The following is a 122,191-nucleotide window of genomic DNA, read 5'->3' on the forward strand; positions in this document are numbered from 1 at the left end:
CTCACTTTTCCAAGTGTGACACAGACACTCTGGCCCCAGACCCACTAAGTCAGAATCTGTGTTGTCGACAAAAACTTAATCAGTCACTCTATGAAAGAAATGGAAAGTTTTATTTGAGCCGAATTGAGGATTATAACCTAGGAACAGCATCTCAGAAAGCTCTGAGAACTGCTCTGCCCAATAGAAGTCAAAGCACATTGATATAAGTTTTTTGAGACAGAGGGCTGTATATCAAATGATGTATTATCAACAGTTTAAACAATCCAAATCTTCAAGTATGAAGTAGTGGGTCATGTGACCCCTTACAAAATCAAGAAGGTGGTTTATCTTTTAAGCAGTTGTCTTGTTGATGCTAGGAGAATATTACTCTGTAGGGTTGAGCAGGTATTTCTGCCAATGGGAGAGGTTTGGTTGATGCATAACACAGATACACAATGCAGAGAGAGAGGAGAGAAGAGGCCAAAGGGTAGAGAAAATTTTTTGTTTAAATTTTTCTTGTCTTGCCACAAAATACTGTGGAAAATTTTCCACAGTGTGTTAATAATGTCCCCACTTGATCCGTGGAAATGACAACCTCAGAGACACAGACCAGACTAAAGCCACTTAACGTCCCCAGTGCAATGTTTGGACCCTGAAGACCACCCACTGTAAGTGGGGCATTTATGAGGTAATTGGGAAGCTTTAATTTAGCCTAATAGATAAAACCAAGAAATTATAATGACACTGTGCTTATGCTCCAAAGGCCCTATTTTTCAGAAATGCAGTATGAAAATAGAAAGAGCAAATCCAGGCTAATGTCACCTCCCCTGATAATGTTCATGGCTACTGTTTTTTCCTACAGTTAAAAAAAAAAACAGGCCTAAAATGGAGTCACTTGTGCTAAGCCCACATCACCAAACCATGGCTTAATACCTAACCTAATTGCAGTTTCAACCTTCCCCAGGAATGTAGTCTTAACCAGTCAATTTGGAATTTTCTGATCAGCACAAATGAGGTGATCTGCCACACAGACCCTTTCCATCTCCAAAAGGAAGATGTAATCTGCTCTTTCCTTATCACTTCCCCCTTCTGTCTATAAAAGCTTTCCATTTTGTACAGCTCCTTGGAGTTCCATTCTTTTAAAATTTTGTAATGTTTAAAAAAATATATTTCATTGAAGTATAGTTGATTTACAATGTGTTAGTTTCTGGCATATGGCAAAGTGATTCATAATTATATTTATATTTATCATATATATATTATATATATATATTATATACTATATATATATAATAGTTTGCATCTGCTAATCCAAAACTCCCAATCCATCCCTTTCCCAACCCCCTTCCCCTTGGCAACCACAAGTCTGTTCTGTTCTCTATGTCTATGAGTCTGTTTCTGCTTTGTAGATAAGTTCATTTGTGTCATGATTCCACACATAAGTGATATATGGTATTTGTCTTTCTTTTTCTGACTTACTTCACTTGATAATCTCTAGGTTGCTGCAAATGGCATTATTTTATTCTTTTTTATGGCTGAGTAGTATTCCAGTGTGTGTGTGTGTGTGTGTGTGTGTGTGTGTGTGTGTGTGTGTGTGTGTGTATTTCTTTATCCATTCATCTGTCAACGGACACTTAGGTTGTTTCCATGTCTTGGCTATTGTAAATACAGTTGCTATGAACATAGTGGTGCATGTATCTTTTTGAATTATAGTTTTGTCTGGGTATATGTTCAGGAGTGGGATTGCTGGATGATATGGAAACTCTATTTTCAGTTTTTTGAGGAACCTCATACGGTTTTCCAAAGTGGCTGCGCCAATTCACATTCCCACCAACATGTAGGAGGATTCCCTTTACTCCACACCCTCTCCAGCATTTTTAATGATTTTAATGACTTTTTAATGATGGCCATTTTGACTGGTGTGAGGTGGTACCTCATCGTAGTTTTGATTTGCATTTCTCTAATAATTAGTGATGTTGAACATCTTTTCATGTGCCTATTGGCCATCTGTATGTCTTCTTGGAGAAATGTCTGTTTAGGTGTTCTGCCCATTTTTTGATTGGGTTGTTTGGGTTTTTTTTTGTTATTGAGTTATGTGATGTGTTTGTATATTTTGGAAATTAAGCCCTTGCCAGTCTCACTGTTTGCAAATATTTTCTCCCAGCCTGTAAGGTTGTCTTTTCCTTTTGTTTCCTTTTGTTTCCTTTTGCCATGCAAAAGCTTATGTTTTATTACATCTCATTTGTTTATTTTTGCTTTTATTTCTATCGCCTTGCAAGTAGTGATAAAAGTTTTCTTAGACTGACCTAAGAAAACATTGCTATGATTTATGTCAGAGAATGTTTTGCCTATGTTCTCTTCTAGGAGTTTTATGGTGTCATGTCTTATATTTAAGTCTTTAACCCATTTTGAGTTTATTTTTGAGTATGGTGAGAGGGTGTGTTCTAACTTCATTGATTCACATGTCACTGTCCAGCTTTCCCAACACCACTTGCTGAAGAGACTGTCTTTTCTCCATTGCATGTTCTTGCTTTCTTTGTCAAAGGTTAATTGTCCATAGATGTGCAGGTTTATTTCTGGGCTCTCTATTCTGTTCCACTGTTCCGTATGACTGTTTTTGTGCCAATACCACACTGTTTTGATTACTGTACCTTACTGTAGCTTTGTAGTATTGTCTGGAGTCTCAGAGGGTTATGCTTCCTGCTTTGTTCTTTTTCTTTAGGATTGCTTTGGCAATTCTGGGTCTTTTATGGTTACATGTAAATTTTAGGATTATTTGTTCTAGTTCTGTGAAAAATGTCATGGGTAATTTGATAGGGATTGCATTAAAGTTGTAGATTGCTTTAGGTAGTATGGCCATTTTAACAATATTAGTTCTTCCAATCTTGAAGCTCCTTTCTACTTGTTAGATGAGATGATGCCTGATTTATGACTCGTTCAATAAAGCCAATTAGATCTTGAAAATTCACTCAGTTTAATTTTCGTTATTTAACACTATCTATGGCCTAAAATACCCAGAACTCCCTCTTCCAGGGCACATTGCAAGTTGCACTTCCCACTCCTTTGAAGTTAGGCCAAGTAACTCACTTTGGCAAATAAAAAGTGAATGAAGTGCAAGTCTTAGGCGCCCCGTATGCATTTCCCACATCCCTTATATCTGCCTATTCTCAGACTCCAGTGAGCATCAGAATCACCTGGAGGGCTTGTTAAGCAGGTCCTTGGTGCCACCCCAGAATTTCTGATCCAGTACCTCTGGAGTAGTGGGGTTAGTGTAAAGGCGGTGGGGCCTGAGAATGTGCATGATAACAAGTTTCAGGTGATGCTTATGTTGATGGTCTGAAGAATATACTTTAGGAACCAGGGTTCTAGAAGAATCTTCTCTGGGCCAGATTCTCTGGGCGATGCTTCCCTATTGAGCCATGTTTAAGATGAAGGATGGGTGAGAAGCAAATATTTCTTCTGTCCTCATTGCACTGAGATTTTCATGCTCATAACTGAAAGAGTATGTCCCACAAAGAAGCACAAAATTCTCAGAACCCACAAGTCCTCAAGAAAACAACAATATTTTGATTAGAGAGGCTTGTTCAGCTTTGGTTGGGTTCCAGCCACAGATATCCTCACAGAATTAATGGTGCAGAGCTGCCAAGAGGTCCTTGGGCATGTCCTAAGGCACATTCCCCTTGGTCCTCTGCTACCTGGTAGCAGAGTAGGATAGCTACTTCCAAGAAAGAATTCAAGAATTTCCTAGGATGGCAACCCCTCTCCCCTATGTCTTCCATGGGCCCTGCCTATGTCTTGAATTCACTCTATTAAAAGCAAGACAACAGGCCCAAAATATAGTCAGTTATGCTAAAGCCCAAGAACTTAAAGTAGTTTTGGTCTCTTCCAGGAATGGACTTTTAAACCAACCAGGAATTACCTGGTCAGCACTAGTGAAGTAATCCGCCTGATAGATCTCTGCAGCCCCTAATGGAAGGCGACCTTGCCACAACCAGTCCATTTTTTGCTAATATGTCTTCCTTGCTCCTGCTCCCTTCTGCCTATAAAAGTCTTTCATTTGTACAGCTCCTTGGAGCTCCTTTCCATCTGCTAGATGGGATGATGCTTGATTCACGAATCATTGAATAAGGTCTTTAAAATTCACTCAGTTCAATTTTGCTTTTTAAAAACTCACCGGATCTGGTTTTCTATTACTGGATATCAAATACTGTTGGAGCCAATGGAGGGTGGTGCATGTCTAAGACAAGATTTATCAGTAATTTCCCTGACGTCAGAGCCATAAACCTCTGGCCAGCAGATGGCTACAGAAGGTAGGCAGCGCCAGGAATGGTCCCACCCCTACGAACCTTAAGACAGGTCAAGATAAGGGAGGGCTATAAATATGACTTGGCTCAATTAGTGTCCAGGCACCCCTGAGCACCATCTTTGCTACTAGCTCAGACACCTGGGGGTGATTTCCTCTTCTTATCCTGTGGTCCCTCCCCCAGCTGAGTGCACACAGCTATCTTCACATCTCTCTTCCTCTCTTCTACTCCACTTCTTTCACTTTCTCCAATTCCTGTGGTTTCTCTAGTTGCGGTGTTTCCTCTTATCCCTTTCCATGTATGTGTCCAGATCAATTTTCCTGTCTTTCAGATTCTGCCTTTTTGCCTGTCACATTCTCTCTGGATGTGTCTTTAAAATAGATTTTAAAAAAAATAATTCAATTCAGAGCAAAAATGAACAGTATACCTAAGACGGCTGGTTAACTAAATACCCGGCTGCATATTTTTTTCATTTTTTAACTTTGAGTTTGGTTTTGGTTGGTTCTGTGAAGACATAGCTTTCCTCTAAGGCCTCATGACTTGTTATTGACAGGTCCCTTCCTACTGGGTAGCCACAGTCCCTCTGTTAACTGCAACTGTTTCAGAGAGAAGCAATAGCTTGTGATTCGAGGCTCTGGAAATCCTGTCCAACATGGAAACAGAGGTTGGGTAAGGATCAGCTGGAAGAAGGCCAAATGGGAGGACAGTGGGAATTCACACTCCCACCCTGGGGTGCAGGGGCAGGTGGGCTCCTGGCCTCTCTCTCCGAGGACAGTGGGAGGCTGAAACCATAGTGGCAACACTGAGGTTAGAAGGAGGAGAGAGAGGTGATGTTAAGTGAGGGCCTCTCATTCTCCCCTAAATAGCAGCAGGCCCTAAGAGCCTCCTGCCAGGAAGCCCTTCATGCCAGGAGCTTCCACTATTCCCTCACTCCTCCCCCAGTCCCCCCAACACCTGTAAGAATTCCTGCATCACCTCTGGAGAAGGCATGACTGAAACTCCCTCCTGTTTGATGTGGAGAGGACCCTTCCCTTCTGCATGTTATCATGGAAACCAGAAGGAGAGGGGAAAAGGAACATGGTGGCCCACAAGGCATGTGAGATGAAGCAGCAACTGAGGAAGGGTTTGTCTTCTTTTGCCAAACTCCATGGCCCTGATCTTCATTCCAGCTTAGATCAAAATGTTCCTCTGTCCTAAATGGGAAAGAAACTCATTTTGCCACCACCTCTTCCCAGCTATGCTGATGAATGAGCTGGTATATCCCTGCTCTGTTGTGACCACCACCTGCCTGCCATCAGGGAGAAACCACTGCCCAGCATTCCAAATTCCTGGACCACAGTGGACAGTCATCACCTCATGCCCAAAGCAGTAATGTCCAGCAGCCCTCCACTGCCTCTGGGCTGGGCCCTAATCAACCCTAGGTGTTCTCATGCTCTGACCCCAAACACATCCACTATCTCACATTCTCCACCAAAACACCCGACAGGCCCCAACCTCCTCCACTGGCCATATAGTGTTCTAGATAACATTCAGAGGTTATCTACCCAGTTCAGCCCCACTTCTTGCAGACTGGAACACCAAAGCCCAGAGGAGCTGAGTGGCTCATCCAATGTGCACACAACCCCCTTGTGGCAGAGGCAGGTCAATGACAGCCCTCGGGATAGTGTGGTCAGTGCGTTTCAGTCCTGAGTAACATCTGTCCCCTTTCACACTCAAGTGTACCACTTTTTTTTTTTGGCCGTGCAGCTTGCAAGATCTTAGTTCCCCAACCAAGGATCAAACCTATACCCCCTGCAGTGGAAGCTCGGAGTCCTAACCACTGGACCACCGGGAATTCCCTCAAGTGTCCCACTTTAGACCATACATGACATATAGTCACTGTATTAAGTAACATATAGTCACAATGTCTATTGTACCATGTTAGGTGTTGAGTAAGATGGAGTCAGGGAAGACCCCAGGGGTGACATTGGGCCAGCCCCGCAATAAGTCAAATGAGCCTTGGGAACTTGGGTGGTGGGATTAATTCAGACCTGGCTGGAGAGCTGGGGAACCAGAAAGGCCTTTGGTCAAAATTCCACATGAGCTGGGCCTCAAGCCACAGGCAGAAGTCTAACAGGTTAAGCAGGGGGGAAACGTGTGCCAAGAGTAGCACAAGTGAAAGCAAGTCTGTGGGCAGATGTTTGGTGGAGAGTGCTATATGCCAGGTCCTGAGAACACCAATATGGGGCAGACACAGGCTTTGGCTAGAAGAGCTCATGCCAGATTTCAGAAGAGTGAAGCATGGGGACAGGAGGACTTGGAGGTGGGGGGCACGGGGGGCGGGGGCAGGGGAGGAACTGGGATTCCTGCTACCACCTCTCTAGCCTAAGGCCAGGGGCTGGTTCAGAGCTTGAGAGAGTATCCCCAGCTCAGATAACCTCCCAGAGCCCTCTTGATTGCATCCCTCTTTAGTTATCTATTTTTTTACTGCCCTGCATCACCTACTAGCTATGTGCACCCCCGTGTTCCTTACCTGGATGTCCCACCCACGGTATTATATTTTCTGGTGTTCCTAGCAAGCCCTACCACTGTGTTTTACAGTCTGAAAGATCCTGGTAAATATTTCTTAATAAACCACACATACTTTCGCCAGCCAGTGAAATGGTCCCCTGGTGTCCTTCGTTCAGGCTATGGCACAGGGTGGTAGCCTGGGGCTCAGGAGTGGTGGTAGGGAGAAGCCAATGGGATTTCCCAAGAGGGGAATATGGAAGGAGGGTGAGGAAGGGAAAGGGATAGGATACTAGCGAGGACAATAAAGAAGGTGAGCTCTGAAGAGACAGGGCACACCACAGGCACAGAACATCTGGTCTCAAATGATACCAGCCCCAGCAGACGTGGCCCAGCTTTCACACAGCTGATGGTTCCAATGACATGCAGGGAGGCAAGAGGCCCCTGTCTGTGTGGGGACAGACAGGGTTAAACTCTGGAGTATGGACCCTAACCTGCACCCCACCATGCTCCCAGGCCCTGCTGACCAGTGTCCAAGAGGTGAACCTCACAGTCCTGCAGGACTAACACAGTTAATGCCCACAGAGCTGGAGACCCAGATCTCACTTCGCCTGCTTTCTGGTGGTTGCTGCCCCCTGCCGGCAGAGCAGGACCATGACAGCACTAGAAGCCCATCTCCCCTCCATGCACAAGGCAGAGTAAGGAAGACTTCCAAAATCATATGCAAAGAGGGAAACCCAGCCCTCAGTGGGGTCTTTATAAAGAGCCTCCTTGTTTAGCACAAGATGGGATGAGGCCTCCTTTCATGAACTTCACTGCATTCTGAAGCTTCAGAGAACTGCTAATATGCATCCTTGTGGCTATCAACCTGGCATTGTGACATCTAGATTTTCTCATCATACAGGTCACAAAATTGAAGCATAGAGAAATTTGGGAACTCCCCACTTGGAGACATGGAGCTCCTAGGACTGTGGATACAGATCTTATCTCCTAACTGCAGTACTAACAAAGCACAGATCTTCCTAGATTTACAATGGGGGTACACCCTGACAAACGCACCGTCAAGTTGAAAATACCGTAAGTCAAAAATGCACTTAGGGGACTTCCCTGATGGTCCAGTGGCTAAGACTCCGTGCTCCCAATGCAGGGGGCTTGGGTTCAATCCCTGGTCACAGAACTAGATCCCACATGCTGCAACTAAGAGTTCGCATGCCGCAACTAAAGATCCCGCAAGATGCAACAAAGATCCCATGTGCCATAACTAAGACCCGGCGCGTCCAAATAAATAAATATATTTTTTTAATGCACTTAATAACCTAATCTACTGAACATCATAGCTTCCCCTAAACTACCATAAATGTGCTCAGAACACTTACATTAACCTACTGTTGGGCAAAAACATCTAACACAAAGCCTATTTTATAATAAAGTGTTGACTATCTCACAGTTTATTGAATACTGTACTGAAACTGAAAAACAGAATGGCTGTATGAGTATAGAATGCTTCTAAGTGCACCAGTCGTTTACCCTCATGATCGTGTGGCTGACTAGGAGCTACAGCCTGCTGTCGCTGCTCAGCATCATGAGAGTATTGTACCTCATATCACTAGCCAAGGAAAAGATCAAAATTCAAAATGTGAAGCACGGTTTCTACTGAATGTGTACTGCTTTCTCATCATCGTAAGGTCAAAAAATCAAGTCAAACTATCATAGGTCAGGGACAACCTATAATCTGGTATAGATTTGGATCCGGGCAGGGAGAAGGGAGATGCAAAAGCACGTCTTCTGAGCATCTATTAGGTGCTGGGCGTGAGCTGGGTGCCAGGGAGACTGAGGCCCAGCTGCTCACTTGAGGGGGATACAGCTCAAAAGAAGTCATTACTACTAGGACATATGACATGGGGAGAAGAGAGGGAGAAGAGACTCCACATCCCCCATAACTTGACCATCTCTTGCTTCCTTTAAAATCCCTTGACCATCCTGTTATTTCTCAGCTCCCCTTCCCAGTAAAACTTCCTAAGAGCTGACTACACACACTCCCTCTACTTTCTCACCTCTAGTTCCTGTGAGGGGCTTCACTCAAGGGCTGAAGAGTTTAGACTCTAGAGTCCAACTGCCTCCATTACCTCCTACAAGGCTAAGGGCAGACTGGGTACACCTACTATGCCTGTACTCTCACCTGGAAAAAAGCAACTGTGGTGCTACCTACCCCACAATATTGTTACGGGTACTAAAAGGATCGATGCATATACCTGGAACGTGAGACACACTGGGTGAGTGCAATCCACTATGGTTACGACAGGGCTGGGGGCACACTTGCCATGGTTAGCCGTTAGTGCCAACTCTCCTGTCCTCTCTCCACTATTGCCTTTTCTGGTGGGTGATTCCGCATGGAGAAACTGGGTGGGCACAGCCTGCCCTTCTTTTCTAGGGTTCCTTTGCACCAGGAGCCTTACAGGTTCCACACTGCCACAGACTGGGTAGGGAAGTATGACCCTGGGGAATCATCTCAGGAAGCCCACTTGCCCAAGGACACAGGCCACACATAGTCACAGCAGCTTTTCCAGTGATAAAGGAAGTATTTTGGCACCCATCTGCCTTATCACACTTTGCTTATTTCTCAATAAATAAGCCAGGTCAGGAAAGGCAGTCTCACACCTGGATAGTCTTGTCAAAGGGTACACAGTGCCTCCTAGTGGCCCATCTACCACCTGAGGTCACCACGGTCACTCTTCTGCCCTCCTGACCCTTCAACTCCTGGCCTTCACCTTGCCCCTTAAAGGTCTTCAGGACACCCTTTTCCCACCAGGTTTCCAGTGGGTCTCCCCCTCCTCCTCCCTGGCAGCACCTTCTCCATCCCTTAGCCGACTCCCTCCTCACCTGGCTATAAATGTAGGTGCACCCCTGGTGAGGTTTGGTCGAGAGCCTTCACGCTCCACTTCCTCAGCTCCTGAAGTTCTCGTCTCTTCCCCAACCTGATTCTACCAGATGTTTCACAGGCAGTGGGTCCAAATGTATTCAAACCCCTCCTGACCCACCAACAGGTCAAGCCCTGACTTGGGAGTCACCTTTTACCTATGTTAAATTTTAATTTCAGTTCGATGACAAACAACTTAGTATTAAGTATGTCCTTAACACTGCAGGGGTCAAAAACATCATCTATCTGAAATTCAAGTTTAACTGGGCATCCTGTATATTTGCTAAATCCCACAACGCTACTTGTCCCTCCCCTTTCTTCATGCTCACATCCAGGATTGGCACCATCATCTTGTCTGCACCACCAGTGGTTGACAACATCCACTCCACTCTGCAGAGCCCTCCTTGGCTGGTAAGCTGGAAGGGTAGGGGGTTGCAGGGCACCACCGACTTGGTGCTCATTCACCCCAGACCTGTGGCCATAACCCTTCGCTCCTCTCATTGCCTGGGTTTGATCCATCTCATCCTTCACCTCCCAAGAGACCTCCTCTGACTACCCCATCAAAAGAGCATCCCGCTTCACCCTGTTCCTCCCCACTCTCCATCCTCACCCCTTTCTCCTCTTCCCTCCTTGAAAGGGACAATAAACATTACTGTTACATAAACTATTTTATTTAAATAAAATCAGGGGCAGACCCTTTTCCCCCATACACACAGGCACATGCATGCACGCACGCACGCACACATCCTCCCCCTTCTTCCCTCCCCCCATGGCCACCTCAAACCTGGCGGTTCTCATCATGACCAAACTGCCTCAACCCTGGGACAGGGAGACACCTTCTATTCGAAGGCCTGCTCCTCCCCCAGTCATCGGCAGCAGCACACAGGCCTAGGCACCAGTTCTCCTGTCCAGAGTCCAGCTCTCAGCCCTCCTGGGGTGGGACAGGAGGATTGGTGCTCCCAAGGCACCTAGATCCAGTGTGGCTTCCCTACCTTTCCGCCGCCCCACGCAGCACAAGAGTACCACCAGACACCTGAAGCAGCTCCCTATGGAGGGCGGGTTCCCTCACCCGAGGCCAAACCTTCCCCATATCAGTGGAGGCTCTGCAGCCAAACCTGAGCATCCCCCAAGGGATCGTGGACTAGGTATTGTTTGGTTTGGGGAAGAGCGAGGGAGAGCAATTGAGCACCAAATTCCCCAACTCTACCCTGCAGGAGGATGCTGAGATTTGGTTCAGCATCCTCTACCCAGAAAAAGTAAATAAACCTAACTCCGCAGCAGGAATGGCAAGGGCTTCAGCCATCAGGACCTCTCTACATCTCCACCCCCCAACATGGACTCACTAGCACCTTGGCAATGTTAAGGACCCAGCCAAGCTGGGGAAACACCACACACATGGGGGGAGTCTGTTTGGAGTTGGTGGTGCCCCCTTTGTCAACGATGAGATTGGGTTTCACCTTCCCTGACACCAGTATCCCTCAAGTCCTGCTTTGAGGCACGCATAGCAAAGCGGCTTAGGTCATGAGGAGGGAGCACGAAAGGGATGGGTGGTGTCTTTCAGAGGCACACAGTCCCACAGTGCACCTTACATGTTACACACAGGCAGGCTGGGACATAGCACTGGGCACTGGGCTGCTAGGAGGGCTCAGCAGCATCCCTGCTACTCGGGACCACTCGGGAGATGGGTAGGTGGGAGGGGTACCCGTCCATTCACTCAAGCTTGGGGGGGCCAAGATGCCAGGACCCCGGTCCAGAGCCCACCTTCTCTGATGGCGTCCCTGTGCCTTCTAGACAAATTTCCCTTAGGGGAAGAACCAGACAGATGGAAGAAGTCAAAAAGAGGGCAGCAAACGGTATCAGACCGTGAGGGGCCAGCAGGCGGAAGGGAGATGTGAGAGCCAAAGACAAGCCTTCTGAAAGGGTAAGGCAAAGAGAGCTGCCACCTGTGGGGGGCAGGGCAGGGTGAGAAAGAGGACAGACTCAAGACACGGCCAACCTGACCTCTCTGGGGGAAGCGAGGACCCGAGGAGAGGGAGCTAGGAGCCTGCAGGGCCCTCCATGGGCCAGTGGTGGTAAGACTGCACCAGCCACCCTGAGCACAGGGCTACAGGCTGATACTGCGCTGGTGGCGGCCGCTACGACCCCCACTCCGGGGACCCAGCTCCTGGCCATCCAGACTGGTGTGGTCCGAGAGGCCCCGCAGGTGCTCCACGGAGTCGCACTTCTGCAGGTCTGAAGCCACAGTGCGCAGGCTCAGCAGGCTCAGCGTGTCCGTGTCGGGGGCAGGGCCAGGCCCCAGGCTGACACCCTCCTCCAGCCCCCCGCCCTCAGCCCCCTCGATGATCCCGCTGTCCCCATCCTCGCCACCATCAGGCCCGGCCTCGGCCCCCACTGGGGAAGAGCGCAGCTGGCCCGGGGGGTGAGGGAGCTGGCCGCGGCGCCGCGCATGAATCTGCTCGCTGATCTGCTCCAGGTTGCGCAGGGCGACTGAGTAGCGGGTCTTGGCCTGGGCTACCTGCTGCTCCAGCTCTGTCACCTTGGCCTTGTGCTCCTGCAGAGGGAGGGTCAGAGTCAGGTGACCCTCTGGGCAACTATCCGAGGCCCCTGGAGCTGCCAAGTCCCGTCAGGCCCACTCAGCATTCTGTGCTGGCGTCTCCCCTCCCAGGCCCTCGGCTCTGCTCCCCACCAACCACTAATCTGCAGTGCTCCACACCCAGCCCCTCTCCACTCCTCCTCCTCCTGGGGTCCCCCTTCCCCAGCAACCTTCCCTGCTCCTGCATGACCGTCCAGGGCCTTCCTCCCAGGTCTTCATTCCCACCCGCTCTTCCTCCTCTCTCCATTGTTCCCTTTCCCTATCTGGCTGATTCCTTTGCCCCATTCTCCCTGGTTTCCCCCAATTCTCACCTTTTCTCCTTTACCTCCCTTCTCTGCCAGCACTCACTCCCTAACCCCACCTCCCACTCCTGCGGGTTCATTCTGAGCACACCTGTTCCACCGCACTGGCCTGGAGGATGGCCCAGAAAAGCAGACTGGTGTCCCCTCTACCTGCCCTCCCTTTCTATGCCTGCCCCCTCCCCCATCTTCTGTCCACTCCCCCTCCCCCTCTCCCACTCAGCTACCTCCAGGATCTGGCTGAACTGGGCCTTGAGCTCGAAGTACGGGCGGCTCTTGCCAATGGCCCGCCGGAGGGTCTTCTGCAGGGCCTGAACCCGAGCCTCAGCCTGCTGGCACAGCCGTGTCACCCGCTGGTGTTCCCGCTCACCACGAAGCCGCTCCTCCTCGGCCTCATTCACCTGGCCCAGGTGGGATGGAGGGCACACATCACTGAACTCGGTCCCAACCTCCTGACCCTATAGCCTGCTCAGGCTGCCACTCCAAATGCTACCCTGGGGGAGATCCCCCACTGCAGAGCCTGGAGAGAGCACTGAGCTCCCAAGACACAAAAGAGAACAGTGAGTCCTTGTACCTACCTATTGTTACCTGTACTACCTGCCTCTCAGCTTTGTTGCTACCAAGAGGTGCCAGGGCCCTCTGGACCACTTGCGAACCATGTAAGGAATGTCCACCTGTGAGCACATCTGCCACAGCCATGGTCCTCAGAGAGACCTCAGTGCTGGGGGTTAGGGCTGGGGGAAGGGAGGAGCCTCACTGTGGGGAGTCACAGCTCTGCATTGAGTTCTCCAGGTTTCTGTGCCTGAACAGGTAGCAGGCAAGGGCTCCAGCCACTTCATCTACCAGGATCAAGGGGCTGACCCCGCCTACAACAGTTTCAACAACCCCTCCCTCAGTACCATGCTCTCCTCTGTGTGAGTTCCAGAGTGAAGTGGAGCTCCTGCTCTGCGTGAGGCCATGGGCCTGGACTAAGGAGCACAAGGAACCTCAAGACATGACTGCTCCTCAGGAGCTGACACTTACTGCTACAGACTAAATGTTTCTGTCCCCCCTAAATTCTTATGTTGAAATCCTAACCCTGAAGGTGGGTCCTCTGAGAGATGATTAGGTCAAGAGGGGGGAGCTCTCACAAACGGAATTAGTTTCCTTATAAAAGAGGCCTTGGAGAGCTCCCTAGCCCCTTTGGCCATGTGAGAACACAGTGAAAAGACAGCTGGCCATCTGGGAACAAGGAAGCAGGCCCGCTGCAGACACCAAATCTGCCTATATGCCTTGATCTTGAACTTCCTAGCCTCCAGAACTGTGAAAAATAAACATCTGTTGTTTAAACCACCCAGTTTGTTATTTTATTATAATAGCCCTAATAGACTAAGACACTTGTCCTTTACAAGGTGAAGGTGGCAGACTAGAGCTGATGCCAGGGATCCTCCTGCTCCCCGGCAGCCATAGACTAGCTTGGAAATAATATACAAATTGTACTTCAAAAACCAAGGTACACTGGCAGAGCTCAAAAGCAAGAAAGGGAGAACATTCAGCAAATAGAAGCAAGGGGTCATAGCTAAACATAACAAAGGAGTGTTGAATCCAGAGCAATCAGCAGGAATGAACTATTTGGGTTAGTCCCACATCTGGAGGCAAAGGTTCAAGAAGAGCCCAGAAAGACATCCTAAGTCAGAAGGAAGTGTATATGGGACACACTGGAGGCCAAACAACGCAGAGAGCAAGGACCAGATTTTGTCTGAAACAGAATCAAAACGGAGGGAAGTCTGGAGTGGAGGAGAGAAAGGATTAAGGAAGGTGACAGGATGCAGGGAAAGGAAAGGAAGTACAGGAACTGGCAGGAGGGACCTACTGGCACTCCTGGCTCACCTTGCAGGTGGCATGGTTGAGCATCTCCTGCCACGTGGGGTCCAGCCGGTTCTTGTCAGCCATGACGCCCTGCTCAGCCACAAACACCATCTCCCGGGCAGCGTTGTGCATGCTCACAGCCCGCTCATACCGCAGTGCTGCCTTCTGTGTCTCCTGCTGGGCCTGGGGGGAAAGGACCATCAGGATAGGGGGCCTCAAAGGACCCCTGGCTGCCCATGGAGACCAGCCCTGTGCAAGGACAAGAGAAGGAAGAAGGCCCACTGCCAATGGTGGCTTCACTTCCCAAACTGCACTAAGAATAAATGCTGAGGAAGTAAAATTCTATGAAGAATATGTTGCAAGGATATAGCTCAGAGAAGAAATATATGTAGAAAAAGAAGGATACTGCCAATGGAGGGTGAGTGTGTAAAATCCAGCACTCTCGAAGGCTGCTGGCCTTTTGCCCTAGGAAGAACAAAGAAAAATCCACAACCTTTAGTTGGAAGGTGGTTAGTTGATGGTTGAGACCATCAACTCCAGTCCAGCAGGTAATCTGAATGAAATAACCAGACAAGTGCTTGGAGATATCATCACAACCATATTTACCACACAAAAAACTGGAAACAAACCTAAGTTTTCAGTTACAGAGAACTGGTTAAACGAATAATAGTACATCTAACATAAAGAAATATTAAGAAGCCCTTAAAAATAATGGCATGTATGGGTATTTCTTGACAAGGAACCATGTCCTAATATAATAAAGGAATAAAAATTGTACATATGTGATCCCATATTGGCAGGATATATACAAAAAAAATTTAAGGAATTATTTGTGCTATATTAATCACGTCTTTTATTTTCTATGTTTTATGATGCTTTTATATCTTAGAGGCCTTGCTGGCTCTCCTAGGGCTGGCTAATTCCTAGAGACACACTCCTAGGAATGTGAGCATACTTTTCATATGCAAGTCAACCAATCTGAAGGCCATCTATCACACAGCAAGCCAGTATTTCCCCTGTCCTAAATCACTGACGGGCCAGGTACCAGAAAACTAGAGACCACCCCTATAGCCCAGAAACTGCCTCAATTATTCAAACTAGCCAATCTTAAATTGGCTCAAAGTTGCCTACTCTGCCCTACCCATTCCTTCCCATGAAACCACAATAAAGGCTCTACAATAAAAGCTCTAAGCCAAGCTTTCCCCTCACATTTTCTGTCTCCTCACCCACTCAGGTACTTCCCCATGTAGCCCTGCATGATGTGGCTGGTCCTTTTCTCCTAGAAACTGTAAGTAATAAATTCTTCTTTGAAGGCAGCTGTCTCTGTGTCTGTCACCTTACCATACTTGACTAAACAAATCCCAGGTACAAAAATCATGAAACATGCACGTGGTTGGATTTGGGGAAATATCGGTTTTCTTTTCCTACCTTGTTTTATAGTTACAGGTTACAATTACAGCCTTCCAATATTGAGCCCACATTATTTGTGTAAAGAAAAATTTAAAAAGAAGGAAATGGGTAAAGGAGTGGAGGAGCAAACAAAGAAAAGAGAGACATGAACCAAGGGGAACAGAAGAGGAAACGAATGGTAATTTATCTCACACCCCATACAGAGATAGAAGAGTACAGGGCCAGGCTCTGCATGCGGCCTCCTACCCCAGAAAGTGGGTCCTACCTCCTTAGCCAGCCGCCGAGCCTCATAGTAGGGCCGGGCCTTCTCGATGCAGCTCCCCAAGTGGGAGCCCTGTGTGTTGAGCTTCCTTGCTGACTCCTGCAGGATCCTCCGGTAGGTGGTCCTGGCCTCCTGGCAAAAGGATAGGGACATGGGCAGAGTGGGGCATGCGTGTGGGCCCCAGCCCCTCTTGTCTTCCATACATGCCTCTTTCCCTGCCACTGTACTGAAAGAGGAGGGAAAATGATGAAAACACCTTTGGAAACAGCCCAAGAGTGTGAGGAAAAGGAGCAACACTCACATCCAGCTGCAGCTCCACCTGGTTGATCTCCTCGCTGGCCTGGTTCAGATGCTCCAGCTCCTCCTGCCAGAGAGGGGCAGAAAGTTAGAGCAGTGGAAGTAAGCAGCCTCACATGAACCAGGCAGGGCAGGAGCACAGTACACAGAGGGAAAGCCCAGCCAACCAGGGAAGTGAAGAAATGGAGCAGGAGGTCACTGTCAAATGCCTCCTGTCAGAGATAGAATAATATATAGCCTCCTGTAATCCTCACAATTCCACCTCTAAACCCCCATTTAAAAGATGAGAACATTGAGGTTCAGAGTATGGAAAACTCCTATGCACACAGCAAAGTGGCAACAAGCCTGTGCTCTCTCCATCAGACTGCACCACCTCCTCCTTGTACTCCAGCCAGGAGGAGTCTCCTTCAGAGCTAACGGTCTCTGTCCCAGAGAGGACAAAGACCCTGGGCCACTCACTCAGTATATTTTTACTACACACTCATCACAGTTCAGCACCATGAGACCTGAGAATTCAGAACACAAAGAGGTGGCAGCTCTGGCCCAATAAGTAAGCAACAGGCCCTCGGTGGTGTGAGGAGTGGGCATGGTAGGGGCTGGGAATCAAAAGGAGAGCAGGTGCCCAGGGAAGGCAGATTATTGGGTGAGAAGCCAGAGAGGCTGGGGCACAGGGACAGGATACTAGGACTTCTCCCAGTGGCAGGGGGAACCCCTCAGAGACTAATGCCACCTGGTGGTTTAGGAAGGCAGAGATGGGCAATGTAGGGAAAGCTTGGAGGGGCCAGGGAGACAAAAGTGGAGGCTGTCTGTAGTTCTCCAGGTGGGAGAGGAAAGGGCAGATCCCAGGGAAATACAGGATGCAAAATCATTAGGGCTTCGTGGACAATTAAGGTCAAGATTAGAGAAGAATACATGGTTCAAGAGGCCTCTAGGCCTGCTTGGGCAGTGGTGACAGGACCCCAGGTAGATCCTGTGGGAGGGAGGGAGGGAGGGAGGAAGAGGCTCAGGAAGAAGTCACCAGACACGCTGGCTTGAACGCCTCACTGGTCCCAGGGCTGGCAAGAGAAGCAAGCCACCCAGGCCTTTCAGTGGCAGGGAGCAGGGAGGGTGCTGGCCTCAAGTATCCTCCCCTCCCCTTGGTCAAGTTCCTGGGGTCCAGTGAGCCAATGACACTCCTGAGGAGGAGCAATACCCAGAGAGATGGCTGATGCTCGGCTACAGGATCCTCCTCCAGGAGCCCTGCAGCCCCTGGACAGGCCAGCAGTAGCCAGCATGGTGTCTGCTTGCTGCCCATGGCCCAGACACAACCTGCACTTGGTAGTGAGCGACACTGCCATCACTGCTCTCACACCTCATTTGGCCCTTCCAACAACCCAGTGTGTGATCCCCCTTTAGTCCTTCTATTTCTATACCCCATCTCAAACCCTAAAAAATTTGAGTCAGCAAGTAAGAATCTAAGAAACCAAGTTATGTGCTCTAATTACAATATAAGGTAGAACACAAGGAAAGAAACATATAATAAATCCAGGAATGTGAAAGGCTCTGGTTATTGGCCCACAGAAGCAGGCATGTCTTTCTATACAGAAACTCATATACACGAAGCACCTGCAGCAATTTTAAAAAAGGCCTCCTGTTGACCCTGAGGTCTGCCCCACGGAGTCACAAAGCTCTTTCTAGCAGGACAAAGAGACTGGGGAGCAGAGCAGGCTGGAGGGCACGGTGGGCAAGGGGGTGGGGGATGGGGGCAGCCCGACTGACGCAGACCCACCAGGGCAAAGCAGAGCAGGAAGCCAACAAGCAGCCAGGGCTCTGTTTTGGGCCATTAGCAACACATTCCATTTGCCCTGCTCCACCAGGGAACTCCTGGCACCGGCTGAAATGGAATTCAAGAAGGATGAAGTCTGAGTCAGCGTACATCATCCATCAGTGAGCCAGCAGCCAGCAGCGGACGGCTACCTCCCCAGAGCACACCGGGTGCATTCCCAGGATGCCAGGCCACTGAGTCAAAGGCACGGGGCGGTAGGGCGCTCCGGGCGGTCAGGCAGTCAGGCGCTCGGGCTACAGATGCTCCTGCCCAACTTGTGCAAGCCTTTAAAACACTCAAGCCCCAAATGGAGTATAATCTCATAAACTGAGAATCACTATGTTGTACACCTGAAACTTACATAATATTATAAATCAACTATATCTCAATTAAAAAGAAAAACACTCAAGCCCACAGTCAGTCAGCAGGGCCAGGGTGATACATGACTCAAAGACTCAGAAATAAGGTAAAAATGACTGCCCAGAGAAAGCTAAACCGACATGTCGGACGACGCAGAGATTGCAAAGTCACTCTAAAGTGGAGCAGGTGAGTGAACACATCTACTTACCTGAGGAAAGAATGTGCCATCACAAAGGGGGCTGAGAAAAGTCATAGGAGAGGAGACCCAGGTCCATCCTAGTACAAACCTCCTTTATTCCTTCCTGCCACTGGGACTCTGTCTCTCTCAGAGAGCTGAGGACCAGCCTGGAGGCCTCAGAGAAGTATGCTGAGGTCAAGACACAGAGACACATCCAGTGGACTTTCCTGGGGGGCAGCACACTCCACGCAGGCCTAGAGCTGGCCTCTACCTGGCTTCCCTCCAACTTCCAGAAGGATGCCACCAGACAAGGAGGCACAAGCTGCCTGCCTGCCAAGAATCACCACTCCCCACATCAGAAAAAGCCTTGCCCTAAGGGACCATTTCCGGTAGTTGAGAAAATACCTAAATAGGGTCTCCACCTTTGGGATAGCCTTGGATCTGTGTACTCTCACAGGCCACAATTAGAAGCACGTCTTGCCCCACCCAGAAGGAGAATTCACACATCTGGGCACAGCTCAGGAATGGGTGCTTTTAAAGTTCCCTGGTAGGCTCTGATGGACTGAATGCACTGATCCATTCAAAGTGCTGAAATATAGTATCAGGATAACATGATCTTGTACACTGTCAACACTAAAGAGAAACTCAAAAGACACATACCCCAATGTCCTTCTCATCCAGAAGAGCCCAAACCCAGAAGATCTGAATGCCACCAGTCTCCTCCACGAAAGGTACCCCTCACACCAAGCTGCCTCTCCCACATGGCAAGAAGATGCTGAATGCCTGCTGAGGTCAGAGCACTGGCCCAGCTTCATCAGCGAGGGAGGCCTCTACAACATGACCTTGCCTCCCTACGTAGCCCACGACATTCCACAACGTGCCTCCCAGTTTAGCAAGAGAGACTAAGGTCCGCCTGCCCCTCTTGCTCCCAGAACACTGCCAGCTCACTGAAGGCGAGGTGAATCTTCTGCTTGGTATTCTCCAACCCTCACAGAGCTCATACAACAGAACTGTCTGTGATGATGGAAATGTTCTACACCTGCAACTGCCAACAGCACCTAGGGAACTGCATTTTTAATTTTTATTTATTCCTAATTGATTTAAGTATCCACAAGCAACTAGTGGCTACTTTACTGGACAGCACAACATGAAAGCTGCCTTTTCATACTACCACCTTTGCCTGTGTAGGCAATGGAAAAATACATGGGAGCGACTGAGCAAAGAAACTGCGGTGGATTCTCCCCTGGAGGGGGGGCAAGGAATGTTGCAGAGGGGTGTATGAAGGACGTCAATCAGGCCCTCCTCCCTGACAAACAGACAGAGGTCTCCTTCCCAAAGCACAACCTATGAACTTTCATCAAAGACAGGCAAAAGAGTTCGTGAAAGAAAAGAATCATAGCACTATGTCAGAGCAGAGCAGAAATGAGTTGAGCAAATCAGCTAGGCCAACCCTTCACTTTACAGATGAAGAAACTGAGGTTTGGAGAGGTGACATAACTTACATGAAAATCACAAATCATCCGGCCAGAGGCTGCCTGAATCTCAGCACAATGCTTTTTTCACAACTTGTTTCCTCAGTGGACAACAAATCTATATAGAACTAGCAGGAGAAATTGAGCTGTTCTCAATACAGTGCCCATGAAACACAGCAGAAATAAATTACTGATTCATGTCAGTAAACAAATGGCTCATTACTGCTCCACTATAAGCACAGGCACGGTTTCTCCACACACATCCTGGGAAACCCCACCAAGAGAGAGCAGGAAAGATGCTAGGACCAGCTATGAAATCTCCATGGCTCACTGAATTAATCTAACAAAGGTTTGTTGACAGAGAGGCCCAGGAATGAGAGACCCAGATGCTCTTGCTCACCTACAGAGGTGTGAGTCACCTCCACATCAGAATCCTGGAGATGCTACCATACCAAATGGCAGACTCAGGCCCCAAACACACAGGAGCACCTTGGCCCTCACCTGTCCAAACAGCTTCTCCAGGAAGCCCTTCCCTGCCACTGCCCGGAAACACTGAGATCCAGCCTCATTTGGCCATGCATCTACTACACATGGTGCCTGTCCTCCTCCCCCACTGCTCTGAGGTCTCCTTCACAAAGTTCTGCCCTTCTACCAAGTAGCCTGTAAATGCTCCAAGGCAACAAATCAGCTCTTCCATTCATTTGACTGACCCATCATCCTCAGAGCCAGAAATCTGTATCATTAAGGACTGACCACAACTGATACAACGTTCTGAACACATCAGATTTCCTTACAGGCCTAAGCCTGATGCCACCTTTATAAGACATGAAAGGTCTCACCTCTCACAAATACGAATGTCCCTGGGAGGCACTAATGAGAAAGCGGGAGAGGGGAAAAGATTCAAAACTGCCTCCCGATCTCAAAGCCATCTTCTCTCACATCCCACTCATGCCGCATCTCTGAGCCAACAGCTCCTTTGCTTATTTGGAAAAGAAACAACAGTTCTACTCTCTACTGACCTAAAGTGTGCTTCCTGCATCTACTGCCAATTTGTCACTTCACTTCATCAGTGAAGTCTTCAGCAACACACCCCAGGCACTCAGGCCGGGCCTTTCTCTGTACTCACTCCATACACAACTCTTTTCGCACTTGTCACACTATATTGCAATGATCTGTTGACAAACTTGTTTTACTTTCCTGCCCGTACACTGGGAAAAGAGTAAGTCTAACCCCTCATTTATCTGACAGCTCTTCAGAAAAGCTGGAATCTAATCTCCCTATCTCCCCCCCAGCTCAGTCTTCTCACCTGTATTCTAGGATCCAGTTCTTCTTCTTCTCTTGGGGACAATTTGGCTTCACTGCTGTTGCTTCCACCTCCTCCAGGCTCCTCTGCAACTGGGCTCCGTGGGACTTGATCCTCTACAACCTCAGGCCGAAGCTCCCCCTGTGGGGTCTCCCGCCCCCCTGGAACCTGCCTGAGTTCAGCCATGCTGACGGGGAGAGGGCACAGCCCTATGCAAAAAAGAGGACTGACATGCTGGGACCAGGGCCCCAGCTTGGGGCTTCTTGGGCTCTGGGTGGCAAGAAGGCGGGTTTCTCTTCTCAAAGGGTGGAAAAAGAGGGCACAGGAAGAACCTCACACTCGGTTAGAGGCTGAGATTTAAGTTGCTGGTGGGGTCCCAAGAGCTATAGCCTTTTATGTGCAAAAGTCCTTCCCTCCCCGTCACAGGGAGTCCACCAGAAGAGACCCGGAGCAACAGCTCCGAGGCAGGAGGCAAAGGGGGCCTGGATCCTGGGCCGAGGCCTGCGAGGAGGAGCACCATTCGGGAGGGCGGAGGCAGGCGCCTCCAGGCTGTGGTAGCAACTGGAGAGAGAAGGCTGGGCCTTAGCAGAGGCTGCTGGATGAGAGTCTCTGGGGAGCTGAAGGGGAAACAAAGGCCAAGTACATGGTCAGCATTTGAACGTCAGCCACCAGCCCCTTCCAACCCCTCAGCCTCCGGAGAACTCCGCTCCCTTCCTCCCACACCCCCACATTCCGACCAAGCCCCTCAACTTCTTTCCCGCGTTCCCGGCTCTCGGGCCCCAGCCCCTCCCCCACCAGCGCCTTCCAGACTTCCCTCCGCACTCTCATCCTCTCCACCGTCTCCCCCAACCCTCCCCGCTTCTGTTCTGGCCGCCCCATTCCACCCCCGCCCAGCTTTGCAAATCACCTTGTAACCCCCAGCCCCACCCCACCTCCTCTTCTCTCTCTAACCCTGTGGACAATCCGAGCCTCCCATCTCCAACCCCGCTTTTCCTAAATCCCAAGGACCCTAGCCCCAGACCTCCTACGCAGCCGGGCGCAAAGCCCCCCTCTTCTCGGCATTACCTCAGTTTACCTTCCGTTGCGCGGACCTTCTCCACTGCGAACAATCTTCCCCCGCCCTCCCGCAACAAGCCGGTCCAACCAAGTACAACAAGGCCGCGAGGAAGCGGAAATACATCATCCTCTAGCAACGCCCTCTCGTCCCTCCCCTCACGCTCGCCCGCTAACCAGGCCACATCTGGATTCCCCAGCACTCACCCCCGCCCGGCCTCCGGTTTCCGTACAAAATGGTGCCTCACGGCGCTGACGCTCACCTTACGTTGCCTCCGGCCCATCCTCCACCACTGATAAATGACATTGAAATATGAGAGGGTTGTGCTGAGAAAAACTAGGGCGGGTAATGGAAGTCGAGAATACCTGGTGAGTAAGGAAGTGCTAGAAAGAAAACGGAGATTGGACAATCGCCTCAAAGAGATTGCTGCCATCTTACTTTACGGCACTGGGTTCTGGTTACACCCAAAGCCACTTCCGGCCTTGCCCAGGAAGTCGGAAGTGGGCTTGTGGCTGGTGAGCTTCCGGCCGCAGCAGTTTTCGTCGTTCGAGGCAGGCGCCAACGGAGTTTACTGCTGGGATGAAGGGTAGTTTTCCAGAAATGACTGTCCTCACTCAAGTGAAGTCAGCGGTGCCCTTAGTACCGGGGTCTAAACGGCAGCTCTGATAGGTAAATCTCTCCTGCCGGCGTCCCCACCATGGCCCCAGCGCTGCACTTCGCCAGCCCCTTCCCGAGCCAGGCCCTGTCCCACTGAACGTCGTTGCAGTGGGGTCACTGATTACCCCATGAGCACTGATTAAAAGTTTAGTTAATCTGAACTCAGTGCTCTCGTGCACCCTGCTCAAAAGCCGGCGAGGAGGAGGAGTTTGTTACATGGCTTTGTGTATCAATGAAAGGACCTGACCTAAAGTCATCACTTCAGAGTGTCGCCAGGAGAGGCCTAAGGGGAAGGCTTCAGGATGGATGTTTTATTTTTGCAAAAGACCTAACTTCCTCTGAGGTGAACAAGTCAAATGGACTGAGTTTTTCCTTCTTCCCTTTGGAACCCCTCCCTACATCCCTTTGCCCCATGAATAACCACATCAGGGAAAAAAAACAAAAAAAAAGGTTTTTTAAAGAAGAGCCAAATATATTTTTTAAGTGATTTAAAAGATGCTTTTCACAAAATTGGAAATTTTATTTTTTTAATTCCAGAAGTGATTTTTCTCCAGTGAATCAGCGAGACCCTAACAATTCTAAGTAGACAGATCTGATGGATAATGATGCCTCAGATGTACCACATTCCTTTTTGTTATTAAGGTGCCATACAAAAACCATGAAATTTACATACAGAAATCAGAAACTACTTATTTGTTGTCTACCAGTCTCTTTAATTTTGCAAAACTGGAGTTTCACTGTAATGGTTCCATTTAACCTACCATCTTCTGTGTACCCTAACCTGAATTTTCTAAACCTTTCCTGTTCAGCACTACTACAATATCTATTATCCTTATATTTTGTCCCACAGCTTCTTTTCCCTGTGCATTCATTCCTTAGCAGGCATGAGCTTCAAGTTGTCACATATCTGTTGCATTTGGTGGGAAAACATCTTAAATACATGTAATGCCCAGACTGCTCCTAGATCACATCCTGAGGTTCAGTAGCCTCCCTGATGTCTCCACTGGCCTCCCCCAGGGTTAAGTCTCACTCACCAAGAGCAAAAGTGATCTCATCATGTATAGATTGTAATATAATCCCCAGTGGTTTTTCTGCTGAGTTTGGATAATATTTCAGGTAGCAAGAGGTTAACTTCTGAGTCACCCTTGTCCTGGGTTTCCTCTTACTTCTCTGACCTGTTGTTTAATTCCTTCATACAGTGTGTTTATTGAGTGTCTGCTACATGCCAGGCACTAGCAGCATGTAATATATCCTGTGGTGCTTATTTTATAAATTGGTGATATTCAAACTAATCACAACTCAGAAATATGTTTTACCTTGCAACCTAGTATAGACATATATGTATGTAAATATATTCATAACAAAAATTTCAGGAAAAGATCTTTACTCAATATGCATACCATATTAATATTTGCTATACTATTATTTTTAATGCTGGTGGAGACCTATTCTGTTGATTTCATGAGCCACTCACAGTTTGAAAACCCTGCCCTAAATGTCAGTGCTTCCCAGGCCCTGATGCTAGCTAGCCTCTTACCTCATGCAGCCTAATTTCTCTGAAAGCCCTCAACCAAGTGCATGGCTCTGACTCCTACCCATGGCTACTGCTCCTTCCTTGGACCTCTGTCTCTACCCAGAATCCCCACAGATCACATTCTGAGATCCAGAAGCTTCTCAGACCAATGGCCAGTCCATGGCTGCCTCTCACTCATTGCATACAAATCTGATTTCATTCCCTTTTCCCAAATCCTGCTGCTGCTTCTATATTTACTTTGTTAGTGAGTGGTTCTAATCATCAACCTATTTACTCCAAGGAGAAACCTGGAAGACATCCTAGATGAATACCCCTGTCTTCACTGCATCACATAAAGTATCTCAGCGAGACTCCTCCTCTCCATTTCATTGCCATTGCTTCAGCTTAGACCGTCCTCACCTTCCCTGTAGATAATATACCTCAAGAATCTTCTAAATTAGCTCTGTAGAATAGAGCTTAGAGCGATGATGCTAATTTCTGTAACCACTCTGTTCAGTATGGTAGCCACTAGCCATGTGAGGCTTGCTTGAGATCTTAAAATGTGGCTAGTGCAACTGAGGACTAAAATTTTAATTTAAGATAGCCATACATGGCTGGTGACTAATATCTTGGACAGCACAATATCAATGTTCTTCCCACCACAAGTGTACTGCCTTCCAGTCCCTGACACAAATAAACAACCAACCAACCCCTGTTGACTAATGAATGAAATATAAAAATATGAAACATCACCAATTACTAGGTAGTATCACAACTCATCTCTTTTATTAGTAACTTTTAATTTCTTCATACAAAAAACTCTGTTATCTTCATGTTTATTCTTTTTTTTTTTGGTACGCGGGCTTCTCACTGTTGCGGCTCTCTCGTTGCGGCCTCTCCCGTTGCGGTGCACAGGCCCCGGACGCCCAGCCGCTCCGCGGCACGTGGGATCCCCGCGGACCGGGGCACGAATCCGCGTCCCCTGCATTGGCAGGCGGACTCTCAACCACTGCGCCACCAGGGAAGCCCTATCTTCATGTTTAAAAGCTACCTTTTTTAGTTTGTTTTTTTTCTACCAGTAGAAACTACCTTATGGTTTTTTTCCTACCATAAGTCAAATATTTAATAAATACCACCATCAGTTGCTCATTAAACATATTAGTTGACTAGTGTATAGTGATAGAAAGCAGATCAGTAGTTGCCTAGGGGAGTGGTAGGAGGGATTACAAAGTGGCACACAGAAACTTGTGGGTAATGGATGTGTTTTCTATCTTGATTGTTATGAAGATTTGATTTGTGTATACGTTTGTCAGAAGTTTTCAAACTTTACATTTCAATATCTGAAATTTTGTATGTCAATTATACCTCAGTAAAGCTGTTTTTAAAAAAATCTTATTGAATACTTGCTGCTCCCAGAAATAGAGTCTACCAATAAAGGTTGATAAAAGGGACAGCCTTTACTCAAATGACGGAATTATTTCTACCCTTGTTAAATCTACTGGGTTTTCCAGAAGTAAGTTATTTTCCCTGACTTGCTCATGTCATATGACAATAAAAAAAAACAAACACTTACTCAGTGCTTATCTTGTACCAGGCACTGTTCTGAGCGGTTTATATCTATTCATTTGATCCTCATGACAACAAACTGAGGTATATTGTACCTCCATTTTACAATTAAGGAACTAGAGATTAAATAACTTGATCCAGTTTAGTGGAGAGTTGGAGAGAACAGACTGGAAAGGCAGGTTGGAATAGGTGAAAAAGGGACTTAATATCATATCAGGAGAGTAAACTTCATTTAGTGGTTAATACAAACCTTTGACAGTTTTTGAGGAGGAGTACGACACAGCCAGAGCTTATTTTAGGGAAATTCATATGACAGTTAATAGCTGTATTCGCCAATGCCTAGAACACTACCTGGCATATAGTAGGCCCTCCATAAATATCTTGAATATTTATGGAACCACGTTGGGAGTTATTTATTGATGTAGATTTGTGGGGAAAGACAACCATTTGGATCCAATATTTTCAAGTTGACAAATATGCCCATAACTTTATTCTTGACCTTCTAACTTTCTCTCACTACACTCATTATTACTGTTCCATTTATCATTCCCCTCTATAATGACTCCCATAAGAAACAAAAATACACCTTCCTGTATTTTCTCTTCATGGTTTGAGTTCTTCCCTCCATAGCTACACAGAAGAAAGTTCTGTAATCTAGCCCTCTTTCACATGACAGTGTGTCAAACCTTGTGTACAGTCATCATGTACAAATTTCTCTTTTCCAGGTTAAATATTCTCAGCCCATTCAATTATGTGATGTATCTATCACCATCCTAGTCACTCCTCTGGAATTGGCCAATGTCACTTAAATGCCTGACATCAATATTGAACAGTGAGTCCAGAAATATCCTGATTAGTCCATTAATCTGGCTTGAAAAGCTGTGGAATTATCCTCAACCAGTCATCCTCTACACCAGGGGTCCCCAAACCCCAGGCCACGGACAGCTACTGTTCCGTTCCTGTTAGGAACTGGGCCAAATGGCAGGAGGTGAGCGGCGGGCAAGCGAGTGAAGGTTCATCTGTATTTACAGCTGCTCTCCATCACTCGCATTACCGCCTGAGCTCCGCCTTCTATCAGATCAGCGGTAGCATTAGATTTTTATAGGACTGCGAACCCTACTGTGAACTGTACGTGTGAGGGATGTAAGTGCGTGCTCCTTATGAGAATCTAATGCCTGATGATCTGAGATGGAGCTGAGGCGGTGATGCTAGCGCTGGATAGCAGCTGCAAATACAGATTATCATTAGCAGAGAGGTTTGACTGCACAGAGACCATAATAAATCAATCGCTTGCAGACTCATATCAAAACCCTATCAGTGAGGGGCAAGTGACAGTTAAGCTGCATCTGGTGACAGGCTTTATAGTGGCAAGTGAATTGATGTACTTCAATTGTACAGCTGCATCTGCTGGCAGACTTTAAGTCAGAATTGGACACATTTTAGTCCGCTCATGGCCCGCCCGTTATTTTATTTACCACTTCCATCCGCGCCTCTTTCCCACACTGTACACTTGTCTCAGTCATGTTTGGGTAAGCCCACAAGCTAACCCTAACCAAAATGAGTAAAAAGCAAATGTCGCTGGAGAGCTTCTTTGAAAATGGGGAAAGACCCAATGATGGGACAGCAGAAGACTATAAGACGTCAACAACAAAAAAAGCTGCATTTAAAAGAAAATACCAGGAGTCCTACTTAAATTATGGGTTCATTGCAACAGGTGATTCACATTCTCCAAGCCCGGTTTGTATATTATGTGGCGACTGGCTGGCTATCCAGCGAAGCCATGAAACCTTCAAAACTGCTTTGCCAAATGAAGACCAAGCACCTGCATTAAAAGACAAGCCTTTGGGGTTTTTCAAGATAAAAAAAAAAATGTGAACACGAAGAACAGAAGCAATTATTGAAGGCTACCACTTCATCAAATGTGTCTACACTAAGAGCATCATTCTTAGTGGCTAACTGCATTGCTAAAGCTAAGAAGTCTTTTACTATCGGTGAAGAGTTGATCCTGCCTGCTGCTAAGGTAAGGACATTTGTTGTGAACTTTTAGGAGACACTGCAGTTCGAAAGGTGGCACGTGTTCCTCTTTCGGCTAGCACCATAACTAGACGAATTGATGAAATAGCAGAGGATAGTGAGGCACAATTGTTAGGGTTAATGAGTCACCGTGGTACACAATCCAGGTTGACAGGTCTACTGATGTTGACAACGAGGCAATAATGCTTGTTTTTGTGCAATATATTTTTCAGGAGGATGTGCATCAAGATATGTTATGTGCACTTTTGTTGCTAACCAACACCACAGCTGCAGAACTATTCAAGTCTTTGAATGACTACATATCAGGAAAACTGAATTGGTCATTTTGTGTTGGTATATGCACGGACGGAGCAGCTGCCATGACTGGATGCCTTTCTGGTTTCACTACCTGGGTCAAAGAGTTCGCTTCTGAATGTGAGTCTACGCACTGTGTCATCCATAGAAAAATGCTGGCTAGCTGAAAAATGTCACCTGGACTTAACAACGTTTTGCAGGATGTGATTAAAATCATCAACCACATTAAAGTACATGTCCTTAACTCACGTCTGTTCATGCAGCTCTGTGAGGAGATGGACGCAGAGCACACACGTCTTCTCTTATACACAGAAGTGAGATGGATTTCTACAGGTAGCTCACTGGCCAGAGTTTTTGAGTTATGAGAGCTGCTCCAGAGATTTTTAGAAAAACAGTCACCACTGGCAGCACATTTCAGTGACACAGAATGGGTCACAAAACTTGCTTACTTGTGTGACATATTCAACCTGCTCAATGAACTCAATCTGTCACTTCAGGGGACAACGACAACTGTGTTCAAGTCAGCAGATAAAGTGGCTGCATTCAAAGCCAAACTGGAATTAAGGGGGCGATGAGTGAACATTGGGATTTTTGACATTTAAACATTAGCAGAGATTTTGAAAGAGACTGAGCCAGGGCCTTCTTTCTCCCAGCTGGTGCATGATCACCTATCTCAGCTTTCAAAAGAGTTTGTGCATTACTTCCCAACCACAAAAGACCCCCGAACTGGGAAGGAATGGATCCGCGACCCATTTGTGAATAAGCCAGGTGAATCGACTTCATGCTAGAAGAGAATCAACTGCTTGAGATCGTAAATGACAGTGCCCTTAAAAGTATGTTTGAGACAACTTAAAATCTCCATACATTCTGGATTAAAGTCAAGGCAGAATATCCTGAGATTGCCACAAAAGCATTGAAAAGCCTGCTTCCATTTCCAGCATCCTATCTTTGTGAAGCAGGGTTCTGTAGTGACAGCGACCAAAATGCGATTACAGAGTCGGCTGGACATAAGCAACACACTTCGGGTGTCACTGTCTCCCATTGCCCCCAGATGGGACCATCTAGTTGCAGGAAAACAACTCAGGGCTCCCACTGATTCTATGGTCAGTTGTCAACTCACTATGGTGAGTTGTATAATTATTTCATTATATATTACAATGTAGTAATAATAATAGAAATAAAGTGCACAATAAATGTAATGCTCTTTAATCACCCCAAAACTGTCCCCCACCCCCCACGCCGATCTGTGGAAAAATTGTCTTCCACGAAACAGGTCCCTGGTGCCAAAAAGGTTGGGGACCACTGCTCTACACAATGCTACCTTAAAATGTATCTACATCTCCCACCTCCATTCCTTTCTGGTTCAGGCTGTCATCACCCTAGGCCTGCATCCTGTGTCTGTTTTCCACTTACTTGCCTCCTGCTGCCAGACCTGTACTCCTTACACCATAATGCTATACATGGATCAGCAGACATTCATTGAGTATCTGTGATAAGCAGGCACTGTGCTCATGCTTCAGGGCATTGTTTATGAGTGGGGTAAAGCCACTCCCTTGAACTATGGGGGAGAAGAGCACATTCTAGTATAGGCATCTCCAGGTTTATGGAGATGGCATTTGACTAAACTGTTAAGAATGTGTGGATTTCAGAGCAGAGTTCAATTGCATTCCAAAACCACCACAAGCTAGGAGGAGAGACATGGATTAGATTCTTCCTCATATCCTTCCAAAAGAACCAACCCTGCTGACACTTGAGCTCAGACTTCTAGATTCCAGAACTGTAAGAAAATAAACTTCTGTTGCTTAAGTCACTCAGTTTGTAGTACTTTGTTACAGCAGCCCTAGGAAACTAATACAAGCCCCAAACTAGAAACAACCCAAATGTCCATCAGCTGTATTTATTCAGTAAAACAGGTAAATAAAAGTATGATATAGTCACAGAATGGAATACTATACAGCAACAAAAATGAACTAACTACAACCACACTCAACAATATGAATAAACCTTACATATGTAAAGTTAAGCAAAAGAATCAGACTCATAAAGAGTACATAGTATGATTCCGTGTATATAAAGTCAAAACTATAAATTAGCCCAAACTAATTTATGGTGTCAGGATTATGGTTACGGTTTCTGTGGGAGTAGAGACAAGAAGTGGGCCAAAGGGTTTTCTGGGGTTCTGAAAATATTCCATTTCTTAATATGTGTGCTTATGCATGGGTTTGTTTAGTTTATAAAAAAGCAGGGGGAAGGTCTGAGGGATCTAAGTGTACACTGATTTAGGGAACCCCTGAGCAGAGAAGAGGGGCCGAAGCTCTGGATGAGTGGCAGGATGTGTGGTACAAAGTGACCTTGAAAGGAAGATTAGAAATGGTAAACAATGGTCCTGAGAGCCATCATCCAGAGTCTGATAGGCAGCCCTGAAGAGGGGATGGTCACTTTCCCAAAAGCGTTTCCGGAAACCAACACCAACAGCACATCTCAGTGGAACAAGACATTGCACAGAGAGCTCAGCCAGTAAGGTCTTGTAGAGACAATTGGCAAGCAGGCCAGGAGTACCCACAACCCTGGCAGTGCGACCCTGGATGGGTCATTAATTTGTGGGTGCCTCCTTGGCAGAGCTGTGGCGAGGATTAAGATAATAGGTATCAAGTCTGCCCTCATTGTAAGAAGTCACTAACTTACTGCCGGGACTGTTCGGGCGGGTGGCCCCCAAGGCCACACAGCGCCGGGCACCCGTATCCCCGGCTGTAGCACCAGCGGGGACCCCCTTCGGCGACCCAGCGGGCGCCTGTGAGCCGCAGGAACACCATATAGGGCATCCGGACCCCTCCCCTGGATGCTGAGGCGGTGCACGTGGGTCAGCGCCTTTTCCTCTGATTGGGCTGGAAGAGGCCCGGGGAGGGGACGTGGACAAAGGAGGAGGCAGGGATTGGTTAAGCCTGGGAAGGAGGCGGGGCCTTGACGAGGGAGGGAGGCGGGACCGGAGTCTCCCTAGGCTCCGCCTTTTAGCTCCGCCCCCTTCTGGGATTCTGGCTTGGGCAGGCAAGGCTGAACCTTTAGTGGAGTCTTCTTAAGTTTCCTAGTCCTCCCAGCAACCGGTGACGCGGCCCTCATGAGGCAGATCACTGGCCAACCCGGGAGAGCGGGGCTGGAGCGTGACCCCCAATCCCGAGGCTCCTCCCAGCTCCCCCCACTCGGCGGCCCCGCGCTCCGCCAGCTCCTTCCCTCCTTTCCCCGCCCCAGTCCCGCAGTGCGGGAGGCTGGGGTCGCCGAGCCAGCTGAGTGGGAGCCGCGCGGTGTCCGAGGATCCAGTCGGCGACTGGTGAGAGGACCGAAGGGCCGGGAGGGAGGGTTAGCGCGGGGCAGTGGTCCCCCACTTGCGCCCGGCTTCTTCCCTCCGCTCCGGGCGGCTAGCGTTTGCAGCCGTCGAGAACGACGCCCCGGCAACGAGTGACGCGGCGCCGCAGCGGAGCAACCGATTGGCCGGCGCACGCCCGCTGCTGCCTCGCGGCCTGCTCCTCCCAGGCTTTGCCCTCCGTCTGTCCTCGCCAGTCCTCCCCTGGTGACCTTCGTGGCTGGCGGCCCCACGACGCGGACATCGCCAGGCTGAGTCAGTTTAAAAGGGCAGCGGCAGCCTCTGGGCTCGGTCGATGTTAAACGCCCCCTACTCTCCACTACGTTTTTGGTGCCGTCTTGCCCTTCGCGTGGGCTGGCGCCAAGTGTGAAGAGCTGGGGTGGGCCCGGGGTGGGAAGTTTCGTGCAAAGAGAATCTGACCAGTGACTCGTGAGGAAAACTGACTGGTGCACCCGGGATTGGCTGCGCCGCCGGAGGGCCAGAGAAGGCGACCTGCTCCTGTGGGGCGTTCCTCATTCCTCGAATAGTTGTGCTCATCTCCCGTTAAGTACTAGGCACCAAGTCTTAAAGTGAATAACAAATGTCACTACTTACTCTCGAAGCTGCCGGTGTGGGGGGAGGGTCTACGAAAGCCCCACACTGCTCTAATCCTGTTAAGTAGGGTTCTTTGGCGGGGGGGGGGGGGGTCGGGGGGAAAAGACTTAAAAAAGGTCTTGCGGAACAGTTTAGGATGCTTAGGCGGTAAGAGTCAGACCTCTTTTTCAGTGTTCCATAAAACTTACCTGGGGAGAGTAAATCCTAAAAAACTCGGCAACTGCAGTTCTCAGACTTAACACCTTCCCTCTTTTCACAGGAAACATTATTACAGCTTCCTTTACTGAGTTTTCTCAGACAGGAGTGTTAGACACACTACGTCCCCTGTCCAGGGTCACACAGCTGGTAATGGAAGACACAGAATTTGGACACTTGCCTCTCCGGTCTCCTACACAGGTTGTAGTTAAGGACTTAGTAAACCAAGTAAGAGTATTTGCAGTATATGCAGTGGATAGGGCTGTGGAGGATGACTAGAGAGAGGCCCTCTCCTCCAGGAACCTAACGTTTGAAAGAATTGTATTCCAGATTACTACATCATTTTAAAAAAGCATTAGATGCCTTATGTGTGCCCAACTTCTTGCTAGGCCTAGGAAGAGTGCAAAATACCATATAGTCCCTTCCTCATCCCAGTTCTGGGCTCCTCTGGCTCTTCTGGGCTGTAGTCTTGCCCATGTGTCAAAAGAACATAGAGAATAAACTATGCAACTATGTTCTCTCCCTGTCAACATACATACATTCTCCACACTTCCCAGATTTCACAGGAAAATCTTTGTGAAAAAAACCTTGCAAAAGAATCTGTTTGGATAATGATCAGGCTTGGGTACTTGGAATGGGGAGGGAGCTGTCATTCTTGTTTCCACCAGCTCCTTAAACATGTCAGACTGGATCTGAAGCTGGAAGGGGCAATGTCTTTTAAAGTACTGGACCTTGTTTCTGTTATGGGAAAAAGAGAAGTGAGGAGTGGCCATTCTGGTGCTCTGGATTTCATACCCCATGCTCACCTAGAAAAGAGACCGAAACCTTTCCAGAGTAGATTGGGAATCATTGTTTTGGAGGAGTGAAGGTGCTCAGTAGGGCTTCTCTGAGGAGGGATTATTGGAGCAGAGCCCTGAATGAAGGAGGAGAAAGAGTTTTCAGGTAGAAAGAACTACAAGTGGAAAGGCCCCAAAGCAGGCTCCAGAGGGTCAGGGAAACTATTCCATCCATCCTCCCCTCTCCTCCTCCCAACAGTGAGAAGTGGGTTATTTGCTTCTAGATGGATGTAAATTTCAGCAACCTCTAGGGGTGTCTCAGAGTCCTGGGGACTACATTGTCGTTAGGGCTGGGCAACAGACTTTATAGAACTGGGACCCGGGTGGGGGTTAAGTATATATAGAGAGGCCAGCAGAAGAATCTTCTCTCCTGAATGCAGCTACTGCTCCCCAAACGACTTCTTAGGCTGACCGTTTCCTTTCCTCTACCAGGACCACAAAGGAATCCACCGCAGAGTGAGCCCTGGTCCCATGGTGGTCCCTGGGGCCTCCTGGGGCTTCCTGCCGCACTGCTGCCAGCTGGCCAGGGCCAGGAAGGGTTGGGGACTATCGGGGAGAGCCAGAGATGGGCCTCCCAGCCTGCCATCCCCTTCCTGTCCCTGGACCCACCTGCCATCCTTGTGGCTCTGGATGAGCTTGCACCACAGGGGAACCTCAAGTCACAGAGGGGTAACCAGTAGTACTCACCTCAAAGGACTACGGGGAGGATGAAAGGGGTACATACACAGAAACATATGAGAGTCATTCCATATTAATGCTAGTAATAACTGGAGAGCAGCAGTGATAGGCTTTGCATGAGTTATAACCCCAAGCCCCAACCAGGTCTCCTAGATGGCAGTACAGATACTCACTTTTCTGAAGAGCAGATGGGCCCTCTGGAGGGTGTGGCCAGAGCCCCACATCTTGGGAGATGAGAAGAGTGGCTGTCTTCTGGTTACTGAGGCTCTAAGGGTCAGGGCAGTTGGTGACCTCTTCCCATGCAATCCCCTTCAGGGACTGTGAGGTGGGTCAGCCTCCCTTTATACATTGTTCCAGGATTTGGAAAGGCCATTTGGCAAACATTATCTAATAGAGCAAAAATGTGAGCCACATTTGTAATCATCACTTTTCTTAAAAACAGGTGAAATAAATTTTAAAAATATATTTCATTTAACCCAATATATATAAAATATTATTTCAACATATAGCCAACATTAAACATTATTAAGGAGATATTTTGTATTCTTTTTTCATACTAAGTCTTTGAAGTTAGGAGTGTATTTGACCTATAGCACATCTCACTTTGGACCAGCCACATTTCAAGTTTCAGTTGCCACATGTGGCTTGTGGCTACTGCAGCAGACAGCACAGCTGAGACAGCCCTCAGACCCACTCCTGCAGCCCAGGCCAGTTTTATCCAACTCTGGCTTCAAGATGGAGGAATTGTGAGATGATCACTTGCCTCTTCATCATGCCCCAGAAATGTTGGCCTGGCAGAAAAGATAACCAGGGAAGAAAACCTTTATACTGACTGAACAACACAACTCAGAAGAAAAAGAACTACTAAATCCTGATTAAGTCCAACACTCCTGTGAACAGTTAGATATGGCATGAAATGCCTGCAATATCTATTAAGAAACAAGTTTCGTGGTATACGAAACAAATTTATCTTTATTGTGAATATTAATTTTTGTCATTAGCTTATCTTCTTAGTAACTGTCTTTTATTAGTTATGTATAATAAGTTTGTAAGTATTAAATTCTTGAAAGGTACTAAAGTACTTTAAAGTATTGAACAATTAGGACTTTTCATCAATTCACACGTAATTACCCCCTTCCCTCTTTTGAAGCCTTCCTTATACTTATTTTTTTCCAAAAATCAAAGACATTTGGTGGTATAGCAACTTCAGAACTCAATCAGGAAAATGATGGTTAGGACAGTCTAGAAATTGTTCTTCTTTTGGCACAGTAATATGTTTTTTTTCTTTCAGATTTCCTCCCAAGCATAGACCCTTTCCTTCCAGGGCAAGCTCCAGCATGGGGTGAGGTACAGAAGAGAGACTTGAAGGATACACCCTGGCACTCAAGCACAAAACCTGCACCCTTGACCAGGGTCTCTTATTCCACGTCTGTGATGGGGCAAAATGGTATCTTTGTTTATATGTCATTTATGTGTGTACATTTTCATTTGTGCATTTGTCTTACCTTCCTTGGGCATGTGCCCTTGAAGGCAGTATCCTAGCAGAGGGTGTAACCCCAGAAACTTGGCCTGAGAGGTGCCAGGATCTCCAGACACACTCAGGTGAGGGGGAATACTCACTAGGACATAAGCATTGCTCTCTTTGGCATTTGGGATCAACCACTGACCCTTGAGAGAAGGTTTTATTCACACAAGGGCAAACATTCTTTTGAATTTGACCAGCTAGAATTAGCAGCCCAAGCAAGTGTCTGGGCTGAAAACTCTCTCTGGAAGAACCAAGAAACTCCCTCTAAAGTCTGCTCTCAGGTCTGCAGAGGGGCTCTTGCCCCTGCTTGCAGATTTTGTTTAAAACTCATCCTCTTTGAATAAGATGTCTAGGATTTAAAATACTTCAGACCCCCCCCACCCCCAAAAAAGTGAATGGGCTGGAGTAGGGCGGGGGGAGTGTCATAGATGAAATGAAATAGCAAAATGTAAATAGATGCTAAAGGTGAGTGAGTGATTTGTGGTACTATTCTTGTTCGTTTTTTATATTTGAAAATACCCATTTTAAAAATACCCTCTTCCAAGAAATATCTCCTTTCTCTTCTACCTGCATCTGTCCCCTTTGCTCAGTTTAAATTCACATTGTCCCTCTTATTTTATCCTTCCTGCAGGGAACAGCACATCCTGCTCCAGAGGCACAGGGAGAGAACAAGCTATATCCACCACTCCTTCCCAAGAAGGAGGGGAACAGAAGCTTCAGAGCCCACCCCTGCAGGTCTGTAGTATTAAAGGCTTTTTTCAATTGACCCCATCTGCGTCTAAAAGATGAGGACCCCATCTGTGGGGTGTTTTAACCACAGTTCTGGGTATTTGAGTTTCCATCTGCTAATAAGAAAATGACTGATGACTATTTTGTTTGCTTACTCTCACTGATCTGTTGGGTGACATGGCCTATAACTTATAGTGACTATACCTGTCTCCCATGTCCCACTGAACTGAATTGGGGACAGATCCATGGATCTTGAGGGGAACAGTCAGTGGTGAGGCCAATCAGGTGAGGAGAGCAGCCCAATTTGTGCTCTAAATAGAGGGCACAGGAGGTTCTGTGCACAAATGCGGACCCTGCTTACAGAGAGCCACCTGGACCAACTTGTCAGAAGGATTCAGGGATACCATTTGAGATGAAGAAAATAGAGCAGATTCCATCCCCATAAAGGGGCTTCTTTGCTAATCCAGGTTCTCAGATCCCTGGAGCTGGGGCAATGAGGAAAGTCTGCAGAATGTTTGCAAACAACTTGAATGCCCTGAAAATTAGAAAGGATGTCCCTTCCTTCTCCCCAGCCTTCCCTAGAAATGTGAAAATCTCTTCTTTGATAACGCCATCAACTTTTGATAATATTCTTTGTGAATTATCCATGCTTCCTTTTACCCCTTTCCTGGGTCCTGAGCTACTTTCTCAAGGCTAGGCCACGGAACTTTGAGACTGTGTACTGATGTGGTGTGATTGTGTATCAGGTGCTGTCCAAAGCCAAGGAGCAATACTTTGGGTTTTCTCAGATACCTTCCCTTGCCCAGGTCCCAGCCCTTCCTGAGCCTTTTTCCCAGGCTGCTGCTGGATAGGTTTATGCTTCACCACATCCAACCCAGGCCTGGCTGGGTTCACTCTGGTTACTCAGGAAACCCTGGGTCTTCAGAGGAAGGCGTTGATGTGGTTTAGGCCCAGGGGACTTCTCATTACCCATTCCTCCTTGGTCGTTTCCTAGTGCATCTCCAGGCCAAGGTCCCTGGTCTAAGGTCATAAAACAAGCTGGACAGTCTTCCTTCCCTTCTGAGCAGTGTACTGGAGGAAAGCTCCCCTCTTGAGTCCCTCCTGCCCTTCCTGGTGGCACAAGGACCCCTCCCCCCCATATTTCTAGGACTCCCATGGCTTTGCCTCCTCTTGGAGAATGGAACTCCAGAGATGGTCTAGCTGAGGAAGGTACAGAAAACAGGGAGCCTGTGCTTGCCCCTCCATTCCCCAAGGTGTAGCTGTCATAGATGTTCCTGGGGCTCACAGTGACCTTCTCCCCGCAGGACTCACGGTACATGGTAAACCTAGCTGCAGCCCACCTCTGAAACAGCCACAGCACCTTCTGTGAGAGAAGGAACCCCGGAATCTGCGGACCAGTTTTCCAGGCCTCCCTCTCTTCCCTCTGCTACCGTTCGTTCCCTTTCTAGGCCTTAAAACTGAAAATAACTCTCAGCTGGAGGAGGTGGACTCCAGAGTGTGAGTGGCACGCTGCACCCTGAGGGCGCCCGGCCTGGCCCTCATCATGCTCGCTGCCTCAGAGGCAGCAGCCGGCAGGCCTTATGAGTGCAGTGAGTGTGGAAAGAGCTTCCGCTACAGTTCGGTGCTCCTGCGGCATGAGCGCGCCCATGGTGGCGACAGCCGCTTCCGCTGTCTAGAGTGCGGCGAGCGCTGCGCACAGGCCGCAGACCTCCGTGCGCACCGACGCGCTCATGCGGGCCAGACGCTCTACATCTGCAATGAGTGTGGCCAGAGCTTCCATCACAGCGGCCGCCTTGACCTACACCAGAGCGCGCACAGGCGGCGCAGCCGCTCCTGCCGCTGCCGAGCTTGCGGCCGCTGCTTCCCACACCTCCCGGCTCTGCTGCTGCACAGGCGCCACTGGCACCCTCCCGAGCGGCCCCGCCGCTGTCCGCTGTGCCCTCGTGCCTTCCGCCAGAGTGCACTGCGCTTCCACCAGGCACGGGCACACCCGTGGGGGACACCGGCCGTGCCCGCTGACACGCTCCATCGCTGCACTCAGTGCCACCGGGCCTTCCGCAGCGGTGCGGGACTTCGGAGCCATTTGCGTGTCCACGCAGCCAGGAGCCCTGGTGACTCCACACTTCGGCAGCCAGGCACTTCGGACGCACACCAATGTGGTGTGTGTGGCAAGAACTTTGGCAAGAGCTCCACACTAACGCGACATCTGCAGACGCACTCGGGTGAGAAACCTTTCAAATGCCCGGAGTGTGGCAAGGGCTTCTTGGAGAGCGCCACCCTGGTGCGCCATCAGCGCACGCACACGGGCGAGAAGCCCTACGCCTGCAGCGACTGCGGGCGCCGCTTCAGCGAGAGCTCCACGCTGCTGCGCCATCGGCGCAGCCACCAGGGAGAGCGGCCACACGCATGCGCCACGTGTGGCAAGGGCTTCGGGCAGCGCTCCGACCTTGTGGTGCACCAGCGCATCCACACAGGCGAGAGGCCCTTCCCCTGTACTGAGTGTGGCCGCTGCTTCAGCGACCGCTCGGATCTCACGAAGCACAGGCGCACACACACAGGCGAGAAGCCCTACCGCTGTGAGTTGTGCGGCAAGCACTTCACGTGCGTGTCCAACCTCAACGTGCACCGGCGCAACCATGCTGGCCACAAGCCCCATAAGTGCCCTGAGTGTGGCAAAGCCTTCAGTGTGGGCTCCAAGCTGGCACTGCACCGCAAGACGCACCTGGGCGAGCGGCCGGCGGAATGTGCAGAGTGTGGCAAGTGTTTCAGCCACAGCCGCTCCCTGTCGCAACACCAGCGGGCCCACACTCGTGCTCGCGCGGCCGCAGCTACAGCTGCCGCTGCCACTCAGACCAAGGCGGGCACTGCCCTCATCTTTGCTGGGCAAGCAGGACAGGAAAAGCCAGGGCTTTTTGTGTCTCAGTTGAGAAAGACTTGCTGAGAGGTCTCCGGAGTGGGCTAGATAAGCACTGTTTTAGTGCCGTAGGGGTGGGTGGGACAACTCGCAGGTGGAGTTCTGTGGAAAAACAGCGTGGCACATCACCTTTCTCCATCTCTGTTGGTAGCACTTCACCTGGCCTCTCGCTGCACCCCTACACCTACTTCCCCCGTCAGCTCTTCGCCTGTTCTCTGTCCGTCCTTCTCCCCCTTTGAGGTGTAGGTGCAGGGGGAACCTCCCAGACCCCACGAGTGGAAGAGCGCCCAAGTACTGGTGTGTCCCATCCCTGCTGCTGTGCTCTCAGGTGTTTCCTGTTTTCCCATCAGCATCCTGTCTTCTCTTGTCCCATCTCCTTTTTCCAGCCTGAGTCTCCTCTACCTCTTCTAGATACTTTTGGTGTCCTGCCTCTTCAGGTCATGACCACAGATGTGCCGGCCGGAGTCACATCCCACAGGCCCTGTGGTTTTCTTGCCTCTTCCTTTCACTTGACTGTTAGCCTCTCTGCTGCTTTCTCCCTCAGCTTCTGAGAGATGGGAAATTTGCAGAGAGATAGTGGGGAAGCTCACTTCACTGAAAGATATCTCCACACCAGAAGCACCCAGAGAAGTGCTTCACACCCTGTAAAGGTGGGCAGGAGCTCCCAGCATGGCCGCCCACCTGTCCCATGGGACAGACCTGTTGGTGTACAGCTCAAGGTGCCTCTCAGGACCGTGTTCTCCAGGTGGGGGACATCAGCCCCGGGACCTGAGTCAAGACCACATGGGTCCACAAAGCTGGGCACTGCCAAGTGCAGTAAGAACGCTATACACAAATTAAGCTTGGAGCCATGAGGAAACTGAGCTCCACAGAGGCCACAGTGCAGGGCTGAAAATTCCCTGTAATTGGCCAGCGATGTTTTTTGCTTGCAGGTGGTGAAATAAAGAATTATTTGAGTTCCAGATGCCAAGAGCTCCCTTTGTCAAACCTGAGGCTGCTGTATTTGCAGACTTCAGGAGTCACCCAAGAGACAGGCCCTTTCAAAATTCCAAGGTCTCTGGTCCCTTCCCTAGTTAGCTCAGCAATCTTGCTCGTATAACCCCCTCATTTTTGCACTGGAAGGCAAGACTCTTCAGGGGCCCCTATACGTTTGGTTCTCTTGGTTAGCGGAGAGTACAGATGTGGCCCAGGAACACATACCTCTAATCCTACTCCAGCCCAACCCTCTGGAATTCCCTAGTGCCTTGCTTGAATGCAAGAGTGGAGGGAGTGCCAAAGCGAATTGGGAAAGAAAGCTGGGTCTTCAGGGTGGGTGCAGGTGGGGGCTTGCAGAGAGAAGAATAAGGCCTGCACTTAGGGTGCACTCAGGCACATCCCAGGAGAGCCTGCTTCCAAAGGAGTCAAGATTCCTGTACCTCAGGTGCCAAAACACTCGCTCTGCTCACACAGGTCCGTGTAAAATACTGGGTTTATTCTGTCCTTTAGGAAGACTAAAGTAGCCTGGCTCCCCTAGAGCACAGTCTTGCCCCTGCCCTGCACTCCCCATCACCCTAGTCCCCAGGGACCAGTCATCTGGCCCTTCTTGCTCCTTTCCAGTCCCTGGCTCCCCAAATTCTGGGGAGTGCTCCCTGCTAAGGGAGCAGTGTGGAAGCCTGAGGAGCCAGAGAGGGCCTGGGTCCCTCATCGGTCGCCAGGGATGCAGGGGCGGAGATGCTGGAAAAGGACTCCAACGGACCAGCTAATTCTTGTGGGGCCAGGAGCAAGGCGGGGTGGCTTTTGCTGCGGTGAGCTGTGACACTGTCTGGCTTCTCGAAGCGCTTGCCGCAGAACTCACAGGGGAATCGCAAGGCAGCCACCGTCTCTGCATGCTTGCGCCGATGCCAATTCAGGGACGCCTTCTGGCGGCAGGTGAACCCGCAGATCTCACACCTGAGCCAGGGACAGCAGAGGGAAGAAAGGGGCCTCAGCTCATCTTGACTTCCCCAGGGGTTCCTCCTGGTCCCAACTGCCCAGATGTCCTGCCAGCACCTCCCCATTTCCCCCCACCCCAGGCTCTCTTCCCCACACTCACTGCAGGGGTTTCTCTCCAGTGTGGATGCGCCGGTGGATGACCAAGTTGCTGCTGGTGCGGAAAGACCGGGCACAGAACTCACAAATGTAGTCTCGGGTATCTGTGGGCACATGGGGGACAGCCCAGCATCCATCCCCAAGCTGAGGGAGGCCCTTCCTTGGTCCACCCCCACTGTCCCTATTCAGCCTGCATAGCTCACTCCTCCCCCCACCCAGCGCAAACAGTGCCGTGTGACCTGTCAGATGCCCTGTGGGTGTCAAGAGCCAATCCCCTCTCCTTTCTCCCTGAACCTGCCCCCCTGCCAGCTCTAACAGTACCTGCCCATCGCCCATTTCCAGCAGTTCTCACAGGCCTGCTGTGGTTTTTCTCCTACACCTCCTGCAGCAGAGGAGGTAGCCTTGCTTTTCATGGCCTCCCGTACTCTGTCCCGCTGCTGCTCTGTATACCCTGCCATCAGACCACGCCCCCCCCCTACAGCCTTCATCCACGTCACGCTCCTGCACTCCACACAGCTCTGGCTCCAGGCCCTCTCCTCAGCCATCACCACTGCTGTCAGTTCGTTTTCCACATGCCCAGCACTCCCCTCCCCTGTTCCCTGACCTTCACTGACCTGGCCGCCCCCCACAACCCTTCTCAGCCACCATTCCCAGGTCATGCCCCATCACTGCACCACCTTGAAATCACAATTTCAGACATCCCAGTTCCAGCCAGGGCCCCCTACCTTGTCCTGTTACAGTTATCCCACAGTTCCAGGCTGCCAGTCCAGCAGCCCACTGCCTTCCCACCGTCCCCCTCCCCTCTCTTTGCCCAGTTCATTTCCAGGGCATCTTTGTAGCCTTCCTTCACTCACACTACCAACTCACCTGTCCCCCTCTTCCTCAGCTGTGCCTGCTCGGTTAAAGCCCAACTCAGGATAAATACAACCCTTGGCCTGATGCAGGCCGGCACACGTATGCCAAGGGGGGCAGAAACACAACCTACAACACCCCACCTTCACCCCACTTTGAGCTCTACTTTCACACACAACTACAAGTGTCAAGCCTCACCCCCACCGCACACACACAATGCCTCTGCATCTCCTTGGTCAGTTCACTCTCCCACTTTCTAGAGTTCAGAAGGGCATTTTCCACATGACCTCCTCTTTCTAACAACCTCACTCAGCAGTGACCTCGTTTTATAAGTCACCAAGAAGAGAGGAGCCAGGAGAGAATGCCCACATCCTCCCCCCACCTAATCCACCAACCAACTTGCTTCTGTGCCTATATATGTGAACAGTCCCTGCTTCCCTGTGGCTGCCCTCCAACTGTGCTCAGATACAGCCCTCCTCAACGACTTAAGGTTGCTCAATCCACCCTGGCATCAGCGAGCCTTTCCTCTCTGTGGGATCATTCCCACCTCTGTGCTCAGGCTCACAGCCCTCCAACTTACACCTATTTCTCTGCTTGTCTTCAGAGTAGAACTCCAAAGAGTTGTCCATACTTGCTGTCCACGCTTCCTTAGCTCGTCTCTGCTCTGAACCCACTCCATTCTGGCTGTCATCTCCCTTGTCACATGCCATTTTGTCACCTGGTCAAGGATGGCTTCCCATCGCCCTGTCTGGTGGCCTGTGAGCATCCTCACCGGCACATCTCACCCCTCCCTCCTCCCTGGAGCACTTTCTCCATTTGGCTCCTCAGAGACCGCTCTCTTCACCTGCCTCACCAGCCCCTCTGTAGCTGCCCTTCCTACCTGCCCTGCTCAGACCCCTTCTCTACCTATGTTCACCCTCTCCCTGTAGGCACACTCCACCCATGGCTCTGAACACCACCCATATGCTCACGATGAACACTTTTTTCTTGCCCAACATCTCCCCTGAACACGAGATTCACATTTTCTGGGATACCTAAGTAGCATGTCCCAAATAAAATGTCATGTCCCTTTCCTGAGGCCTGCTTCTCCCTCATTTTCAGGAAATCACATCACCTTCTGCCCAGTTGGCTCAGGCTGGAACCCTCCAAGTCACCCCTGACTCCACAGTCCTACCTATGGACAATCTGTTCTTCCCACAGTAGCCCTGGCTCCATCTTCACTCTCTTGTCAGTCTCCAGCCACTTCTCACCAACTCGGCCGTCTAGGTCACTATCACCGTGCACTGCACGTTCCTGCTATCCCCTATTCTCCACACGGCAGCCACACGCTCCTTTTAAAATCAGTTCTGTCCCTCCCTCCACCGCACTGCTGCCCATCACATAGGCCAGGAGCCAAGCCAACCGCTGGTGGTCTTGCAGGCCCCTACCACCTATCTGACCTCTCTTCCTTCCTTTCTAATCTCCTGGCCTCCTCTCCATTCCTGGAACATGCCCACAGATGCCAGTTTAGGGTCCTCTCATGTGCTGCCTGTGGATGTGGCGAAGCCTCCCTTCCTCCCTTCACTTAGGTCTTTGCTCAAAGCACCTTTCACAGCTCTTTGCAGCCCTTCACTAGAGTGGACATCTTAAGGTGAGTACTGCCTGCTTTATTCACTGCTGTATCCCAGCACCTAGAACAGTTTCAAGCAGGGAGGATCTAAACACACAGAGAGTGCAGGATGAGTGTGTGAGTGAGTTATCCCAGAGCAGTGTGACAAGACGTGCAGATAGGAGGTGACTGGCCTCATGGGGGAGGTGAAGGGACTCACAAAGGGAGGGGAAGGGACCCACAGGGGGAGGAGACGGGCCCCACGGGGGAGGTGAAGGGACCCACAGTGGGGAGGTGAGGAGGCATTTCCACCACTCACCACTGTGCAGCTTCACATGCTCCTTCAGGTGTTTCTTAAAGTTGAAGGACTTCCCACAGGCCGGCTCTGGGCAGGAGAAGGACTTTTGGTGGATGTGCTGGTACTTCTTGTGGTGCTAGGGGAGGAAGCACATGGTCTCCTCAGGGCAAGCACCAGAGCTGACCCAGCAGGCAGGCTCTTCTGCCCTCTCCCACAACAGTTCTCCTTGTCACCACCAGTTCATATCATCCTGGCCAGCCCTCACCTATACATAAGCACCCCAATCCTATCCCTTCCTGACCCCAAACTCTGCCCTCACCCTATCCTGCCCTCAATTTCCATTATCTCACCTCCTTGTCACAACCTCACCTTGCAATGCCCAGGTCCCTGAAAAAAGTGCACTTCTTGTGACACTCTTGGTTCCCTAACTATGGATTTGCCATCTGCCAGGGATGGGAACACATTTTTTTGATGGGTATGATTATTCTCCTTGATATCAATATCAATGTACAACAATATCACTCAGATGGCCTACTTTTTATTAATAGCTCACCATGGGATTATATCATTTTCTCCTAAATCTGCTTTGGAAACACACACACACACACACACACACACACACACACACACACACACACACACTCCTTCTCAACCTGGAACACTTTTAAGGATAGTATGTTCTTCAGCCTTAACTCCCCAAGTATTTCTGGGAAATATTTCTCTTTTTATCTGGTCTAATTTCACATCCTGGCTCACTAAGTTGCATTCGCTTTCCCTTTCTCCATAATCCCATTTTCCCATAATTAAAATGCTGCTGGGGGCTACTTCAGTCTCCTCCATTAATAGACTCAAGTATGTTTGACCAGCCCTGATGAATGTTCTTCTCAGAAGCCCAGAGCTTCACCACCACTTGAGGACCTTCCCCCTCTCCCAAATCCCATCCACCCAGGCTTCACCATCCCTCGGGTCTGGGTCCTCTCCCAGCCTCAGAACCCTGTGAGAGCTCTGGCTGAGTGTGGGGCTGGGACTCTTCTCTCTCTGTGCCTCAAACCTCTCCTTCAGTGAGGCTGGGGACAGGTCTGTCTCCTAATCCTCCTGGAGTGAGGACCACCCACATGAGACAGCATGAGCGAGGCAGCCCGATGGAGTGAGGAACCCAGCACCATGACACCCTAGCTGAGAAGCCTAGGGCAATGCTTAACATTTCTGTTTTCCTTGGTTTCCTCATCTGCAAAGCAGGAATAGTACCAGCACCCACTTCATAGGAATGCTGAGAAGATCAAAAGACTTGACACATATCAAGTGCTTAGAATAGTCACTAGCACCCCAAAAGCCTGAGGAATGCCACCATCATCTCCATGTGGTCATCAGAGGGCCTGTGTAACAAGCAGTAGTGGGCAGCAGCTGTGCACCTGAGGCTTGGTTTTCTGCCTTATCTACTAGTCATCTGGATTAGTGATTATTAACTATAGGCAAACTCTGCACGTCTATCCCAACTCTTCTCTCCCTGGCTCTGAATTCCCCCCACACCCTCGGCTTCTTTGCCTCAGCTTCTCTTTCAGCCCTTCTCCTCCACCCATGAGGCTACACAGAACCCAACCTGTACCCCTCACATCCTCACATTCAAATACTGCCGGTTTGAGAAGATCCTTCCGCAGCCAGGGAAGTCACAGGGCAGCAGCTCCCTTTTGGCAGCTTTCCTGGGGGAGGAGAATAGGAAACATGAGGACTTGTGCAGGCTCTCCTCCACCTCCCTCCGCTCCCTTCCCTACCCAGAGCCACTTCCCCCAGTCCTACCTAATTCTCTTGGGGCCAATCTGAGCAGTGTCCTCATCCCATGCCGAGGCCAGAGCAGACTGAGCCTGACTCCCAGGGCTACGGGCAGCAAAGAGGGAGCAGAGGGCCTCGAGGGAGGGCCACGTCCCAGGATGCCCCTGCCCTCTGTCTCAGCCATCAGGTTACCTGGCCTGGGGCTCAGTCTGCTGGTCTGCTTGAGGGGTCCCACTGAGCTCTGGCTGTATCCTGCCTTCCACAGGCAGAGGAGCTCCAGAACCCAATGAGGATGCTGATGAGGATGGCGAAGCAAGAGGAGTTGGGACAGCTGCAGGGGCTGGGGGTATCTCCCCATCCTTAAGTGTATGGGGGACAGGGGAAGGGGGTGGTCTGGGGGCATCTGGCTCACTGCTGAAAGGAGAATGAAGAAGAGGAAGGCATTATCTCCCTGGATCCTCAGCCAGCCCCAGCCCAAGCCCAACTCCTAAATTGCAAAGATCCCAAACTCGGAACAACCCTACCCCTACCACAGGCTCCCTGTTCATACCTACTTTCAGCTTTCATTTTCCCCCAGAGCCTAACTTCCTTTCCACCCAATCCAAAGCCTCTAGTTCTTTCTGCCTTTTCCAAAACCTACCCTGCCCTCTCCACCAACAAGCCCCTCCCTCAAGTCTGCAAAGCTCTGGGTTCCCCAGCCAGTCACCCCCTCCCTCCTCCTGCTCTGCTCAGCATCCTCCCTCAGCCCCAACTTGCTCATCTGGGGAGGAGCTGTAGGTCCACGGGCTGGCATCACTGAGCATCTCCTCTTCATCCTCATCTTCCTCTTCCCCGTCTTCTTCTCCTACAGATGGGAAGGCCTCCGGCGGGGGTCCCACCCCTCTGCAGGCCCAAGGAAGGCAAGCATGAGGTCCTGCTCCCTCACTCCCATTGCCCACCCAGGTTTATCCTGTCCCCCACCCCCGACCCCAAACTCACCTGGGCAACCTGGCCTCCTCAGTCCTCTCATCATGCTTAGATTCCAAACCTGTTGGCATAGGTAGGGTCAAAGGGGAAGGAACTCTGTATTGGAGGGATGAGGACAGGTGGAGTTCTAAGGTCTGAAGCGGTAGGAAGACTTAGGAAGGAGGAAGAGGGGGCAGAGGCTACTGGAGTGGGAGGGGCTGTTTTATTTTAGAGATGGTACATTCACATGGTTCAAAACGAAGTTTTTTTTTTTTTTTGAACTATGTGAAAAATACACTGTGAAAAGTCTCCTTTCCAATACTATACACCTCATTCCTCCTACAGGTAACCTGGTTTCCTACATGCCCTTCCAGAAATATCTTATACATTCATAAGTACATACAAATATTTTCCTTTCCCCTCTTATTTTTCCACCAACGGTGATATACCATACATCCAATTCTGTATTTTGCTTTTCATACCTAAAAGTATATTTGAGGATATATTTCCCTGTCACCATAGAGTCTTTCCACAGAGAAAGGATCATTTTTAAAGAATGGGGTTCTGAGCTACAGGGACAAGAACACTTTTCCCTCCTTTTTTTCCATAACTCTTCTTTCCCCCAGCCTACCTGTGGGCTCCGGCCCACTCCTGGCTTCTGGGCACCAGCTTCTCTGGCCAGTACTTGCAAGGGGGACCGGATTGGGATCCTCTGGAGATGTGGAGCCTGAAGAGGGGCCCCAGGAGAAGGTGTGGCCGGCTGAGCACTCCCACACAAGCCCCCCATCTCGGCCCCCAGGTCCCCGCAGCCCAGGCACCAGGCTGCACTCTCGACTGTGAACATGAGACAGGAGCACCAGATACTGCAGACCCTTGGGGGCCACAGGCTCAGGACCTAGAGCAGTGAAGGCAACAGTCAGGGTGAGCTGGGAGGTCCTCTCCTCTCATCCTGGAGAGCCACACTCAGACAGCCCTGTACCCCCACCCCCTGGGCAACCCTGGTCCCTAATCCAGTTTACCATTCTTCAGAGCCCAAACCCCAGGGTTCTGAGATATTGCTCCCTTCTCCACAGGCTGCCTCCTTGGGCTCCCCAACTCCCCCACCTCTTCCCAAACTCACTCAAGGCTCCCTCTTATCCAATCCCCTTAGGGAGGGTGTTTCTGGGTCACACAACTCCCTGTTGCCCCTCTTCTCTCTCTGGCTCCTAATCCCCTACCCCTAGCCATTCGCTACCCACCTGCACAAAGCATGCAGCCTGAAGAAGTGTACCTGCCAGGGGGACAAGAGGCAGGTCAGGTGGGGGCCCATGTGGCCAACTGCCCTCAGCTCTGGGCATTCACACACTTACGGGGTCCCCTATTCTCTGAGACCAAGAGGTGGGGGGAGACCCTGGGAGGCCACAAATCACACTGGCCTTACTGCTGAAGTGAGAAATCTGCCAGGGCGAAGGAGCAGCAGGCCAGCACTTGACGTGGGGGAAAGGGGGCGGGTAGGGTGTTGGGTGTTGCAGCCTGGGTGCCCTCCGCCTTAACCCTTGACCCGGCCCCTAACCGGTCCAGCAGGAACTTGGCCAGCTGCGAGTGCAGGGAGAAGCCCAGCTGCTCCTTGAGGAGGCACCACTGTTCCATGTGGCCGCCCAGGCGGATGCGGCACTTGCTGCGGCGCGCATCCAGCTGCCGCCGCTTCTCTCGCCGCCTGCGGGACGCGTCCGCAGGGGAGGCAGCCATGAGTACCAGGGCCTGCGGGGTCGGGGAGACACGCGTGTGGGCCGACCTGATCCGGGGCCAGAGGCCCCGGCTCCACCCTCCGCTGGGGCCTCAGTTTCCTCAACGGTGAATTGGGGCAGAACTAAACCACTGCAATAGCATTCGCTGCCACTGGGTCCAAACCACCTCTGCTTCCATTACAGGGCGTGTAAATTAGCGCTACGGGGTGGGTATCTTGGGGGTGGGAGGCAGAGGGACTGCATCAAAGTGAGAATGGCCTGATCCTGGGCCTACTGACGTGAAGAACTGGAGCTATGGGTAAGGAAATTTCGACTAGGAAGGGGCAGAGGGTAAGACAGTTTCATCTTCAAAAGGGCATGGGTCTCTACTGGTTGATGAGGGAAGGAGAGGTCTGTGCATTGGGAGAGCTCCTCATAGTTGGGTCGTTGTGGGTGGAGCCGGGACAGGGGGGCGGGGAAGGGGGGGTCTGGAAGGCGCCCCTCACGCCGTCTCGAGCCGCCCCACTGAACACTCACACTGCGTCGGATGGGCCAATTCCTAAGGCAGCTCCCAGGCCGCCCAGAGCTCCCGCCGCGGCCCACCCCCACCCCGGCCTTACCTGAGCGCCCCCACCCGCCCTCATCCCGACTGCGCCTGCGCCTCCCCAGCGTCGCGCGCAGGCCCGGAGAGCGGCGGGAGGACAGGGGCCCACCTCGCGCGCGCCGCCTCCGTTTCTCTTTTAAGAGGAACCCGTCCCCCTTCGCGTCGGCGGCTCCAGCCTGGAACTGGGGCCGGGGCTTGCCGGGGGGAGGGAAGAGTCGGAGGCTGGCTGCGCGCGCCTGCGCACTAGCCGCCTAGCGCAACGCCTGCTGGGAACCTTGGTTCCCACGCGAAGTGTTAAGGTTCGTTGCTGAGCTCCTCCGGGGCTGTGGACGGGTCGCTTCCGCGGCAACCGCCTGTGCTTGGTGACCAAAGGCTTGGGGAAATGGAATAAATAGGGACAAGCCCTCCTGTGCGCCGACCCCAGCCCCTTCAACTTGCCCAGGGACGTGGCTTCTGCAGTTGTTCCTATATACTTCACCTTCGTTTTCCCCCTCCCAGTTGCCTCCAAGAAGCAAACACGTGCTGCAGAATCAGACACCTTTAAAACCAGTTAGAGCCCTCTCCAGACCCCCAAGGCAACCACCACCTATGGCCCATTCCCTCTGTTCCCCGTCAAAAGTCATCCGAAAAGTTGCCTAGATTTGCTGCGGACTATTCTGCACTTCATTCCCTCTTCAGTTGACTCGCATGGAGCTTTTCTCTCCACCCAGCCACTGGAATGGTGCTTGTCAAGGCCACTTGGGGTAGCCACTTTGCTAAAGGCAGTGGTCAGTTCTCTGCCTCTCTACTCTAGAGCAAAGTCTGACAATATAGATATTTCCCTCCATGCAACGCCCCAACCTCCACTACAGGTTGGCTTCTGTCACTTCACACACTCCTGGTTTTCCTCCCTCCTCATAGGCTCCTCCTTTCCTTTGTTGGATCTTCATCCACTGTCTAGGCAAAACAGATTGAGTGTCCTCTGGTTTGGGCTTTGTCCCTGGACCAAGTCCTCTCTCTTCTGGACCAAGTCTTCTCTTTTCTTTCTTCTTGTTTGATGTATTTGGCCCCATGGCTTTAAATACAGTACACTGATGACTCCCAGTTTATATTTCCAGCCTAGCCTTCTTTCAGCTCCAGACTAATATCTAACTGCCTACTTTACACTGATAATTGAGTTAAGAACTAGAACAGTGCCTGGCACATAGAGAGCAGTGACAAAAGCTAGTTGAAATTTTCTCAAACATGAGTGTGGCCAACACATAGCACTTAACAATCCTTGCCCCTCTCCTATCTCAGTAAATGTTGCCATCATCCACCCACTTGTTCAGAACAAAAACCTGGGAATGATCCTTGACTCTTCTTCTGTAATACCAACACCATATATTGATACATCAGCTAGTCCTGCTGATACTATCTGTAAAAATATATCTTGAGGGCTTCCCTGGTGGCGCAGTGGTTGAGAATCCGCCTGCCGATGCAGGAGACACGGGTTCGTGCCCTGGTCCGGGAAGATCCCACATGCCGCGGAGCAACTGAGCCCGTGAGCCATGGCCGCTGAGCCTGCGCGTCCGGAGCCTGTGCTCCGCAACGGGAGAGGCCACAACAGTGAGAGGCCCGCATACCGCAAAAAAAAAAAAAAAAAAAAAAAAAAAAAAAAAATATATATATATATATATATATATATATATATATATCTTGAATCCAATCACTTCTGGCCCTCTCCACGGCTAAAACCTTACTCCAAGTCACCTGTATTAGTTTTCTGTGGTCACTGTAACATCACCACAAACTTGGTGGCTAAAAACAGCAGACATTTTTTCACTCATAGTTATGGAGGCCAGAAGTTCGTATCAAGCTGTCATCCAGGCCATATTTCCGGTAAAGGTTCTAGGGGAAAATCCTTTCCTTGCCTCTTGTAGCTCCTAATGATGACCTGGCATTACTGGGCCCGTGGCCACATCACTTGAATCTCTGTCTCCCCGTCATATTGCTCCCTCCTCTTTTGGTTGTATCAAATCTCCCTCTGCTTCTCTTTTATAGGGACATTTGTGAAGGTATTTGGACCGACCTAGATAATCCAAATAATCTCTCCAACTCAATATCCTAAAATAATCACATCTGCAAAGTGTTTGCCAGATTGATCTGCTTCTTTCCACTCTCACCCAGGAAGGAGCAAGTCTCCTGCTTAAAACCTTTCATGTTTACCAATACAATCCAAAACCCTTACTATGGCCTCAAGGCCTGTGTGGTCTGGCCCTTGGCTGCTTCTCAGCCACCCCACCTTTCCTCACTTTGTCCACTCTGTCCTACTATTCCCACTTTTTTGCTATTTCTCAAATGTACCAAGCATGCTGGAGGGAGTTCCTTCTCTCTGGAGCACCCACTCCCCAGATCTTCATGGGGTTGTTTCCTTCTTATGCAAATCTCAGCTCCAAGATCACCTTCTCAGATCATTTTTGTCATTCTCAGCCCCACTGTGTCCTCTTCCTTCTCCTTCATAGCACTCATAGTTCTCTGAAATCAGTTTAGGAACTTATTTGCTTGTGTGTTTGTTGTTCGTATATGATGATTGTTGGCTATCCCAAGCTTCTCCTCTGTGGCCTAAACAACTCAAGTGACATGCTGTCTGATCATAAGCTACCCTTTAGGATGAAGCCACTATGTCCTGCCGATATCATACTCTTGAATTGTGGTACCAATGACTCAACATGATATTTGTCTGCCCAGTATAAGGTTGGAAGAAAGATCACCCACCTTATTCCAGATACTTTACTAATTAATGAAGATCCTTCATTAATCAAAAGAACAGGACTCCACAGGAGACAAACAGAAAAAAAGACTTTATTCTTCCCCCTCATGGTCCCTTACTAGACATCTGCAAAATCCTAATTTCTCTGTCTCATGGATGAAATCACAAGTGGGTTCCATAATTCTTGGTTACTCTTAGATAATAAAAAATCCTTTATTGATTTGAGACCCAAGAACACTCTTGGTTCTGTCAGTCTGATACTGTTCAAAATAATAAAGCTCCAAACTCCTTAATCCTCCAATAACCATCTCCAAAGAAATCCTCTTTTTTTCTCTCAGCCTCTCTTCAATTTCTTACATCATTGAAGTAAGGGATGAGCCAAGCCTCATCCTTTGTAATAAATCATGGAGAGAAGCACTTACTTCTTTGGCATGGAGGGGAAGGGGGGATTGTCTATATTTGTTCTCTGCCTTTAGTGATACCTTAGCCCAATCTGAGACTTTAAGAGTTCCATTTTATCACCCCATTGCAAAGGTTCAGATTAAATTTGAGCTTTTTGTAGCTTTAGCCCTGTTGAGTTACACAGAGTTTACAGTCTCTTGAAACTGCCAATTCTTTTTTCACGGTAAGTTCGTAAGTCTCCCTATGAAGAACTTGTGAGCTAGGCGTAGGGATCCATGTGGGGGACATTACATTTATGCTCATGACATTTATTTTTCCTGGACTCCAGATGGCACCCTAGCTTCCTCCCTATCCCCTGCCTTGGGAAAAGCCATATCTAATAATACTGCTGTTTCCTCTTAGTTCTCAGTATCTTCTCTCTAAATAGAAAAACCACTTTCCACTCCCCTGGTCCAAGAAGAGCCAAACTGCTACAGCGTTGTAACAAACCGGGGATCCGAAATCCTGAGAAGGCTCATTTTAAGTGGAGAAAGAGCACTCCACAGGCAGTTTACGCCCCAAATTTCATGAGACCCACAGACAAGATTAGACCTTCTCAGGCCCCAAGTCTATGCTGGAGTCCTTCCTCCCACCCTTTGTCTCCCCCTCACCCAATCAACGTCCAGCATCTGTTTTCTCCAGCCAATTAGCATCTCCAGGAGCCCTGTCCCGTTTGTCCTCGCCCCCTGACCATCAGTGGGCGGTGCCTGCGTTCTGCGGACGATCACACCCGATCGTGGCCCGCCACTGCCCTCCGTGACGCCATGTGGGCGGGGCGGGACGGTACATCAGAGACCCGGGCCGTCTCTGCTCGTGGCAGGATAGCTCGCCCGCCCTGCGTCTGGAGACCCAAGTGACAGCTCGAGCTCGGGAGGGCGGAGGACATGAAGGAGAAGAAGGCCGGCGCCCGGGAGACTCGCCGTCGGGAATGTTGCAGCAGCAGGGGTGCTTTCGGCCGCTGTGACAGGGGGCGCGGCGGAGCACAGGACGCCGGTCGCGGGGAGACATTGTGTTCCAGGTGCTGAAGCAGCAGCTGTCCAGCGACGCCGTGGCCGTACTGCTCGTGATGGAACAGGACCTCATCAACCAGATGGCGCGCGAGGTGACCCGGCTCAGGCGGGAGGGCGCGGACCTACGAGACGAGCGCCGGGCCACCGGGACTGCTGAGATCCGCGCCGCCCTCCGGTCGCTCCTGTCCGCGAGGGCTGCGTTTCGTGCCCGCAAGTCCTCCTTCCTGGCGTGTGGCCGGAGGGTGTTCCGCGCGCTGCCCGCGCTACGCGCTAGTCCGGAGGAGCGGGCTCCGCCTGGGGTCTCCCTGGGACAGGCCCTGCTGCCGAATGCTTGCGGAAAATCGCAGATTTACAGATACAACTAGGTTATCATCCAAGCTGTAGCAGAAATACGTGCACCTGGGCCTTTAGTGTGTTGCGGAAGAAATGAAGGGGTTTGCAGAGTAAATACCCAGAAAAGGAAGAAACATTTAAAATCAGGCGGGGATGTCATGGGCTCAGGTAAAGGTCCAAGCAAACGTGGGGAGGTTAGAATCCAGGCACCTGGACCACTCCTTATGCCTCACCCCCTGGTGAAGATGGAAATAAAGGGAAATCTGATTTGCTCTCAGAAGAACCTGGCTTCTTATGTGCTTCTTTGTGGGGTGTATGTGATGGGTGAGGAAAGCTCAGACGAAGATAGGGTTCCTCCAACAGAGGAAGTGTCCTGTCTCTTCCCCTCCATCCCTAGTTCAGTATTTCTCCTCTTAGTCATCTTCATCCTCTGTACCAGGTCTTTGCACTGTTGTGCTTGTGTATTCAAATGTAGATGAGAGGTGAAGAAGCCAGAAGGGCAAGTAGAGAGTGCTGACAAAACACTAGCCACCCAAACCAATCTTACTAGGGGAAGAGGAGCCTGAAATGAGGACTGAAGGGTAAGGAAGAGTCCTTCCCATTCCCACACAGGCCCCCTACATTTTCCTCCTATTTCCTGGGAAGCTAGGACTCCCCATCTGGAACTCCCTGCTGCTTTCCTCTCATCCTGCTCCACTTCCTGGGTTTATTCTTTCCCTTTCACCTCTGTTCTCTCTTATTCCTGTTTTATTCTCTCCATTGACTCTCATTTCTTCGGTTTTACTTCTGACTACCCCTTTTTCCTCCTTTCTGGCCCTCAATGCATATTCTTGCCTCCCTTTTCTTTCTGTCTTCTCCCCTTTTTCTTGCCAGTCTTTCATCTATTTTTCTCTGTACCTAGAAAGTTTACATTTGGGCCCCAAATGGATCCAACCAATCCTCTACTGCCATCTTCCAGCATCAGGCTTCTAATACAGAAGAATTTGTGAGTTACCAGCATTCTGAAGTCCTTTCTTCTAGTTCTGTTCGTGTTGCATTCCCCTCCTGCTCTGTTCAGTCCACTCACCAGGCCATATTTGGATGGTTCCCCAAATGAACCATCTCTCCTTGCTTCCACCCTCCCCACACCAGGGCCTGGTGAATCTTGCCCTCCACAGACTGTCCATTCAACTGGTGAGGAATGAAGCCACTTCCACCCGTGAGAACTGGGAAACATGGTTGAAATTCCCTCATTGTCAATCTTCAGTTTACTTTCTCCAGGAGTATCTAAAACAGCTGTGGCTAAACTTCCCGTTGGGAGCCCTGAGCAGAGACTGCAGTCTGCTGGCTTGGAGTGTTGGTCTTCATGCCTCATTAGCCTTGACACCCTTTAGACTTTCTCTGAAATTCATGCAGAGGCTAACCACACCATCCCTCTTTTCCTAGCCCAAAACCCTAAAGAAAATGCTCTACCTTGAGAGCTAAATAGACAGGACTTGATCACAAAGCAGCTCTTAAGAATCCTGGAAGCTTGCTATAGCTGTGTGTAAAAATGCTCCCCCATCAGTGTCCTTCCCATAGCCCTGTTTATCTAGAAGGCCTGGAAAAGGAGGAAAGGAGGTAACCTGCTAACAGCCCCAGTGGTAAAATAAGGTGAGAAGCATGTTTAGTAGGTGAGGATATGTGTTGGGAAAAACTTTTGTTATAAGGCCTGCTTCTGATTATGTCAACCCTCTCCCTGGGTTGTAAAGACACCCAACATGATGCCTAAAACAAAATGCTTACCCCTCAGCCCTCTCCACCAAGAAAACCCAAGTCTGTCTATTGCATCTGTTGAGATGACTATTTCAAGTTTATTAACTGAAGTCTTGATATAATGAAGGCAGTAATTTCAGACTAGAAAGCAAAACTGAACTCTTGGTGGACACTGGGTAAAGGAGATGGGATCTGAAAGTTGCTTGGTAGCAAGAAGTGGATGGTGTTCAAGGGGCGTACAAGAAAATTGTTGGAGACAAGTGAGGTGATTCACATCTCCACTGAGACTTGAAAATAAGTCTGTATTTTCTTGGAGCACTTTAAGATCATGACAACAGAATGAACAATGATATGGGGGTGGCCATGGGGAAAGGCTTGCAGGAAACATTTTCTCCCTTGCCATGTGCACCACTGCAGTCCAACACGGAGAGAGGAGGAGAGATGGCAGAGCACTGTGGGAGGCTTTTTAGAAGCTATTATAAGACCCTCTTTGTAAACTGAGCATCTAGACCTACTGAATCACCTACTCCCTGCCAGCACCATATATTGGAGCCTAAGAGATAGCAGATGTGATGCTGCTGAGTCCTCCAGGATCTCCAAAGCCATTACTAGCTGAGGGTCTGGGCCTTGCTGATCTATTAAAGCTCAGTTTATCTTGAAGGAAACTTGTCTTGGGGGTGGGCAGGACAGGGGAAAAGGAATGTCAAAGGAGAGCAGAGAAACAACTGGAAAGCTTGGGGGAAGGACCCTGAGGCACTAAGGAGACAAAGTTCCAAGAGCAGGAGGAAAAGACTCCTCTAAGTCAGATGACCCTGACTCTTCATTATTGTTCCATCCTCCACCCCATAACTCCTACCCTGCCCTATCCTGGTACCACCTCCTCCTCAGCCTGCCCCCAGTTCTTGCTCTGTCAATCATCTCCACTTCACCCAGCTCCCTACAGCAAGGTAAGAAGACACCTTAAGTCCCAGGGCATTGTTATCTTGTACATGTGCATCTACTTCCAGGAGGTGAAACAGCAAAAAGGCAGCCGAGTGGAGTTAGAACCAGAGTCAGGGGCATTCCCTGTAAAGAGTTTAAATACAAAAAATAAAACCAAATAAGTCAGTGCTTTTTAATTACCATCATACCCTATCAATCATAAACAATGTTAGTGATAAAACACTTCGCCCAGATAAAATCTCCTAGTGGTCTGAATTCTAAACAATTGTAGAATTACAGTTCAGTTAGTCTATCTCAAGATCCTTATGCTTCAAGCAGCACATTCTTATTTGTCCTTTAATAAACATTATATTCTACATGGAAGTTAATTTGGAGAACTCCCATCACTGGGTTGGCCCACTTGGCTACACATGCTCGCTTCCAAAGTAAGTTCCTAACAGTTTGGTTTGGAAGCATTTGAGCTCACTTTGGGCACATATAGCATCTCCATGGCTTAAGGTACCACATACACCTGCATTTAAATAGTGGATTCAAAATAAACCATAGCACAGTGGTTGTAAAGATGGAGATTCAACTTGAGTTAAACAATTCTGTCCTTCTACATAGCCACTTGCCTGGAAGCTAAAGTGGCAAAACAGTGTAAACTACAAAGTGTAATGTTTGGTGAGTACAGATTTTAGTTTATGCATGAAATATTTTATGGAATTTGAACATTTTTTAAAATTCAAAAATCTAGAATAAATGAATCTAGAAAAGAAAATATCACATCAGTAGTAGAATATAGCCAAATAGCTTTAAAGCTTTCCTCAGTCCTGCCCAGCAGTCCTAAAAGCTGCATCTTCTTGCTACATGGCAACATTTCAGTACCTCTCAAATGGTATTCTAGGTATTTCAAGTATCTTGCTCTAACATCACCACTCTTTCTAGTCCACTCCTTCTAGTCCACTCCTTTTTTTTTTTTTCTACATCTTTATTGGAGTATAATTGCTTTACACTGGTGTGTTAGTTTCTGCTGTATAACAAAGTGAATCAGCTATACATATACATACATCCCCATATCTCTTCCGTCTTGCGTCTCCCTCCCACCCTCCCTATCCCACCCCTCTAGGTGGACACAAAGTACCGAGCTCATCTCCCTGTGCTATGTGGCTGCTTCCCACTAGCTATTTACATTTGGTAGTGTATATATGTCCATACCACTCTCTCACTTTGTCCCAGCTTACCATTCCCCCTCCTGGTGTCCTCAAGTCCATTCTCTATGTCTCAGTCTTTATTCCTGTCCTGCCCCTAGGTTCTCCAGAACCTTTTTTTTTCAGATTCCATATATATGTGTTAGCATATGGAATTTGTTTTTCTCTTTCTGACTTACTTCACTGTGTATGACAGTCTCTAGGTCCATCCACCTCACTACAAATAACTCAGTTTCATTTCCTTTTATGGATGAGTAATATTCCATTCTATATGTGTGCCACATCTTCTTTATCCATTCATTTGTCAATGGACACTTAGGTTGCTTCCATGTCCTGGCTATTGTAAATAGAGGTGCAATGAACATTGTGGAACATGACCCTTTTTGAATTATGGTTTTCTCAGGGTATATGCCCAGTAGTGGGATTGCTGGGTCATATGGTAGTTCCATTTTTAGTTTTTTGAAGAACCTCCATACTGTTCTCCATATTGGTGTATCAATTTACATTCCCACCAACAGTGCAAGAGGGTTCCTTTTTCTCCACACCCTCTCCAGCATTTATTGTTTCTAGATTTTTTGATGATGGCCATTCTGACAGGTGTGAGGTGATACCTTATTATAGTTTTGAGTTGCATTTCTCTAATGATTAGTGATGTTGAGCATCCTTTCATGTGTTTGTTAGCAATCTTTATATCTTCTTTGGAGAAATGTCTCTTTAGGTCTTCTGCCCATTTTTGGATTGACTTATTTGTTTTTTTGATATTGAGCTGCATATAAATTTTGGAGATTAATCCTTTGTCAGTTGCTTCATTTGCTAATATTTTCTCCCATTCTGAGGGTTGTCTTTTCACCTTGTTTATGGTTTCCTTTGCTGTGCAAAAGCTTCTACGTTTCATTAGGTCCCATTTGTTTATTTTTGTTTTTATTTCCATTTCTCTAGGAGGTGGGTCAAAAAAGATCTTGCAGTGATTTATGTCATGGAGTGTTCTGCCTATGTTTTCCTCTAAGAGTTTTATAGTATCTGGCCTTACATTTAGGTCTTTAATCTATTTTGAGTTTATTTTTGTATATGGTGTTAGGGAGTGTTCTAATTTTACTATTTTACATATAGCTGTCCGTTTTCCCAGCACCACTTATTGAAGAAGCTGTCTTTTCTCCATTATATATTCTGGCCTCCTTTATGAAAGTTAAGGAGACAATATGTGCGTGGGTTTATCTCTGGGCTTTCTATCTTGTTCCATTGACCTATATTTCTGTTTTTATGCCAGTACTATACTGCCTTGATTACTGTAGGTTTAGTATAGTCTGAAATCCAGGAGCCTGATTCCTCCAGCTCCATTTTTCTTTCTCAAGATTGCTATGGCTCTTTGGGGTCTTTTGAGTTTCCATACAAATTGTGAAATTTTTTGCTCTAGTTCTGTAAAAAATTCCACTGGTAGTTTGATAGGGATTGCATTGAATCTGTAGATTGCTTTGGGTAGTAGAGTCATTTTCACAGTTTTGATTCTTCCAATCCAAGAACATGGTATATCTCTCCATCTGTTTCTATCATCCTTAATTTCTTTCATCAGTGTCTTATAGTTTTCTGCATACAGGTCTTTTGTCTCCTTAGGTAGGTTTATTCCTAAGTATTTTATTCTTTTTGTTGCAGTGGTAAATGGGAGTGTTTCCTTAATTTCTCTTTCAGATTTTTTATCATCAGTGTGTAGGAATGCAAGATATTTCTGTGCATTAATTTTGTATCCTGCTACTCTACCAAATTCATTGATAGTTCTAGTAGTTTTATAGTAGCATCTTTAGGATTCTTTATGTATAGTATCATGTCATCTGCAAACAGTGATGGTTTTACTTCTTCTTTTCTGATTTGGATTCCTTTTTCTTCTCTGATTGCTGTGGCTAAATTATCCAAAACTATGCTGAATAAGAGTGGTGAGAGTGGGCAACCTTGTCTTTTTGCTGATCTTAGTGGAAATGGTTTCAGTTTTTCACCATTGAGAACAATGTTGGCTGTGGGTTTGTCATAAATGGCCTTTATTATGTTGAGGTAAGTTCCCTGTATGCCTACTTTCTGGAGGGTTTTTATCATAAATGGGTGTTGAATTTTGTTGAAAGCTTTTTCTGCATCTGTTGAGATGATCATATGGTTTTCTCCTTCAGTTTGTTGATATGGTGTATCAACAATCAATCATTGATTGATTTGCATATATTGAAGAATCTTTGCATTCCTGGTATAAACCCCACTTGATCATGATGTATGATCCTTTTAATGTGCTGTTGGATTCTGTTTGCTAGTATTTTGTTGAGGATTTTTGCATCTATGTTCATCAGTGATATTGGCCTGTAGTTTTCTTTTTTTGTGACATCTTTTGTTGTCTTTTTTTGTGACATCTGGTTTTGGTATCAGGATGATGGTGGCCTCGTAAAATGATTTTGGTAGTATTCCTCCCTCTGCTATATTTTGGAAGAGTTTGAGAAGGATAGGTGTTAGTTCTTCTCTAAATGTTTGATAGAATTCGCCTATGAAGCCATCTGGTCCTGGGCTTTTGTTTGTTGGAAGATTTTTAATCACAGTTTCAATTTCAGTGCTTGTGATTATTCTGTTTATATTTTCTATTTCTTCCTGGTTCTGTCTCGGAAGGTTGTGCTTTTCTAAGAATTTGTCCATTTCTTCCAGGTTGTCCATTTTATTGGCATTTAGTTGCTTGTAGTAATCTCTCATGATCCTTTGTATTTCTGCAGTATCCATTGTTACTTCTCCTTTTTCACTTCTAATTCTGTTGATTTGAGTCTTCTCCCTTTTTTTCTTGATGAGTCTGGCTAATGGTTTATCAATGTTGTTTATCTTCTCAAAGAACCAGCTTGTAGTTTTATTGATCTTTGCTATCATTTCCTTCATTTCTTTTTCATTTATTTCCGATGTGATCTTTATGATTTCTTTACTTCTGCTAACTTTGGTGGTTTTTTGTTCTTCTTTCTCTAATTGCTTTAGGTGTAAGTTTAGGTTGTTTATTTGAGATGTTTCTTGTTTCCTGAGGTAGGATTATATTGCTATAAACTTCCCTCTCAGAACTGCTTTTGCTGCGTCCCATAAGTTTTGGGTCATCGTGTTTTCATTGTCACTTGTTTCTAGGTATTTTTTTGATTTCCTCTTTGATTTCTTTAGTGATCTCTTGATTATTTAGTAGTGTATTATTTAGCCTCCATGTGTTTGTATTTTTTACAGATTTTTTTTCCTGCAATTGATATCTAGTCTCATAGTGTTGTGGTAGGAAAAGATACTTGACATGATTTCAATTTTCTTAAATTTACCAATGCTTGATTTGTGACCCAAGATATAATCTATCCTGGAGAATGTTCCATGAGCACTTGACAAGAAAGTGTAATCTGATGTTTTTGGATGGAATGTCATATAAATATCAATTCAGTCCATCTTGTTTAATGTTTCATTTAAAGCTTGTGTTTCCTTGTTTATTTTCACTTTGGATTATCTATCCATTGGTGAAAGTGGGGTGTTAAAGTCCCCAACTGTGATGGTGTTACTGTCGATTTCCCCTTTTATGGCTCTTAGCATTTGCCTTATGTATTGAGGTGTGCCTATGTTGGGTGCATAAATGTTTACAATTTTTATATCTTCTTTTTGGATTGATCCCTTGATCATTATGTAGTGTCCTTCTTTGTCTCTTTTAATAGTCTTTATTTTAAAGTCTGTTTTGTCTGATATGAGAATTGCTACTCCAGCTTTCTTCTGATTTCCATTTGCATGGAATATCTTTTTCCATCCCCTCACTTTCAGTCTGTATGTGTCCCTAGGTCTGAAGTGGGTCTCTTGTAGACACCATATGTACAGGTCTTGTTTTTGTATCCATTCAGCCAGTCTATGTCTTTTGGTTGGAGCATTTAATCCATTTACATTTAAGATAGTTATCGATATGTATGTTCCTATTCCCATTTTCTTAATTGTTTTGCGTTTGTTATTGTAAGTCTTTTCCTTCTCTTGTGTTTCCTCTCTACAGAAGTTCCTTTAGCCTTTGTTGTAGAGCTGGTTTGGTGCTGCTGAATTTTCTTAGCTTTTGCTTATCTGTAAAGGTTTTAATTTCGAATCTGAATGATATCCTTGCTGGGTAGAGTAATCTTTTTTTTTTTTTTTTTGGTATGCGGGCCTCTCACTGCCGTGGCCTCTCCCGTTGCAGAGCACAGGCTCTGGACACGCAGGCTCAGTGGCCATGGCTCACAGGCCCAGCTGCTCCGCGGCACGCAGGATCCTCCCGGACCGGGGCACAAACCCGTGTCCCCTGCATCTGCAGGCGGATTCTCAACCACTGCGCCACCAGGGAAGCCCTAGGTAGAGTAATCTTGGCTGTAGGTTTTTCCCTTTCATCACTTTAAATACGTCCTGCCACTCCCTTCTGGCTTGTAGAGTTTCTGCTGAACGATCAGTTGTTAACCTTATGGAGATTCCCGTGTGTGTTAATTGTTGCTTTTCCCTTGCTGCTTTTAATTTTTTTTTTTTTTTGGTATTTAATTTTTGATAGTTTGATCAATATGTGGCTTGGCTTGTTTCTCCTTGGATTTATCCTGTATGGGACTCTCTGTGCTTCCTGGACTTGATTGACTATTTCCTTACCAATATTAAGGAAATTTTCAACTATAATCTCTTCAAGTATTTTCTCAGTCCCTTTTTTAATAATTGGAATGCTGGTGTGTAAATGTTGTCCCAGAGGTCTGTGAGACTGTCCTCAATTCTTTTCATTCTTTTTTCTTTATTCTGCTCTGAGGTAGTTATTTCCACTGTTTTATCTTCCAGGTCACTCATTCATTCTTCTCCCTCAGTTATTCTGCTATTGATTCCTTGTAGAGAATTTAAAATTTCATTTATTGTATTGTTCATCATTGTTTGTTTGCTCTTTACTTCTTCTAGGTCCTTGTTAAACATTTCTTGTATTTTTCTCCATTCTATTTCCAAGATTTTGGATCATCTTTACTGTCATTACTCTGAATTCTTTTTCAGGTAGACTGCCTATTTCCACTTTATTTGTGTTGTCTGGTGGGTTTTTACCTTGCTTCTTCATCTGCTGTTTGTTTTTCTGTCTTCTCATTTTGCTTAACTTACTGTGTTTGGGATCTCTGTTTCACAGGCTGCAGGTTTGTAGTCCCCTTTGTTTTTGGTGTCTGCCCCCAGTGGCTAAGGTTGGTTCACTGGGTTGTGTAGGCTTCCTGGTGGAGGGGACTGGTGCCTGTGTTCTGGTGGATAAGACTGGATCTTGTCTTTCTGATACGCAGGACCACGTCCAGTGGTGTGTTTTGGTGTGTCTGTGATCTTATGATTTTAGGCAGCCTTTATGCTAATGGATGGGGTTGTGTTTCTGTCTTGCTAGTTGTTTGCCATAGGGTGTCCAGCACTGTAGCTTGCTGGTCGTTGAGTGGACCTGGGTCTTAGCGTTGAGATGGGGATCTCTGGGAGAGCTTTTGCTGTTTGATATTACATGGGGCCAGAAGGTCTCTGGTGGACCAATGTCCTGAACTCGGCACTCCCACCTCAGAGGCTCAGGCCTGACACCTGGACAGAGCACCAAGACCCTGTCAGCGACATGGCCATGAGTGGAGATGGGTGGGAGGCATGGGCTGTGGGCGCTCAGGCTCCCTGGGGACGGGCACAGCCAGTGGCACAAGTTTGCATGTCTGGCAGGCACATGCGTGGGCAGGTGGGTTGTCCTGCTCTTGACCCCACTGGATCTCCAACCTGCCACCTTGTTACTGACACAGTCCACCTCTGTCCTCCCTCCTCTCTTTGTCCAGTTTCCAGTCTGGGTTCTACCATTGTAGTCACTCCCCTGGTGTGCACCCTTATGTCCTTGCCCCCTCTCCTTGTGTCTTAATCACTTGGCAAGAAACCTTTGCTACTGTCCCTGTAACATTTATGTGGAAATCTGAGGCCAACACTTTCCTGGGCACAACAGCTTGCTGCTTCCCCACACCTCCATCCCAGCCATGTCCGTCTTTTCTGTCACCAATTTTCTCCCAACTTGAGAAGTTCTTAACTTGAGATTCCAGTGGGTAGAATTCAGGGGCCCATGAATTTGGACGGGAAACAATTTACATCTTTATCTTCACTAGACTCTAGCTAAAATTGAGCATATCTTTCCATTAACAATGGAGACAACAAACTACAGTAGTATTAGCAGGACCTACTGTCACAAGTAAAAATCATAGATATTTTCATACCACATTACAGTTGTTGCAGATATTTCAGAATGTCATTTATATTTATCACTAACTCAAAATGCTACTATATCTTGTTATTTAATGTGTTAATAAATAAGCACACATATTACTATAGCACAAATTAATTTTAGTATTGTGATAACAATTTCAATATAATTAGTTTCCTTTGTAACTCTATGTATTTTGTCTTATGTATTTAAAAATATTGTGAGGGGGACTTCCCTGGTGGTTCAGTGATTAAGAATCCACCTGCCGGGCTTCCCTGGTGGCGCAGTGGTTGGGAGTCCGCCTGCCGATGCAGGAGACACGGGTTCGTGCCCTGGTCCGTGAGGATCCCACATGCCGCGGAGCGGCTGGGCCCGTGAGCCATGGCCGCTAGGCCTGCGCGTCCGGAGCCTGTGCTCCGCAACGGGAGGGGCCACAGCAGTGAGAGGCCCGCATACCGCAAAAAAAAAAAAAGAATCCACCTGCCAATGCAGGGGACACTGGTTGGATCCCTGGTCTGGAAAGACCCCACATGTGGCGGAACAACTAAGCCCGTATACCACAACTACTGAGCCTGAACTCTAGAGCCCATGAGCCACAACAACTGAGCCTGTGTCCTGCAACTACTGAAGCCTGTGCACCTAGAACCCATGCTCCACAACAAGAGAAGCCACTGCAATGAGAAGCCCACGCACTGCAACAAAGAGTAGCCCCTCACTCGTCGCAACTAGAGAAAGCCCATGTGCAGCAATGAAGACCCAACGCAGCCAGAAAAATAAAAATAAAATATAAAAGTATTGTGAGGGAATTTCCTTGACATGATAAAGGGCATGTATGAAAACCCCACAGCTAACAGCATAGCCAATGGGGAAAGACTGAAAGCTTTCCCTCTAAGATCAGAAACAAGACAAAATGTCCACTTTCACCACTGTTATTCAATATTGTGCTAAGAAATTCTTGCCAAAGCAATTAGGCAAGACAAAGAAAGAGAAGGCATCAAAATTGGAAGGGAAGAAGTAAAGTTTTCTGTCATCACAGATTACATGATCCTATATATTAAAAATCCCAATGAATACACACACACACACACACACACACACACACACACACACTATTAGAGCTAACAAACAAGTTTAGTTTGGCAAAGTTGTAGAGTACAAGATCAAAACACAAAATTCAGTTGTGTTTCTATACACCAGCAATTCCATTTACAATAGAAAGTTCCATTTACAATAGCCCCTAAAGAATAAAATACCTATGCATAAATTTAACCAGAAAGGTGAAAGACTTCTACATTGAAAACTAAAAAACATTACTGAAATAAATTAAAGACATAAATAAATGGAAATATACCCCATATTCATTGTCTGGAACACAATATTGTTAAGAGTCAAAACTACCCAAAGTGATGTAATCTGTAACAAAATTCCAATGGCTTTCTTTTTTTTCAGAAATGGAAAAGCCAATACTCAAATGCATCTATAATTACAAGGGTCCTCAAATACCATCAACAATCTTGAAGAAAAGAACAAAATTGGAGGGCTCACACTTCCTGATTTCAAAACTTATTACAAAACTATAGAAAAGTTATCAAAACAGTGTGGTACTAGAGTAAAGATAGACATATAGACCACTGGAATGGAATTGAGAGCCCAGAAATAAGCCCATATATCTAGGGTCAATGGATTTTGAACAATGAGGAAAGAATAGTCTCATAAACAAATGGTGTTAAGACAGCTGGATATCCACATGCAGAGAATGAAGTTGGACCCCTACCTGATACCATACACAAAAATTAACCCAAAATAGATCAACAACATAAATACAAGAGATAAAATAATAAAACTATTAAGAAAATTAGGGATAAATCTTTATGACCTCCAATTTGACAATGGATTCTTAGGGTACCAAAAGCATGAGCAACAAAAGAAAAATAGATAAATTACACGTAATCAAAATTTAAAACTTTTGTGCATCAAGGACATTATGAAGAATGAAAAGACAACTTACAGAATGGAAAAAAATATTTGCGAGTCATACAGCTAATAAAGTTCTCATATCCAGAATATACAAAGGACTCTTACAACTGAATAACAAAAAGACAAACAACCCAAGTTTTTAAATGGACAAAGAAATAGCCATTTCTCCAAAGAATACATACAAATGGCCAAATGAAAGAATACATACAAATGGCCAAATGAAAATATATTAGTCTTTAGGGAAATTCAAATTAAAACCACAGTGAGGCACCACTTCATACCCAGTAGGGTGGCTATAATCAAAAAAAAAAAAAGCAGCTGGGGAGTGAATAGGAGAAATTGGAACCCTCATACATGGCCAGTGGGAATGTAAATTGTTCAACAACTGTGGAAAATAGATTCTAATGACCCCAAATAGAATTACCAATAATCCAGCAATTCTATTCCTAGGTATTTACCCAAAGAATTGTAAACGGGTACTTAAACACATGTACACATCAGTTTATAGGAGCACTATTCATAATAGCTAAAATTGTCCATATGTCTATCAATGGACAAATTGTGATATATCCATACAATGAAATATTATTCAGCCATGAAAAGGAATGAAGTAATAATACATGCTACAATATGAATGCACACTTACTTGGTGTGTGAGCTAAGTGAAAGAAGCCCTGCACAAAAGATTGTATATAATATGATTCCATTTATATGAAATGTCCAGAATAGGTATATTCACAGAGATATAAAGCAGATAGGTGGTTGCCAGGGCCAAGAGGAAGGGAGGAATGGGGAGTGCTGGGGACTGAATTGTGCCACCCCAAATTTACATGTTGAAGCCCTACTCCCCAATGTGATGGTATTTTAAGATGGGGCCTTTGGGAGCTAATTAGGTTAAGACAAGTTCGTGAGGGTGGGGCCCTCAGAACCATGAGAACATAAATTTTATTAAGCCATCCAGTCTATGGTATCTTATTACAGGAGCCCAAGCTAAGACAGGGAGTAACTGCTTAACAGGTACAAGGTATGCTTTTGTGATGATGAAAATATTTTGGAGATAGTGGTTGTACAACATTGTGAATGTACGAAATGCTACTTTGGATAGTTAATTTTATGTTATATCAATTTCTCCTCAGGTTTTTTTTAAATAAGTGTATTTATTTATTTTTGGCTGTGTTGGGTCTTCGTTGCTGTGTACGGGCTCTCTCTAGTTGAGGTGAGTGAGGACTACTCTTCGTTGTGGTGTGCAGGCTTTTCATTGCAGTGGCTTCTCTTCTTGCGGAGCTCGAGCTCTAGGCACACGGGCTTCAGTAGTTGTGGCGCGCTGGCTTCAGTAGTTGTGGTATGCAGGCTCAGTAGTTGTGGCTCGTGGGCTCTAGAGCACAGGCTCAGTAGTTGTGGCTCAGGGGCTTACTTTCTCCGCCACATGTGGGATCTTCCCAGACCAGGGCTTGAACCCATGTCCACTGGGAAGTCCCTCCTCAGTGTTTTTTTTAAACAAACAAAAACCATGAGAAGTAGTCTTCACCACACGGCCAAGAGGGGTCCAGAGAATGCTAAGAAGTGTAACAACACAGGATCATTGCCATCAATACAACACATCATGTAACGTCTGTTTTCAAACAAACCCAAACTTTGATTCTGTGGTCTCCTGCAGCTAGCATTCCATATTGCTGATGCCATTTAGGGCAGAACACCTCCCAAAGGGCATCAATATGTACTGTCATCACCTCCAGTCTGTCCTCCAACCTCACCAGAACCCTGCTCCACTGGGTTCTCAAGTTACTCTCCTCAGCAGCATTGGACGGTTGATCACTTTTCTTTTCCTCTACCCTCTTTCTCCACATGGCTTCTACAACACCACAGTCTCCTATTTTTCTTTCTTTCCCACTGGCCATTCTTTCTCAGCCTTCTATGCTGCTTCCTCCTCTTTCTCAACTTAATGGAATGTCCCAGGGCTCAGTCTTTGGCCTCTATATCCACTTTCCAGGTGAGCTCATCCTGTTTTATGCTTTTTTTTTTTGCCCCAGGCAGCACATGGGATCTTATTTCCCCGACCAGGGATCAAACCTGTGTCCCCTGAAATGGGAGCGCAGAGTCCTAACCACTGGACTGCCAGCGAATTCCCTGTTTTATGGCAGGGATACAAATAAATACAATTTATTGGCCAATGACTTCACTTTATATCTCCCACTGTACTCCAGATGCTTGTATCTATCTGCTACTTGACTCCTCTAACAGGCACTAAAATTTTTTTAAAATTTAATTTAATTTATTTTTTTATACAGCAGGTTTTTATTAGTTATCCATTTTATGCATATTACTGTATATATGTCAATCCCAATCTCCCAATTCATCACACCACCAGCCCACACCCCCACCACTTTCCCCCCTTGGTGTCCATACGTTTGTTCTCTACATCTGTGTCTCTATTTCTGCCCTGCAAACCAATTCATCTGCACCATTTTTCTAGGTTCCACATATATGCATTAATATACGATATTTGTTTTTCTCTTTCTGACTTACTTCAATCTGTATGACACTCTCTAGATCCATCCACGTCTCTACAAATGACCCAATTTCTTTCCTTTTTATGGCTGAGTAATATTCCATTGTATATATGTGCCACATCTTCTTTATCCATTCGTCTGTCGATGGACACTTAGGTTGCTTCCATGTCCTGGCTATTGTAAATAGTGATGCAATGAACATTGGGGTGCATGGGTCTTTTTGAATTATGGTTTTCTCAGGGTAGTGCCCAGTAGTGGGATTGCTGGGTCATATGGTAGATCTATTTTTAGTTTTTTAAGGAACTTCCATAGTGTTCTCCATAGTGGCTGTATCAATTTACATTCTGACCAACAGGGCAAGAGGATTCCCTTTTCTCCACACCCTCTCCAGCATTTGTTGTTTGTAGATTTTCTGATGATGCCCATTCTAACTGGTGTGAGGTGATACCTCATTGTAGTTTTGGTTTGCATTTCTCTAATAATTAGTGATGACTAACAGGTATCTTAAACTTGAAGATCAAAAACGATACTCTCCCTCCTCCACAGTCTGCCTCCTCCCTGCCTTCCCTATTAGCCAATTGCTCAGGCCCAAATTCCTCTAGTTACATGCCACTTCTTTACTTCTTGTGCATCAACAAATCTTACTGGCTCCATCTTAGAAATATATCCAGAATTCAACTATCTCTCACCACCTGGCCTGCTGTTCCCCTGATCCATCCAAGGGAGCTTGCACTAGTCTCTCAATTCTTCTCCCTGCTTCGTTCATGCACTCTGCAGTCCACTCTCCATATAGCAGGCAGAGGATCCTTGGAAAGCAGGCCATATCTTACCAAACCTCAGCTCTCCTCTTCACTCAGGCTGGCACCAGGCCCTCTCATTCAGTTCCAGCCACACTGTCTGTTTTGCACTCTTTTCTGGCCTTTGCATCTGTTCTCTCTCTCCACAGATATTCTATCTGGTTGCTCCCTGACTCTCTTCAAATGTCTGCTCAAAAGCCACATCCTGAGAGGCCTTCTGAACCACTTACATCTGTCTCTACCCTTCTTTCTCTATTTTTCTTCACAGTACTTATCACTCCTTACATATAATTATTTTGTTTATTTTCCATCTTTCTTTGCTGGAATGTGAGCTTCTTGAGCACAGACATTTTGTTTTCTTCTCTGGTGTATCCCTGGTCCTTGCCCTCCAGGGTCTCAGAGGATTTTCTGGGTGAGCTAGAAGGAATGAAGGCAGATCAAGCATGTTGAGGAAAAAGCAGCTAACTCACTGGGGTACATGGGAGACTGTGAGGTAAGGTCAGGCTGGCCAGAAGTTCCTGAAGGCCAAGTAGGCCACCAGAGAAATTAGGATATTATTGTCAGGGTTGTGGAAAACATCCCTTCCCTTCTCTCAATGCTTATGTCCTCCCTTCAGTTAAGGCTCCAATGTGAAAGAAATGATTATCCAAAACTTGAAAGTAGAAAAGAGATTATTAGTGACAAAAGTTCCCTCTTTGACCAAAATTTAGTCAGGCTCCTCTGAGTCCTCTTTTCAACTAGGCCTTGACCTTGCGCTTCCATGTCCTGCCTTGTAGAGTCTAATTTTAATAAGAATCCTGCTAGTTAGTCTAGTGAGGATCCTCCCACTTTTAATACCTGATCACCCTCCACAGCTAGTCAAATTCCTCATCCCCTCCATTCTCCAGGTGATATCTGATGACCCTGGCCTGCAGGAATCCTATTAAATCAGCTTAGCAAGAATCTCTCTACTCTTGATGTCTCTTAGCCATTTTCCATCCAGAGACCCCACCCTGCTCCTTAGCCAGAAATCCCCACTTTTCCTTGCTGCATTTGGAATTCAGCCCAGTTCTATTATATAAGGTCTCTTTTCCCCTATTGCAATAGTTCCTGGATAAAATGTGTTTTTAATGCTTTAACTGCTATTCGGCTCTGATTCTCTTGGACACTAGGTGTCCTTACAGCTTAGCATTGTCTAGCAGATCTTTGGGGGATTATCTGATTCCATGTGCACCTTTGATTGGCTTCTACTGACTTTATTTTACAATTCCATATGGGTAGAAATTAACTTGTAGAAAACCGATAGTAATGCAAATGGTTTCTGTCTGAGAGCAAGGCCAAAGATTCCTATTTATAGCAATACAAATAAAATTTGTCAAGAGATTCACCTGATTTATTTCTGGTGGAAAAAAACAACCCCAGGGCTTCCCTGGTGGCGCAGTGGTTGAGAGTCCGCCTGCCGATGCAGGGGACACGGGTTCGTGCCCTGGTCTGGGAGTATCCCACATGCCGCGGAGCGGCTGGGCCCGTGAGCCATGGCCGCTGAGCCTGCGCGTCCGGAGCCTGTGCTCCGCAACAGGAAAGGCCACAACAGTGAGAGGTCCACGTACAACAAAAAAAACAACCCCAAACTAGTGACCATACCTTAAACATCACAGTTTATTATACCCTTAACATATTAACCTGTCTTCCATCTGTTAGCAATCTCTTTTCAACATTCCTTTGTCTGACTACTAAAACAAATGATGGGGGTTCCCTGGTGGCACAGTGGTTAGGAGTCTGCCTGCCAATGCTATGGGACACGGGTTCGAGCCCTGGTCCGGGAGAATCGCACATGCCGCGGAGCAACTAGGCTGTGCACCACAACTGCTGAACCTGCACTCTGGAACCCATGAGCCACAGTTACTGAGCCCACGAGCCACAACTGCTGAAGCCCGCACGCCTAGAGCCCGTGCTCCCCAACGGGGGAGGTCACCGCAATTAGAGGCCCGCGCAATGCAACGAATAGTAGCCCTCGCTCGCCACAACTAGAGAAAGCCCACGTGCAGCAACGAAGACCCAACAAAGCCATAAAAAAAAAAAAGATGGCTTCAAAATCTCCTTTGAATTGGTTATAACATCTTACATAGCCCCTCATTAATAAGTTGAGTAAAATCTTGATACATGTGCATCATTCATATATTTGCATGGGAGTCATGTGTTTTACTTTTCGAAAATTATTTTTAGAAAAAGTCACTGCAGTGAGGTCTTACTTGATCAAGCCCGTCTAAAAATAGACCTTCACCATCTCATTGCCCTGCTTTTGTTTTGTCCTTACAGCCTGTATGTTTGTTTGTGCTGACTGTGCCCTTCACTGGCAGTCAGCTTGCCAGGGCAGGGACTTTGTTCACTGCTATATCAATAAAGACTCAATGAACAAATGAATGAATGAGTGAGTGAATGATATGTGGTCTGGAGCACAGGAGTGGGGTCTTTCCATTAGATGCTAAACCACTCTTGCTATCTTTGCACTCTTTTGTTAACTGCTCACCTGAATTCTTTTTCAACTAGGCCTGTCTTTTGGACTTCCATGTTTCTCTCTACAATGTCCATTTTTAGCAAGAATCCTGCTAAATATGTTTAACCAGAATGCCCCGTCCCTGATATATGATCACCCTGAATATATAATGGGGCTCCTTGTCCTCTACCATCTGCCAGGTGATGTCTGATATCCTGGCCTACCTTCAGCAAGAACCCTGTTAGATCGGTTTGTACAGAATACCCCCCTTAGTAATTTTCCATCCAATGACGGCCCCCCACCTCTCTCCTTGGCTATAAATTTCCACTCTCCCTTGTTGTACTCAGAGCTGAGTCTAATTTCTCCTCCCTCACTGCAAGACCCTGGTGCAGTGGTACCTACACATATCTTGATAACGCCCCCCTTGAATAAAGTCTTCCGTACAGTGCTTTAACAAGTGTCATGAATGAATTTTTTTTCTTGAACACTGATCTCCCATTATCTCTAACCACGGCTGGGTAACTTGACAGAGGAAGAGGGGTGCACCTTAAGAGGATGGGTATGCCAGGGACAATAAGGCAGAAAGCCCTAATAATTTTGAAACAACAACAGTAATCACTGTCGCTTACTCTGTGGCAAGCGTACATTCCAGTGCTTTCCTTGTATTCACTCGTCTAGCCAGTTTTCGCAGCTAGGGCCAGGAATGTGCGCCGGGAACCCGGGATCTGGCAGTGGCGGCTAGTCCGGTGGGCTGCATCCTGGCGCTTTCTCTTTGCCTTTGCTGCTATAGTTACCCTCCTTTGGTTGGCCGGGTGGTCACTAACCTCTCTGGTTTTCTAGCGGGATTGTACTTGCTTCTGGAGATCCGGCTCGATTTCCGACTTCTCCCGGGAGAGCGAGGTTGGGCACTCCGGAGTGCCCAGTGTCCTCTGAGAGCTCCGCGGCTGGCGGCCGGCGCCCAACAGGCGGTTCTCCTTCGCCCTGGCCGGGCGGATCCAGCGACAGCCCGCCCGGACCGTGAGGCGGGGCAGCGCAGCAGGCTGCCGCAGGAAGCAGGCTCTGTACGAGTAAGCGACTTGCAGCGCGTCAGGATGGCCGAGTGGTCTAAGGCGCCAGACTCAAGGTGTGTACCTTCCCTGTGGGCATTCTGGTCTCCGAATGGAGGCGTGGGTTCGAATCCCACTTCTGACAGGCGCTTTTTACCACCTTCGGCTAGGTTTAACATATGTAAGAACATTTCTCACGTGCTACTGGCATGTTTTTTTTGAACATTTCCCCCGTGCTACTGGCGGTTTTTTTTTTTTTTTCTCCTGTTTTCTGAGAAGGCGGCCATATTCAGACTTTGCCGTTCCTGCTGTTCTCCACTTCCTGTTTTCTCTTACAGTGGCCGAGAGACTGTCTAGGAGGAAGAGGGAGGCGGTGTAAGTACCCGAGGTTCATGTAATCATATTCACGAATCCAGTTTACGTCACACGTTTTACACTTAGTCTAGCTCGATGTAGACATTCCTCTCATGTGTTCCCTGGTGGTCTAGTGGTTAGGATTCGGCGCTCTCACCGCCGCGGCCCGGGTTCGATTCCCGGTCAGGGAAAGACATTTTTACTAACCTCGAAAATACTTGCTTTCTTTTTGGGAGAAAGTAATTACCAGAGGTGACAGTTATTCTGGTTAACGGGTGCTAGCTGTGTGTGAATCGTTCTCCTGTACCTACAATACCTTAATTAGGAAGGGAAGAACATTGCGGACAGCTCTAAATGATCCCGAAAGAAAACCCTGGTGCTGCCACAAGTGCCAGTCTTCTGACGCCCAGGGTTAAAAAAAAATCTCCCCGAATGCCCAAACTATCATTAGAATGGCAGATGTCACCTAGAGGGGGACTCAGGAAGGTCTTAGCTCCTCACAATGGCTCAGGCAAGTTTTGCTATGAAAAGAAGTCAGGAGATTCTCTCCCACCCCAACGTCTACCTTTTTATTTTGCAAGTAAATTGAAATAATTAAAACAAATTAAAACAATGACCCAACGAACACCAGTGTTCTTTCTACCTACATACGACATAGGTTAATATTTTGCCACATTTTCTCTTTCTCTCTAGACAGACCTTCCCCAGCCTCTCACCCATTTGAAAGTTTCGGACAGTATTACACTACTCCATGTCACCCCTGAGAAAATTAACGTTAACTTGTCATCATCAGATACCAGTGCACATGCAAATGTCCCCTAATTGTTCCCAAAATATCTTTTATAGCTGCTTTTTAAAAGTTTTTATTCTAGAAACTTTCACTGACCATTTTTCTGTTGTGACACCTGCGGAAAATGATCTATTTTAATAATAAAAACACTGGTCACACTTAAGTTCTATCTTAATAGCTGTTTAATATTCTGACCCTCTATGCTTAATTTGTTGTTTTTCAAAGTATTCATTTCTCCCTGGGTACCTTTTTTAGCCCTCCAGGCCAGAGCTGTTAGGATATATTCTACCTCCATATTAGTTACAAGCAGGCTTGCCAAACGACCCCAGGCCTTGGACAAATAATTTTTCCTCTGCTTTTCTGTGTGCTAGCAGTTGGCTTTTTTTGTAATCCAGCCTTGTGTGGAGTATAGCATGGTAAATGATGGCTGGTGGTCAGGTTGAGCTGAGTTCAAGTCCTGACTGGACTTTTCAGAAGGCAAGATGTCTATCCTATCTAAGCTTTAGTTTTCTCATCTATAAAACTGACCAATCAAAGGATGAAGAAGAAAGAGAATGAAATTCCATCTAACCTTTAGGTTTCATTTTGAAATCTTCCCTCATCTTCAAAAGGAATTGGAAGGAATCTAAAAATAAAAAACAAAGGATTAAAAAAAAAAAGCTGGGAAGACATACATCTAAATGTAACTGATTTTCTGTACGTGGTAGGATTATGAAAAAATTAAATTTTCTTTGCTGCAATGTCATGCATTTGCTGATTTTTCTACCATGAGTGTATAAAACTTATTAGTCGAAGAATAATACAACTTATTTGAAAAATTGCTCACACCTTACACAAAAATCAACTCAAAATGAGTTATAGATTTAAATGTAACACATAAAACTATAAAAACTTTATAAGAAAACAGGAGAAAACCTTTAGGACCTAGGGCTTAGTGAAGAGCTCTTAGACGTGACAATAAAAACATGATCCACAAAAGAAAATATTAAATTGGACCTCATTAAAATTAAAAACTTATTTTGCAAAAGACCTTGTTAAGAGGAAGTAAAGACAAGCAACAAACAGGAAAAAAATTTGCAAACGACATATCTGACAAAGGGCTCATATCTAGGATATAATAGAGAACTCTCAAAACTCAATGGTAAAAAAGCAAACAATCCAATTAGAAAATGAGCCAATGCCATGACAAGACATTTATGTTCAACGTTGTTGAAGTGCAAATTAAAATCACAATGAGATATCACCACAAGCTCTTCATAATAGCTAAAATAAAAAGCAGTGATAGGGCTTCCCTGGTGGCGCAGTGGTTCAGAGTCCTCCTGCCGATGCAGGGGACACGGGTTCGTGCCCCGGTCCGGGAGGATCCCAGATGCCGCCGCAGAGCGGCTGGGCCCGTGAGCCATGGCCGCTGAGCCTGTGCGTCCAGAGCCCGTGCCCCACAACGGGAAAGGTCTCAACAGTGAGAGGCCCGCGTATTACAAAAAAAAAAAAAAAAAAGCAGCGATAACACCAAGTGCTAGCGAGAATGAGGAGAAAGTATATCACTTATTCATTGTTAGTGGGAATGTAAATGGCATTGCCACTTAGGAAAGAGTCTTACAACATTTTACAAAACTAAACATGAACTTACCATATGACCCAACAATTACATACTTAGGCATTTATCCCAGAGCAGTGAAAGCTGATATTCACACAAAACCTGTACACAAATGTTCATGGCACCCTTATTTGTAACAGCCAAAAACCAGGGAAACAGGGAACAACTGAAATGACCTTCAGTAGGTGAATGGTTAAACAAATGGTGGTACCACCATACCACAGAATGCTACTCAGCACTAACAACAAATAAACTATCGATGCAGGATACAACATGGATATACCTCAGGGAATTATGTAGAGTGAAAAAGTCAATCTCAAAAGGTCACATACTGCATGATTTTATTTATACAAGATTCTATAAATGATAAAATTATAGTGACTGAAAACAGATTAGTGGTTGCTAGGGATTGTGTTTATTGGTGGGTAGGGAGTGGGGTGGAGGTGACTACAGAGGCATAGCAAGAGGGAGATCTTTGTGTTGATGAAATAGCTCTGTATCTTGATTGTTACTTGTTCCCTACATAATGGATGACATCAGCCTTCAGCAGATATAATCCAGGAAGAAGCCCACCTCTGGCCTCCCAACGTTTTTCCTATTTTATTCTCACAAACACCATCATCTGTCACTTGTCACACTTATTTGAACATATGTCATAGTCCCTGCTATGGACTGAACATTTTTGTTGCCCCCTGCCCCAAATTCTTATGTTGAAACCTAATCCCCAAAATGATGGTAGTCAGAGGTGGCGATTTGGGAGGTGTTTAGGTCATGAGGGTTGAGCCCTCATGAATGTCATTAGTGCCCTTATGAAAGAGACCCCAGAGAACTCCCTTGCTCCTGCCACTGTGTGAGGACACAGCAAGAAATTGAGCTCCCAGTAGGCAGGCCCAAATCTGCTGAATCTGCTGGCACCTTAATCTTGGATTTTCTAGACTCCAAAATTGTAAGAAATAAATGTCTGCTGTTTATAAGCCACTCAGTTTATTATATTTTTGTTATAGCAGCCCTTATGGAATAAGACAGTCCCTAAGCTTGTCTCCAAGTTCACCAAAGGCAGGATTTGGGTCTGATTCACCAGATTTCAGAGCCACTATCAGAGTGGTTGTTTAATCCATGTGAACTTCATGTGTACAGTGAGATAGACTGGGGACTCAGTGAGACTGGGGGTGCCAGCCCCTATGGAGGTGAACATGAGGAAGGAGATAGAAGCCACACTATGTAGGGAAGTGATTGAAGTATGGGTCCGTCAATGTTGGGAAAGTCAATCACCAATGAGGCCTGAGTGTCTCTGCACATTCCTGTTGTATATGCTTAAAATGCAAGGCCCTGACTGCTCTTTGCTTGGGCTGTTTCTCAGAGCTGTGTTTTAGTGAGCAACGTTGAGGGATGAGATGATGTCTCCTCCCCCACCTCCTACTCACCCCCCACAAAGAGCAGGTTTGCTTACTGCTTGCTTTCCAACTGGTCAATTTTCTGAGTTCAGTGTTCCTCAGCTGCAATGCAACGCCACTAAATGCATGGTGTGTACCTGGGTACCTCTGCATTGCCCCCATTGGGACTTGGTGGCTTGGGGTGCTTATGCTACTTGCTGTGCATGAATAATAAAATCCTTTGCCTCTGACCCATGAGTCTCTTGTCTTCTGCCAGCTTCCATGAAACTGTGGCAAGCTAACTTGTTAGCTTACAAGTAGGATAACATCCCAGACCCTCCCAGCTGGAGGAGGGTTCTTGGGTACCTTGTTGTTCTGTCCTAGCCTCAGACTCTAAAGAGAATGACACTTTCTCAGCTGGTTCTGAAGGTACCTTTTTGCCTTTGGTGATGAACTGTCCTGTAACCTCAAAGTCACCTGGCCCCTTCTTGGGACATTCTGGGTGATTACTCATACCTCCAAGAGGTCCTTTAGGGACATGATTCAGGCCAGGTCACTGCCAAATGATGGGCCTCTTTAGACCTCATGCATCTGTCTGCCTGAAAGTTCTCATCAGTATTAACTCCATCTATCTGCCTCCTCACCCCTCAGGGCTGCCAGGCAAAGAAGATCCAGGGGGATAGGAAAAGGATGGAGGGCAGACCATGCAGTTTTGATGCTGTGCATTCTGAGAACTTCTATCACTCAAGCATTCAACATATTCACTGATGGATGTCAACAATGTGAATTGTTTTTTCAGGAATACAAACAAGAATAAGACAGAGCCACTGAGTGTAGAAGCAAGATTTGGGTTTAGATGACTTAGGTTTTGATTCCTCTGGACCATCATTTGTGACCTCAGGCAAGTTATTTAACCTCTTGGAAAATCAGTTTTCCTCATCTATAAAATGGAGTAATATTAGAATATGTACACTGAAGGTTTCTTTAATAACATGGAAAAGCATCGAGCATGTTGCTGGCAACAAGGTTGCCTCCATCTAAGTTCCCAACTTCTCTGAAAATTCACAGTCACGGGAGATGGAGGAGTAGACATGGGGAGGGGAGGGGGGGCTAGACTCAGATTAAAGGAATAACAGAGGAGCCAAGGACCGCAGGCAAGGTCCTGGGAAATCAAAGCCCTCCCTAACTCTCAGCACTCAATTCTATAATTATTTAGATGCCACCCACAATGTAAGTAAAACACTTAGTGATAGCCTTAAACTTAATGAATGCTTTACTGTTTTAATCACTATATCACATGTTGTTGTTGTTGAGACATTGCCAATAAATCCAAGGTATTGGGTGGCCAAATATTAGAGGGACTTTGTTCCTTGGCCTTATGTGGCACCTCTTGGTTGGCATCTTTGGAAAAAGGTGGAGATAAAGTGAGAGAGTGGATTTTGAGACTTTTCCTGGTGGACCTTGGTGACCAGAGTTACTCTAATTCCTGGTGTCGTAAAGTTGGCTATAGCTCCATTTTGTTTTTTATTTTTTTATTTTTTATTTTTGTGGTACGTGGGTGGGCCTCCCACTGTTGTGGCCTCTCCCGTTGCGGAGCACAGGCTCCGGACGCGCAGGCTCAGCGGCCACGGCTCACGGGTCCAGCCGGTCCGCGGCATGTGGGATCTTCCCGGATCCGGGCACGAACCCGTGTCTCCTGCATCGGCAGGCGGGCTCTCAACCACTGCGCCACCAGGGAAGCCCTCCATTTTGTTTTTTAATTGAAGTATAGTTGACTTACAGTATTGTGTTTCAGATGTAGCTATAGCTCCGTTTTGGAGTGGGGTTCTTTTGGGTCTCTGGGGTCCTTGGTCAAAGCCATGCCCACAGCCTCTTGGATGTTCTGTGCTGCCCTGAGCCCTGATTTGGTTGCTGTGTCAATCCACCTCGGGGGCAGGGTTGTGTGCTCCCCAGCAAAGTGGACCTGTCCTCTGGCTTACAGAGTTCCTGGGCATAGTCCACATATTGGTAGGGAGTGAAGGAGGCAAAGCTGCCCATGGAGTAGGGGTCCTGGCTCCAATGCTCGACCGTGGAATAGGGGCACAGGGCCCGCACCTCCTCCTTGGGGAGATCATGGGCTACTGCCAGGTTGTCCAGGACAATATCAATTGCCCAGGCACGTCCATGACAGTGAAGAAAGAAGAGTCATCGTCCAGGGTATAGGAGGCCAGGATGACCTCGTGCCATTGGGGAAGATGTGGTTGGCCTAGAAGATGAAGTGGAAGGCTGGTCCGTGCTGGACTTGCCCCGTAAGATGCCTCTGTGCTCCCCAAAATGCTGCGTGCAGGTCAGGATCACTTTGGTGGCACTGCTGTAGTGCACGCATCTCAGTGTGTCCTCCTTGCCATGGGAGAGAGGTGGCCGGAAACAGAGGAGCCAGGCAGCCTTGGCTGTGGTGGCCACAATCAGGTAATCGGTGGTCAGACGTGCCCTGGTCTGCAGAGGGTCAGGCGTTCGGTAGGTGATGTGGACATGGTCTCCGTACGACTGTACCTCCTCTGCTGGCGAGGGGAGCTGGACTGTCCCTGGGAAGAGGGCAGCATGCAGGGCCTGGGGGAGCTGGTCAAAGCCCCCAGCGATTTCATCAAACCTGAGAGTGCGCAGGCAAGGGAGAGACAGGGAAGCAGGTTAATGGACAAGGTCGGGCAGAGGATGGGCCATTTGGACTGTACAAAGGCTGAGCCCTCTCGTGGACCTGCTCTGGCCTGTGTGTTAGGGAGGTAAGCCATTGGCAAAAGGAGGGCATGCCAGGTAGGGGGACTCTTAGCTCCAGGGAACTAGAGATAGGTGCCATTTGGGGGCTGACAAATCAGAAAAATGCATTCCCTCTGGGCAGGTACAGCCCCTTGCCAGAGCCTCAAGCTTGAAACATGAATCATGCCTGGCTGGCAGTCACACACACACCCCGCCCCCCCGCCTCCTCAAGTGTTCACCCCACTCAGCCTGCCTTAAGACCCTCCTCTTCCTTCCATTTTCCCTGAGCCAGTCCCCTTGGCCACTGAAGGCTTGCAGGGTCTGTTGCCCTCTCGCGAATATCTGTAGCCTTTTTTTGCAGGAATTGGGTCACAGAACCCTGAGGGAGAGTGAATCCCGGTCTATTTTATCTTTGTAGCCCCAGACCATCCTGACAGCGACCAGGGGTTTGGTGGTTGGGGTCTGGAGTTCACCCCCCTGATACATCCTCCTGGGATGAAAGACAGTGAGGGCCCTTGTAAGGACCCTCATCTCTGTAACCAGAGAGCAGGTGAGGCCCAGAGCAAAGCAGATCTGTAGCTCCCTGATGTGACTGCCTCTTAGCCAGAGGTTCTTAAAGTGGGGATCCTAGACAGAAAGACAGAAAGCAGCAGCAGACCTTGAAACATGTCAGAAATGCATGTTCTCAGGTCCTAGCCCAGATCTACTGAATCAGAGACTCGGGGTGGGGCTCAACCTTCTGTGTTTAACAAGACCCCTACTGATTCTGAGGCTCACTGGAGTTTGGAAACCCCTGCTTTCCCTTCTTCCCCATTTCTTTTGGGATTTTCTACCTGATTTATGTGAACTTTCTTTTGCCCACTGTCCTGGTTAGTAACTGGCGAACCCATGCCCATTTTCCCATTTCTCCACCCCATTTCCCACTGGGGCTCCTGGAAGAGGGAGATGATGGCACGCAGGGTCTCCAAGAAGGCCTCGTAGTAGCCAGCATCTGCATTTGACAGGTCCCCAGTCATGTGCACGGCCCCCTGGCTCAGGTTCCTCACCTTAATCAGGTATCGCTGCAACCAGCCGCCACGTACAGGGAGAGAAGGCAGGGGAGTCAGATTGTCTGGAAGCCAACATGAGAACCCTTGCTTTGCATCCAGGGACAGGGAGAAACAGAATTGGACAGAGTGGATAGGCCAGACCTTTCAGCCGGGCCCCTGGGGGCTGCCATGGGTCTACTTGTACTAGGCTCTGACAGTCTCAAAATGCTCTCCTTTGTCCTAATAACAGGAAAACAGCTAACTTTTAGTGCTACTTCCCACATGCAAACCCTCTGATGAGCCCTTCACTTGTATGAGCCTCATATAATCCTAAGAAGTAGCTCATCACCCCTGTTTTACAGGTGGGGAAACTGAGGCCCAGTCTTCCTGTCAACTGCAATTACGTTGGGCTGCTGACACTGATCTGGAGGAATCTATGTACTGAGTAATTTTTCTCACCCTGCCCTCATCCCCCACCATCACACTGTGGTACTGGCTAGCCCACCAGCAAGTGACCCTGAAGTTCTCCCTTTGGAAGTGCCCATTGAGGATTGTGCCCTGTGCTTCACCCCTGCTCCTTTCTCCCAAGCAAGGCCAGAGTTCACACAACAGAACTGGCCAGGAGGGCTTCACCTGTAAGGGTGACCAACTGTTCAGCTTGCCGAGGGCTGAAGGGTGTCCAGGGTTGATCTGGTACCCTTGTCACCAGTGCAGCCACCCTAGAGGCTGGGCACTCGGGGTGCAGTCCTGACAGGGACTGACAGGATGACAGGGCATGGCTGGTCTCGCCTTAACCTGGGCAAAAACCTCTATCAAACACGCATGTTTAAACCAGAGACAAGGTGGCAGGGCCCCACCATCCCAGGAAAAGCAACATCACAAAGTTCCTGGAGACATGCTTCAAGATCTGCAGTGTACAAAACCAGAACCCAGAGGGGGTGGTAGGTTCCCTGCCTCTGTGCATGGGGTGTGTGGAAGGTGGGGGGTAGGGGTGGGCAACTGAGAATCTTCTCTAGCTTGACTTATTCTCCAAGCCCTGTACCTCCTCTCCCTGTTTCCTTCCCTCCTCCCGTTTCCCTTCCCCCCTTCCTTCCCCTCCCTCCCACCACCATTGTCCACCAGGAGCTTACATTCTAGCAGGGGAAGCAGACCATAAACAAATTAAACAAGTAAAAGATTCAATCCAGTGTGATTGAAGCGTTAGGGTGGAAAATATTGCAGAGAAAGGAAGATGGGAGGGTGCCAGATGGGAGGAACCTCAGTTTAAAGTGGACATTTGAGCCACGACCTGAAGAAGGTTGAGGGCCAAGCCATGTGATATCTGCAGGAAGAGCATTCCAGGCAGAGCGAACCCCCAATGCCAAGGCCTGGAGAGTGTGCTTGGCTGAGTAAGAGACAGCAAGAGGTTGGAGGATGTGGGTGAGGAAGGACCCCCTCTCCATCTTGGGCAGCCCTGAGCCACAGGCAGGAGGATGTGCAGCAGGGTCTGTGCACAGGCTCCCTCTGGCTGCCTGCTGGGGAGGGTGGGTCAAGGGTTAACATGTTTCTCCTGCTACAGGCTGGAAAGAGGGTGGGTGGTCCTGCCGTGGTTTCCATAGATTGTGACAGGGTGGGCTGTGGGCAGCAGGAAGTGGGTCCCAGGACTGACCTTGGTGGAGAAGGAGTCGTGCTTCTCCAGCACCTGGCTGCAGCTACTGCTTTTCAGCTCCTCCACCACCTGGGCATGGAGGAAGGAGGGGCACTCAGTGAGAGCCAAACTCCACCCCACATGGGCACTCACCTCAGCCTGGCCCAGCCCCCCATGTTCCCACTCCCTCACTCATGCTTCTACTTGTGTGTACATCCAAGGTTGCTTTATATATGTTCTCTCCTGGGTTCAGGGACTTTGTCCCACAACTAGTCTGAATGTCCCGAAGGTGGAAACTTAACTATTGGACAGATTACGGGGCTGTAAAGTTAGGGGCCAGAGCTCCCCCACCAACCTGGGAGTTACAGAGGTGGGAAGTCTACCTCCTTGTTGGCGTTGGACACATTTCTGTAGGCCTACGAGGCCACTGTGAATAGTACGGACAAAGCACGAAACCTGGCGCCACCGTGGCAGAGTGAGGCTGGGTGGGGTCCGAGAGCGTGGTATGTTCACACTCCCTGGCAGTGATTCTAGGAAGAGCTGTTCTGCCGTCTTCCACTCCTCATTTGCCCTGACTTGATAGCCCAGCAGACGCAGGTAGGCCTGTACCTCCCCCGTGCGCTGTGCACCCCGTTGACCAGCACCTGGCTCTGGTTGTAAGAGGTGTGGAACTTACTGAGCTTTAGCCTAAACTTCCTGATGAGCTCATGAGAGAGCCTGTGGTGCGAATCAGAGACAGCTCAGCGGGGACAAGGAAGCTGCCAGCCCTCCCTGCTCCAGGGGCTCTGCTCTTTGCTCCCCACAGATTTATTGGGGCTACTGGCCTCTATCCAAAGACAGAACTACAGACCCCCTTGTCACTACACTAATGGCGGCAGGGCCACGAGGGAACAGGGCCACTATTCTTGTGACCACATCACACCAGGCTTGTCCTCCGTTTTGGCCGCGATCTCTCATTTTGTCTGAGACCTCTGGCCCCAAGGTCCAGGAGGTTGCATGAAGAGCGGTGTCAGGGTCCTCTGGGCTTATCTTCCCTGGAGGCCATGTGCATCCTTCCCAAGCCTCCAGGAAGCATCCTCCACCACCCTGCATTCTCCGTGAGGTCATCTGGTGCTAGTTTCTGGTCCCAGGGCTCCCACCAGACACCGCACTCTCCTCGATGGACACTCATTATTCCCATTGCTAGCAAACGTAGCAGGCCACTTTTGACTTTTCAAGGTGCTCTCCCATCCTAATTATCTTTTGGGATCCTCCACATTGGCTTCTAAGCAGGCAGGGCTGGTGCCATTATGCACAGTATATACATTAAAACATTGAGGCTGTGAGTTGGGGCAGACCCAGCCCTGCTGACTTCTAGGAAAGGACGGCCACTCATTGCTATTTGTCTTGGCCTTGGTGTTGACTGCTGTCCTAATTGTGTGTTCTAACTGTGTGCTTTATGTCTTCTTAGATTCTGTCTATTTGATGTGCATTAATCACAGGGCCGAACCACATGTCTCCTGCATGTCAGCTTGCCTAGAGCTCTCCTTTCAGTGTGCAGACTGGCTGATCCAAGGCCATGTCCCCACCCCCACACCAAGTAAATATCTCCCCTGCCCTAACTCACCCAGGGCCAGGTACCAGGCAACTAGAGACCACTCCTACAGCGCAGAGCCCACTGTAATCATTCAAACCAGCCAAACCTAAGCTGTTTACTCTGTCCCACGTTGCCTTCCCTCAGAAACTCCAATAAAGGCCATGGTCTGTGCCTTCTCTTTGCTCCTGTCTTCTGCCTCCTGACCATCCCAATATATCCCCAGGGCCCTGTGTGGCACGGTTTGTCCCCTTCTCTCTGGAAATGTGAGTAGTAAATTCTTTCAGTGGCATTAACCTCTCCATGGCTACTCATCACCTCCAAAAACTAAAATCCCGAGAGAACACATGAGACAACTGCCCACACCCCAGCCTTCCCTACCCACTCCCACTTTTCCCAACCAGTGGTTGGCGGGAATCCTCATGGCTCCCAGCTCCACATCCCATCGTGCTCCAGGCACTCTGTGGGTCTCTATTCTGCCACCCACACATGCCCTGAGGCCTCCAGGACAGTCACCTAGAAAGACAGCACTTTCCTGACCTCAGTGAGGCTGGACACATCCCCTCCCACCAGGCCTCCTGCCTCTTCCCCAGGTCTCCCTTTGTTATACAGTCAGACCACCCAGTTCTCCTAGCCCTTCTACCCCCCACCTAGAGCCCTAGACCCAGTCCCCTGCCCCAGCTCTCTGAGGCTGTCCACTTCCCTCTCTCCCAGGTTCCCCATGCAGGACCCTCCCACACCCTATCGTGTACCTGGTGGCCAGCGTCCTGCAGGGTCTTGGCAGCGGTGAGCCCTGCCATGCCCCCCAATCACCACTATCTGTTTCCTCTCTGCCGTCTGCCCCAGACTGTCTTGGGCCAGCCACACCATCTCTTTATACTGGGGGTCCTCAAAGCACTTGACAAACTGGCTGTTGAAGGCAGGCTCAGCACAGACAGGAGGGTGAGAGCCAGCCAGCCTGTGCACATGGCTATGGAGATGTCAAGCAAATGACTGAGGACCGAGAAGTCCTGCTGTTCTTAACACTTGCTTTAAGGAGTGATTATATCACTGGACCTGTGATGCAGCATCCTGGCACTCCCATTCCCTTCCTTCCCTGTTAGAGGGTGTCTTAGTCACCAGGACTGCCAAGCTGCCTCCAGCGCCCCAGATGGTCAGTACTGCCACCTTGCCGCCCACTCTCAAGGAATGATGCAGGATGGAACCCTGCCCAAGGTGCCTGCCTTTGGCCATCTGGACTGCCATCCATGAGGCCAAGCCCCCAGTCCAATGAGGGACAGGTGAGGTGGACCTGTCCACCAGATTGGGTGCCCCATTTCCCCCTTGGAGTTGATAGAATGTTTGTTGCAGCAAAAAGACCAACCTCACTGGCTGTGGAAGGATAGGGTGAGGATAGAGAGTACAAACGCGTCATTTAATAATGTTAACAGTTTCTGAGATGTGCATGGCAGTGTACCAGCTTCCAAGCCCCAGAGAGACATCATGAGGTCGTTTCCCAGAGGTGGCCAAGGCTCACTGAAGTTAAAGAGTTTGCCCGATTGTGAGCCTGCATTTCCACACCTGCCTTGGACAGGGTTCCGTTCATTCTGACTCATACATTCCCTCTAGGAGCCTATGAAAGGTATGTGTTTTGTGACTGTCATTTTCTTATTGTTGTCCTTGTTGAAATTATTACCTGTGTTCTGGGCTGAATTGTACCTCCCCACCAAGTCATGTGTTGAAATCTTAACCCCTAGTACCTAAGAATGTGACTGTATTTGGAGACAGGGCCTTTAATGAGGTGATTAAGTTAAAATGAGGCTGTTAAGGTGGGCCCTATGCAATCTGACTAGTGTCCTCGTAAGAAGAGGAAATTTTGACACACAGAGAGACACCAGGGATGTGGGCACAGAGCAAAGGCCATGTGAAGACACAGGGAGAAGGCAGTGATGTACGAGGCAAGGAGAGAGGCCTCAGGGGGAACCAACTCTGCTGACACCTTGATCTTGTACTTCCAGCCTCCAGAACTGTGAGAAATTTCTGTTGCTTCTGCCACCCAATCTGTAGTATTTTGTTGTTGGCAGCCTGAGCAGACTAATACAGTTTGTAACCGAGTTTCCCTCTGTATCTTTCCCTAGGATAGGGAGGAGTGAGGGTCTGGTTCTGGCTGTCAGGTCAGACTCACCACCATATACCTTTAAAAATGTGCATTTATTTTTAAAATAAGAATCCACGCGAGCAATGTGTGAATGTATCCTTGATTGCAATCTCAGGATTTCTGTTTAATTCGGGCCACCTTTCCCACTTCATTTGTGATGGTATAGTGACATTACAGAAAAAGAAAACATAGAGGGACGGGCTTCCCTGGTGGCGCAGTGGTTGAGAATCCACCTGCCGATGCAGGGGACACGGGTTCGTGCCCCGGTCCGCGAGGATCCCACATGCCGTGGAGCAGCTGGGCCCGTGTCCAGAGCCTGTGCTCCGCAGCGGGAGGGGCCACAAGTGTAAGAGGCCCGCGTACTGGAAAACAAAAAACAAAAAAAACCCATAGAGGGACAAATCCTTTGTACCCTCACTGCCTCACTTTCCCACCCGGTTCCACTTATCACCATCAACAGTTTTCTGCGATTCCTTCTATTCCTGCACAGAGTAAAATGTGAGGCAGTTGCTCAGTCTCCTGTCTTCTCCATTTTGGACCAGAAATCAATCCCTTTTGCATATAGCCTGTCTCACAGTGGGCACTTGACATATTCGTGGAATGCAGGAGTGGACGGGTGGTCAGATGAACAGACAAATGGATGAAAAAATGGATAGACAAATAAATGAACAGATGGGTGGACAGAGGAAAGAAAGGATGCATGGACAAACACTTTGGGGCTTCCTACAATGCCTCCCTCTGCGCTCTGCATTTCATTGCAGATTTCAAGCTTGGGGGCAGTGCTCAGCCCAGACTGTCTGTCCTTTAGTCCACCAGTCTGAAGGTTGACTCTATTTGCCCTGCCGCTCCCACTCTCTTGAGGGCCTGCTGTACTTCTTCAGCCTCCCTCTGAGAACCCATGTGCCTGACTTTATAATTTCTTTTTTTTTTTTTTTTTTTTTTTGCGGTATGCGGGCCTCTCACTGTTGTGGCCTCTCCCATTGCGGAGCACAGGCAGGCTCAGTGGCCATGGCTCACGGGCCCAGCCGCTCCGCGGCATGTGGGATCTTCCCGGACCGGGGCACGAACCCGTGTCCCCTGCATCGGCAGGCGGATTCTCAACCACTGCGCCACCAGGGAAGCCGTATAATTTCTTTTACTTATAATTTCTTTTACACACATACACTTCAGAATTCAGCCTTCCTCCACCCTCAGCCATCCACCTTTTCTTCAAGGAACAAGAGTGGGGCCTATCCCTTCTCCCTTCCTTGAGGTGAGAAATGGAATCTGACCCATCCTGAAGTCATAAGTTTTGTCTCTTTGTCTCCTTACCGCCTGTGATGTTTATATTTTAACCACAGAGCTGTATTGCTGGAAAACAGTGTTTAATATCATAAGCAAGTACAGCATCTTGCTCAGCCATTAAGAAACAAGAAGATGAACAGCTGGGCCTTCTAGGAAACACAAGTTCTTTGAGTGGGGGAAATTTGTGTGGAGTTACTCACACTTTCCCATCCGCTGCTTGGCCCTGGAAAGTCAGTCCCTTTGGGCAGAGGGCTGCTGCTCCCCAGATAAAGACGAGAGCAGAACAACACATCTTTGAGCTAAAGGAGCTGCCCAAATTATCCAGCTGAGCTCTTGATTTCACCCAGCAGAAACCAGACCAGGGAATCTCTGTTGGGCCTGGTGCCACAGAGGTATTCATTGTTTGCCAAGGTAAGTTGACACCAGACCCACAGCCCTCAATCCACTCTTTACCCTCCCTCCTGAACTAATCAACCACTGCCTTAAAGATCTGCTGCATCTTGTCTCTGGGGTGGAGACACCACTGAGCGGCCCAGATGCCTGCCTTGAGAGCCAGAGACCAGGTCTGCCCTGTCCACTCCAGTGAGGCCCCACACCTGGCACAGCTATAGCTCCACTGTGACTATTTGCTGTATAAATGAATAAATGTAAGCAAGGTGGTGATAAACGGAATATTGCCAGCCATATCAGTAAACAAAGGATGTCACAGTCATCAGTGAATGCAGTCCTCCAACATGAGCTGGTGACCCCTGAGGAAACTCAGGATGTGAAAACACAGGATACTGGCCCCAGATAGCTGAGGCGCATATCAAAGGAATGATTTCAGTGAGCCCAGACTCTTGCATTTTCCCATACATAGAAAAGCCCTAGATTCCTTAACTTGGGATATCTGATTTTCTTGAATTAACAATAATCTTTTGATGGTCAGACTACCTGCCATTTCACTGCAAGACTTCTATATACCCTGGCTCTCCCCCTCACCTTCTTGGAGCAGTTCTCTCAGGGTTACTTGAGATGCTACCTCATGGGTTTGAAGTCCTAAAATTTCCCGCCAAATAAAACATAACTCTCAACTTTTAGGTTGTGACTAATTTTTAGTCGACAGTGTAGATATGGAAACCACCCATCCTAGGTCTTTAAGAAAATTTTTCCCTTTGTCCCCTCCAAAACACATGTGTCAGATGATACGTTTCCATTATGGGTTTGGAAAGTAGAGTCACCCTAGGCCCAGGGACAGGGCAGTAGGGGAAGCCCAGCTTAGAGGCCTGGCCTGGCAGAATAGCTGTGGGTACTCACAGACTCTCAGCACGGTTCTCGGGTCCCCAGGAGAGAGCTCACTGCCCCCAGGCTGGTCCCCCTGGGGCTCAGGTCTGTCTGAGAGATGTGGGCTGAGTTAGGAGCTGTATTCTCTCCTGCCTTGAACTTCCCAGCTCCCACCCTTTTACTTGCATCAGCTCTAGGGCCTGGGGGAGGTGCTGGAGAGGGGAGACTGAAGGGGGGGTAAACAGGCAGAATCCAGTGCTCCCTTTGCCTCTGTCTACCTGGATTGAGTGAACACTTGCCCCTCCAGTTTCCTTGGCTAGAAACCCTGAAGTAGATTTGAGTCCTCCTTCTCCGGGGTCTTCACCTCCAGCTTTCCAGCCCCCTCAGCTCTGCCTCCCCAGGGCCTCTCACTAGCCCCCACAACTTCTTTGCTAAGGCTCCCTCCCCAAACTGGCCAAGACACCCTCTCCACATCCCTCACAATGGTCACTGCCTCAGGCTCTCCCCTTCTCTACCTTGGCTACCACCAGAAGGACAGTTCTAAATGCAAGTCAGGTTATGGCAACCCCTTCATTTCACCCTGCCCAGCCTCTGGTATACTTTGCCTTTATTTCTACGAAAGCTCTAATTTTGCATGATTATGCCTTTATCTATTCCGCTGGCGTGTGAACTACGTGATAGCAGGGCGCTGGCAGTTCTTTATCTAGGATGCCCAGTGAAGCGTGGGTATGCAGTGGTGCTCAAAGAGTGCTTTAGCAGGGAATGCAGGAATGAGGTGTGGGGCTGTGTGCCCATCTCGGCCAGCAGCGAGGAGGCCAGAGGATGATTACATACCACGTCTCTGAATTCAGGCAGTGCTCTTGATCTTTTCACCTCTACTTAGACTTGGATCCTCCCACAAGGGCTTCCTGGTCACCCCCTACTGCTGTGCTTCAGGATTTTCAGGTTAGATTTCCCCACCTGGGCTTTAACTCTGGTTGTGAGCCCTGCACTTCCTCCTCTTCTGGGTTCCCAGCGTATTTTTGTTTTCCATGCACACCTCCCACTTCTGGGACTCAAGTCTGATATAGTTCCTGTAGTCCTCTCATTCCGAGAACTGTCACCCTCTTCTGTCCCGCCCTTTGCTGAGTGGGGATTTGGGGTTGCCCAGGATGTGGTGGAGCACACAGGCCAGGGCCGCCTAGGCTGGAGACAAAGGGTGGGATTTGACTGGGTAGAAAGTGGTAGTAAATGTGTAAATGTGTCAGCACCCGCTCCTGGCACACCTTGCTCTCTGCTCTCTGAAACCAAGAGCCATGGAAGGGGGCCTCAAGCTTGGCGGTGCTGAGCAATGTACTAGCCAAGCTGTTCAGCAGGGATGCTGGCATCCTGGTTTCAGACCTTTCTAATCACCTCCCGAAGTGCCCCACCTCTGCCACAACTCTCATGCACAGTGACCAAAGGAGACAAATCTACAAAGTGCTGGAGATCTTTGGAGATAGGCATAGTGTCAGCCAGGGGTGAGGGTAAGCCTGTTACTCTGATGGATCTTATTCATTTGTTGATTCACTTATTACTCATTCATTCAGCACATCTTTACCGAACACCCTACTAAAGTGCCTGGGATCCCTTAGGAAAAAGCACACAGGACTTCCACTAGAGGATATGCAAATGAACAGGCATCATCATTAGTCATCAGGGAAATGTAGATTAAAACCCCAGTGAGATTCCTCTTAACATCCATGAGCCATTAGACATGGATGAAATTAAAAGACTGACAGTAGGAAGTACTGGCCAGCATGTGGAGCAGCTGGAACTCTCATACAGCGTTGGTGGGTGTGTAACTTGGTACCATCACTTTGGAAAACCGTTTGTCACTATCTACTAATGCTACATATATGTATACCCTATGATCTGGAAATCCCACTCCCTTAGTATATATCCACAAATGAGTGCATATGTGCACCAAAGACACAGACAGGAATGTTCATAATGGCCCCAAACTCAAACTCACATAGATAAACAATATATAAAAAGTATATATTCATACAACACTACCCAGCAGAAAAAAGGCACTTAAGCAAAGAAAGCAAAGCTAATTACTGATAACACTTCTCAACCAACATGGGTAAATGTCACAGGCATAAAGTTGAGCAAAAGAAACGTACTATATTATTTCATACATGATGTTTAAAAACATGCAGAACTAACCACTGGGGATAAAAGTAACAGTAGGGATTACCTCTTGAGGGTATTGACTGGAAAGGAGCACTTCTAGGGTGATGGAAATGTTTTATATTGTCATCTGGGTAGTTGTCACTCAAGTCTATGAATATACACAACTTCATCAATTAAGATATCTGCACTATGCTATATATAAATTATACCCTAGTAAAAGTTTAAAAACAAATTCTAAATCATAAAGAAGTACCCACGTGCTAAAATTAAAATTGCTTTTTTCTAAGTTAAAAAAAGGGAGGAAGGAGATAACAGTGGAGGAGAGAGAAAATAAACAAAGCTGTGAATAGTATGTCAGGTGGCAGAAAGCATTCTGGAGAAAGACAGGAGGGCACAGGGCATGGGGAGAGGAGATCCGGGGAGGGCTGGAGCCCAGAGGGAAAGGGGGAGCAGGCAGTCATGTGTGAGGCTGGTGGGGATTCAGGCTGATATCTGCTGAGAACCTCCCTGTCCCACAGCCCACCTGCACCACTTCTTGGACCCGATTAAGGCTTTAGAAACCCTAAGTACTGACAAGCGAAATGCTCAGTAAAACATTGCCAAACTGTAATACAAGAGAGGACAACGAAAATTCTGATTTTTGTTTACGTTTAAAAAATCCACTATTGAACTGTTGGGGAACCCTCATCCTTTTGTGGGGTGCCCCCGTGTTGCCAGGGCCCAGGGTGTAGGTATGACATCACTCCTGCTAATCCAGCTCTGATGTTATTTCACTCACTCCCCACCCATACACTTGGAGGTCGGTCCTCTTACTACTGCTGTTTCCTCATGAGGAGGCCAAGGCTCATGGGATGGAGTCAGGGACTTACCGAGGCCTGATCATATTTGCATGCATGTGTCTGAGCTGAGGCTGAGTCCAGCTCTGCCTGGCTTCTGAGTATGCCCTGAGCTGTGCTTCCTGGGTGGAACTCTTGCAGGTCTAGACTGAAAACAATTTGACCAACATCTGACTCAAGCCCTGGTACTTCATTGACAGAACAGGTGTGCACACAGACACCACACAGAGGAACACACCAGAGACCCAGCAAGCAGATTAGCTCTCAAGGGTGGGCAGTGCTGTGGCAGGGCTGCCACAGAACCCCAGTCCTGAGAGGTGGACACCCCTTCAAGATGGTGGGGACCAGGCTTCCCAGGTGTGTCTTGGGACCCATGTTCCTAGAACTGGGACCTGACTATGTGGGCTAGGGCTGCCAGCTTCCCAGGTAATTGTGCCTTGGTTGCAGAGTGAGCTCTGCTTGGGAGTTCCCCCAGCTCCTGCCTCATCAAGCATCCTGGACCTGTTCTCCAAGTTACTCAGAGCCAGAAGAGAGGAGGGTCTTCAGGATGCCTGAATATGAAGACATTGGTCAGGGGAGGGTTTAGCAAGACCTCAGGCCTGTGCTGGGGGAATGTGTCCTGGGAGAATCAGTCCTGGAGAGGGGTCTGTTCTGGGAGGAGGTCTGTGCTAGAGGAATCTGTGCTGGGAGAGGCCTGTGCTGGGAGAGTCTATGCTGGGAGGTCTAGCCTGGGGGAGCCTTACTGGGGGACCTGTGCTGGAGAACTCTGTTCTTGAGGGGGCTGTGCTGGGAGGGCTTTTCCTACTTGCCATCTGCTGGGATGAGACAGATCTCAGGGAAGGGGCCCCTCAAAGGGTGGGTTGAAGATGATTTGTTCCATAGTCCACTGGGGGTTAACCTGCTCACTGAGGGTACGGCTGGTGGAGGCTGGGAGGAGATACGAGCAGGTCATGGACGATCCAATAACTAAAAGGAGCAAGACGTTGAGACAAGGGTGAGACCCTGGGTAGATGCCCTGCCTGCAGTCCTACAGGGCCTGTCCCTGGCCTTCACCCCCTCCCTTTGCCCTCCTCTTTTTGCACCTGCTCAGCTCCTCCTCCACACCCATGGCTTGGAGTGTGAGAGCCCTCTGGAGCCTGGCCTGCTCATGCTTTCTGCATCCCACACAGTAGATTATCACTGAGCCCTGCCCTTGTGTCCTCCTCTTGGCACAGGTGTCAAGTAGAGGGAAACAGACATGGTGGGTGGGCTATGTGGGCCTTGCACCTCCCCACTCTCCTCTGCAAGCATAATGCAGAACCTCACAAACTGCATGGAGGCCTTTGAAGGGGTGGGGCATGCAGGGTAGGGAGAGGGGAGAAAGAACATGGAACCAGGAGGAGGGGGTGGCACACACACAGACCCTGACTTTGTACAGCTCCAGACCCACCCGCCTCACCCCCATGGAGGCTGACTCACCCACAGGTCATGCAGAGCCTGCCCCTGAGACACATCCTCCTCTGCCTACATCAGCTCACAGGAGAAAGGGAGACAGACTGCCCTTGGGGCCACCCCAAGACCATTCTACCCTTATGAGGAAATGAAATGACAGGAGGCAGGGAGAGGCATCCCTCCTTTGGTCACAGATGTCCCATCCCACCCCAGCCCTGGTACCAGCTCCCCAAGAAGCCAGTCCCAGGGAAGGGTGCTGGTCCAGATGGAAGAGGACCAGGCCTCAGGTCAGGGGGAGGTGAACACACCCTCTTCAGGGGTGGCAGGCTGGTTAGAGGAGGGGTTACTTACAGGGTCTGCCAAGTTCATCCCGAAAGGCTGTGCTATGAGAGAAGGTGAGGGGCCACATGCCCAAGAGCCTGCTTAGAGGTAGGGCACGGGCACAAGGTCAGGACTTGAGCCTAGCCATCAGCATCTGGGAGAGTGGGTGGAGTTTGGAGTCCAGGGCAAGGATGTACCCATTGTGTTCCTGTCCCCTTGTGGCTGGGCTTCCTGGTCTCACTTCCTCCTGCTTTTCAGATCCCCACTGACAGGCCCTGCTGGAGTACGAGGAGAAAAGGGTGGGATTTCAGGGCTGTTAGCCAAAACCAAATGCTAAGCCTTGTTTTCCTTCCCTCAGCAGATGTCTAGGAAGAAGTCCTTCTGATGCAACAGGAGCATGTGCAAGAACGTACCAATCAGTGACCCAGCAGGGCCAGGCCACCTGAGGCTGGGTGGGTGGGGCCGACCCTTGGTTTCTACCTCTCACCACCTAGCTCCTGTGCTCATTTCCCAGCAAATCCTGCCGGGAGTAGGTTGGGGTGACCTGGGGTGGCCCCATGCATGGCTTATCTCTCCATCTTGAAACTTGGTCTTCCTTCTCTCAACAACTGCACATGAGGGAAAAGTTCTGGTTTGACCAGCAGCCTTTAGGTGCCCCTTGGAGGGATGCGGGAGCACAGTGGAAGGTCCACAAGTTGAGTGGTGCCTGTGGCCCAGACTGCACTCTGCCCTTGCCTGTGTACCTGTGGCATACAGGCCCCGAGTATACGGTGGTGAATAAGGCAGGCAAACATCGGGGGTCCTACGGAATTTACAATCTAAGGACAGACAAAATAAAAGAGTAAAATGTACCCTCCATTGTTAGGTGATGATAGTGCCAAGGGTTAAAAAAGCAAAGGAGGGGACAAGAAGTGATGGGGGTGGTTCCAGTTTTAGGTGAAGTAGCAATCCTGGGTGGCTATCCGGAGTGTGCGGTGGAGGTGTATGTAGGGGAGATGCAGAGCGATGGAGGTGTGTGTGGGTGGAGGGTGGAGGAGGTGTGTATAGTAGAGCTGTGTGTGGTGGAGGTATGTGTGATGGAGCTGTGCAGAGTGGAGAGGTGTGGTAGTGGAGGTGTTGTTTGTGGTACTGGGGTGCCCGTGCAACAAGCGTCCTTCCTGGTGCCTCTGGTGGTGGTCCCATCCTGAATCAGTGACCACCTGTGGTGCTGCCCGTCCAAGCCTGAGATGAACCCGAGGCCATTTCCCCCACCTTCCTGCCTGCTGCTCCAGTGGTCAGTTTCCTCCCTAGGCTCGCCGCAGGCTCGTCCGCCTTCAGGACACCTGGCCGGCTGGGGTCCGTATTGATTTTAAGCCTTAGGACTGCCAGAGTGATCTTTTCAAATATGTCAGATAAGGGCCCACTCTGTTTGTCTCCCTCACCCCCTGCCTCTTCATTTTGATCAGAGGAAAAGCCGAGGGCCTACAGAGCCCTCCAAGTGCGCACCAAGCTGTGACCCTATTACTCTTCCACCTGGTCCATACTCTTTTCCCCTTTTGCCTTCGGCTTCAAGCACACTAAGGAGGGTACGGCTCATGCGTGTAGTACGTCTTCGGAGGAGACTAGCATTCGAATTGCTATTTCTATGGGCAAGACTATTCTGTTGTCTACTTCTAGTAGTCTTAGTTCTCCTGGCCTCCTGCAGGTCACTGAACAGCTCAGGCTGGCTCCAGCCTAACCCTTTGAATGAGCTGTTTTCTTGGCCTGGAATGGTCTTCCCTAGCTTTCTCAGTGGCCCTCACCTTCTACAGTCTTTGCTTAAATGCTACCTTCCCAGTCATACCTTCTATGACCACATACCTGCCCCACTCTTCACCTGCCTCCTCCATAATACTCGCCATCTTCTAATAGCCTATATATTTATAGTCTCCCTCTCCAGAAAATGGAAACTCCACAAGGTCAGGGAATGCCATTTTGGTCACTGCTGTATCCCAGTTCTTGACCCATCATAAGTGCTCAATAAATATCTATTGAACGGGGAGCTCTAAATATTCATTACATTTGAGACAGCAGAGTAACTTTTTTTTTTTTTTTTCCAGAATCTTTAAGACAGAGGGAGCTGAGTTGTGGGGACCTTCCCATTTCTCAGGGACCTTCCCCACCTGGGACTCTCCTCCAGCAGGAGGCTGCACTGCAGTTGCTCCAGTTTGACCCATCCATCTCTGGCCAGGCTGCTGGTGCCCCCTTGGAATTACCAAAACACAAGGTGTTCAGCATGCAGTGTCCCCCTTTCCCATCACAGGCCCCCCTCCTTGGAGCCCAGGCACTTGAGTATCTCTGGTTCTTAATTAGCAGCTCTGTTTGGCTAGGGGTGGGTGGTGAAGAGAGTGGGCAGTAGGTGGTTATATCTCTCCGGTGAGCAGGGGTAGTATTGTCTCCCCATTGTGTGCTGGAGTGTGGATGTAAGTCTACATTGCTAGAGGCAATTATTGTGTATTTTGCATTGAATGAAGAGATGGCAGGCTCTGTCTGTGTGACGGTATGTGGGAGTGTATGTGGAGCCACTGTGGAGGTGATTATGTTTGTGGGTGTCTCATGTTTACACCCGGGGGCCTGTGCCTCCCTTTAATCTCTAAGACTGTATGTGGGTCATGGGACATACACATGAGTGCACAACTATAGGATGCACCCCCCTAAATTCTGCTGTGCGAGCCCAGAGTTTTGGAGATTTGTCCGGACCACAGAGAACTCCAGGCAAAGGAGAGCCGCTCCCTCTCCTTCTGTAACAGGGAAGAGACAAATCTGACTACATGTTGGATCTGTTTCTTTTACTAAAGGTTAAACCTTTGCTTTCTGCTGCTTTTGTTCACTAAAAGGATACTGTCTATACATAATGGCCTGCCTTGGGGAACCTTGCTCCTCTGCCTGAATGTTAAACCAAAGTGCTTTTGTTCAGGGAAGCATCCTGACCCTGTCCACCTGTGGATGGCTGCAAGAAAGAAGAAATTAACACCTCCCCCTCCCCGAGGCTGGCCATTCCAGGGGACATTTGCAAAACTTAATGGCCTTTTTACTTTACTTCCTCATCTCCTCCCCTTCTCTGTTCTATAAAAGAAACTGGTATCCAAACCCCAATAAGATGGTTCTTTTGAGACGTTAGTCTGCCCTCCTATCGGTCTGCCAGCTTTCTGAATAAAGTCGTATTGCTTGCCTCAACACCTTGTCTCTGATTTATTGGCCTGTCATGCGGGGATCCCAGCTGAGCTTGGACTCAGTAACAATCCCAACCTGTCTTTCTCTCTTTCTCATCATATACATGCAGATGTATTCTATTTACAACGAACGTACGAAGGTAAAGAGGTGGGAAATTTGCACACTAGGTGATTATTCAGTTTATCAATTAGCTTATTTATTGTCTCTTGGACAAAGTAATTTAGATCAACACTTGTAAAACGTTGCAACACCGTTCAGTTTTGAAATCAATTTGAATTGAAGAGTCATAATCTTTTAATGAATGAATGACTGAATGGATTTATTTATTTTTTATCTCATCCAGAAACACACTCACAGACACACTCAGAATGTTTTTGGAAATTGAGGTATAATTGACATATAACATTTTATTCATATCAGGCATTCAATATTTGTATTATTGCAAAATGATCACCACAATAAGTCTAGTCAACATCCATCACCAAACATAGTTACACATTTTTTTTCTTGTGATGAGAACATTTAAGATCTACTCTTTTAGCAACTTTCAAATACACAATGCAGTATTGTTAACTACAGTCACTATGTAGTGTTGTACATTACATCCTCATGACTTGTTTATCTTATAAGTGGAAGTTTGTACCTTTTGACTACCTTCACCCATTTTACCCACCCCTCACTGCTTGCCTCTGGCTATCACCAATCTGTTCTTTGTACCTATGAGTTCAGGTTTTGGTTTTTTTAAATTAATTTTTTAAGATTTTATATACATTCTCAGCTATCTTTTAAATAAAATAAAATGGAGTACAATTGAGTAGAAAATATTAGAGTGACTACCCTTAAAACCAAGTATTTTATATATTTATTTGTGGAACTTTTGTTTCAGTTAAAAATTTGGATGTAGGGCTTCCCTGGTGGCGCAGTGGTTGAGAGTCCGCCTGCCGATGCAGGGGACACGGGTTCGTGCCCCAGTCCGGGAAGATCCCACATGCTGCGGAGCGGCTAGGCTCGTGAGCCATGGCCGCTGAGCCTGCATGTCCAGAGCCTGTGCTCCGCAACAGGAGAGGCCACAACAGTGAGAGGCCACAACAGTGAGAGGCCCGCGTACCGCAAAAAAATTAAAAAATTAAAAAAAAAAAAATTCCCACACCTCACCACTGTACATGCATTAAACCACTGGTCTACTGACAAAATGATGGCATTCATGAGTCAATGTTGGTGGGGAAAAATGAACAAGGCCACAAAAAGTGCCTACCACACTGCCCCACTTACATAAAGTACAACCCAGGGAAGCCTATTCATACTGCTCCAGGACATTTTATTTTATTTATTTATTTTTAAAGACTTTTTTGATATGGAACATTTTTAAAGTCTTTATTGAATTTTGTTACAGCATTGCTTCTGTTTTATGTTTCTTGGCCACGAGGCATGTGGGATCTTAGCTCCCTGATCAGGGATCAAACCTGCACCCCCTGCACTGGAAGTCGAAGTCCTAACCACTGGACCGCCAGGGAAGTACCTGATCCAGGACATCTTAATTGCCCCAATGGACAATTCAAGTTCTGGCAAGTGGATTTCATTCAACTTCCTTCATCTCATGGATATAAATATGTTTTAGTCATGGTCTGTGTGTTTTCACACTGGACTGAAGCCTTCTCTTGGAGACTACTGCCTCTTCTATGGCTAAATTCCATCAGGAAAAGTTATCCTTACCTCGGAAACTCCTTTCAAACTTCATAGTGATTGAGGGGTAAAACCTAATTTGCTGGATAAGTACTTTAACAAACGGTGCTATTTGGCAGGTTTTACAATTCCACTGTGCTTATTACCCTCAGTCCTCTGGTTTAGTTGAATGCACTAATGGCATTATTAAAACTCAATCAGGGACTTCCCTGGTGGAGCAGTGGTTAAGAGTCTGCCTGACAATGCAGGGGACACACGTTCGATCCCTGGTCCGGGAAGATCCCACATGCCATGGAGCAACTAAGCCTGTGTGCCACAGCTACTGAGCCTGTGCTCCACAAGCCACAATTACTGAGCCCACATGCCACAACTACTGAAGCCCGTGTGCCTAGAGCCTGTGCTCCACAACAAGGGAAGCTACTGCAATCGCTCACCTCAACTAGAGAAAGCACACGTGCAGCAACGAAAACCCAGTGCAGCCAAAAATAAATAAATAAATTTATAAAAAGAAAAAAACTCAATCAGCAAAAATCTGTAGAGGCCCTCCAAATACCTTTGCCAAAAGCATTACCATTGGTCCTTCTAAATCTCAAGATCACTCTTTTTGTAACCCTCATCCTTTGAGATAGTCACAGGATGCCCGATGCACTTGGCTCCTGCTTCTTTTGACCCACAGATGATAAAAGGATACTTCAATATTGCAAAGGCCTAATTGCTTCTATTAAAAATAACCATTCCTTGGTAAAGCAGTCTTTTCACAGTGCGCTCTTGGGAGATGAAGGCCTTAAGCATCATACCTTGCAACCTAGATATTTCATATTGGAAAATTCACCTCCAGAAGAACTCTCTTTAACCTCACTTGAAAGACTCCTATCAGGTACTGCTAACCAACCTTGTGCTGCCAAACTCCAAGGAATAGACTCTTAGATTCACATGATACAGCTAAAGAAAGTACTAAACCTTGACTGGACCTGCACATCATTTGGTGACCCTAAAATAAAAAATTTCCTTAAATTGAAGCAGATGGCATCTGATGAGACAACTTTCCTAAGAATATGGACCAGGACTGTTGGAATTTGTCACCAAACCTTTGATGATACATAACACTTCAGATGATCTTCAATGTCTATGATCTTGAACTTTAGGTTAAAAGTGCCTGAGATGTCTCTCTCCTACCTCTCCTTGTTACTTGAATGTGACCTCAATAGGTCTCCAATCAGTGCACTTTCTCTCCAACGTGAGACACTATACCCAGGAAAGATTTTTCTTGACATCGAGACAAAAAGTCGCTAACTAGAAAACCTGATTCTTGACCAGTTATGCTTTCAGAGCAAGATCTTGCTTCATGCTTTCAGAGCAAGATCTTGCTTCAAAGGAGGAAATATTAAAAAATTAATCGTCAGAAACCTCAGTTAAAGAGAGTTGGGAGAGCAGAGGGGAGCTCTCAGACTTTGCAATGATAGCAGAGCCCAACGGGATGAAGAGACTCATTTTCTGGTAAGGATGCAGGCAACAGAAAGCCATGGACTCTTTGTTTACTATAGCCCTCCCAACTTCCTTTTTCCCCTCTATAAAAGCATTCTCCTTCCCTTGCTGTGCAGGAGACTTGCACGTGGTTGCAGACTCCAAATTGTAATTCTCTTCTGATCCCAAATAAACCCATCTTTGTTGGAGAAACATCTGGCAGTCTATTTATTTCAGGTCAACAAAGCTCACATTTGTTGTTGAAGCTCCAGCCCCTAGCCTGGTGTCTGGCTCGGAAGACTCATATGGGAGATGTTGAACTGAATTCCAAATCAAGAAGTGAAGATAGTTCTCCTCTGAGGTCTGCATTGCTAAGGCTTGAGGCATGTGGCAGAGGCTGGGTTTGGAAGGGAAGGTCTGGGGTCTGTTCTGGCCCTGCTGAGTTTTGGGTCCTCAGGACCATCAGTTTCTCCCTGACTTGCAGATGGCCACCTTCTTGCAGTGTCCTCACATGGTGGAGCAAGAGAGGGCTCTGGTTTCTTCCTCTTCTTCTCCTAAGGGCACTATTCCCGTCAAGGGGACTCCTCCGTCACGATCTCATCTAAACCTAACAACATTCCGAAGGCTCCACCTCCAAGCACCATCACATTGGGGGGTTAGGGCTTCGACATATGAATTCGGCAGAGACACACACTTTCAAGTAAATAACACCTCTTGTCTCTCCAATCATCTTCATGAGTAAGCCCATTACCCCTTCTGTGTTCCGGGGGTCCCGGGGAGCAGAAGATTCAGGGAGGGGTGGTGCTGGGCAGTGGAGAAGGGGAAAAGTGAGGGCAGGGCCTGGCCTGGCTCAGAGTGGGGCAGAGCTGGCTCACAGCTGTGTGAGAGGCAAGTGAACTGGGTGCCCAAGGCTTTGGCTCCAGTGCGAGTAGTCACAGTGTTTGACCACTCTTTCTGAGCGAGGTTCTGTGCTTTACATACTGTGATTCATTTACTAGTACAGAGCTATTGCTTCCATGTTACAGATGATGAAAGCAAGGCTCAGAGACACCAAGTAACCTGCAAGGCCACACCACACAGCTAGAAACAGTGGAGACAGCGGAGCCTGGCTCCTGGTCACTCTGTTTGCCATTCTGGCTCCCAGCGTCAGTAGGAGTGTGTGAGGGAAGGAGATGGCCCACAGTGACTCACTGGTCAGGGGCAGCTAACAATTTAGGGTGAGTTGTTGCCAGTCAAGGAGTCTCTGGGGTCCCCTTGGTTCTGGGGGAAGAAGAGGGTGAGGGAGGAGAGGCCCCAGAGAGGTGGGAAGGTGGACCAACCTGCTTACTCCTCATGTGGCTCCAGCAATAGAACCCTGAACCATGGCAATTCTGGCAGCTGTATGCTCCTTGGCTGGGCTGCTTCCTTGATTTCTCGTTTGGTCAGTGTTTTCACCTCCAGATCTCAGACAGGAGAGGGCTGTTTTGCTCACTGTGTTTCCTATGGGCCCATCTCAGTGGCACCCAGGGCTCACGTGGGTCTTCTCTGCTCTCTTCGTCCTCACTCCTCCTATCTCTGCTGAAGACTGTTTGGGGCTTACGAGTCCCCAACAGCACTGAGTCTGGAGATTCTGGGCAAGATGATTGTTAAGGTCCCTTTCCAGCTTGCACTCTGTGCTCAGTCCTGTCACCCTCACTGCCTTCAATCCAGGGAGAATGATGGCCAGGCCACTCCTGCCCTCCCCAGAGCTTCATCCATGGGCCTTGGGCAACAGGCTTGTTTCTACACTTAGCTGAGAACTACTAAACTGGCATCGAGTGTCTCCCATGCTTAATACTTTACCTTGATGTCCTCCTTCCTACTGACTTTTCAACCATTTTTTTCCCTTGCTATTTACTTTTTAAATGACTTACTTTTTAAATTTAAATTTTTAAGTGTATTTTATTTTATTTTTTAAATTTAAAATAATTTATTTTATTATTTATTAAAATATCATGCTAAACTGGTGGAAACATAGATATGTCTTTTAAAAACAATACCTTATTTCAGAGAATTTGATTAATTCAAAGAAGAGAATTTAAAACAATAATTCTACTAACCATGAGATAACTACTATTAACATTTCAATATATTTTCAATGCTAATGTCTTTTCAGAATATGAGTTGTGTAGCATGTACAATATTGTATGCCCATTTTTCTGCCTACCATTTTATTTTATTTTATTTTTAATTTTTTTATTGGAGTATGGTTGATTTACAAGGTTGTGTTAGTTTCTGCTGTATAGCAAAGTGACTCAGTTATACATACACATATATCCACTTTTTTTTAGATTCTATTCCCATATGTCATTACAGAATATTGAATAGAGTTTCCTGTGCTATTCAGTAGGTTCTTATTAATTATCTATTCTATATATAGTAGTGTGTATATGTCAATCCCAGTCTCCCAATTTATCCTTCCCCACTGGTAACCACAAGTTTGTTTTCTACATCTGTGACTCAACCTCTGTTTTGTAGGTTCATTTGTACGATTTCTTTAAATTCCACATATAAGGGATATCGTAAGATATTTGTCTTTCTCTGTCTGACTTCACTCAGAATGACAATCTTTAGGTCCATCCATGTTGATGCAAATGGCATTATTTCATTCTTTTTTATGGTTGAGTAATATTCCACTGTATATATGTACCACATAATCTTTATCCATTCCTCTACTGATGGAAATTTAGGTTTCTTCCATGTCCTGGCTATTGTAAATACTGCTACAGTGAACATTGGGGTGCATGTATCCTTTTGAATTATGGTTTTCTCTCGATATATGCCCAGAAGTGGGATTGCTGGTTCTTATGGTAGTTCTATTTTTAGTTTTTTGAGGAATCTCCATAATGTTCTCCATAGTGGTTGTACCAATTTACATTCCTACCAACAATGCAGGAGGTTTCCTTTTTCTCCACACTCCCTCCAAGATTTATTGTTTGTCGATTTTTTGATGATGGCCATTCTAACCTGTGTGAGGAGATACCTCACTATAGTTTTGATTTGCATTTCTCTAATAATTAGTGATGTTGAGCATCTTTTCATGTGCCTCTTGGCCATCTGTATGTCTTCTTTGGAGAAATGTCTATCTAGATCTTCTGCCCATTTTATGACTAGGTTGTTTGGTTTTTTAATGTCGAGCTGCATGAGCTGTTTGCATATTTTGGAGATTAATCCCTTGTCGGTTGCTTCATTTGCAAATATTTTCTCCCATTCTGTGGGTTTTCTTTTCGTTTTGTTGATGGTTCCTTTGCTGTGCAAAAGCGTCTAAGTTTAATTATTTTTGTTTTTATTTTCATTACACTCAGAGGTGGATCAAAAAAAAGATCTTACTGCAATTTATGTCAGAGAGTGTTCTGCCTATGTTTTCCTCTAAGAGTTTTATACGGTCTGGCCTTACACTTAGGTCTTTAATCCATTTTGAGTTTATTTTTGTGTGTGGTGTTAGAGAATATTCTAATTTCATTCTTTTACATGTAGCTGTCCAGTTATCCCAGCACCATTTACTGAAGAGGCTGTATTTTCTGCATTGTATATTCTTGCCCCCTTTATCAAAAATAAGGTGACCATATGTGCGTGGGTTTATCTCTGGGCTTTCTATCCTGTTCCATTGATCTATATTTCCATTTTTGTGCCAGTACCATACTGTCTTGATTATTGTAGCTTTGTAGTATAGTCTGAAGTCAAGGCACCTGATTCCTCCCGCTCCATTTTTCTTTCTCAAGATTCCTCTGGCTATTCAGGGTCTTTTGTGTTTCCATACAAATTGTGAAATGTTTTGTTCTACTTCTGTGAAATATGCCATTTGTAGTTTGATAGGGATTACACTAAATCTGTAGATTGCTTTGGGTAGTAGAGTTATTTTCACAATGTTGATTCTTCCCATCCAAGAACATGGTATATCTCTTCATCTGTTTGTATCATCTTTAATTTATTTCATCAGTGTCTTATAATTTTCTGCATACAGGTCTTTTATTTCCTTAGGTAGGTTTATTCCTAGGTATTTTTATTCTTTTTGCTGCAATGGTAAATGGGAGTGTTAACATTAATTTCTCTTCAGATTTTTCATCATTAATGTATAGGAATGTTAGAGATTTCTGTGCATTAATTTTGTATCCTGCTACCTTACCAAATTCATTGATTAGCTCTAGTAGTTTTATAGTAGCATCTTTAGGATTCTCTATGTATAGTATCATGTCATCTGCAAACAGTGACAGCTTTACTTCTTTTCTGATTTGGATTCCTTTTATTTCTTTTTCTTCTCTGATTGCTGTGGCTAAAACTTCTAAAACTACGTTGAATAATAATGGTGAGAGAGGGCATCTGCTCTTGTTCCTGATCTTAGAGGAAATGGTTTCTGTTTTTCATCATTGAGAATGATGTTGGCTGTGGGTTTGTCATACATGGCCTTTATTATGTTGAGGTAAGTTCCCTCTATGCCTACATTCTGGAGGGTTTTTATCATAAATGGGCGTTGAATTTCATCAGAAGATTTTTCTGCATCTCTTGAGATGATCATATGGTTTTCTCATTCAATTTGTTAATATGATGTATCACATTGATTGATTTGCTTATATTTAAGAATCCTTGCATTCCTGGGATAAACCCCACTTCATCATGGTGTATGATCCTTTCAGTGTGCTGTTGGATTCTGTTTGCTAGTATTTTGTTGAGGATTTTTACATCTATGTTCATCAGTGATATTGGCCTGAAGTTGTCTTTCTTTGTGACATTGTTGTCTGGTTTAGGTATCAGGGTGATGGTGGCCTCATAGAATGAGTTTGGGAGTGTTCCTCCCTCTGCTATATTTTGGAAGAGTTTGAGAAGGATAGGTGTTAGCTCCTCTCTAAATGTTTGATAGAATTGCCTGTGAAGCCATCTGGTCCTGGTCTTGTTTGTTGGAATATTTTTAATCAGAGTCTCAATTTCAGTGCTTGTGATTGGTCTGTTTATATTTTCTATTTCTTCCTGGTTTGGTCTCAGAAGATTGTGCTTTTCTAGGAATTTGTCCATTTCTTCCAGGTTGTCCAATTTATTGACATATAGTTGCTTGTAGTAATCTCTCATGATCCTTTGTATTTCTGCAGTGTCAGTTGTTACTTCTTTTTTATTTCTGATTCTATTGATTTGAGTCTTCTCCCTTTTTTTCTTGATGAGTCTGTCTAATGATTTATTAATTTTGTTTATCTTCTCAGAGAACCACCTTTTAGTTTTATTGATCTTCGCTATTGTTTCCTTCAGTTCTTTTTCATTTATTTCTGATCTGATATTTATGATTTCTTTCCTCTTGCTAACTTTGGTTTTTTTTTGGTACTTTCTCTGTTGCTTTAGGTGTAAGGTGAGGTTGTTTATTTGAGATGTTTCCTGTTTCTTGAGGTAGGATTGTATTGCTATAAGCTTCCCTCTAAGAACTGCTTTTGCTGTATCCCATATGTTTTGGGTTGTTGTGTTTTCATTGTCATTTGTTTCTAGGTATTTTTAAATTTCCTCTTTGATTTCTTCAGTGATCGCTTGGTTATTTAGTAGTGTATTGTTTAGCCTCCATGTGTTTGTATTTTTTACAGATTTTTTTCCTGTAATTGATATCTAATCTCATAGCATTGTGGTCAGAAAAGATACTTGATATGATTTCAATTTTCTTAAATTTACCAAGGCTTGATTTGTGAGCCACGATATGATCTATCCTGGGGAATGTTTCACGAGCACTTGAGAAGAAAGTGTATTCTGCTGTTTTGGGATGGAATGTCCTATAAATATCAATTAAGTCCATCTTGTTTAATGTTTCATTTTTTTTTTTTTTTTTTGGTTTTTGTGGTACGCGGGCCTCTCACTGTTGTGGCCTCTCCCGTTGCAGAGCACAGGCTCCGGACGCACAGGCTCAGCGGCCATGGCTCACGGGCCCAGCCGCTCCGCGGCATGTGGGATCTTCCCGGACCGGGGCATGAACCCGTGTCCCCTGCATCGGCAGGCGGATTCTCAACCACTGCGCCACCAGGGAAGCCCTAATGTTTCATTTAAAGCTTGTGTTTCCTTATTTATTTTCATTTTGGATGATCTGTCCATTGGTGAAAGTGGGGGTGTTAAAGTCCCCTACTATGATTGTGTTACTGTCAATTTCCCCTTTTATGGCTGTTAGCATTTTCCTTATGTATTGAGGTGCTCCTATATTGGGTGCATAAATATTTACAATTGTTATATCTTCTTCTTAGATTGATCCCTTGACCATTATGAAGTGTCTTTCTTTCACTCTTGTAATAGTCTTTATTTTAAAGGCCATTTTGTGTGATATGAGAATGCTATTCCAGCTTTCTTCTGATTTCCATTTGCATGGAATATCTTTTTCTATCCCCTCACTTTCACTCTGTGTGTTCCCTAGGTCTGAAGTGGATCTCCTGTAGACAGCCTATATATGGGTCTTGTCTTTGATCCATTCAGCTGGTCTGTGTCTTTCAGTTGGAGCATTTAATCCATTTACATTTAAGATGATTATTCATATATATGTTCCTATTCCTATTTTCTTAATTGTTTTGGGTTTGTTATTGTAGGTCTTTTCCTTCTCTTGTGTTTCCTGCCTAGAGAAGTTCCTTTAGCATTTGTTGTAAAGCTGGTTTGGTGGTGCTGAATTCTCTTAGCTTTTGCTGTCTGTAAAGGTTTTAATTTCTCTGTCCAATCTGAATGAGATCCTTGCTGTGTAGAGTAATCTTAGTTGTAGGTTCTTCTCTTTCATCACATTAAATATATCTTGCTACTGATTTCTGGCTTGCAGTTTCTGCTGAAAGATCAGCTGTTAACCTTATGGGGATTCCCATGTATGTTATTTGTTGTTTTCTCCTTGCTGCTCTTAATATTTTTTCTTTGTGTTTAATTTTTGTTAGTTTGATTAATATGTGTCTTGGCATGTTTCTCCTCAGATTTATCTTGTATGGGACTCTGTGCTTCCTGGAGTTGATTAACTATTTCCTTTCCCATATTAGGGAAATTTTCAACTATAATCTCTTCAAATATTTTCTCAGTCCCTTTCTTTTTCTATTCTTTTTCTGGGACCCCTATAATTCGAATGCTGGTGTATTTAATGTTTTCCCAGAGGTCTGTGAGACTGTCTTCAATTCTTTTCATTCTTTGTTCTTTATTCTGCCCTGTGGTAGTTATTTCCACTGTTTTATCTTCCAGGTCACTTATTCATTTTCTCCCTCAGTTATTCTGCTATTGATTCTTTGTAGAGAATTTTAAATTTCATTTATTGTGTAGTTCATCATTTTTTGTTTGCTCTTTAGTACTTCTAGGTCCTTGTTAAACATTTCTTGTATTTTCTCCATTCTATTTCCAAGATTTTGGATCATCTTTACTATCATTACTCTGAATTCTTTTTCAGGTAGACTGCCTATTTCCTCTTAATTTGTTTGGTCTGGTGGGTTTTTACTTTGCTTCTCATCTGCTGTTTTTTTTTTTTTTTTTTTTCCTGTCTTCTCATTTTGCTTAACTACTGTGTTTGAGGTCTCCTTTTTGCAGGCTGCAGGTTCGTAGTTCCTGTTGTTTTTGGTGTCTACCCCAAGTGGCTAAGGTTTGTTCAGTGGTTGTGTAGGCTTCCTGTTGGAGGGGACTGATGTCTGTGTTCTGGTGGATGAGGCTGGATCTTGTCTTTCTGGTGGGTAGGACCACATTCTGTCTTGTGTTTTGGGGTGTCTGTGACTTTATTATGTTTTTAGGCAACCTCTCTGCTAATGGGTGGGTTTCTGTTCCTGTCTTGCTAGTTGTTTGGCATAGGGTGTCCAACACTGTAGCTTGCTGGGTGTTGACTAGAGCTGGGTCTTAGCACTGAGATGTCTGGGAGAGCTTTTGCCAATTGATAGTATGTGGAGCTGGGAGGTCTCTGATGGACCAATGTCCTGAACTCGGCTCTCCCACCTCAGAGGCACAGGCCTGACACCCAGCCAGAACACAAAGACCCTGTCAGCCACAGGGCTCTGAAGAAAAGGGAGAGAAAAGGAAAGAAAGAAAAAAATAAAAAAATAAAATAAAGTTATTAAAGTAAAAAAAATTTTAAATTATTAAGTATAAAAAATTAATAAAAAAAGAAATAATATCAAGAAAGAGAGCAGCTGAACCAAAAACCAAATCCACTAATGATAATAAGTGCTAAAAACTATATTTAAAAAATGGACAGACAAAACCCTAGGACAAATGGTAAAAGCAGGTATACAGACAAAATCACACAAAGAAGCATATGCATACACACAAAAAGAGAAAAAGGAATATATTAAGAAAAGGAAGATAGTAAACCAAATCAATATACAAATCTACCAATGATAATAAACTCTAAATACTATACTCAGATAAACATAAAACCAGAAAAAAATTAGATGCGGAAAGCAAACCCCAAGCCTACAGTTGCTTCCAAAGTCCACCACCTCAATTCTGGGATGTTTCGTTGTCTATTCAGGTATTCCACATATGCAGGGTACATCAAGTTGATTGTGGAGATTTAATCCACTGCTCCTGAGTTTGCTGGGAGAGATTTCCCTTTCTCTTCTTTGTTCACACAGCTTCTGGGGTTCAGCTTTGGATTTGGTCCCCCATCTGCGGATAGGTCACCTGAGGTCATCTGTTCTTTGCTCAGACAGGACGGGGTTAAAGTAGCAGCTGATTATGGGGCTCTGATTCACTCAGGCCGGGGGGAGGGAGGGGTACAGAATGCGGGGCAAGCCTGTAGCAGCAGAGGCCAGCATGACGTTGCAGCAGCCTGAGGCGTGCCATGTGTTCTCCTGGGAAGTTGTCCCTGGATCACAGGACCCTGGCAGTGGCGGGCTGCACAGGCTCCCAGGATGAGAGGTGTGGAGAGTGACCTGTGCTTGCACACAGGCTTCCTGGTGGCTGCAGCGGCAGCCTTAGCGTTTCATGCCCATCTCTGGTGTCTGTGCTGATAGCCACGCTTGAGCCAGTCTCTGGAGCTTGTTTAGGCAATGCTCTGAATCTCCTCTCCTCACACACCTGGAAACAATGGTCTCTTTCCTCTTAGGCAGGCCCAGACTTTTTCCTGGACTCCCTCCTGGCTAGCTGTGACACAGCAGCCCCCTTCAGGCTGTGTTCACGTAGCCAACCCCAGTCCTCTCCCTGGGATCTGACCTCCAGAGCCAGAGCCTCAGCTCCCAGCTCCCACCTGCCCCAGTAGGTGAGCAGACAAGACTCTCAGGCTGGTCAGTGCTTGTCGGCACTGATCCTCTGTGTGGAAATCTCTCCACTTTGCCCTCTGCACCCCTATTGCTGCGCTCTCATCTGTGGCTCTGAAGCTTCCACTCTGCCACCCACCTGTCTCCGCCAGTGAAGGGGCTTCCTAGTGTGTGGAAATTTTTCCTTTTTCACAGCTCCCTCCCAGAGATGCAGGTCCTGTCCTTATTCTTTTGTTTCTGTTTTTTCTTTTGCCCTACCCAGGTATGTGGGGAGTTTCTTGCCTTTTGGGAAGTCTGAGGTCTTCTGCCAGTGTTCAGTAGGTGTTCTGTAGGAGTTGTTCCACATGTAGATGTACTTCTGATGTATTTGTGGGGAGGAAGGTGATCTCCATGTCTTACTCCTCTGCCATCTTGAAGGTCTCCTCCCATATGGTACATTTTAATCCTTTGCAGTTATTTTTGTTATTGAAGTTCAAATTGTCCCAAATTGGCTGGTGGGATTCCTTTCAAGTTGACCTTTGAGTACTTTGGTCATAACCCTTGCAGTTCTGCTAGATTCCTGGCTATCTGGTCTGACAAGATGTTCTAGGCTTATTTTGTATATTTCTGTGCCAGACTGGGGATCAGTCATTTGTCCAAGTCTCTTTCATTTCTTTAACAGGTAAATGGTATTTCAAAACCATAATCTGTTCTGAGGGCTGTTCTGAGGGCTAGGAATACTCAATACTACTAGGTTGGTTATTATTGGGTTGGGCAAAAGTTCGTACGTTTTTTTCCGTAAGATGGCTCTAGTAGCAATTAGTTGTCTTTAACCTCATTTGAAAAATTTTGTTAGATTGTACTGTGACAGCTGTCATATCAGTGTGCACTTAAAAAAAAAACCTTACCAAAATTGGTGAATTTTTGTATAGCCATATTAATATTGAAGATGGAAGAAAAAAAGCAACATTTTCAATGTATTATGCTTTATTATTTCAAGAAAGGTAAAAACACAACTGAAACGCAAAAAAAAGATTTGTGCAGTGTATGGAGAATGTGCTGTGACTGATCGAACATATCAAAAGTAGTTTGCAAAGTTTTGTGCTGGAGATTTCTCACTGGATGATGCTCCATGGTCGGGTAGACTAGTTGAAGTTGATAGCAATCAAAGTGAGGCATTAACTGAGAACAATTGACGTTATACCATGCGGGAGATAGCTGACATACTCAAAATATCCAAATCAAGTGTTGAAAATCATTTGCACCAGCTTGGTTATGTTAATTGCTTTGATGTTTGGGTTCCACATAAGTCAAGCAAAAAAAACCTTGACGATATTTCCGCATGCAATTCTCTACTGAAACGTAACAAAACGTTCTGTTTTTAAAACAAATTGTGATGGGCGATGAAAAGTGGATACTGTACAATAATGTGAAATGGAAGAGATTGTGTGGCAAGCAAAATGAACAATCAAGTCCGTTCTCTATCCAAAGAAGGTGATGTGTATATGGTGGGATTGGAAGAGAGTCCTCTATTATGGGATCCTTCCAGAAAACCAAACAATTAATTCCAACAAGTACTGCTTCCAATTAGACCAACAGAAAGCAGCACTTGATGAAAAGCGTCTGGAATTAGTCAACAGAAATTGCATAATCTTCCATCAGGATAACACAAGCCCACATTTTCTTTGATAACAAGTCAAAAACTGTTACAGCTTGGCTGGGAAGTTCTGATTCATCTGGCATATTCACCAGATATTGCACTTTTGGATTTCCATTTATTTCAGTCTTTACAAAATTCTCTTAATGGAAAAAAATTCAGTTCCCTGGAAGACTGTAAAAGACACCTGAAACAGTTCTTTGCTCAAAAAGATAAACAGTTTTGGGAAGATGGAATTATGAAGTTGCCTGAAAAATGGCAGAAGGTAGTGGAACAAAACAGTGAATACGTTGTTTGGTAAAGTTCTTGGTGAAAATGAAAAATGTGTCTTTCATTTTTACTTAAAAACCAAAGGAACCTTTTGGCCAATCCAGTATTTCTAAGCCTTTTCAGTGGACAGAATTGAAACATTAGACACTTCATAAATTCATACTTAAAAATTAAATTCAGGTCCACAGATTTTTAAAACTAAATCTCTTCTATATTACATTTTGATCTCATTTCTTAAACACTGAGAATCCTGGCCCTCAAGGAAATAGGGAATAATAGAATTATCATATTTCATTATTATTTGTTTGCCTTTCCCCATATCACATACACAGCAGTTTCAGCAAAAGTAATGTTAATAATACCACCAACTTTATAATTACTGAAAATAGATTAACATTTTTTGTTGCATTTGTTCTGTCCATTCTCTCTCCATTTAAAATATGTTTGTACTATATTTGCATGATTGGACCATACAGACAACTGCAAACTATATTCTGTCTTTCAACCTTCACTTAGTATTAGTTGTACAAGTAACTCTGCATTTAATGCTCACCTCTATTCTTTATGTCAATTTCTCTTGTCATTTTCTTTGCCTGAAGCCCATTCTCTAGCACAGCAGTCCCCAACCTTTTTGGCACCAGGGACTGGTTTTGTGCAAGACAATTTTTCCATGGACCCAGGGTAAGGGGAGATGGTTCAGGTGGTAATGCAAGTGATGGGGAGTGATGGAGAGTGGCAGATGAAGCTTCATTCGTTTGCTGGCCTGCCTATCACCTCCTGCTGTGCAGCTCAGCTCCTAACAGGCCTCTGACTGTTTCTGGTCAGTGGCCCAGGTGTTGGGGACCCCTGCTCTAGCAGATACATACAAAAGGGCTCATAGGAACAATCTTCTTTGAGCTCTTGCATGATAATAACAGTTTGTCTATTCCCTTTTGTCACAATGTATATCAGTTTTGCTGGTCAGAAAATCATTGACCCACATTTTCTTTCCTTGAGTATCTTAATGTGAACTTTTTTGGCATGAGTATTGCTGTCCAAAAGTTTGATGATAGTCTGTTCTCTTTCCTTTTCAAGTCACTTGCTTTTTTTACCTACACACCCAACTGATTTATTTTCTTTTTCTCTCAAGTCCAACAATTGTGTGTATCTTGGTATCACTCATTCTAGGCTGATATACTTAGATTTATGGTGTATTCTTTCAAATGTAGGTTCAAATCTTTTTTGCTTCTTTCTTGAATTACAGCATTCAGAATTTGTTCTGTTACTTTGCTTTATTTTTCTTTATCATGTACTCCTATTATCCATATTGTGGATTTTCCTTATATGTTTAAGATTTTTTTTTTTTACTTTATCTTGAATACGTTCTTAATGTCTTTTAGTTCTTTTTGAACTCATAGGTGATCTGTGTCATTGACATGTCTTTCTGGCATGTTTCCATTTTTGTAGAGATTTTATTCCACTCTTATTCTCTTTTTTTTTTTCTTATAATAGCATTGTATGGAATGTTGTAACCAAGCAGGGCTCTATGGGGCCTTTCTGGGACAGACGGCCCTGGCCCCCACCCCCACCCTGTCCCCTGCATCTTGTCTGTAGAAAAACTTTAGTCTCATAGGTCTTCCCTGAGTTCCAAAGAACAAATTTAATCAGAGAGGTGAGAAAATGCAGAAACAAAGGAAAACAGTCAAGCAAGACAAAATAATAATAGTTTAGCCATTAAACTAAGGATCTTTATTTCCTTCTCAGGGGCCAAAGATAATATTCTGAGCCATATCCTTGAGCTATCTTGCAGATACTGAAACTGCCACCAGGTGGAAGAAGCTAACTACATGCCGACCACAAGCACATAGACCCCAGACTGCTTTGAACCAGAAGGTTGATGATGTTGACTCCTGATTACCTCACCAGCAACCAATCAGAAAAATGTCTGTGAGCTGATCACACACCCCACAACCCTCTCCCTCACCCTGTCTTTAAAAACACACCCCTCGACCCTCTTCCTCACCCTGTCTTTAAAAACCTTTCCCTGAAAACCATTAGGGAGTTCAGGTCTTTTGAGCATTAGCTGTCCATACTCCTTGCATGGCCTTGCAATAAACGCTGCACTTCCTGTCACCACAAACTGGTGTCAGTAGATTGGCTTTACTGTGAATGGGTGAGTGGACTCAAATTTGGTTTGGTAACAATTTGACCTTGATTTTTTTCTTTTGTTCATTTCCCTGTGAAATTAGGAGACATGATTCAGTATAGTTTTCAAATTTCATGGAGCTCCCTCTTCTATTGCTTCTGCGTTCTAAAAAGTGGTGGCTTGCTCTCTCACATTTCCTGCTCTACTCCTGCTCTTTCAGAGCACAGTCACTATTGGATTGGAAAAAACCTCTTCCAGTTTCATCTGCTGTTCTCAGATTGGCCTGCTGAACTTTCCAGTAATACCTATTGCCAATTTTGTTGTTTTCCTGTTTTCAGGTTGCCAGATTTCCTCTTGTTTTCCTTTGCTTCCCCCACAAGGACCCCAATAGCATGCCAGTGTTGTGACCCAGGATTCTGTCCTCAGCCCACTGGTATTTTGGGTTCATAGGCATACCTTGTCACTTAATTTTGTTATAAATACTGTTAATGAGATCTTGCAATCTAGTTGCTCTGGTTGTTTCTATGAGGAGACTTGAGTAAAAAGTCTACCATCAATACCAACTTCCCATAATCCTTGACTAAACTTTTAAAAAAGGGGAGAGGGAGTTGTTAAAGTATTAGTTAAAAATACAGGTGAAATTATTTCATAATCTTGAGGTGCAGAAGGTCTTTCTAAGCATAGTATTAACCAAACATTAAAGAAACCCAAAAGAAAAAATATGTATTTGACTACATAAAAATTAGGTATCTGTGTACAGAATCCAGCATAGACAAAACACAAACTTCTGGGGGCAAAAACAGGAGCAAATGTGCAGTTCATGACAAAAGAATACTATTCTTAACCTGTGTGCACTTACAAATTAATTTTAAAAATTAACTCCCAATTCATAAGAAAGATGAATAAGAAATTGCAAAAAACATAAATTAAGATGACAATCATTTTAAGAGTATGGGATTTGCAAAGTTTTTTAAAAAAGAATTGGCATAACTTTCCTGGAGGGCAATTTGGTAATGTATATGTAAAACCCTTAAACACAAACACACACACACACACACACACACACACACACACACACACACACACACGAATTTATCCTGGGGAAATAATCACTTAGGTGTTGCAAAGATGTGTAAAGGAGGTTAATGGAAGCATTGTATTTATATAAGAAATGTTGAAAAAATCTAAATGTGGTTCACTCATTGAGGGATTTGTTAAACAAGTCATTGTTAATTGAAATAATTGGATACTTCTCAGTCATTCCAAAGATGATGTAGGGGTAGATTTATTGACCTTGAGAGGAATCAATGATATATTGAGTGAAAAGCCAAAAAATTTTAAAACAGTCATCATAATGTGGTAATACAAAGACATTATTTGTTTAAAATATAAGCATGTGTTAATGTGTAGGAAAATTCTGGTTGGTTACGATCAGAAATGTCTACTGGTTTCCTGGGGCAAGGTGGGCTGCCTACTGGAGGGGTGCCTTGCCTGAATGAATGTGTATTGTACTTACTATCTGAAAAAATATTCCATTGAAAATTTACAAGGCCACCTTCTCTAATTATGGGGCCCGATTTATCCACCCCCTTCCTGAACTCATATTTATAGCCTACAGTCTCTATCACACAATTTAAGGCTTAATTATATGCCTTTGTCATGTGTTATTCACTAATGACTTCATGAATGTTTCTCAAGCCTTGCCTACCTTCAGTGCAAGCTCCTCAAGACTGAAGATTGTTTCTCTGCTTTTTTTTCTTTGGAGGCAGTAAAATAACTGTTCATGGAAATAAATAGTCCATAAAAGGACTAGAAAAGAGTTTTATTTGAGCCAAGCTGAGGACAATAGCCTGGGAGACACACATTCAAGAAGCATTTGAATTGTGTTCCACCTGAGTACAAACTAGGGGAGGCTTATGAAGGTAAAATCCACAAAATTTCATAAATTGTTTGTCAAGAGTTAGGATTGGAGCTGGCAAGAAGTAAGGGTACTTGTTAAGCAAGGATTGGTTGGGGTCCAAACGGGTTGCAAGGGGAGACCTTAATACCAATAGTTTGCAGCTGGCAATGGCTAGAAGATATTATTTTGAAAATGGCTGATGGTACCTTTGAGTCTGATACAGTTCGGAAAATTCAAGTTCTCAGTGATGCAGGAACATATCTGGAACTATATCCACAATGACTGCCCTGTTCCATTTTGGATGCCTGAACCACAGTTACTCCATTTTGATTTTTAAATATGTTATTTTCTTTAGTGGTTAAAGCAGATGTACAATGCATGTTTGACAGGCCATAAGACAGGCTATTTAATTAGCATAAAGTTAAAGTTAAATCATGTATAAGCCAGAATGACTTTCTCAAGCCTCAATATGTGAAAATTTCTTCCATCATAATCAAACACCATTTGTGGAAAGGTTAAACACAACTTTACATACCTACTACTGTCCCTTAAAAATGTGGTCCAAGGGATAGTCAGCTCCTATTTACAGGTGAAAATTTGGAGAGGTCCAGGCCACTTATGTTCACTCTTAGGTACCTGTGATGGGCATAACAATGGTCCCCCCAAAAGTCCATATTCTAATTCCCAGAACCTGTGAATGTTATGTAACATAGTAAAGGAGAATTAAGGTTGCATATGGAGTACATCGAACAGGGTAGCTAATCAACGGATTTTACAATAGAGAGATTATCCTAGATTATCTGGGTGGGCCCAGTATAATCACAGGGGTCCTTAAATGTGAAGACAGAAGCAGAAGAGCAGCTCAGAGTGAAGTGACATGAAAAGGACTCAGCTCAACATTGATCCTTTGAAGACAGAGGAAGGGGCCATGAGCCAAGGAATGCAGACAGCTTCTAGAAGCTGGAAAAGCATGGAAACATGTTGCCCCCAGAGTCTCCAAAGGAACACAGTCCTGCCAACACCTTGACTTTAGCCTAGCAAGACCTGTGTCAGACTTCTGATTTTCAGAACAGTAAGACCAAAAAATTGTATTGTTCTAAGCCACTAGATCTGTGTTAATTTGCTACAGCAGCAATAGAAAATGAATACAGCACCCGACAGATTTACCATCATTTGAATTCTCAAACCTAGTCTCAGTTCAGAAACAAACCCCGTTCACATTGTTAGACTTGAGACTAATAAAAGGATCTCACCCCACTCCTCCATTTGGGGGTATGTGTGTGGGACTCCCATAGAACGACAGTGCTTGACAAAGATAATCTCACGAGTCCTGCTGATACCCACCTTCGCCCATCTTTCTACATTGGAAGCTGATAAAAAGAGAGAAGAGCCAGGGACTGGTTCCCCAACTGCTCCTTTCCTAAATTCTGCATCCAGAGATCTCTCTTACACTCAGTGTGGTAACTGATATCTATCAGATTGGTGACTCAGTTTATGTATTTATTTATTTTGGCCGCGTGGCGTGGCTTGCGGGATCTTAGTTCCCCTACCAGGGATTGAACCTGGACCTGGGCTCACGACAGTGAAATCACTGAGTCCTAACCACTGGACCACCAGGGAACTCCTGGTGACTCAGTTTAAACTGAAGCAGAAAGAGTCCCATTTAAAAAAAATTATGTTATTATTTATTTTATTTTTGGTTGTGTTGGGTCTTCATTGTTGCGCCCGGGCTTTTCTCTAGTTGCGGAGAGCGGGGGCTACTCTTCACTGTGGTGCACGGGCTTGTCATCGCGGCGGCCTCTCTTGTTGTGGAGCACAGGCTCTAGGCGCGTAGGCTTCAGTAGTTGTGGCTAGCGGGCTCTAGAGAGCAGGCTCAGTAGTTGTGGCGCACGGGTTTAATTGCTCTGCAGCATGTGGGATCTCCCCAGACCAGGGCTCGAATCTGTGTCCCCTCCATTGGCAGGCGGATTCTTTTTTTTTTTTTTTTTTTGCGGTACTCGGGCCTCTCACTGTTGTGGCCTCTCCCGTTGCAGAGCACAGGCTTCGGATGCGCAGGCTCAGCGGCCACGGCTCACGGGCCCAGCCGCTCCGTGGCATGTGGGATACTCCCGGACCCGGGCATGAACCCGTGTCCCCTGCATCTGCAGGCGGACTCTCAACCACTGCTTCACCAGGGAAGCCCAAGAGTCCCATTTTAATATCCTGTTACACAATCAAATATGTAGCAGTTGCTAAATAAACACATGCAGCTCTCGAGACTGGCCTATATATTAAATTTGATGTTAGAACAAAATTTCTTGTACAAAGTCCTTGCTGGGTGAGCGTTTTTCACAAGTTCTTCTTGTCAAGTCCCCATCAAGCTTCTGTTCTTAGCTACTTTGGAAATTGCTCTCTTCCCAGCAAGCTTTCCTATCCGGGCATGGGTACATCAAAGTACAATGTGTCCCCTTTAATAATCTGTTTTAAGGTATTTTGTGCAAACAGTGGTTGTCAAAGGCTTTGCTGAGATTACCTCTGGTTTGCATCAACTTGCCCCATGTCCAAACTGGCAAAGTGATGAAGACAGAGCTCTCAGCTCCTGTCACATGCCAGGTTTCTACTGGAATGCTTACAGTTTATTGGCATAAAGATAGAAATTAGAGTTGTCAATAACATGCATGTATGAATTCTTATTATCAATGATATTATTATTATCAATATCATCAGCCTGATACTTGAGTGTACTTCCATTAATAGAAATAGTGTTGTCTATATCAATTCTAATGTGATCATCTAAATGAGCTCTAACCTCTGGGACTAATTACTCTCTTGCGCTGAGAAATGAGGGTGATTGTTGATTTGGTACCAAGGGATTCATTATTTTCAGGGCTCCTCCAGGGATTGTTTCTACTCCATCTGAAAGTTTGATCTCTTTAAATTAAAATTACCCAGACTCAGGTTTTGAACAAACAGTACAACTGAAAAATGTCTTCCCAGGTGTTGGGATGGGAAATGGGGGTTGGAGGATCTGGTTTCCATGTGTGGCTTGGGTCGCACAGCACATGTGGCCTGAGCCTGGCCTTCTGGGGACAGGGAATGCTGGTGGGGGTCTAGGGATTACCATAATAAGTCCTCCTTAACCAGTGCCACGTGGGTCCTCCCTGGAGTGTTTAATAGAAAACTTAAAAAAAAATGGATGCTTACTTTTCTGTGATAATGAAAACAGTCAACAGGGAACTTACAGTGGAAGAATCATGCTTTCTCAAAGAGCAGGCTAATCAGAAAATCTCAAGAGGATAAAACCCTGTGGCTTGCTGGCAGCCAATTCACTCAACATGGGTCATATTTATAAGTTTATATGCATACATACATATATGTGTGTGTATCCACACATAGACACATGTTTACTATTTAGAAAATTTTTGAGAGTTACAGAAAAGTTACAAAAATAGTAAAATGAGTATCCCTTTCACCCAGACTCTCCAATGCTAACTGTAGTACAGTTATCAAAACCAAGAAGTTAACTAAACTATAGGCTTTACTCACATTTCACGAGCTTCTTCACTAACATCCAAGCAGCATCTCATATTGCATTTGATTGCCTTTGTCCTCTTAGTCTCCTTCCATCTCTGGTGGCTCCTCAGTCTTCTCTAACTTTGACACATGTTAAGAGTACCACTAGTTTATGTTGAATGGCTCTCAGTTTGGGTCATGCATTTTGGTCAAGAATGCCACAGAAGGGATGTTGTGTCCTCCTCAGAGCATTGTATCAGGGGATACCTGATGTCAGTCTGTCTTGTTAGTGATGATGTTAACCTTGATTAGCAAAGACAGGTTTTGAGTAAAGAGATGGTGGGGAAACACACACCACAACAAGCAGAATGTTCCAGCCTGGGCAAGTGGCCAGCCATTGCTTTGGGAAGTAAGTATGTCCACTCACTGCCCTCAGGGGAACTTAAACCTGAAGAGGACTTCTATCCCTCAGGTCTGGGCTGTGCAAAACCACTATCCATTCTTCAGGGGTTTAAAAAATGTGGCTGGCTTGATGGAAGGCACTGGCTTTGGCTTTGTCAATCCTGTCCTCTAAGTTAGTGTTTCTCAAACACATTTGACCATGACCTACAATAATAGCAGTAGTAATAAGAATGATGAAAATAACAAAATAAAGGATACTTACTGAGTCAGACATGGTACTAGATGCTTTACATTTAATTTTAAAAAATTCATTTCTGGGGCTTCCCTGGTGGCGCAGTGGTTGAGAATCCGCCTGCCGATGCAGGAGACACGGGTTCGTGCCCTGGTCCGGGAAGATCCCACATGCCGCGGAGCAACTAAGCCCGTGAGCCATGGCCGCTAGGCCTGCGCGTCCGGAGCCTGTGCCCCGCAATGGGAGAGGCCACAACAGTGAGAGGCCCGCATACCGCAAAAAAAAAAAAAAAAAAAAAAAAATTCATTTCTTATGATAACCTTGAGGTAGTTACTATTATTTATTCTTAAAGAAATTGAGACTCAATGAGATCAAGAAATTTGCCCAAGGTCACAAAGCTCCTAAGATGCAGGGCCAGGACTCAAGTCCAGGCCTCCAGGCCCTTGAGTCTGACCCTTCACCACATACCATGCTGCCTTCAACCAGCGAAAGGGCGGTAGGAGTAATACATGTTGTGAAAGGACCCAGCCCACTCATGTACACACCCACTCCCCACACCACACACACATTCTCACACATACTTACACAGTTACACACACAGTTACTCATACTCACACAGTTACATAACCAAAATAGAGGTTGTGCCGAATCTACCTCTACCAAGCTTGATGCCTGAATTTTTGTCTTGTTTTCCATTTTATTTTTAAATAAAAACTGGACTTTGCTGATGACATTAATGGTTCTCTGAAGGATGGGGAAACCCTGCCTGCATCCCACTAGCCTGAGAGATGCTCACACTATCCTCTCCTCTATCTGTCAATCCTGGGGCCAGATAGCAGAGGGACCCAGAGGGTGAGGACAGTGTGGACTGGCTGTGACACAGATATTTCTGGAAAGATCTGTAATTATGAGTGTGGAATATGGGTTAAACTTTTTGAGTTTCCTCATGTAAATTTCAAAGATGTTTGATTCAGTAACCTATCATCCCTTTGCTTAATAAGAATTATGTGCTTTGATGGAAAGTACAGAAGATGGTCAAAGATACTTTTAAAAAACATTTTGAAGAAAAGTCCAACCCCTTGTAGCCAAAGTCTTTATAGGCAATTTCTACTTTTCTAGGCAATGACAAACAAAATGAAAACTTCTAAGGCCTTCGTGAGGTCTATTCAGTAAAGAGTTGACTCAGCAGGTCTGGAGCTGCCAAACCCTGCACATTCCAAAGAAGGCTTTGCCTGGCTTGTGGGAGGTAACTTATAAGGCCTTGAAATAACTTGTCTGATAAGAGTGTCTTTGTTTACCTGGAGCTTGGGCCACCTCAGATAGTCTATACCAACAACCTGGCTTATGCTGGGGGCCTTGGGCCATGCAGTATCAGCTTGACCTCTGAAAGGGCTGGAGACTAAGGTCAGCCAGCAAAACTGACTCCCAGTAACAACCCTGAATACCAAGGCTCAGGTGTGCTTCCCTGGTTGATAATACTCTTGTGTTGTCCTCACTGGAGAACTAAGCACTGTCTGTATGACGTCACCAGGAGAAAACAACTGGAAGCCTGCTCCTGGTCTTTTCTGGACCCTGTATGTTTTACCCTTGCTGATTTTAATCTGTATCCTTTCACCATAACCATGAATGTAACAGCTTTTCTCAGTTCTGTGAGTCTTTCTATCGAAGCTGAGAGTGGTCTTGGGGACCCCCAGCAAGAGGCTATTGTTTGGGAACTTAACAAACAGAAAGAAGCCAGAGGGGTGTGACTGTGGCTGTTATCTAGTTTTGTTCTGACTTCATGGAGACCAATGCCTCTCCTGCAGTGTTAGTTCCTTTTGGTGGTGAGTGGCCCCCATACACGTGGAGGCCATACTGCCAGCCCAGCTGAACACACACTGGGGTGACAAGGGGGTAAGTGTGAGCAGCGAGGGGTCTGCTGCTCAAGGGAGCAAAGCTGTGGCAAGACTGCCTTTGAGGATGTTGTGACTGAAGGACTCTGGCCCCGAGAAAGCAGCTGAGGGAGAGGCAGGAGAATAGGGCTGAAGATGGGGAAAAGGCTCCTGTCTGTTTTTGGCGGACCAGGAAAAACAAAGTCAAGACTTGCTTTTTTCAGAACGCTGTTAATCAGTTCCCTAATTTAATTGGAAAAGTGCTTCTCTGATATCCCTCTGGGGGAGAAGGAGTTAAATTATAGGGAAACAAGCAAACTCAGAGATGAGGGAACTGCAGCCTGGGGCACCTGGCTGCTAATGGGGAGGTCCAAGTTCAGGGGCCCTGTTCTATTAAAAATGAATGATTGGAGAGTGACTCAGTGATGGTTGTCATACTGTGAGGAGATCAATGTGTTTCAGGAAGAATTCAACCCGAAGTTTCTGTTTTATCTCCACATAACAGAAACTTGAGTAGAATACAGAACCCTAAGCGCCTTCCTTGAGATTTGTCTGAATTGCCTGGGCTCCCAGGTCACGTCAGGGAGGCCAGTGCCCTGTCCTCTCCAGCTTGGCAGCTGAGATCTGGCCTGCGTGCACTGGTAGGCATCGTGGCCAACTAAGAGATTGAAGTTTACTCAGCTCAGCCTCCCTGGTGGGAAGGACAGGTGGCCTGGAAGGAGCTCCACTCCCACCCTGCAATCCAATCCACTTACCCTCGTGGCTGGTGCTCTCATTCACACTTGCAGCTTTCAATACAATTTATATTAATTACCCCAGTGTATCTCTCTAGCTGGGAACTCCACATGGGTCTATTGGGGTGTCTAATAGGCACCTCATACAGAATAGGTCAAACCAATTTCCTGATCTCTGTCTTGGCCCTGACCTGCCTATCTTCCCAGTCTAAACCTGCAGTAACCCCACACTTCTCCAGGGGGTCATTCTGGACTCCTCTCGCACTCACATCAGTAAATTCCATCAGCTCTACTTTCAACTTCACAGCACCTCCACTGCTCCCATCCTGGTTCCAACTACCATTTCCCATCTGGATATCTCTGTAGCCTCCCAGCTTCTCTCCTTGCATTTGCTGGGCCCCCTTTTATCTACTGTCAACACGGAAGCTAGAGACCTCATCTCTCAAGTCTTTACCTGAAGATAAGGGCATCACACACTATGGGTTGTAGGACACCCAATTAAATTAGAATTTTGGATAAAAAATACTTTTAAAATAAAAAGATATATATTTAAAAATCCAAGAAATGAGTTATTTATATTTATTGCAACTCTTCATGTGCTTATAGAAGACATGAAAAAGAATAATATATTCCTCTGTATGCCACGTTTCAGTGTCTTTCCTCACTTATATTTCTATTAATACTATATATGTTTAATTTTGCATAGTATATACTATATATTGTCACACATAAGTATCATGGAATTAACACACTACAATATTAATGTAGCATTAATATAATCATGTGCATTGCATTCCTGATATTGTATAATACATGTTA

The 122,191-nt window shown here is 46.7% G+C and overlaps 3 protein-coding genes and 2 non-coding genes across 25 annotated transcripts; 3 read left to right on the forward strand and 2 right to left on the reverse strand.

Annotated features, from left to right (window-relative positions):
* Window positions 1-10,340: 10,340 nt before the first annotated feature.
* SH3BP5L (SH3 binding domain protein 5 like) lies at window positions 10,341-23,021 on the reverse strand. Of its 3 annotated transcripts, none has more exons than XM_059061992.2 (7): window positions 22,830-23,021; window positions 21,517-22,130; window positions 16,401-16,463; window positions 16,103-16,231; window positions 14,449-14,610; window positions 12,807-12,980; window positions 10,341-12,238 (listed from the first exon to the last, which is right to left on the reverse strand). In XM_059061992.2, exons 2-7 carry the CDS (start codon window positions 21,697-21,699, stop codon window positions 11,792-11,794), a joined length of 1,158 nt encoding a protein of 385 aa, XP_058917975.1. In that variant the 5' UTR covers window positions 21,700-22,130; window positions 22,830-23,021; the 3' UTR covers window positions 10,341-11,791. The 3 variants fall into 3 exon arrangements, with proteins under 3 accessions (XP_058917975.1, XP_058917973.1, XP_058917974.1); XM_059061990.2 differs by lacking the exon at window positions 22,830-23,021 and adding an exon at window positions 22,579-22,697; XM_059061991.2 differs by lacking the exon at window positions 22,830-23,021 and adding an exon at window positions 22,589-22,681.
* An 8,732-nt stretch (window positions 23,022-31,753) lies between these two features.
* ZNF672 (zinc finger protein 672) lies at window positions 31,754-40,424 on the forward strand. 3 transcript variants are annotated; one of them, XM_059061985.2, is made up of 5 exons: window positions 31,872-32,558; window positions 32,843-33,006; window positions 35,584-35,739; window positions 36,449-36,552; window positions 37,851-40,424. In XM_059061985.2, exon 5 carries the CDS (start codon window positions 38,090-38,092, stop codon window positions 39,485-39,487), a length of 1,398 nt encoding a protein of 465 aa, XP_058917968.1. In that variant the 5' UTR covers window positions 31,872-32,558; window positions 32,843-33,006; window positions 35,584-35,739; window positions 36,449-36,552; window positions 37,851-38,089; the 3' UTR covers window positions 39,488-40,424. The 3 variants fall into 3 exon arrangements, with proteins under 3 accessions (XP_058917967.1, XP_058917969.1, XP_058917968.1); XM_059061984.2 differs by lacking the exon at window positions 32,843-33,006 and having other exon boundaries at window positions 31,754-31,956; XM_059061986.2 differs by lacking the exon at window positions 32,843-33,006 and having other exon boundaries at window positions 31,799-32,558.
* A 487-nt stretch (window positions 40,425-40,911) lies between these two features.
* ZNF692 (zinc finger protein 692) lies at window positions 40,912-49,541 on the reverse strand. 17 transcript variants are annotated; one of them, XM_059061977.2, is made up of 12 exons: window positions 49,400-49,541; window positions 48,533-48,720; window positions 48,219-48,250; window positions 47,612-47,875; window positions 47,014-47,062; window positions 46,792-46,917; window positions 46,228-46,449; window positions 46,063-46,140; window positions 45,887-45,965; window positions 44,287-44,401; window positions 41,532-41,631; window positions 40,912-41,389 (listed from the first exon to the last, which is right to left on the reverse strand). In XM_059061977.2, the coding sequence occupies exons 2-12, from the start codon at window positions 48,706-48,708 to the stop codon at window positions 41,092-41,094; spliced, it is 1,539 nt and encodes a 512-aa protein (XP_058917960.1). In that variant the 5' UTR covers window positions 48,709-48,720; window positions 49,400-49,541; the 3' UTR covers window positions 40,912-41,091. The 17 variants fall into 17 exon arrangements, with proteins under 17 accessions (XP_058917960.1, XP_066888272.1, XP_066888278.1 ...); XM_067032171.1 differs by having other exon boundaries at window positions 46,228-46,446; window positions 49,400-49,532; XM_067032177.1 differs by having other exon boundaries at window positions 41,532-41,582; window positions 49,400-49,532.
* A 23,183-nt stretch (window positions 49,542-72,724) lies between these two features.
* TRNAL-CAA (transfer RNA leucine (anticodon CAA)) lies at window positions 72,725-72,830 on the forward strand. Its single transcript has 2 exons — window positions 72,725-72,762; window positions 72,785-72,830. It is a non-coding gene; the product is annotated as a tRNA-Leu (tRNA).
* A 328-nt stretch (window positions 72,831-73,158) lies between these two features.
* Window positions 73,159-73,230, forward strand: TRNAE-CUC (transfer RNA glutamic acid (anticodon CUC)). Its single transcript has one exon. It is a non-coding gene; the product is annotated as a tRNA-Glu (tRNA).
* The last annotated feature ends 48,961 nt before the right edge of the window (window positions 73,231-122,191 follow it).

This window comes from Kogia breviceps, chromosome 4 (genome assembly GCF_026419965.1).
Source record: "Kogia breviceps isolate mKogBre1 chromosome 4, mKogBre1 haplotype 1, whole genome shotgun sequence".
NCBI lineage: Eukaryota > Metazoa > Chordata > Mammalia > Artiodactyla > Physeteridae > Kogia > Kogia breviceps.

Bases quoted from the DNA above. Each gene is read 5' to 3' on its own strand.
- SH3BP5L (XM_059061992.2), bottom strand. From the start codon at position 21,699: ATGGCTGAACTCAGGCAGGTTCCAGGGGGGCGGGAGACCCCACAGGGG. The intron at 16,464-21,516 runs GTGAGAAGACTG...CCTCTCTGGCAG, and splicing joins AACTGGATCCTAGAATACAG to GAGGAGCTGGAGCATCTGAA. The intron at 16,232-16,400 runs GTGAGTGTTGCT...TCCTTTTGCCAG, and splicing joins AGGTGGAGCTGCAGCTGGAT to GAGGCCAGGACCACCTACCG.
- ZNF672 (XM_059061984.2), top strand. From the start codon at position 38,090: ATGCTCGCTGCCTCAGAGGCAGCAGCCGGCAGGCCTTATGAGTGCAGT.
- ZNF692 (XM_059061975.2), bottom strand. From the start codon at position 49,330: ATGAGGGCGGGTGGGGGCGCTCAG. The intron at 45,966-46,062 runs GTAGGACTGGGG...CTCCTCCCCCAG, and splicing joins ATTGGCCCCAAGAGAATTAG to GAAAGCTGCCAAAAGGGAGC. The intron at 41,390-41,531 runs GTGAGTGTGGGG...TCCCTGGCTCAG, and splicing joins ACTGGAGAGAAACCCCTGCA to GTGTGAGATCTGCGGGTTCA.